At 45.0% G+C, this 144,179-nt stretch overlaps 1 long non-coding RNA gene across 1 annotated transcript; it reads right to left on the reverse strand.

Moving 5' to 3' along the window:
• Positions 1-46,519: 46,519 nt before the first annotated feature.
• LOC135545154 (uncharacterized) lies at positions 46,520-108,068 on the reverse strand. Its single transcript, XR_010456411.1, has 3 exons — positions 107,992-108,068; positions 46,746-46,844; positions 46,520-46,574 (listed from the first exon to the last, which is right to left on the reverse strand). It is a non-coding gene; the product is annotated as an uncharacterized LOC135545154 (long non-coding RNA).
• Positions 108,069-144,179: the final 36,111 nt, after the last annotated feature.

The raw sequence follows: 144,179 nt of genomic DNA on the forward strand, positions 1-144,179 counted from the left end.
GTTGGTGGACCAGTTCAGTTTGTCCGTGATGTGTACGCCAAGGACCTTAAAACGTTCCACCTTCTCTACTGCTGTCTTGTCGATGTGGATAGGGGTGCTCCCTCTGCTGTTACCTGAAGTCCATGGAAGGTGGCACGAGAAACATGGAATGTGGAACAAGAAACATGGAACATGGAAGGTGAAACAAGAAACATTGAACATGGAACATGGAACAAGTTTCCATTTGTTACAGTTATGTAAGGCTGTCATGAAGACCACAAGTGAGATTATGTGTGTAGTATACAGCCTATCAACATGATCTTAAGACCTACCATATTAATAATGATAATTATAAGTCAGACACACATACACACACTTTGAGATCATCTTATTTAATTAAGAACAGTCTTTAATCTTAATGGGTAAAAAATATGAACATAAATTTGATAATCGCACAAATGAGATATATTCCCTCTTCAATGCTGTCATGCCAGAAGCACCAATCAGAGGAACTACACAGAGAGGGAGGGGGGGGGGGGCAGAGAAAAAATAGAGACAGAGAGGGGGAGAGAGAGGGGGGGTAGAGAGAGACAGATAGAGAGATGGGCGGGGAGAGATTAAGAGAGATAAATAGGGACAGAGGGAGGGAGAGAGAGAGAGGTAGAAGGGGAGAGAGTAAGATAGAGGGGGAGAGAGGGAGGAGGTAGAGAAAGAGAGGCAGAAGGGGGGAGAGAGAGTAAGCGAGAGGGAGGAGGGGAGAGTGTAAGATAGAGGGAGGATGGGAGAGAGAGTAAGATGGAGGGGGAGAGAGGGGGAGAGGGAGGAAGGGGAGAGGGAGAGTAAGTGATAAATAGGGACAGAGAGAGGGATGAGGGGGAGAGGGAGAGTGAGAAGGGGGAGAGAGGGAAGAGGTGGAGAAATAGAACAAGATATAGGGAGAAGGGGGAGAGAGAGAGAGTAAGCGAGAGGGAGGAGGGGAGAGAGAGTAAGATAGAGGGAGTAGGGGAGAGAGTAAGAGAGAGGGGAAGAGAGGGCAGAGGGGGAGAAAGAGAGTACAATTGAGGGAGAAGGGGAGAGAGAGAATAAGATAGATGGAGGAGCGGAGAGGGAGTAGTAAGAGAGAAGAGAGAGGGAGGAGGGAAGAGAGTAAGATTGAGGGAGAAGGGGCGGGAGAGTAAGATAGAGGGATGAGGGGGAGGAGGGAGGGAGATAGAGAGTAAGATGGAGGGGTGAGAGAGTAAGATAGAGGGAGGAGGGAGAGAGAGGATGGGGAGAGAGAGAGAGAGAGAGAGAGAGAGAGAGAGAGGTGAAGAGAGAGTAATATAGAGGGAGGAGGGGAGAGAGAGAGAAGGACGAGGGGGGAGAGAGAGATAAATAGGCACAGAGAGATGAGGGAGGGGGAGAGAGAGTAAGATAGAGGGAGGAGGGGGAGAGAGGGAGGGGGGAGGGAGATAGAGAGTAAGATGGAGGGGGAGGAGAGAGTAAGATAGAGGGAGGAGGGAGAGAGAGAGAGGATGGGGAGAGAGAGAGAGAGAGATAAATAGGCACAGAGAGATGGAGAAAGGGGAGAGAGAGTAAGATAGAGGGTGGAGGGGAGAGAGTAAGAGAGATAAATAGGGACAGAGAGAGGGATTTTGGATAAAATGACCTGAATGGACTATTTCTACCAAGGACTATCAAGAAAAAACATCTAACAAACCAAAACCTGCAGAAGAAACACAGCGGAACCTGGAAATACTATCCAACACTAAACTGAGTGAGTAACGTTCAGTCTGAACCTATTAGGCCAAAAGTAAAAGACAATCATATCTAGGTAATTTTGTTATATAAAGCTTAAGCTAGGATAGAAACTGACCTGATCCATTAGCACTGAACTGGGAAGTGAGAGGTGTGAAAACTCTTGAGCCTAACATTGGCAGGAGAGTACCACAGGGAGAGCACAGCAGGAAAACTCGTGAGCCTAACATTGGCAGGAGAGTACCACAGAGAGAGCACAGCAGGAAAACTCTTGAGCCTAACATTGGCAGGAGAGTACCACAGAGAGAGCACAGCAGGAAAACTCTTGAGCCTAACATTGGCAGGAGAGTACCACAGGAGAGCACAGCAGGAAAACTCTTGAGCCTAACATTGGCAGGAGAGTACCACAGGGAGAGCACAGCAGGAAAACTCTTGAGCCTAACATTGGCAGGAGAGTACCACAGAGAGAGCACAGCAGGAAAACTCTTGAGCCTAACATTGGCAGGAGAGTACCACAGGGAGAGCACAGCAGGAAAACTCTTGAGCCTAACATTGGCAGGAGAGTACCACAGGGAGAGCACAGCAGGAAAACTCTTGAGCCTAACATTGGCAGGAGAGTACCACAGGGAGAGCACAGCAAGAAAAGCTCTCTCTGTGGCGACTCCCCCATCCTGAGTGAGTCTGATCACACCTCTTCAAACTGACCTGTAGATGAGGATAGTCACAAACCATCCCCTGGCATGGTACACTTAGCACACTACACTTTGTAAAGAGAGGGGGGTTAACGAGGGGTGGAAACTCAGAATACTTGACAACGAGGACTCTGATTCAGCTAATATAACCTCTATAAGTCCGTAACAGTACTCGTACAGGGTAACCCCAAACAGTTTCAGCTGGACTTTCACCAAATTAAAGAATCAGCCCAGCAGGAGAAGCTCTCCCTTGATAAAGATACCCCCACCCCGAGCGGGTCAGACCAGACCTCTTCATTATGTAACCCCACAGACGAGCAACCCCCAGCGGAGAGTCAACCTCCCAGGACAGATTACCACTCCCTCACTGAAATGAAGGACAAATTCACCCAGCTGGAGGTAAGGCAGGTGGAGCTGGAACAGCAGGTGATTACACTTCAGTCAGCACAGACCCAGACAACAGTCCAGCACAACAACACCCCCTTACCAGACCCGGAATGCTGGAGTTGGAGAGAGACATATCTGCACTCTGGACTGTGGTGAGACAACTTCAACAGGATAAAGAGCAGAATCAGGAGAAGAACAGCATTAGAGGAGAAGATCAGACTGCTGGTGGAGGAGAGGTTGAGGGGGATGGAGGAGAGGGTGAGGGGGACGGAGGAGAGGTTGAGGGGGACGGCCTGTGACAGAGGACAACCCACTAGAGAGGTGGCCACCCCACAGAGAAGCCAGCAGAACAGCCCACCTCAGCACCTGACAAAAGTCTCGACACCACAGCAGAACAGTCCACACCAGACCCTGACCATAGAGTCGACATCACAGCAGAACAGACAAATGAAGAACCCCAAGCCCAGCGGCTCTCACCCCCTCTGAGCACCCCCCCTGTCAGCCACCCTGATAGCCCTTCTGACAACCCCCCCACACCCACTGAGGACAAACACAAGACACAGATTGTACTACTTATGGACTCAAATGGGAAATATATAGAAGAAAAAAAACTTTTCCCCAAACACAGTGTGTCTAAACTCTGGCGTCCAAACACCCAGCGCCCCCTCGACCTTCTGTCTGAGGAACAACTAGGTTCACCCAGCCACATAATAATACACACAGGCACAAACGACCTGAGAGCACAGCAGGAAAGGGTGGCCACAGCACTGAAGGGAGTGATTGAAAAGGCTTATTCTACTTCCCCCAACGCACAAGTGGTTATCTCCACCCTGCTACCACGAAAAGACTTTCACCCTGCCACAATACAGCGGGTAAACGCAAGTATTTCCCGTGACTGTGCCTCAAAACCAAATGTTTTCCTGGCCCACCACTCCACCCTGGACTTGAACAGCCTCTATGACCAGGTCCACCTTTACAAGGCAGCAGTGCCCACCTTTGCCCGGACTCTAAAGGACATCGCTCTCAAACGTATCCCCAACACTTCACACAGGAGCAAAAGATCAATAGACACCCCACCCAGACCAGCGAGACACCCTCCCAGACCTGCAGGACCCCCCCTGGACCTACACATAGAGGACCCACGCCAAGAGGAATTACATCCAGACCACAGTACACCCAGACACATCCACACCCCCACCCCAACCAATCAACACCCCCACGTCAACCATGCCCACACCCCATTTAGGCCCCCTCAGATCAGACCTATGCCACTCCTGCCCACCCCATGCACCCCACCCCCGCAAAGAGGGCCTCAACATGGAAGCCACACATACGCCCAGGTAGTGAGCGGGCAAACAGTCCCAACCCCCACTCTCACACTCGGCCAAGCCAATGGCATCTACCAGATGCTCAGCAGGCTCTGCTCACACTTACTGGCCTGAGGCCAAACCACGACCAACAACATTGGACACTCTATGGAACAAAAAGCCTTCACTATATCATCCTGGAATATCCAAGGCCTGAGGTCATCTGCCTTTGGCCTGAAGAGCAGAAACCCGGACTTCACCAAAGAAATCGGTAATACAGACATTGTCATCATGCAAGAAACCTGGTATAGAGGAGGCGGACCCACTGGTTGCCCTCTAGGTTACAGAGAGCTGGTAGTCCCATCCACCAAACTACCAGGTGTGAAACAGGGAAGGGACTCAGGGGGTATGCTAATTTGGTATAGAGCAGACCTAACTCACTCCATTAAATTAATCAAAACAGGAACATTCTACATTTGGCTAGAAATTCAAAAGGAAATTATCCTAACAGAGAAAAATGTCCTCCTGTGTGCTACCTATATCCCCCCACTAGAATCCCCATATTTTAATGAAGACAGCTTCTCCATCCTGGAGGGGGAAATCAGTAATTTCCAGGCCCAGGGACATGTACTAGTCTTTGGCGACCTAAATGCCAGAACCGGACAAGAACCTGACACCCTCAGCACACAGGGGGACAAACACCTGCCTGGAGGTGACAGCATTCCCTCCCACATATGCCCCCCTAGGCACAACTATGACAACATAACCAACAAAAACAGGTCACAACTCCTGCAGCTCTGTCGCACGCTGGGTATGTACATAGTCAACGGTAGGCTTCGAGGGGACTCCTATGGTAGGTACACCTATAGCTCATCTCTTGGTAGTAGTACTGTAGACTACTTTATCACTGACCTCAACCCAGAGTCTCTCAGAGCGTTCACAGTCAGCCCACTGACACCCCTATCAGACCACATCAAAATCACAGTGTACTTAAACAGAGCAATACTCAATCATGAGGCATCAAAGCCAAAGGAACTGAGTAACATTAAGAAATGCTATAGATGGAAGGAATGCAGTTTGGAAACCTAACAAAAAACAATTAGGCAACAACAAATTCAATCCCTTTTAGACAATTTCCTGGGTAAAACGTTCCACTGTAATAGTGAAGGTGTTAACTTGGCAGTAGAAAATCTTAACAGTATATTTGACCTCTCAGCTTCCCTATCAAATCTAAAAATCTCAAATAGAAAATCGAAGAAAATTAACAATAATGACAAATAGTTTGATGAAGAATGCAAAAATCTAAGAAAGAAATTGAGAAACCTGTCCAACCAAAAACATAGAGACCCGGAAAACCTGAGTCTACGCCTTCACTATGGTGAATCACTAAAACAATACAGAAATACACTACGGAAAAAGAAGGAACAGCATGTCAGAAATCAGCTCAATGTAATTGAAGAATCCATAGACTCTAACCACTTCTGGGAAAATTGGAAAACACTAAACAAACAACAACACGAAGAATTATCTATCCAAAATGGAGATGTATGGGTAAACCACTTCTCCAATCTTTTTGGCTCTTTAACAAAGAATAAAGAGCAAAGAAATATACATGATCAAATACAGATCTTAGAATCAACTATTAAAGACTACCAGAACAGACTGGATTCTCCAATTACATTGAATGAGTTACAGGACAAAATAAAAACCCTCCAACCCAAAAAGGCCTGTGGTGTTGATGGTATCCTCAATGAAATGATCAAATATATAGACAACAAATTCCAATTGGCTATACTAAAACTCTTTAACATCATACTTAGCTCTGGAATCTTCCCCAATATTTGGAACCAAGGACTGATCACCCCAATCCACAAAAGTGGAGACAAATTTGACCCCAATAACTACCGTGGAATATGTGTCAACAGTAACCTTGGGAAAATCCTCTACATTATCATTAACAGCAAACCCATACATTTCCTCAAGGAAAACAATGTACTGAGCAAATGTCAAATTGGCTTTTTACCAAATTACCGTACAACAGACCATGTATTCACCCTGCACACCCTAATTGACAACCAAACAAACCAAAACAAAGGCAAAGTCTTCTCATGCTTTGTTGATTTCAAAAAAGCCTTTGACTCAATTTGGCATGAGGGTCTGCTATACAAACTGATGGAAAGTGGTGTTGGGGGTAAAACATACGACATTATAAAATCCATGTACACAAACAACAAGTGTGCGATTAAAATTGTCAAAAAACACACACATTTCTTCACACAGGGTCGTGGGGTTAGACAGGGATGCACCTTAAGCCCCACCCTCTTCAACATATATATCAACGAATTGGCACGGGCACTAGAAAAGTCTGCAGCACCCGGCCTCACCCTGCTAGAATCCGAAGTCAAATGTCTGCTGTTTGCTGATGATCTGGTGCTTCTGTCACCAACCAAGGAGGGCCTACAGCAGCACCTAGATCTTATGCACAGATTCTGTCAGACCTGGGCCCTGACAGTAAATCTCAGTAAGACCAAAATAATGGTGTTCCAAAAAAGGGACCACAAATACAAATTCCATCTAGACACTGTTGCCCTAGAGCACACAAAAAACTATACATACCTTGGCACCACAGGTAACTTCCACAAAGCTGTGAACGATCTGAGAGACAAGGCAAGAAGGGCATTCTATGCCATCAAAAGGAACATAAATTTCAACATACCAATTAGGATTTGGCTAAAAATACTTGAATCAGTCATAGAGCCCATTGCCCTCTTTGGTTGTGAGGTCTGGGGTCCGCTCAGCAACCAAGACTTCACAAAATGGGACAAACACCAAATTGAGACTCTGCATGCAGAATTCTGCAAAAATATCCTCCGTGTACAATGTAGGACACCAAATAATGCATGCAGAGCAGAATTAGACCGATACCCACTAATTATCAAAATCCAGAAAAGAGCCGTTAAATTCTATAACCACCTAAAAGGAAGCGATTCCCAAACCTTCCATAACAAAGCCATCACCAAAAGAGAGATGAACCTGGAGAAGAGTCCCCTGAGCAAGCTGGTCCTGGGGCTCTGTTCACAAACACAAACACACCCTACAGAGCCCCAGGACAACAGCACAATTAGACCCAACCAAATCATGAGAAAACAAAAAGATAATTACTTGACACATTGGAAAGAATTAACAAAAAAACAGAGCAAACTAGAATGCCATTTGGCCCTACACAGAGAGTACACAGCTTTGACTATGTACAGACTCAGTGAGCATAGCCTTGCTATTGAGAAAGGCCGCCGTGGGCAGACATGGCTCTCAAGAGAAGACTGGCTATGTGCTCACTGCCCACAAAATGAGGTGGAAACTGAGCTGCACTTCCTAACCTCCTGCCCAATGTATAACCATATTAGAGAGACATATTTCCCTCAGATTACACAGATCCGCAAAGAATTTGAAAACAAATCCAATTTTGAAAAACTCCCATATCTACTGGGTGAAATTCCACAATGTGCCATCACAGCAGCAAGATTTGTGACCTGTTGCCACGAGAAAAGGGCAACCAGTGAAGAACAAACACCATTGTAAATACAACCCATATTTATGCTTATTTATTTTATCTTGTGTCCTTTAACCATTTGTACATTGTTAAAACACTGTATATATATAATATGACATTTGTAATGTCTTTATTGTTTTGAAACCTCTGTATGTGTAATGTTTACTGTTAATTTATTATTGTTTTCACTTTATATATTCACTTTATATATTATCTACCTCACTTGCTTTGGCAATGTTAACACATGTTTCCCATGCCAATAAAGCCCTTGAATTGAATTGATAGTCACCCCCCCTCCCCCAGCACTGAACACACCCAGGTCCACAACTGCACTGCTCCTCCATAATTGAGAGGGATACATTCACAGAGCTGGAGAGAAACTTCTGTATGTGTATATTTACTGTTAATTCTTACTGTTTATTTCACTTTTGTATATTGTCTACCTCACTTGCTTTGGCAATGTTAACACATGTTTCCCATGCCAATAAAGCCACTTGAATTGAATTGAACTGAATTGAATTGACATAGTGGAGCTCAGAGAGCTAGTCCACACAACCCAGACAGAACAAACCCACAAAACAGACCCCAAACAAGACCCGGAGGGCAGAAGGTGGAGATTTACGGCTGTCTGTAAAGAGAGCTGGCTGCTCTACAACTGAGGTGAGAGAGGCAAACATGGAACTGAATGAAGAGGTGAGGAAGCTGAGGTGTGACAGAGAGCAGGGCACTCCCCCAGAGAAGCCAGCAGAACAGCTCACCCCAGACCCGGACCACAACACAACAATGGGACAGACAACACAGGACCCACCAACCAACCAATCAGACCCCACCTCCTCCTAACAGACACCACCCCCTCCTTTCAGCCCCCGTCAGCTCCCCTGATTGCTCTCTTGACAACCCCCACACATCCTCTGAGTACACACAAAAGCCAGAGATTGTGCTCCTCATTGACTCAAATGGCAAACACATTCAAGAGGATTTTTTCCCCCCCAAACACAAAGTGGCTAAGCTCTGGTGCACAAACACTAGGCATGCCCTGGAGCTATTCACATGGGCACAAATGACCTGAGGGCCCGGCAGGAAAGGGTGGCCACAGCACTCAAGGGAGTGATTGAAAAAGCTTCTTCCACTTTCCTCACCCTGCAACCACGAAAAGACTTCCACCCTGCCACCATACAGCGGGTGAATCCCAGGACTGTAACTCAAAACCTAATGTCTACATTTACATTTACTGGCCCACCACTCCACCCTGGACTTGAACAGCCTTTATGACCAGGCCCACCTCTACAAGGCAGCAATCCCCCCCCCCTCCCTCGAAGGACCTGCACAGAGAGAACCCATGCAAAGAGGACCTACACCAAGACCACAACATCACCAACCACACACCAACCAGCTAAAACCACCCCAATCTCTGGCCACACTCTAAATAGGCCCCTCCATATCAGACCTATGCCCCTTCTGCCCAACCCCATGTCCCCTGCCCACTGCCCCTGCAGCAAGGACCTCAACATGACAGCAGGACATATGCCCAGGCTGTGAGCAGAGCAATAGGCCCAACCCCCACTATTACCCCCGCCCAAGCCCCATCCTGCGACCTACGAGGTATGTATCAGATGCTCAACATGCTCTGCTCACACCTACTGTGATGGTCCGGGCCTAAACCACACAAAAATAACACTAGACACCATGGAACACAAAGCTTTTATCTCATCCTGGAATATACAAGGTCAGAGGTCATCTGCCTTTGGCCTAAAGAGCAGGAACCCAGATTTCATCAAAGAAGTTTGAATTACAGACGTTGTCATCCTACAAGAAACATGGTACATAGGAGATTGACCCACTGGTTGCCCTCTAGGCTACAGAGTAGTCCCATCCACAAAACTACCAGGTGTGAAACAGGAAAGAGACTCAGGGGGTATGCTAATGGTATAGAGTATACCTGGTATAGAGCAGACCTCTTTTAAATTAGTCAAAACAGGAACATTTTACATCTGGCTAGAAATTAATGAGGAAATGATCTCAACAGAGAAGAAAATGTCCTCATGTGTGGTACCTATATCCCCCCAATATAATCTCCATACATTAACGATGACAGCTTCTCCATCCTAGAGGGCAGATCAACAATTTACAGGCCCAGGGACATGTGGTAGTCTGTGACAACCTAAATGCCAGAACTAGACAACAACCTGACATCCTCAGCACACAGGGGGACAAACACCTACCTAGAGGTGACAGCATTCCCTCACCAATATGCCCCCCTAGACACAATTATGACAACATAACCACCAAAAATGGGTCACAACTCCTGCAGCTCTGTCGGACGCTAGGTATGTTCATAGTCAATGGTAGGCTTCGAGGGGAATTCTATGGTAGGTACACTCATGGTATGTTCTATGGTAGGTACGCTCATCTCTTGACAGTAGTACTGTAGACTACTTTATCGCTGACCTCAACCCAGAGTCTCTTAGAGCGTTCAGTCAGTCCACTGACACCCCTATCAGATCACAGCAAAATCACAGTCTACTTGAAAAGAGCTATGCTCAATCATGAGGAATCAAAGCCAAAGGAACGGAATAATATTATGACATGCTATAGATGGAAGGAAAGTAGTGTGGAAACCTACCAACAAACAATTAGGCAACAACAAATTCAATCCCTTCTAGACAACTTCCTGGACAATATGTTTCACTGTAATAGTGGAGGTATAAACTTCGTAATAGAAAAACAGTATATTTGACCTGTCAGCTTCCATATCAATTCCAAACATTTCAAGCAGTCAGCCTAAGAAAATTAACAACAATGACAAATGGCTTGATGAAGAATGCAAACACCTAACAAAGACATTGAGAAACCTGTCCAACCAGAAACATAGAGACCCTGAAAAACTGAGCCTACGGCTTCACTATGGTGAATCACTAAAACAATACAGAAATATTCTACTGAAAAAGCAGAAACAAGCTCAATGTAATTGAAGAATCCACAGAATCTAACCACTTCTGGGAGAATTGGAAAACAAACAACACAAAGAATTATCTATCCAAAACAGAGATGTATGGGTAAACCACTTCTCTAATATTTTTCACCCTATAACTAAGAACAAATAGGGGGAGGGGTGGTAGAGTTGTTATAACAAACAGCAAAAACATAACTCAGCAAAAAATAAATGTCCTCTCACTGTCAACTGCGTTTATTTTCAGCAAACTTAAAATTAACATGTGTAAAATATTTGTATGAACATATTCAACAACTGAGACATAAACTGAACATGTTCCACAGACATGTGACTAATAGAAATTGAATAATGTGTCCCTGAACAAAGTAGGGTCAAAAGTAACAGTCAGTATAAGGTGTGGCCACCAGCTGCATTAAGTACTGCTGTGCATCTCCATTTCTGGGGTGAATGGCCCTAGCCCTCACCCTCCGATCCAACAGGTCTTAGACGTGCTCAATGGGATTGAGATCCGGGCTCTTTGCTGGCCATGGCAGAACACTGACATTCCTGTCTTGCAGGAAATCATGCACAGAACGAGCAGTATGGCTGGTGGCATTGTCATGCTGGAGGGTCATGTCAGGATGAGCCTGCAGGAAGAGTACCACATGAGGGAGGAGGATTTCTTCCCTGCAACTCACAGCATTGAGATTGCCTGCAATGACAACAATCTCAGTCCGATGATGCTGTGACACAGCGCACCAGACCATGACGGACCCTCCACCTCCAAATCAATCCCGCTCCAGAGAACAGGCCTCGGTCTAACTCTCATTCCTCCGACGATAAACGCTAATCCGACCATCACCCCTGGTGAGACAAAACCGTGACTCGTCAGTGAAGAGCACTTTTTGCCAGTCCTGTCTGGTCCAGCGATGGTGGGTTGTGTCTGGTGAGGACCTGCCTTACAACAGGTCTACAAGCCCTCAGTCCAGCCTCTTGCAGCCTGTTGCGGACAGTCTGAGCACTGATGGAGGGATTGTGCGTTCCTGGTGTAACTTGGGCAGTTGCTGTTGCCATCCTGTACCTGTCCCACAGGTGTGATGTTCAGATGTACCGATCATGTGCAGGTGTTGGTACACGTGGTCTGCCACTGCGAGGACAATCAGCTGTCCGTCCTATCTCCCTGTAGCGCTGTCTTACGTGTCTCAGAGTACGGACATTGAAATGTATTGAAAGGTATTGCCCTGGCCACATCTGCAGTCTTTATGCCTCTTTGCAGCATGCCTAATGCAAGTTTACGCAGATGAGCAGGGACCCTAGGCATCTTTCATTTGGTGTTTTCAGAGTCAGTTGAAAGGCCTCTTTAGTGTCCTAAGTTTTCATAACTGTGACCTTAATTACCTACTGTCTGTAAGCTGTTAGTGTCTTAACGACTGTTCCACAGGTGCATGTTCATTTGTTGATTATGGGTTATGGAACAAGCACGGGAGACAGTCTTTAAACCCTTTACAATGAAGACTGCTGAAGTTATGTGGATTTTTATGAATTATCTTTGAAAGACAGGGTCCTGAGAGGGACATTTTAGAATCAACTATTAAAACTATCAACTATTAAAAACTACCAGAACCCACTGGATTCAACCACCTACACTGAATGAACTACAGGAAAAAATAGAAACCCTCCAACCCAAAAGGCCTATGGTGTTGATGGTATCCTAAATGAAATTATAAAATATACAGACCACAAATTCCAATTTGTTATACTTAAACTCTCTAACATCATCATCAGCTCTGGCATCTTCCCCAATTTTTATAACCAATGATTGATCACCCCAATCCACAAAGTGTAGACAACTTTGACCCCAATTATCATTGACAGCAGACTCATGCATTTCCTCAGAGAAAACAATGTACTGAGCAAATGTCAATTTGTATTTTTCCGGAATTACCATATGACAGACCACGCATTCATCCTGCACACCCTAATTGACAATCAAACAAACCAAAACAAAGAAAAAATACTCTCATGCTTTGCTGATTTCAAAAACGTTTTTCACTCAATTTGGAAAACACATAGGACGTTATAAATGTACACAAACAATAAGTGCGCAGTTAAAATAGGCAAAAAACACACACTTCTTTCCACAGGGCCGTGGAGTGAGACAGGGATGCAGCTTAAGCCCCACCCTCTTCAAAACATATATCAATGAATTAGCGAGGGCACTAGAACAGTCTGCAGCACCAGCCCTCAACCTACTAGAATCTAAAGTTAAATGTCTACTGTTTGCTGATGATCTGGTGCTTCTGTCTCCAACCAAGGAGGGCCAACAGCAGCACCTAGATCCTCTGCACAGATTATGCCAGACCTGACAGCCCTGACAGTAAATCTCAGTAAGACAAAAATAATGGTGTTCCAAAAAAGGTCCAGTCGCCAGGACCACAAATAGAAATTCCATCTCGACACTGTTTCCCTGCAGCACACAAAAAACTATACATACCTCGGCCTAAACATCAGCGCCACAGGTAACTTCCACAAAGCTGTGAAGGATCTGAGAGACAATGCAAGAAGGGCCTTCTATGCCATCAAAAGGAACATACAATTAGACCTACCAATTAGGATCTGGCTTTGAATACTTGAAATAGTTATAGAATCAATTTCCAATCATGGATGTGAGGTCTGGGGTCTGCTCACCAACCAATAATTCACTAAATGGGACAAAGACCAAATTGATTTGTGTCCTGTTGCCACAAGAAAAGGGCAACTATTGAAGAACATTGTAAATAGAACCCATGTTTATGTTGATTTATTTTGCCTTTTGTACTTTAACTATTTGCATATCGTTACACACTGCATATAGACATAATATGACATTTCTACTGCCTCTATTCCTTAAGAAATTTTGCGAGTGTAATGTTTACGGTTCATTTTTATTGCTTTTTTCCACTTTAGTTTATTTTCTATTTCACTTGATTTTGCAGTGTAAACATATGTTTACCATGCCAATAAATCCCTTTGAATTGAATTGAAATAGGGCCAGAGAAAGGGAGGAGGGGAAGAGAGAGTGAGAGAGAGCACAAACACACAGAGGTCATGCAGAGAGGAAGAGAAGAACTCAGAGAGAAAGAAAAAGAGAAAGAGAAAGAGAAAGAGAAAGGGAAAGAGAAATGGAAAGAGAAAGAGAAAGGGAAAGAGAAAGAGAAAGGGAAAGGGAAAGGGAAAGAGAAAGAGAAAGGGAAAGAGAAAGAGAAAGGGAAAGAGAAAGAGAAAGGGAAAGAGAAAGGGAAAGGGAAAGAGAAAGAGAAAGAGAAAGGGAAAGAGAAAGGGAAAGGGAAAGGGAAAGAGAAAGAGAAAGGGAAAGGGAAAGAGAAAGAGAAAGGGAAAGAGAAAGAGAAAGGGAAAGAGAAAGGGAAAGAGAAAGATAAAGGGAAAGAGAAAGAGAAAGGGAAAGAGAAAGAGAAAACGAAAGAGAAAGGGAAAGAGAAAGGGAAAGAGAAAGAGAAAGGGAAAGGGAAAGGGAAAGAGAAAGAGAAAGAGAAAGGGAAAGAGAAAGAGAAAACGAAAGAGAAAGGGAAAGAGAAAGGGAAAGAGAAAGAGAAAGAGAAAGGGAAAGGGAAAGGGAAAGAGAAAGAGAAAGGGAAAGAGAAAGAGAAAACGAAAGAGAAAGGGAAAGAGAAAGGGAAAGAGAAAGAGAAAGGGAAAGGGAAAGAGAAAGAGAAAGGGAAAGAGAAAGGGAAAGAGAAAGGGAAAGAGAGGTACTCCGCGAACTCAACATAACAATCTCTCCTCCTCTGTGAAGGGACGGCAGACCAACATGCCAACTGTAGAAACCCAGCTCTGGAAATGAGACGTGACATAAAAGCCCAAGTTGTTTTAATTACTGGCAAATGAGGCACAGTCAGGTTCCCAGGGGTGATGGCTAAAAACCTATCATTAGTTTTCTCTCTCTCTCTAAAGTTCTCTCTCTCTCATACCCACCCAGGGGTCTAGTGCAGCTCTGGCTCCACTGATCACTCTACTCTATATAAGCTATATGCATTATCTCTGAAGTTACATTATTATAAACCTCCTCGTCTATCAGACAGGGGATTAAAAACTTCATCTAGCGGTCCCCAGCCACATACTTGTCAATTGAAGTCTTGTTTTGTTCACATTAGTAATGTCGGAGAGCAATTACGTCATGAGAACTTTCATCTACACAGATTAGCGTATATGTGTTTGACTTTTATCAACTGCTCTGACTTGACTATGAATCAATGGAAAGAGTAGAACATTCATAAAGATTTTAAAGGGTAGAGGATACTGTTGAAACAGTTAAAGGGTAGAAGATACTGTTGAAACAGTTAAAGGGTAGATGATACTGTTGAAACAGTTAAAGGGTAGAGGATACTGTTGAAACAGTTAAAGGATACTGTAGTTTTCTCTCTACTGTTGAAACAGTTAAAGGGTAGAGGATACTGTTGAAACAGTTAAAGGGTAGAGGATACTGTTGAAACAGTTAAAGGGTAGAGGATACTGTTGAAACAGTTAAAGGGTAGAGGATACTGTTGAAACAGTTAAAGGGTAGAGGATACTGTTGAAACAGTTAAAGGGTAGAGGATACTGTTGAAACAGTTAAAGGGTAGAGGATACTGTTGAAACAGTTAAAGGGTAGATGATACTGTTGAAACAGTTAAAGGGTAGAGGATACTGTTGAAACAGTTAAAGGGTAGAGGATACTGTTGAAACAGTTAAAGGGTAGAGGATACTGAAACAGTTAGAGATACTGTTGAAACAGTTAAAGGGTAGAGGATACTGTTGAAACAGTTAAAGAGGATACTGTTGAAACAGTTAAAGAGATGATACTGTTGAAACAGTTAAAGGGTAGACTGTTGAAACAGTTAAAGGGTAGAGGATACTGTTGAAACAGTTAAAGGGTAGAGGATACTGTTAAAACAGTTAAAGGGTAGAAGATACTGTTGAAACAGTTAAAGGGTAGAGGATACTGTTGAAACAGTTAAAGGGTAGAGTATACTGTTGAAACAGTTAAAGGGTAGAGGATACTGTTGAAACAGTTAAAGGGTAGAGGATACTGTTGAAACAGTTAAAGGGTAGAGGATACTGTTGAAACAGTTAAAGGGTAGAGGATACTGTTGAAACAGTTAAAGGGTAGATGATACTGTTGAAACAGTTAAAGGGTAGAGGATACTGTTGAAACAGTTAAAGGGTAGAGGATACTGTTGAAACAGTTAAAGGGTAGAGGATACTGTTGAAACAGTTAAAGGGTAGAGGATACTGTTGAAACAGTTAAAGGGTAGAGGATACTGTTGAAACAGTTAAAGGGTAGAGGATACTGTTGAAACAGTTAAAGGGTAGAGGATACTGTTGAAACAGTTAAAGGGTAGAAGATACGTCACTTGAGTGGGTTGAGTCACTGACGTGATCTTTCTGTCTGGGTTGGTGCCTCCCCTTGGGTTGTGCCGTGGCGGAGATCTTTGTGGGCTATACTTGGCCTTGTCTCAGGATGGTAAATTGGTGGTTGAAGATATCCCTCTAGTGATGTGCGGGCTGTGCTTTGGCAAAGTGGGTGGGGTTATATCCTCCCTGTTTGGCCCTGTACGGGGGTATCATCGGATGGGGCCACAGTGTCTCCTGACCCCTCCTGGCTCAGCCTGCAGTATTTATGCTGCAGTAGTTTATGTGTCGGGAGCTAGGGTCAGTTTGTTATATCTGGAGTACTTCTCCTCTCTTATCCGGTGTCCTGTGTGAATTTAAGTATGCTAATTCTCTCTTTCGCTCATTATTTCTCTCTCTCGGACGACCTGAGCCCTAGGACCATGCCTCAGGACTCCCTGGCATGATGACTCCTTGCTGGCCCCAGTCCACCTGGCCGTGCTGCTGCTCCAGTTTCAACTGTTCTGCCTGCGGCTATGGAATCTTGACCTGTTCACCGAACGTGCTACCTGTCCCAGACCTGCTGTTTTCAACTCTCTAGAGAAAGCAGGAGTGGTAGAGATACTCTTAATGATCGGCTATGAAAAGCCAACTGACATTTATTCCTGAGGTGGTGACTTGCTGCACCCTTGACAACTACTGTGATTATTATTATTTGACCATGTTGGTCATTTATGAACATTTGAACAACTTGGCCATGTTCTGTTATAATCTCCACCCGACACAGCCAGAAGAGGACTGTACACCCCTCAAAGCCTGCTTCCTCTCTAGATTTCCTCCTATGTTCTGGCCATTCTAGGGAGTTTTTCCTAGCCACCGTGCTTCTAAACCTGCATTGCTTGCTGTTTGGGGTTTTAAGCTGGGTTTCTGTACAGCACTTTGAGATATCAGCTGATGTACGGAGGGCTTTGTAAATAAACTGGATTTGATTAGATTTGTTAATTACTGTAGGCATGGTGTTCTTTACTGTAGGCATGGTGTTCTTTACTGTAGACATGGTGTTCTTTACTGTAGACATGGTGTTCTTTACTGTAGACATGGTGTTCTTTACTGTTCTTTACCGTAGACATGGTGTTCTTTACTGTTCTTTACCGTAGACATGGTGTTCTTTACCGTAGACATGATGTTCTTTACTGTAGGCATGGTGTTCTTTACTGTAGACATGGTGTTCTTTACTGTAGACATGGTGTTCTTTACTGTAGGCATGGTGTTATTTACTGTAGACATGGTGTTATTTACTGTAGATATGGTGTTCTTTACTGTAGACATGGTGTTCTTTACTGTAGACATGGTGTTCTTTACTGTTCTTTACCGTAGACATGGTGTTCTTTACTGTAGACATGGTGTTCTTTACTGTTCTTTACCGTAGACATGGTGTTCTTTACTGTAGACATGGTGTTCTTTACTGTAGACATGGTGTTATTTACTGTAGATATGGTGTTCTTTACTGTAGACATGGTGTTCTTTACTGTAGACATGGTGTTCTTTACTGTTCTTTACCGTAGACATGGTGTTCTTTACTGTAGACATGGTGTTCTTTACTGTAGACATGGTGTTCTTTACTGTAGACATGGTGTTCTTTACTGTAGACATGGTGTTCTTTACTGTAGACATGGTGTTCTTTACTGTAGACATGGTGTTCTTTACTGTAGACATGGTGTTCTTTACTGTAGACATGGTGTTCTTTACTGTAGACATGATGTTCTTTACTGTAGACATGGTGTTCTTTACTGTAGACATGGTGTTCTTTACTGTAGACATGGTGTTATTTACTGTAGACATGGTGTTCTTTACTGTAGACATGGTGTTATTTTGGTGGAAAGATGTATTGGCTTTTCTCCAGACATCGTTTTGACCACAGCACCTTTGCCACTTGGCCTCGTAATCTACATGGTGCTTTTTGGCAAAGCTCAAACGAGACTTGATGTGGCTTTTTGTGAGGAGTGGTTTTTTCTTGCCATCCCCCCATAGAGGCCATATTAGTGTAGCATTTGTGATATTGTTTTCACATGCAGACATTGACCAGTCTTTAGGCAAGGCCTGAAGATCCTTCCATTGGCTTCCTGGTAGCCTCTCTGATCAGTCTCCTCCTTGCCCGGTCATCCAGTTTGGAGGGACGGCCTGATCTTTGCAGGGTCTGGGTGGCGCCATACGCCTTAACCACTTCTTAGCAAACTCTGCTCCGAGGTAAATATTTTACATCCATCCATCCCCTGACCTGTGCCTTCCCACAACTTTAGTACCTTTCCACCCATATGCTTTGAATTGCAGTACTAAGCAGTGGAGTCCTCTGTGAACTATTGCTTTTATTGTGAACTAATCAAAGTCACTACAATTGATCACAGATGGAAGCCAATTAGCTTGATTAGTGATCTGGAAGGTGGTTGGCTATACCCCAGCAAATTTGCAATTACAATTCTAAGGGGGAGTTCACTTATCCAAATATTTTACTGTTTTACTTAGAATGAATTTTCAGTTTTTAAAAACAAAACAAAAAAGCTGGAAAAAGTCTAATTGTATACGTTTTCATTTTAGGCTGTAAGGCAAAAAAAGGAGAACCTTTTGAAAGGGGGTGGTGATTTTCTATACCCACTGTAAAACCTATAGGCCTATAAGTTTGTATGACATGTACACTACAGAATGTATAGGATGTGTGTAGGCTCCAACATCCCCATATATCAAAAGGTTGATTACTCAGTAACCACACACTTGAATACTCCAGTATCAACAAACACAGATGCTGCACGGCTTTCCTCTCTAGTGTTGCTTTGCATAATGCTGTTGCACTTCTGTGTTAGTATTAAAATAGGATTGTCTGGAAGGGAATTATCATGCTAGTCTGTCTATGTTTGACTACTTGTAGTTGTCTCTTTCTGTCTCTATGTATCTGACTATATGTCTCTGTCTCTACATGTCTCTGTCTCTATTTGTCTGTCTATGTTTGACTACTTGTAGTTGTCTCTGTCTGTCTCTATTTGTCTCTGTCTGTCTCTATGTCTCTGACTATATGTCCCTGACTCTATATGTCTCTGGCTCTCTGTCTCTACATGTCTCTGTCTCTCTCTGTCTCTACATGTCTCTGTCTCTCTCTGTCTCTACATGTCTCTGTCTCTCTCTGTCTCTATATGTCTCTGACTCTACATGTCTCTCTCTGACTCTACATGTCTCTGACACTATCTGGCTCTGTCTCTATTTGTCTTTGACTCTGTCTCTGACTCTACATGTCTCTGACTCTATCTGTCTCTACATGTCTCTGACTCTCTGACTCTATGTCTCTGTCTCTATCTGTCTCTGACTCTACATGTCTCTCTCTGACTCTACATGTCTCTCTCTGACTATATATGTCTCTCTATGACTCTATATGTCTCTGTCTCTATCTGTCTCTGACTGTACATGTTTCTCTCTGACTCTACATGTATCTTTCTGAGTCTATATGTCTCTCTCTGACTCCACATGTCTTTCTCTGACTCTACATGTCTCTCTCTGAATCTACATGTCTCTCTCTGACTATATATGTCTCTGTCTCTGACTCTACATGTCTCTCTCTGACTCTATATGTCTCTGTCTCTATCTGTCTCTGACTGTACATGTCTCTCTCTCTGACTCTATATGTCTCTCTCTGAATCTACATCTCTCTCTCTGACTATATATATGTCTCTGTCTCTGACTCTATGTCTCTGTCTCTATCTGGTTCTGACTCTACATGACTCTCTCTGACTCCACATGTCTCTCTCTCTGACTCTATGTCTCTGTCTCTATCTGGCTCTGACACTATCTGTCTATGTCTCTATATGTCTTTGACTCTGTCTCTGACTCTACATGTCTCTGACTCTATCTGTCTCTACATGTCTCTGAATATCTGACTCTATATGTCTCTCTCTGACTCTACATGTCTCTCTCTGACTCTACATGTCTCTCTCTGACTCTACATGTCTCTCTCTGACTCTATATGTCTCTCTCTGACTCTATATGTCTCTGTCTCTATCTGTCTCTGACTCTACATGTCTTTCTCCGACTCTATATGTCTCTTTCTGAATCTACATGTCTCTCTCTGACTATATATGTCTCTGTCTCTGACTCTACATGTCTCTCTCTGACTCTATGTCTCTGTCTCTCTGGTTCTGACTCTACATGACTCTCTCTGACTCCACATGTCTCTCTATGACTCTATATGTCTCTCTCTGACTCTATATGTCTCTCTCTGACTCTATATGTCTCTGTCTCTACATGTCTCTCTCTGACTCTATATGTCTCTCTGTGATTCTACATGTCTCTGTCTCTATCTGTCTCTGACTCTACATGTCTCACTGACTTTACATGTCTCTCTCTGACTCTATATGTCTCTCTATGATTCTACATGTCTCTGTCTCTATAGGTCTCTGTCTCTACAGGTCTCTGTCTCTACAGGTCTCTGTCTCTACAGGTCTCTGACTCTGACTCCGTCACTGTCTGTGTCTCTATCTGTCTGTGTCTGTCTCTATAGGCCTCTGTCTTTATAGGTATCTGTCTCTGACTCTATTGGTCTCTGTCTCTATAGCTCTCTCTCTATATGTCTCTATAGCTTTGTCTCTATATGTCTCTGTCTCTATAGGTCTCTGTCTCTATAGGTCTCTGTCTCTATATGTCTCTGTTACTATATGTCTCTGACTCTGTCACTGTCTGTGTCTCTATCTGTCTGTCTCTGTCACTGTCACTGTCTCTGTCACTGTCACTGTCACTGTCACTGTCACTGTCACTGTCTCTGTCTCTGTCTCTGTCTCTGTCACTGTCTGTCTCTGTCACTGTCTCTTTACTGTCTCTGACTCCATCACTGTCTCGGACTCTGTTTCTCTGACTCTGTGTCTCTGTCTCTATTTCTCTCTGTCTGTCTCTGTCTCTCTCTCTCACTGTCTCTGCCTCTGTCTCTCTCTTGCCAATGCATCAATATAGGTTTCCTTGATGGTGAATGCAGAGACAGTCCTGTACACAGGTTAAATGGATTCTTTCTGTGAGCCTCAGTATGCAGGCCTCGAGCCACACAGAGCAAATCAATTCATATCACCCTGGGCCATGCATCCATTATTACTAACGCAATGGAATGTCTGCAAGACCTACCCTAGCTACCTCTCTGTTGTCTCATCTATCCATCTCTCCCTCTCTCTTTCTGCAACCTCCACTCTCTTCCCTAAAGACCTTTCCAACTGTCTGCCTTCGTTTGTCTCCAGGTACACAGAATGTGTCTACCCGTCCCGTCTCTCCGTCCATCTCCTCATTATGCGTGCTATCTGTACATCTGCACAAATATTCACTCTTATTTGTATGAACGCATCACCACAATATTCTATTCTGTCCACGTCTCCATGTTTAGCATGAACTGACGCTGTCTTATTTACTCTTTGCCTGGGAACATTCTGCACAGACAGGCTCGGTTACTATGTTCTACATTCCTTTCAATAGTCAGTGACTAAAGAACAAAAAACTTGGCATGGGATCCAGGATTAATTAGCTTTTTCACATAGAGGTCAGAGCAGAATATATACACATCGCAGATACATATCAAAACACTACTTCCACCTGATTCATCCCTGAGGTGTAACTATGGTAATATCATGACATGTCTCAGAACAGGTGCAATTATAAATAATTAGTTATTAGACACACATGAGCTATTTCTCACCACCCTCTATAAATATATACCGTTTAGATTTCCAATAGGTAGATGGTCAGCTACCAGCCCACATATGCGTAGCTCGCCAAACAATTGTGAAAGAACATGCACTTGTTCATGTTTTCCACCGCGACCTGTCATAAACAAATCTCACAAGCATCAGGCGCTCCCAGCTCCCAGCTACTATCTAATCAACGTAACATTATCCCATCCCTGGACTCTATCGGCTTAAAACAGCCAAACCTAACATGTTATCTTCCTATTGATTTCCAGCAATATTTACCCTGTCTTTCTGATTGGTGGGAGTGTTTATCTATCACTCAGTGTGTAGCCAGTTGATGTAATAAACATCTTGTGGGTTGATAAATACGTTGCCTAAAATCTTCTTAAATAAGTGTTAACTGCAAAGTAGGCTTACCTGGCAGAAGTGTATCCTCAGTAAGTACAGTCAGAAAGTATTCAGATCTCTTGACTTTTTCCACATGCTGCCACACTAGAGCTTTAATCTAAAATGGACAAAAATTAATAATAATCTCATCAATCTACACACAATACCCCATAATGACATCACAATACCCCATAATGACATCACAATACCCCATAATGACAAAGCGAAAACAGGCTTTTAGAATTTTTGGCAAATCTATAAAACAGAAATACCTTATTTACATAAGTATTCAGATCCTTTGCTATGAGACTCGAAATTGAGCTCAGGTGTATCCTGTTTCCATCAATCATCCTTGAGATGTTTCTACAACTCGATTGGAGTCAATCTGTGGTAAATTTAATTGATTGGACATGATTTGGAAAGGCACACACATGTCTATATAAGGTCCTACAGTTGACAGTGCATGTCAGAGCAAAAACCAAGCCGTGAGGTCAAAGGAATTGTCCGTAGAGCTCCGACACAGAATTTCATCGAGGCACAGATCTGGGGAAGGGTACCAAAATATTTCTGCAACAATGAATGTCCCCAAGGACACAGTGGACTCCATCAATCTTAAATGGAAGAAGTTTGTAACCACCAAGACTCTTCCTTGAGCTGGCCATCCGGCCAAACGGACACATTTTGGGGAAAAAAAACCTTTGGTGTAATTTAAGCATTGACATCCAATTTTGTTGTTTCTCTATGAACATAATGTAATTTTGAGAGTAAAAAATTTATATATCTAAAACCAGGAAAAATAAAACTGAGAACATAATTTAGGAAAATAATAAACATCATTTGGGAAGAAATCAAACATAATTTGGAAAATATAAAACATAATTTGGGAAAATATAAACATGATTTTTGTAATAGGTCTGGGTGTAGCTGGTGTAGAGGAGTCAGGTGCAGGACAACAGGGATGTGTAATACACATACATTTACTCAAGACTTTCAACCACAATTGGATAATACCGAGCACACAATACGGACCGTAAATACAACAAACAAACACGCACAAACACCATGGGGAAAACAGAGGGTTAAATAACGAACATGTAATTGTGGGATTGAAACCAGGTGTGTAAAACAAAGACAAAACAAATGGAAAATGAAAAGTGGATCGGCGGTGGCTAGAAGGGCGGTGACGTCGACAGCTGAACGCCGCCCGAACAAGGAGAGGGACCGACTTCGATGGAAGTCGTGACAATTTTTGAAAAAAGTCACAGGGTTTTCCCCCAAAATAAACAACTGGGAAGTTGTTTATGAATTATTATTTTTCCAGGAATATTGACAGAAAACACATCTCTTGTACACCAAGGACACAGGGAAGGGTTTCAGTGAGAGAGGAAGAGAAGAATGTGCCTGTCACGCCCTGACCTTAGAAATCCCTATTATTCTCTATGTTTGGTTAGGTCAGGGTGGGATTCGGGTGGGAAAGTCTATGTTTTCTATTTCTTTGTTTTTGGCAGAGTGTGGTTCCCAATCAGAGGCAGCTGTCTATCGTTGTCTCTGATTGGGGATCACTTATAAGTTGCCATTTTCCTTTTGGGTTTTGTGGGATCTTGTTTTCTGTTTAGTGTTTCTGCCTGACAGCACTGTGCGCTTTCGTTTTTTGTCTTTGTTATTTTTTGACGTCATCAATAACAACACGATGTACGCCTATCATGCTGCGCCTTGGTCTCCTTCTCCCAACGAGAGCCTTTACAGAAGATCCCACCACCAAAAGAACAAGCAGCGTGGCCAGAAGGGGCCGGGATAAAAGGGAGTGTAGGACATTCTGGACCTGGGAGGAGGTAATGGCAGGGGACAAGACCCTAAGACCCTGCCATGGAAGCAGGCGGAGGCAGCGAGTGAGGAACGGCGACGATATGAGGAGTCAAGACAACGACGGAAGCCTAAGAGACAGCTCCAAAAAAGTGTTTGGAGGGGCGTCACACGGGGAGATTGGCGGAGTCAGGGTTTAGACCTGTGGGGAGCGTGTGACCGGTCAGGCACCGTGTTATGTGGTGATGCGCACTGATGCGCATTCACAGCCCGGTGCACTCTGTTCCAGCTCCTCGCATTTGCTGGGCTAGAGTGGGCATTCAGGTAGGGCGGATTGTGCCGGCTCAGCGCTCCTGCCGGTTCTGCGCACTGTGTCTCCGGTGCGTCTCTTCAGCCCAGGATATCCTGCTGGCTCTGCGCATTGTGTCTCCGGTGCGCCTCTTCGGCCCAGGGTATCCTGCTGGCTCTGCGCACTGTGTCTCCGGTGCGCCTCTTCGGCCCAGGATATCCTGCTGGCTCTGCGCACTGTGTCTCCGGTGTGCCTCTTCGGCCCAGGATATCCTGCTGGCTCTGCGCATTGTGTCTCCGGTGCGCCTTCACAGCCCAGTGCTTCCTGTGCCAGCGCCCCGGATTTGCCGGGTGAAAGTAAGCATCCAGCCAGGATGGGTTGTGTCAGGATGGGTTGTGTCAGGATGGGTTGTGCCAGGAAGGTTGTGCCAGGATGGGTTGTGCCAGGATGGGTTGTGCCAGGATGGGTTGTGCCAGGAAGGTTGTGCCAGGATGGGTTGTGCCAGGATGGGTTGTGTCAGGATGGGTTGTGCCAGGATGGGTTTTGCCAGGATGGGTTGTGCCAGGATGGGTTGTGCCAGGATGGGTTGTGCCAGGATGGGTTGTGTCAGGATGGGTTGTGCCAGGATGGGTTGTGCCAGGATGGGTTGTGCCAGGAAGGTTGTGCCAGGATGGGTTGTGCCAGGATGGGTTGTGTCAGGATGGGTTGTGCCAGGATGGGTTGTGCCAGGATGGGTTGTGCCAGGAAGGTTGTGCCAGGATGGGTTGTGCCAGGAAGGTTGTGCCAGGATGGGTTGTGCCAGGATGGGTTGTGTCAGGATGGGTTGTGTCAGGATGGGTTGTGCCAGGATGGGTTGTGCCAGGATGGGTTGTGCCAGGAAAGTTGTGCCAGGAAGGTTGTGCCAGGATGGGTTGTGTCAGGATGGGTTGTGTCAGGATGGGTTGTGCCAGGATGGGTTGTGCCAGGATGGGTTGTGCCAGGAAGGTTGTGCCAGCTCTATGCTCGAGACCTCCAGTGCTCCTCCACGGCCCAGTGTATCCGGTGCCTGCTCCACGCACCAGGCTTCCAGTGCATCTCCCCAGTCCGGTGAGACCTGTTCCGGTTCCACGTACCAGGCCTCCAGTATGCCTCCCCAGCCTGGTAAGCCCTGTGTGTGCCTTGGTCTCCTTCTCCCAACGAGGGCCTTTACAGAGCCTATTTGAAAGCTAGAAAAAAACTCACAACATGTTACATTCTTTTTAAGTAGCTCTCATGCTTGAAAAGGTTGGAGAACACTGGTCTGGAGTTTTATACTAAAACTGTCTGGGTAGACAAATCTCATACAAAACGGTTTATATCTGGTATCCACATTAAGTGAAACAGAGCCACTGGTCACCGCAGGCACATTTCATATTGTTTTTGTTTTGTTTATGAATCTAGAAGACGAGCATCCAGCATCTTGGTAAAAATACATAATACTGTATGCTCTCCTGTTCTATCACACATGCAATGATGTCCTATGAAAACAACATTGTTTGAAGTGAGTGCTTTGTTGTTGTAATATCATAAACTGATTAGTCAGTTTCTCTTTTAGAATCATGATCCAGCTTTAAAACACTAGAACTGCTAAAACAGCCAAGAGTCTTGGTGATTCCAAACTTGTTCCATTTAACAATGATGGAGGTTAACTGATCTTGGGGACCTTCAATGCTGCAGACATTTTTTGGTACCCTTCCACAGATCTCTGCCTCGACACAATCCTATGGACTATTCCTTCAAACTCATGGCTTGGTTTTTGCTCTCACATGTACTGTCAACTGTAGAACCTTATATAGACAGGTGTGTGTCTTTCCTAATCATGTCAAAACAATTGAATTTACCACAGGTGGAATCTAATCAAGTTGATGATGAGGGGGGAAAAAACGATATAATACATTTTAGAATAAGGATGTAACGTAGCAAACTGTGGAAAAAGTGAAGGGGTTTGAATACTTTCTGAATGCACTATTTCTCATCATTTAGTTTTAAAAAGTCTAATACCTTGAGTTTTATATCAAACCACAGAAACATACTCAATCATTTGCATACTTAAGAATTCAGGACATGGTCAGTAGTAATACAAGATAATTGCTTTGGATATGAACAGTCTGGTTGAGATTGAACAATCAGTGGTTTTGTGGTTAAGAATGAAGGACATGTTCAAAAGGAAGAATTTATAATAATGCCTTTTGTTTATCTAGCATAAGTGAAGTTGATACTGAACTAACCCAGTTGATATGAGAAGATTTTCTTCAATTATCTGTGTGGATTTAAGTAGGGACTTGTCTCACACCACATAACACCTTGTAACACCACATAACACCTGGTAACACCACATAACACCACATAACACCACATAGCACCACATAACACCACATAACACCACATAACACCACATAACACCATGTAACACCATGTAACACCACATAACACCTGGTAACACCACATAACACCACATAACACCACATAGCACCACATAACACCACATAACACCACATAACACCACATAACACCATGTAACACCATGTAACACCACATAACACCTGGTAACACCACATAACACCACATAACACCATGTAACACCACATAACACCTGGTAACACCACATAACACCTGGTAACACCACATAACACCTGGTAACACCACATAACACCTGGTAACACCTTGTAACACCACATAACACCTTGTAACACCACATAACACCACATAACACCTTGTAACACCACATAACACCACATACCACCACATAACGCCACATAGCACCACATAACACCACATAACACCATGTAACACCACATAACACCACATAACACCTTGTAACACCTGGTAACACCACATAACACCACATAACACCTTGTAACACCACATAACACCACATAACACCTTGTAACACCACATAACACCTTGTAACACCACATAACACCACATAACACATTGTAACACCACATAACACCTTGTAACGCCACGTAACACCACATAACACCACATAACACCACATAACACCTGGTAACACCACATAACACCACATAACACCTAGTAACGCCACGTAACACCACATAACACCACATAACACCACATAACACCTTGTAACACCACATAACACCACATAACACCACATAACACCACATAACACCTTGTAACACCACATAACACCACATACCACCACATAACGCCACATAGCACCACATAACACCACATAACACCATGTAACAACACATAACACCACATAACACCACATACCACCACATAACGCCACATAGCACCACATAACACCACATAACACCATGTAACACCACATAACACCACATAACACCTTGTAACACCTGGTAACACCACATAACACCACATAACACCTTGTAACACCAGATAACACCACATAACACCTTGTAACAACCATAACACCTTACAACACCACATAACACCACATAACACCTGGTAACACCACATAACACCTAGTAACGCCACGTAACACCACATAACACCACATAACACCTGGTAACACCACATAACACCACATAACACCTTGTAACACCACATAACACCATGTAACACCACATAACACCTTGTAACACCACATAACACCTGGTAACACCACATAACACCTGGTAACACCACATAACACCTGGTAACACCACATAACACCACACAAAACCTGGTAACACCACATAACACCACATAACACCTTGTAACACCACATAACTCCACATAACACCTTGTAACACCACATAACACCATATAAGACCACATAACACCACATAACACCTTGTAACACCTGGTAACACCACATAACACCACATAACACCACATAACACCACATAACACCTGCTAACACCACATAAGACCTGATAACACCACGTAACACCACATAACACCACATAACACCTGGTAACACCACATAACACCTGATAACACCACGTAACACCACATAACACCTGGTAACACCACATAACACCTGATAACACCACTTAACACCACATAACACCTGATAACACCACATAACACCATATAACACCACATAACACCACATAACACCTGATAACACCACATAACACCATATAACACCACATAACACCTGATAACACCACATAACACCACATAACACCATATAACACCACATAACACCACATAACACCTGCTAACACCACATAACACCATATGACACCACATAACACCACATAACACCTGATAACACCACGTAACAACACATAACACCTTGTAACACCACATAACACCTCACAACACCTTGTAACACCACATAACACAACACAACAAATTGTAACACCACATAACCCCTGGTAACACCACATAACACATTGTAACACTACATAACACCATATAACACCTTACAACACCACATAACACCTGGTAACACCACACAACACCACATAACACCATATTACACCATATAACACCACATAACACCACATAACACCACATAACACCACATAACACCATATAACACCTGGTAACACCACATAACACCATATAACACCATATAACACCATATAACACCACATAACACCACATAACACCACATAACACCATATAACACCACATAACACCATATAACACCACATAACACCATATAACACCATTTAACACCATATAACACCACATAACACCATATAACACCATATAACACCACATAACACCTGGTAACACCTGGTAACACCACATAACACCACATAACACATTGTAACACTACATAACACCTGGTAACACCATGTAACAACACATAACACCACATAACACCATATAACACCACGTAACACCATATAACACCTGGTAACACCATATAACACCACATAACACCATATAACACCATTTAACACCTGGTAACACCATATAACACCATATAACACCACATAACACCACATAACACCACATAACACCACATGACACCATATAACACCATATAACACCTGATAACACCATATAACACCACATAACACCATATAACACCATTTAACACCTGGTAACACCATGTAATACCACATAACACCACATAGCACCATATAACACCACATAACACCATATAACACCATATAACACCTGGTAACACCATATAACACCACATAACACCATATAACACCATTTAACACCTGGTAACACCATATAACACCATATAACACCACATAACACCACATAACACCACATGACACCATATAACACCTGGTAACACCACATAACACCATATAACACCACATAACACCATATAACACAACATAACACCATATAACACCATATAACACCATATAACACAACATAACACCATATAACACCATATAACACCATATAACACCATATAACACCATATAACACCATATAACACCATATAGCACTATATAACACCACAATTACAATCTCTTTCTCTGAATTGCCTAGTGAAAGCCTAACACTGTAAAATTGTTTTGTTTTTTAAAATATAATTTAGCTAGTCATGTTGGCAATAGACAAGCTTTCAAATGATGCCATCCAGATTGGGATTTTTAATGGCCCGTTTTTGGATTGCGTAAAAAACAATAGCAATTGTGTGATGGTGGGGATGTAGTGTTGTGTTCTAAACAAAACGACGACAAGTGTGCTTGCTGTAGTTTGTCAACAGCACAGCTAGGAAAGCTCAAAAAGTACCTAAGTAGTTAAAGACTCTTCTTTCAGTTATTGAACTGTATTGAAATTGCTTAGAAACTGTGGACATGTTGGAGAGGTCCAGTCAGTCCTCTGTCAATAGGATCCAGGGGGCGGAATTCATTTACAGCTTTTTTTCGATTGCTAAACGACAGTGGACACAACTGGAGTCACATGTGCAAAACTCTAACTACAAGTCTGCACAGCAGCAGTTCATGTGGACCAAACTCTAATTTGTTTTTCATTGCTTCAACACAGTTTTCAAAACTCTACACACTTATCCAATGACTTTAACCACAACCTGCACAACACTGTGGATTTACAGCACTTTGTTCAAATGCTAACACACTGCTGTCAAAACTGTGAACCACACATTCAAAACGGAATAGATTTCAGCCTTGTGCCTTTCAAACACTGCTGATTGCAATTTCAGCTGAAAGGCTAAGCAGGTGTCTTGTTTTAGACTTGTTAGTGAACACACACATATTACAGTATATATATGCGCAGGAAAATGCTATTGTTGACATGGTTGTTGTCAACAATGCAATAAAACTGCGGGAGATTCTAGATAGAGTGCTGGCTGATAATGATATCTTTGAAAATGTTAATTCTGTCAGCACAACAACTATTGCTCGAGTCCTAAAGAAACACCAAGTTACAATGAAACAGTTATACACTGTACCGTTCGAGAGAAACAGTGAACGGGTAAAAGAGCACTACCAATATGTCCAGGTAAGACGTCTGAGGTTACGTACACAGCTATACAAAATATTTACAGTAAAAAAAAACACTGGCATTTCTACAGTAAAACTGTGCACTTACTGTTTTTCAGAGAGTAATGGAGGTGGAAGCACTGGAAAGACCACATTCATTTGTATTTATCGATGACGCTGGATTTAACCTTGCCAAAACACGGCGCAGAGGAAGGAAAGTTATAGGTCAAAGGGCCACTGTGGAGGTTCCAGGCCAAAGGGGGGGAAATATCACCATGTGTGCTGCAATGACCAATGATGGTTTGCTTCTCAACTCACCACTCATTGGCTCATACAACACAGAAAGGCTTATAGCTTTCCTAGAACAGCTCTATGCTCAGCTAGTGCCAGCAGAACAGGGGGAGCCAGTAAGAAACCCCCAAGTTTTTGTCATAGTTTGCGATAACGTTGCTTTTCACTCTGCAGCTGTCACAGATTGGTTTGCAGCACATCACAGATTTATGGTTTTGTACCTGCCTGCATATTCACCCTTCCTCAACCCAATAGAGGAGTTTTTCGCTGCCTGGAGGTGGAATGTGTTTTTGTCACCACCCACATGACCAAATGTCTCTTTTGGTAGCCATGCATGCCGGATGTGAGGACACGAGTCCAGAGGACTGCCAGGGATGGATAAGGCACTCCCAGAAGGTTCTTCCCCAGGTGCATGGCAAGAGAAAACATTAGATGTGATGTTGAAGAAAACCTGTGGCCTGATGCTAGAGAGAGGCAGGATTAGCCCCTCAATTATTTGTTCGAATTCCAGTATGTACTTTTAGTTTCTACATTTTTTTTCTCATTACTGTAATTCCGTAAATTACTACAGACTATTGAAGCAAACTGCTAATTTTCATTTACCTTAAAGAATTGTTATGTTCTAAAAATGTTAATAAATCATGTGAAAGAATGTCACTCTTTTCTTTAAAGAAAATATTACTTTGTATGAAGTCACTGAAATTGTTCAAACTGTAAAGATGAAAAGTTTGTATTGTCTGTATTGGTGTTTGATGCTAGTGTTTTTACTCTCAGTGTGTTCTGAGTGACAGTGTGTGTTATCTCAGTGAGGGTTGTGCATAGTGTTTGGCTGCACTGAGTGTGTTTTGAGCCATGTGTTAAGAGTTGTGTTGCTTGGAATGAGTTTTGCAGGTGATGTGAACTGTTTAGCTCAGGTGACTGTTGGTAGTGCAGACTGTAGTTAGAGTTTTGCACATGTGACTCCAGTTGTCGTTTAGCAATCAAAAAGAAACTGTAAATGCACCCACACACGTATATACACATACACGCACACGCTGTCACGACTTCCTCTGAAGTTGTTCCCTCGCCTTGTTCCGGCGGCGTTCGGCGGTCGACGTCACAGGCCGTCTAGCAATCGTCGATACACTTTTCATTTGTTTCGTCTTTGTTTTAAAAACCCGATTTCAATCCCACAATTACTGTTTCATTATTTAACCCTCTGTTCCCCCAATGTTTTTTTTGTGAGTGATTGTTTATTGAATTTTCAGTCTGTCATGGTGTGCGTGTATTTGTTACTTTGTATATTTGACATTTTGAGTAAAAGTACGTTGATTACTCATATCTGCTGTCCTGCGCCTGACTCTCTACACCAGCTACACACAGGACCTATTACACCCTGGTCAAAAGTATGGCACTATATAGGTAACACAAAGACTGGGTTGGGTTTGGGGAGAAGAGAGAGTGGGTTGGGTAGGTGGGATGCGAAAGACTGGGTTGGGTAGGGGGAAGGCGAGAGAGATTGTGTCGGGTTGGGTTTGGGGGAAGGCGAGAGACTGGGTTGGGTTGAGGGGAGGCGAGAGAGTGGGTTGGGTAGGGGGAAGGCGAGAGAGATTGTGTCGGGTTGGGTAGGGGGAAGGCGAGAGACTGGGTTGGGTTGGGGGGAGGCGAGAGAGTGGGTTGGGTAGGGGAGAGGAGAGGAGAGAGAGTGGGTTGGGTAGGGGAGAGGAGAGGAGAGAGAGTGGGTTGGGTAGGGGGAGGCGAGAGAGTGGGTTGGGTAGGGGAGAGGAGAGGAGAGAGAATGGGTTGGGTAGGGGAGAGGAGAGGAGAGAGAGTGGGTTGGGTAGGGGAGAGGAGAGGAGAGAGAGTGGGTTGGGTAGGGGAGAGGAGAGGAGAGAGAGTGGGTTGGGTAGGGGGAGAGGAGAGGAGAGGAGAGAGAGTGGGTTGGGTAGGGGAGAGGAGAGGAGAGGAGAGAGAGTGGGTTGGGTAGGGGAGAGGAGAGGAGAGGAGAGAGAGTGGGTTGGGTAGGGGAGAGGAGAGGAGAGAGAATGGGTTGGGTAGGGGAGAGGAGAGGAGAGAGAGTGGGTTGGGTAGGGGAGAGGAGAGGAGAGGGGAGAGAGAGAGGGTTGGGTAGGGGTAGGGGAGAGGAGAGGAGAGAGAGTGGGTTGGGTAGGGGAGAGGAGAGGAGAGAGAGTGGGTTGGGTAGGGGAGAGGAGAGAGAATGGGTTGGGTAGGGGAGGGAGAGGAGAGGAGAGAGAGTGGGTTGGGTAAGGGAGAGGAGAGGAGAGAGAGTGGGTTGGGTAGGGGAGAGGAGAGGAGAGGAGAGAGAGTGGGTTGGGTAGGGGAGAGGAGAGGAGAGAGAGTTGGTTGGGTAGGGGAGAGGAGAGGAGAGAGAGTGGGTTGGGTAGGGGAGAGGAGAGGAGAGAGAGTGGGTTGGGTAGGGGAGAGGAGAGGAGAGAGAGTGGGTTGGGTAGGGGAGAGGAGAGGGAGAGGAGAGAGAGTGGGTTGGGTAGGGGAGAGGAGAGGAGAGGAGAGAGAGTGGGTTGGGTAGGGGAGAGGAGAGGAGAGAGAGTGGGTTGGGTAGGGGAGAGGAGAGGAGAGAGAGTTGGTTGGGTAGGGGAGAGGAGAGGAGAGGAGAGAGAGTGGGTTGGGTAGGGGAGAGGAGAGGAGAGGAGAGAGAGTGGGTTGGGTAGGGGAGAGGAGAGGAGAGAGAGTGGGTTGGGTAGGGGAGAGGAGAGGAGAGAGAGTGGGTTGGGTAGGGGAGAGGAGAGGAGAGAGAGTGGGTTGGGTAGGGGAGAGGAGAGGAGAGAGAGTGGGTTGGGTAGGGGAGAGGAGAGGAGAGGAGAGAGAGTGGGTTGGGTAGGGGAGAGGAGAGGAGAGAGAGTGGGTTGGGTAGGGGAGAGGAGAGGAGAGGAGAGAGAGTGGGTTGGGTAGGGGAGAGGAGAGGAGAGGAGAGAGAGTGGGTTGGGTAGGGGAGAGGAGAGGAGAGAGAGTGGGTTGGGTAGGGGAGAGGAGAGGAGAGGAGAGAGAGTGGGTTGGGTAGGGGAGAGGAGAGGAGAGAGAGTGGGTTGGGAAAGAAGTGCACAGGATGTCATCCTTAGTCTTTACATTTACAAGAGGCAGGAACAATGTCTGTCAGAGAAACGTGCCCACTGGCGGAAGAATATGTGGTGAAGTGGACAATGCTGAAGGCGGGTTTGTCATATTGATTTTATTTCTTTTTTAAAATCTTTATTTAACTAGGCAAGTCAGTTAAGAACAAATTCTTATTTTCAATGACGGCCTAGGAACAGTGGGTTAACTGCCTGTTCAGGAGCGGAACAGCAGATTTTTGACCTTGTCAGCTGGGAGATTCGATCGTGAAACCTTCCGGTTACTAGTCCAACGCTCTAAACACTAGCCTACCTGCTGCACCACTTGAAGTTTAAAACATGTCAATACGGCTCCAGTCAACGTAGTAAATATGACTTCTTTATCTCTCTGAGCCGTTGAGAGATCTGCACTGTGTGTGTGTGTGTGTGTGTGTGTGTGTGTGTGTGTGTGTCACATTGACTTCCATCTGCAGAAAATATGGAGAAAAGATACTGAGTAAATAGTATTACGAAAACCCTTTAATATTCCAGGATATAGGTGTGTGTGACCGGTGTTGACAGTAACTCCCATTACTGTGACGTATGGTTCAATATCTCCTCCAAGAAACGGTTTAGAGGCAAACCAAAGCCGGCATTTGTCATTCCAAATGGATATTTTCGATGACTCCTCAACGCACTTATGTGTGAAAATGTTTCAGAAGAAAATGTCATTACATGAAGACGTTTCTTATTGCTGTTTCTCCTGATGTACAGGATGTCATATAATCGTGCTGAAGATTTGGTGATGAACGTTCGCCTTTGTTTTGCTGTAGCTCATGACACTGGGTAGGAAGAATCTCAGTTTATCCATCAGTAACATGTATCAAGCAGTACAGTATAACTACTTACAAACGCACAAGGCAGCTCCTTAAGGCATGATGTAGTCTAGGCCAGTGGTTCCCAACCTTTTTCAGTACATATACCACCAAGTACAAGTACCCCTGAAGTATCCCCTCATGAGTCTTCTAAAGTTCCCGCTGTGGATAGGTCAAATACTGTCAGGGGTCCTAGTACCCCTGGTTGGGAAACACTGGTCTAGATCTCCTATTTCCAATTCATTAGGAACAAAATACCGCCATTGACTGTCTGTCTGAGGCTTCATTATGATCTGGGCTGGAGTAATCATAGTATCATAGTATCATGATATCGTAGTATCATAATGTCGTAGTATCATAATATTGTAGTATAATTTTATCTTTGTATCATAGTATCATAATATCGTAGTATCACACACACAAACTCGCTCACATGGTTTGATAATATGAATACAGACAACAGCAGACAGCAACAGGACCCTGAAGAATACACTGTACGTTATTAATAGGTGAGGTGGGTTACTAATTACTGTTTTGTTTTCATGGATTTATCATAACATTTCTGGGGGGGGGGGGTATGCTTTTGTTGTGTGTTGCTAATCTGTGGCCTGTTGAGAGGTCTGTACATCTAGCTGCTATTACCTGCTACTTGGGTGTTTTGATTCAATAAACCTTAATTTTCAGTTTTAGAGAGAGAGAGAGAGATTGTTATTATTTTTGTATTTAATTTTGTATTATTATTTACTACACTTTTATATTTTATATTTGCTATCATTTATAATTTTGTTACAATGTATATTGTATACATTGTTGCTTTGGCAATATTGACACAATGCTTTTCATGCCGATAAAGCAGCTTGAATTTGAATTTGAGAGAGAGAGAGAGAGAGAGAGAGAGAGAGAGAGAGAGAGAAAGAGAGAGAGAGAGAGAATGTGTGTGTGTCACATTGACTTCCATCTGCAGAAAATATGGAGAAAAGATACTGAGTAAAAAGTATTACGAAAACCCTTTAATATTCCAGGATATAGGTGTGTGTGACCGGTGTTGACAGTAACTCCCATTACTGTGACGTATGGTTCAATATCTCCTCCAAGAAACGGTTTAGAGGCAAACCAAAGCCGGCATTTGTCATTCCAAATGGATATTTTCGATGACTCCTCAACGCACTTGTGTGAAAATGTCATTACATCGTAGTATCACGCACACACACACACACACACACACACACACACACACACACACACACACACACACACACACACACACACACACACACACACACACACACACACACACACACACACACACACACACACACACACACACACACACACACACACACACACACACACACAAACTCGCTCACATGGTTTGATTATATGAATACAGACAACAGCAGACAGCAACAGGACCCTGAAGAATACACTGTACGTTATTAATAGGTGAGGTGGGTTACTAATTACTGTTTTGTTTTCATGGATTTATCATAACATTTCTGGGGGGGCGGGGTGTGCTTTTGTTGTGTGTTGCTAATCTGTGCCCTGTTGAGAGATCTGTACATCTAGATGCTATTACCTGCTACCTGGGTGTTTTTATATCATAAACCTTCATTTTAAGTTTTTGAGAGAGAGACAGAGAGAGACAGAGACAGACAGAGACAGAGACAGAGAGAGAGAGAGACAGAGAGAGACAGACACTGCTAAACTATCGGTCGGGCATCCTAATGAAACTAGCTTCAGGCTTTTTCTACTAAATAGTTATTTTCAGCCTGAACTTGGCTTTCTGCATGTGACACACGGTACAGGGATTCAATTTGAATAATATGACATTTAGCAGATAAAGCGGCTTACAGTCATGCTACATACAATTGACCAGGAAATTGAATCCACAACCCAGTGGTACAAGCACCATCCTCTACCAACTGAGACATGCAGGACACCAGAAGCTCATCCTATTGTTGGAACGTCCCTGTAGTGTGTACTTCATTACATTGTTAAACCCTACACCCTACGCAATAAACACTAAACAAAGTGTGCTCCTGTTACTTTCTGTATAATTGATAGAACCAGTTGTGGATGGTTCTACACCGGTGCGTAATCAAGACTGTGTACTTTCTCTCGTTCTGTTTGTGTCTTTTTGATCACACAGCTCCCCAAATACACCCACACGTACTGTAATTCAAGGCTAAACAGTATGACGAACCTGCCTGTACTCAGCAGAGGTACAGAGTGTGTGTGCGTGAGTGTGTAAATTTTAGGTGTGTGTGCGAGTGTGTACACGTATGTGTGTGCATGCGCGTGTGTATCTGCGTGCAAGTGTGGGTTTGTGTTGTGTGAGAGACCTGGCTGTACTTAGCAGAGGGACAGAGAACAGGGAGTCCCTTCCTGTACTCCCTGTTCACTCATGACTTCACGGCCAGGCACGACTCCAACACCGTCATTAAATTTGCTGATGACACAACAGTGTTAGGCCTGATCACCGACAGCAATGAGACAGCCTATAGGGAGGAGGTCAGAGACCTGATCACCGACAGCAATGAGACAGCCTATAGGGAGGAGGTCAGAGACCTGATCACCGACAGCAATGAGACAGCCTATAGGGAGGAGGTCAGAGACCTGATCACCGACAGCGATGAGACAGCCTATAGGGAGGAGGTCAGAGACCTGATCACCGACAGCGATGAGACAGCCTATAGGGAGGAGGTCAGAGACCTGATCACCGACAGCGATGAGACAGCCTATAGGGAGGAGGTCAGAGACCTGATCACCGACAGCGATGAGACAGCCTATAGGGAGGAGGTCAGAGACCTGATCACCGACAGCGATGAGACAGCCTATAGGGAGGAGGTCAGAGACCTGATCACCGACAGCGATGAGACAGCCTATAGGGAGGAGGTCAGAGACCTGATCACCGACAGCGATGAGACAGCCTATAGGGAGGAGGTCAGAGACCTGATCACCGACAGCGATGAGACAGCCTATAGGGAGGAGGTCAGAGACCTGATCACCGACAGCGATGAGACAGCCTATAGGGAGGAGGTCAGAGACCTGATCACCGACAGCAATGAGACAGCCTATAGGGAGGAGGTCAGAGACCTGATCACCGACAGCGATGAGACAGCCTATAGGGAGGAGGTCAGAGACCTGATCACCGACAGCAATGAGACAGCCTATAGGGAGGAGGTCAGAGACCTGATCACCGACAGCGATGAGACAGCATATAGGGAGGAGGTCAGAGACCTGATCACCGACAGCGATGAGACAGCCTATAGGAGGGAGGTCAGAGACCTGATCACCGACAGCGATGAGACAGCCTATAGGGAGGAGGTCAGAGACCTGATCACCGACAGCGATGAGACAGCCTATAGGGAGGAGGTCAGAGACCTGATCACCGACAGCGATGAGACAGCCTATAGGGAGGAGGTCAGAGACCTGATCACCGACAGCGATGAGACAGCCTATAGGGAGGAGGTCAGAGACCTGATCACCGACAGCAATGAGACAGCCTATAGGGAGGAGGTCAGAGACCTGATCACCGACAGCAATGAGACAGCCTATAGGGAGGAGGTCAGAGACCTGATCACCGACAACGATGAGACAGCCTATAGGAGGGAGGTCAGAGACCTGATCACCGACAGCGATGAGACAGCCTATAGGGAGGAGGTCAGAGACCTGATCACCGACAGCGATGAGACAGCCTATAGGAGGGAGGTCAGAGACCTGATCACCGACAGCGATGAGACAGCCTATAGGGAGGAGGTCAGAGACCTGATCACCGACAGCGATGAGACAGCCTATAGGGAGGAGGTCAGAGACCTGATCACCGACAGCGATGAGACAGCCTATAGGGAGGAGGTCAGAGACCTGATCACCGACAGCGATGAGACAGCCTATAGGGAGGAGGTCAGAGACCTGATCACCGACAGCAATGAGACAGCCTATAGGGAGGAGGTCAGAGACCTGACCATGTGGTGAAAGGACAACAACCTCTCCCTCAACGTGATCAAAACAAAGGAGATGATTGTGGACTACAGGAAAAGAAGGGCCGAGCACGCCCCCATTCTCATCGACGGGGCTGCAGTGGAGCAGGTTGAGAGCTTCAAGTTCCTTGGCGTCCACATCACCAACAAACTAACATGTTCCAAGCACAACAAGAAAAAAACCTATTCCCCTCAGGAGACTGAAAAGATTTGGAATGGGTCCTCAGATCCTCAAAAGGTTTTACAGCTGCACCATCGAGAGCATCCTGCCGGGTTGCATCACTGCATAGTATGGCAACTGCTCGGCCTCCGAGCACAAGGCATTACAGAGGGAAGTGTGTATTGCCCAGTACATCACTGGGGTCAAGCTTCCTGCATTCCAGGACCTTTATACCAGGTGGTGTCAGAGGAAGGCCCTAAACATCGTCAAAGACTCCAGCCACCCTAGTCATAGACTGTTCTCTCTGCTACCACACGGCAAGCGGTACCGTAGCGCCAAGTCTAGGACCAAAAGGCTTCTAAACAGCTTCTACCCCCAAGACATAAGACTCCATGACATCAAATGGCTACCTGGACTATTTGCCCCCCGCCTTTTCTACGCTGCTGCTACTCTCTGTTATTATCTATGCGTAGTCACTTTAATAACTCCATGTATATATTACCTGAATTACCTGGACACTGGTGCCACCGCACATTGACTCTGTACTGGTACCCATTGCATATAGCCGCGCTATTGTTATTTACTGCTGCTCTTTAATTATTTGTTATTCTTATCTCTTGATTTTTTTGTTGTTGATATTTTCTTAAAACTGAATTGTTGGTTAAGAGCTTGTAAGTAAGCATTTCACTGTAAGCTAAACTTTCTGTATAATTGATAGAACCCGTTGTGGATGGTTCTATGGTTACTTTCTGTATTATTAATAGAACCCGTTGTGGATGGTTCTACAGTTACTTTCTGTATTATTAATAGAACCCTTTGTGGATGGTTCTACGGTTACTTTCTGTATAATTAATAGAACTCGCCAGGACGGATGGTGCTCAACGCCTCCAGTGCGTCTCTTCGGTCCAGCCAGGAAGGGTGGCGCCGGCTCCTGCGCCCCAGACCTCCAGTGCGCCTCCTCGGCCCAGTATATCCTGCGCCATCTCTACGCACAGTGTATCCGGTGCCAGCTCCACGGACCAGGCCTCCTGTGTGTCTCCCCAGCCTGGTGAGTCCTGTGCCTGCTGCACGAACGAAGCCTCCAGTGATGATCCATGGCACGAAGCCTCCAGTGATGATCCATGGCCCGAAGCCTCCAGTGATGATCCATGGCCCGAAGCCTCCAGTGATGATCCATGGCCCGAAGCCTCCAGTGATGATCCATGGCCCGAAGCCTCCAGTGATGATCCATGGCCCGAAGCCTCCAGCGGGGGTTCCCAGTCCGGGGCCTCCAGTGATGATCCATGGCCCAAAGCCTCCAGTGATGATCCATGGCCCGAAGCCTCCAGCGGGGGTTCCCAGTCCGGAGCCTCCAGCGGGGGTTCCCAGTTCGGGGCCTGCCATCCAACTACCTGACTTGAACCATCTAGCTAGCCTGCTATCCAGCTACCTGACTTGAACCATCTAGCTAGCCTTCTATCCAGCTACCTGACTTGAACCATCTAGCTAGCCTGCAATCCAGCTACCTGACTTCAACCATCTAGCTAACCTAATATCCAGCTACCTGACTTGAACCATCTAGCTAGCCTTCTATCCAGTTACCTGACTTGAACCATCTAGCCAGCCTGCTATCCAGCTACCTGACTTCAACCATCTAGCTAGCCTTCTATCCAGCTACCTGACTTGAACCATCTAGCTAGCCTGCTATCCAGCTACCTGACTTGAACCATCTAGCTATCCTACTATCCAGCTACCTGACTTGAACCATCTAGCTAGCCTGCTATCCAGCTACCTGACTTGAACCATCTAGCTAGCCTGCTATCCAGCTACCTGACTTGAACCATCTAGCTAGCCTGCTATCCAGCTACCTGACTTGAACCATCTAGCTAGCCTGCTATCCAGCTACCTGACTTCAACCATCTAGCTAACCTACTATCCAGCTACCTGACTTGAACCATCTAGCTAGTCTACTATCCAGCTACCTGACTTGAACCATCTAGCTAGCCTACTATCCAGCTACCTGACTTGAACCATCCAGCTAGCCTGCTATCCAGCTACCTGACTTCAACCATCTAGCCAGCCTGCTATCCAGCTACCTGACTTGAACCATCTAGCTAGCCTGCTATCCAGCTACCTGACTTCAACCATCTAGCTAACCTAATATCCAGCTACCTGACTTGAACCATCTAGCTAGCCTACTATCCAGCTACCTGACTTGAACCATCTAGCTAGCCTGCTATCCAGCTAACAGACTTGAACCATCTAGCTAGCCTGCTATCCAGCTACCTGACTTCAACCATCTAGCTAACCTACTATCCAGCTACCTGACTTGAACCATCTAGCTAGCCTACTATCCAGCTACCTGACTTGAACCATCTAGCTAGCCTACTATCCAGCTACCTGACTTGAACCATCTAGCTAGCCTAATATCCAGCTACCTGACTTGAACCATCTAGCTAGCCTGCTATCCAGCTACCTGACTTCAACCATCTAGCTAACCTAATATCCAGCTACCTGACTTGAACCATCTAGCTAGCCTACTATCCAGCTACCTGACTTGAACCATCTAGCTAGCCTGCTATCCAGCTAACAGACTTGAACCATCTAGCTAGCCTGCTATCCAGCTACCTGACTTCAACCATCTAGCTAACCTACTATCCAGCTACCTGACTTGAACCATCTAGCTAGCCTACTATCCAGCTACCTGACTTGAACCATCTAGCTAGCCTACTATCCAGCTACCTGACTTGAACCATCTAGCTAGCCTGCTATCCAGCTACCTGACTTGAACCATCTAGCTAACCTACTATCCAGCTACCTGACTTGAACCATCTAGCTAGACTGCTATTCAGCTACCTGACTTGAACCATCTAGCTAGCCTGCTATCCAGCTACCTGACTTGAACCATCTAGCTAGCCTGCTATCCAGCTACCTGAATTCAACCATCTAGCTAGCCTACTATCCAGCTACCTGACTTGAACCATCTAGCTAGACTGCTATTCAGCTACCTGACTTGAACCATCTAGCTAGCCTGCTATCCAGCTACCTGACTTGAACCATCTAGCTAGCCTGCTATCCAGCTACCTGAATTCAACCATCTAGCTAGCCTACTATCCAGCTACCTGACTTGAACCATCTAGCTAACCTACTATCCAGCTACCTGACTTGAACCATCTAGCTAGCCTGCTATCCAGCTACCTCACTTGAACCATCTAGCTAGCCTAATATCTAGCAACTATCAATGCTCCATATATTGTGCACTACTTCTGACTAGAGCCCTATGGACCCTGGTCAAAAGTATGGCACTATATAGGTAACACAAAGACTGGGTTGGGTTTGGGGAGAAGAGAGAGTTGGTTGGGTAGGTGGGATGCGAGAGACTGGGTTGGGTAGGGGGAAGGCGAGAGAGATTGTGTCGGGTTGGGTAGGGGGAAGGCGAGAGACTGGGTTGGGTTGGGGGGAGGCGAGAGAGTGGGTTGGGTAGGGGAGAGGAGAGGAGAGAGAGTTGGTTGGGTCGGGGGAGGAGAGAGAGTTGGTTGGGTCGGGGTAGGAGAGAGTTGGTTGGGTCGGGGGGAGGAGAGAGAGTTGGTTGGGTCGGGGAAGGAGAGAGAATTGGTTGGGTCGGGGGGAGATAGAGTTGGTTGAGTCGGGGGAGGAGAGAGAGTTGGTTGGGTCGGGGGAGGAGGGAGTTGGTTGGGTCGGGGGAGGAGAGAGTGTTGGTTGGGTCGGGGGTAGGAGAGAGTTGGTTGGGTCGGGGGAGGAGGGAGTTGGTTGGGAGCTCCTAATCTTACATCCTCCACTGCCTCTTCAGCATTTCCCCACTGCTCTCCACACGTTACAGTTATTTATCTATAGGACAGTCAGTGATGTAAAACCCAACAGTCAGTGATGTAAAACCCAACATGTAAAACTGCATTCTGGCAGTAACTCAGTCAGCATGGATCAGATTATACAAAATAGGATTCATTATCAGATTGGGCACGTAGTCTTTATTCCTGTCATGCTGTGCAGATTATCAGACCTCACAACCCCTGGAGAAGTGTTTAACATTTCAGGAAACACGTGAATACAATATACAAATGTAGGCTCTTCATTAGAGCTCTTTGGTTGCTGGGAAATTTCCTGCGCAGTAGGAGTAGTACTAGGAAATACGCAGTAGGAGTAGTAGTAGGAAATACGCAGTAGGAGTAGTACTAGGAAATACGCAGTAGGAGTAGTACTAGGAAATACGCAGTAGGAGTAGTACTAGGAAATACGCAGTAGGAGTAGTAGTAGGAAATACGCAGTAGGAGTAGTAGTAGGAAATACGCAGTAGGAGTAGTAGTAGGAAATACGCAGTAGGAGTAGTAGTAGGAAATACGCAGTAGGAGTAGTAGTAGGAAATACGCAGTAGGAGTAGTAGTAGGAAATGCATACTTATTGTCTATTTAGTTTTAAAAAGACTTCTAAAGTTTGTAATTTCCACTTTGCCATAACTAAAAAAATGTCCATGACTTATAATCCACATAAAAATTCACATTTCCTGTTGCTGAAGGATTATTTTCCTGCTGTAGCAAATTGGCTCAAATTAAGATCCTACAATCTGTAGTAATCTTTACGCAGTGTGACTGCTTTAAAGACTACCATGACGGCTATTATTTGATCACGTTTAATCACTCGCTCACTCATACATATCACTAGTTCTATTATTTCTTGACCCTGATGCACCTGGGAAGTACTAGATGTGTCAGTGTGAGGCTCTTAGATGGAGCTCTGCTCATTCACACACACACACACACACACATGCACGCACGCACACAGTATTTCCATCACAATGCCGTGCAGGTCTGACTCTAAGGACCCAAGGCTGTAGGCTGTTTGCTACCTAAGGCAGTGTCCTTCACATACAGCAGCACTGTGGCAGCTTTTCACTTTTAGATCCTGGATCAAATCAAATGTTTTGTCACATACTTTGTAAACATCAGCTGTTGACTAACAGTGAAATGCTATTCATTACATGCTTGGTAAAACAACAGGCATAGACTAACAGTGAAATGCTTACTTATGGGCCCTTCCCAACAATGCAGAGAGAAAGACAATAGAGAAATAATAGACAAGTAAAGCATGTAATAATAAATACACAATGAGTAACCATAACTTGGCTATCGCTGTGGTAAATATGCACATATAGGTAGGGCTAAAGTGACTAGGCAACAAGACAGATCATAAACAGTAACAGCAGCTGTGTATGTGATGAGTCTGAGTTTGTGCAAAAAGGGTCAATGCAGATAGTCCGGGTAGCTATTGGTTAACTATTTAACTAACCATTTATGATGAATTGGGGGTTGTTCCGGGTCCTGTTGGTTCCAGACTTTGTGGACCGGTACCGCTTGCCGTGCAGTAGCAGAGAGAACAGTCTGTGACTTCTGTGGCTGGAGTCTTTTGCAATTTTTAGGGCTTTTTTCTGACACCACTTGATATAGAGGTCCTGGATGGCAGAGTTTGTCCCCAGTGATGTACTAGACGGTACGCACTACTCTCTGTGGCTCCTTAGGGTGGGATGTCAAGCAGTTGCCATACCAAGCGGTGATGCAGCCAGTCAAGATGCTCTCAGTTGTGCAGCTGTGGAGCTTTTTAAGGATCTGAGGGCCCATGCCAAATCTTTTCAGCCTCCTGAGGGGGAAGAGGAGTCGTCGTACCCTCTTCATGACTGTGTTGGTGTGTGTGGACCAAGATAGATCCTTAGTAATGTGGACACTGAGAAACTTGAAGCTCTCGACCCTCTCCACTGTAGCCCTGTCAATGTGAATCAGCCCTCTGACTTCCTCCCTATAGGCTGTCTCATCGTCGTCGGTGACCTCTGTCATGTCGTCAAGCAAATTTAATGATGGTGTTGGAGTTCTCAAATCAAATCAAAGTTTATTTGTCACATGCGCCGAATACAACAGGTGCAGACCTTACAGTGAAATGCTTACTACCAGGCTCTAACCAATGGTACGGGGGGAAAAAAGTGTGTGTGTGTGTGTGTGTGTGTGTGTGTGTGTGTGTGTGTGTGTGTGTGTGTGTGTGTGTGTGGTGTAGGTAAGTAAAGAATTAAAACAACAGTAAAAAGGCATGGCCCCGCTGACGTAAATGAACAAGGAGTGCAGGAGGTGTCTAAGCACCTACCCCTGATGGGCCCTGTGTTGAAGGTCAGTGTGGTGGATGTGTTGTTAACTACCCTCACCACCTGAGGGCGGCCCATCTGGAAGTCCAGGATCCAGTTGCAGAGGGAGGTGTTTAGTCCCAGGGTCCTTATTGATGAGCTTATTGATGAGCTTTGAGGGCACTATGGTGTTGAATACTGAGCTGTAGTCAATGAATAGCATTCTCACATAGGTGTTTCTTTTGTCCAGGTGGGAAAGGGCAGTGTTAAGTGCGATAGAGATGGCGCCATCTGTGGATCTGTTGGGGTGGTATGAGAATGGGACTGGGTCCAGGGTGTCTGGGATGATGGTGAGGATGTGAACCATGACCAGCCTTTCAAAGCATTTCATGGCTACAGATGTGAGTGCTACATAGTCATTTAGACAGGCTATTCTGGCGTTCTCGGGCGCAGGGACTATGGTGGTCTGCTTGAAATGTGTAGGTATTACAGACTAAGTCAGGGAGAGGTTGAAAATGCCATTGAAGACAGTTGCCAGCTGGTCTGTCTGTCTGTCTGTCTGTCTGTCTGTCTGTCTGTCTGTCTGTCTGGTCTTCATCTTCATCTTCATCTTCTGTCCTCATTGGGGCCAAAAAGTCCCCAAAAGTAAATCAAGGAAAATTCTCCCTCGTGGACAAAGGATATTTTAAGCATAGGGGTCAGGTTTAGAGTGAGGATTAGGGAAAGGTGGATAGATATTCAAGTGTACAACTGAATGCTGCCTTCCGCATTTAACCCTCTGAATCAGAGAGGTGGGGGGGGCTGCCTTAATCGACATCCACGTCTTCAAGCGCCCGGGGAATAGTGGGTTAACTGCCTTGCTCAGGGGCAAAACGACATATTTTTACCTTGTCAGTTAGGGTTAGGAGTTAGGTTTAAGGGTTAGGTTTAGGGTAAGGGTTACGGGGTAAGATTAGGATTACAGACACACTCATGGTCTCACAGCTGGTGAGGATGATTTAGGAGGTGGAGATTAAACACACCTAGGAAGTCTGATGTTTGTTCTTTTCAAAAGCAGCCACACACACACATACAACCACACACACACAACCACACACAACCACACACACACACACACACACGCCAGCTGTCACATCCTCCCCTCTAATCTCTCTGGGCTTTAAATCCGTGAATCATGAAAGCCACTTCTGGAAAAACAAGACAAATTGGATGTCAAGTGTGAAAAGGACACTCTTTTTGTACCATTTCCCTCTCTGTCTTACAAACAGTAACCTTCATAAATGCTTTAATGACTTATACTACAGTACTATTCTACAGTACTATTCTACAGTACTATTCTACCGTACAGTGGAGGCTGGTGACGTGAAAAATGCAGGAGGATGGGAGATCCACGGTATAGTTGCGGAACGCACAGAGATGACAAAGTCTGTTTCAAAAACCATCAAAGACTAATTATTTTAACCTAAAGCATTTAATAAGGACAATTATAGTACAATATTATGGGGAATGGGAATGAGAGGGCTACTTACACCGTGTTGGGAAGGGACCACAGCAGCGATTAAATGAGGGTATGAGGCATGAGTTGAGGTGTTCAGAGGCTTGACTTCAGTGCAGGATTTGACTGGGAAGACAAAAAGCAATAACACAACACACTACACAGTTAACTCTTTTGTCTGAGATTGAGTTAGTCCAAGCAAGGAGTAAAATCATTGATGTGTAATAATGTGATTGTGTTTGTGTGTGTGATTGACTCTACATACAGTAATGAGAGAAAATTGATAGGGGTACTCACAGTGCTTGGAAGGGAAACATTCAGTTCATGTCAGGAGAGAGTTGCCAATGGTAGTGGAGTGGTCATCACCTCTTAGTCGGGGAACAGGAGGGGACTTAGCTGTAGATACAAAAAGCAGATACATTACAGCTGCACCATCGTAGGTTTGAACAACACGTCAAACCTACATCTCGAAATTCACAAAGTCAAAACTCGCCCACTTTGACATGTCAAAAGATAATGGATGGTGCCGACAGAGACAGTCGCCTCGCTTCGAGTCTTTAGGAAACTATTCAGTATTTCAATTTTTTATTATGTATTATTTCATACATTGTTAGTCCAGAAGATTTTAAGTGTAATTACATGCCGCCGGGAAGAACTATTGGCTATAAGAGTAACTTCCATTTACCGATGTTACGACCAGGAATACGACTTTCCCGAAGCAGATCCTTGTTTGAACACCACCCAGGACTTTGGATCTAATCCCAGAGGCCGACCCAAAACAACAATGCCACAGAAGAGGTTGACGGAGCGGCCTCCTGGTCAGACTTCGAAGGCGTGCACACCACCCATAGCTTCCGAGTATATTACTCGCCAATGGCCAGTCTCTAGACAACAAGGTAGACGAAATTAGGGCAAGGGTTGCCTTCCAGAGAGACATTAGAGATTGTAACATTCTCTGTTTCACAGAAACATCTCGGGGTGCGTTGTCGGTACAGCCACCGGGCTTCTTCATGCAATGCGCCGACAGAAATAAACATCTCTCAGGGAAGTTGAAGGTGTATGCTTCAAGATGAATGACTCATGGTGTATTCATAACAACATACAGGAACTCAAGTGTTTTTGTTCATCCGACCTAGAATTCCTTACAATCAAATGCCCACCATATTATCTCCCAAGAGAATTCTCAGTTATCGTCACAGCTGTAAATATCCCCCCTCAAGCAGATACCATGATGGCCCTCAAGGAACTTCTCTGGTCTCTATGTAAACTGGAAACCATATATCCTTAGGCTGCATTTATTGTAGCTGGCGATTTTAACAAAGAACAATTGAGAACAAGGCTACCTAAATTCTATCAGCACATTGATTGTAGCACTCTCACAGACAGTACACTGGACCACTGCTACTATAATGTCCGTGATGTATACAAGACCCTCCCACGCCGTCCCTTCGGCAAATCCGACCACGACTCTATTTGTTCCTACGGTCCTATAGGCTGAAACTCAAACAGGACGTACCCGCGACAAGAACCATTCAATGCTGGTCTGACCAATCGGAAGACACACTTCAAGATCGTTTTGATCACGCGGACTGGGAAATGTTCCGGGCAGCCTCAGAGAATAATATTGATTTATATGCTGATTCGGTGAGTGAGTTAATAAGGAAGTGCATTTGAGATGTTGAGCCCACCTTAACTATTAAAACCTATTCTAACCAGAAACCGTGGATAGATGGCGACATTTGCGCAAAACTGAAAGCGCAAACCACCGTATTTAACCATGGAAATATGACTGGGAATATGGCCAAATATAAACAGTGTAGTTATTCCCTCCGCAAGGTAATCAAACAATCGAAATATTGGTAAAGGGATAAAGTGGAGTCGCAATTCAATGGCTCAGACACTAGACGTATGTGGCAGGGTCTACAGACAATCACGGACTACAAAACGAAAACCAGCCACGTCACGGACACCGACGTCTTGTTTCCAGACAAACTAAAAACCTTATTTGCCCGCTTTGAGGAAAATACAGCACCACTGATGCGGCCCGCTACCAAGGACTGCGGGCCACCTCTCTCCCTCTCCGTGGCCAACGTGAGTAAGACATTTTAACGTGTTAACCCTCGCAAGGCTGCTGGCCCAGACGGCATCCCTAGCCGTGTCCTCAGAGCATGTGCAGACCAGCTGGCTGGTGTGCTTACGGACATATTTAATCTCTTCCTATCCCAGTCTGCTGTCCCCACTTGCTTCAAGATGGCCACCATTGTTCCTGTACCCAAGAAGTCAAAGGTAAATGAACTAAATGACTATCGCCCCGTAGCACTCACTTCTGTCATCATGAAGTGTTTTGAGAGACTAGTTAAGGATCATATCACCTCCACCTTACCTGCCATCCTAGACCCACTTCAGTTTGCATACTGCCCACAGGTCCACAGAAGCAATCACACTGCACACTGCCCTATCCCATCTGGACAAGAGGAATGCCTATGTAAGAATGCTGTTCTCTGACTATAGGTCAGCATTCAACACCATAGTACCCTCCAAGCTCATCATTAAGCTTTAGGCCCTGGGTCTCAACCCCGCCTTGTGCAATTGGGTCCAGAACTTTCTGACGGGCCGCACCAGGTGGTGAAGGTAGGAAACAACTGAAGAAATTTGGTTTGTCACTTAAAACCCTCACAAACTTTAACAGATGCACAACTGAGAGCCTCCTGTTAGGCTGTATCACCGCCTGGTCCGGCAACAGAACCCCCCCTCAACCGCAAGGCTCTCCAGAGGGTGGTGCGTTCTGCACAGCGCATCACCAGGGGCAAACTACCTTCCCTCCAGGACACCTACAGCACCCGATGTCAAAGGAAGGTCAAAAAGATCATCAAGGACAACAGGCACCCGAGCCACTACCTGTTCACCCCAATACCATCCAGAAGGCGAGGTCAGTACATTAACATAGGTCCCAGCAACATAGGTCCCAGAGTGGTCAGACTGGTGGCAACATAGGTCCCAGAGTGGTCAGACTGGTGGCAACATAGGTCCCAGAGTGGTCAGACTGGTGGCAACATAGGTCCCAGAGTGGTCAGACTGGTGGCAGGTCTCAGAGTGGTCAGACTGGTGGCAGGTCCCAGAGTGGTCAGACTGGTGGCAGGTCTCAGAGTGGTCAGACTGGTGGCAGGTCTCAGAGTGGTCAGACTGGTGGCAACATAGGTCCCAGAGTGGTCAGACTGGTGGCAACATAGGTCCCAGAGTGGTCAGACTGGTGGCAACATAGGTCCCAGAGTGGTCAGACTGGTGGCAGGTCTCAGAGTGGTCAGACTGGTGGCAGGTCCCAGAGTGGTCAGACTGGTGGCAGGTCTCAGAGTGGTCAGACTGGTGGCAGGTCCCAGAGTGGTCAGACTGGTGGCAACATAGGTCCCAGAGTGGTCAGACTGGTGGCAACATAGGTCCCAGAGTGGTCAGACTGGTGGCAACATAGGTCCCAGAGTGGTCAGACTGGTGGCAACATAGGTCCCAGAGTTGGGGGGCAATTTGTACCCTCTGGGGCAAGAGTTTTTCCTTATCATTTAACCCTCCTGCTGCATTCTGGTCAAATTGGACTGATTTACAAGTTTTCTCTCTGGAAAATGTAGTTAATTTAATCTGATTGTCATAAGGTTCCATGACTTTTGTCCACACAGGGCATCTGAACACACAAAATACATTTAGATGATTTTCATTACATTTTGGGTGTTTTATTTAACGTTTGTGGTGTTCCCAGTCAAAAATGACCGGTCGGTAGAAATTAATAGGTGAGACTACAATTAGTGTAGAACATTGAGTTCAGGCACATGCTCATTCATCAGATGGACGCACTTTCTCTCTCTTTCAGACCCCCACATACATGTGTGTTTGAGCACACACGCACGCACACACACACACACACACACACACACACACACACACACACACACACACACACACACACACACACACACACACACACACACACACACACACACACACACACACACACACACACACACACACACACACACACACACACACACACACACACACACACACACACACACACACACACACACACACACCGAACCCCCTTTCTTGGCTTCCATGGCAACCCCCACGGGAACCTTTCCCCAATAGAGTCTTTCCCGCATGGGATCCACACCTGTTGGCATTCTCACAAACAATCGCAACATTGTTTCAAAAATATATAGAACTTTTCTTGCAGCTCTGGTATATACAACTTTTCTGAGGCCTTACAAAAAATGAACTAACATCTGTCATCACTATTATGTTGATTGATTTGTTTTGGATTGAAAGCATATAGGCATCCTAGACAGCCCAATTTACATCACATTCTCATTGTCTCCTGACACACAAATGGACTATAAATACACAACGTTACCAATTAGTTACAGAGGCTGTATGCAGCTGCTCTTATTAGAAGCCTCCAGTTGATCAGACTGAAAAGTTGTCTCGTTTTAATCCCATACAACATGTCAGATCTCTCATGTTTAGGTGTAGCATAAACTGCTGCAATATTTACATGTATGTAATGAGTTTTTTCTTGTCTGTCCAGAGTGATTATGTGCTATCATCTTTGCTAAATAAATACCGGAGGAAAGTGGAAAGCCTACTTGCGTGCGTGCATTAAAAATGCACTGCGTCAACCTCTCTCTTTAATCTAACTTTTAATGGATGATACGATGGAAGCTATCAAATCATTTTGAATTGATTTCGACATCCCAGAAAAGACCGTTGATAGTTCAGCAAATAAAGGGATCATTACGTGTAATTATCGCTGCAAGCTCCTAATAGTAGCCCTTGTTGGCGGAACTTTCCCTCTCGTCATGTCCTCTAAAAGCTTATTCTTGCATGCCCCGAAACGTAGTGGTGTTAAAACGCTAGAGAACATCCCTGTCTCTTCATTTCTCACTGTGTTGCGCAGCTTGAATACGCAGACCGACGTCATAATCGATGCAGCTTTTTCCCAGAAGCTGGACTCTGATGTGGGTATTTATATGCTCCTTGCTTTTGTTTTGCCGTTTAGCTGAACGATCAATATTCTTCAGGTCACTGTACCCACCATTCGCCCAAGGCTCAGACTGTCCTAAAATCAGGTAAACCCAGCAATACAAGCTTGATGAAAGACTCTCTGTCTATACTTTTGATACCAGGTGGTATTGAACGCCCTCACCTTTTCAACCGTCTTCATGAAGCTGATCTCAGGCAGAGGTCGACCCTCGCTTTTAATTCACACCTGTTCTGCGTACCCCAGAGAATGAACGTTTTCTTCAACAAAAAGTCAACAACATTTTCAGTAGCGTTGGTGTCAAAAACTGCACCCTGGCGCTGGTAGCTAGCTGGTTACTGCTGCTGAAGATAACAAGGCAAATTTAAATAAATTACACTAACTGGACACAAAAATAAAGTTCTAAATCCAATAAAACAATTTATAACCTACCTCCGTCTCCTGTAATCTGAATAAACTAATTTGAATTTAATAATATCCCAAAATTGCTCAACTATCCCTTTTGAAACTGTATCCAATAATATCAACAACTCACAAATCTTCTAACCACATAGAACCCCCCCCAATGTTCTGTGGCACAATAATTATGTAGGTCTATGGAAGAGGGTAAGGCCTCCAGCCTTCTAAGTTTTGTACGGAAGTCACTGTACCCAATGGAGGATAGAAGGTAGTTGTTCTCCAGCTACACCATGGTGCTACCCCAGAGAGTACTGTTGCAGTTAATATAGACCTTTATTACGAAACAGTGTGTTTTTATCAATAAATTGGTGCCATTTTGGTATTTCACAATTAACATTTTTATGAAATTTTACTGAGGAGGATGGTCCTCCCCTTCCTCTTCTGAGGAGCCTCCACTGCTACAGCAATATTCTACAGTACAATTCTACAGTAATATTCTACAGTACCATTCTACTGTACTATTGTACAGTACTGTGTGCCTCTAATAAGCAGGGTCTTACCTGGCGTCAAAGGAGGCTGATCCCCCAGAGGTCTGGGTTGGGCTTGATCGTAATTCTTTGCGTCAGCCATGTTCTCCATGTCATGTTTAGTGTTGAGATCACAATGGACGCATGTAATCTGAGGAGCATCTGCCTGTCTGAATCTATAAGTCTCTGGGTGAAGCTTCCACATCATATTCATGTCAGCAGAATGTCTTAACAAGAACAGATTTGGCACGCAATCAACAGGGAGGCACTGCAAGGATGCGTCCCAATGATTCCCTATTCACTATATAGTGCACTACGTTTGACCAGAGCCCTGTGTGAAAAAGTAGTGCACTACAAAGTAGGGTGCCATTTGAGACGGAGACCAAGCCATGAAATCCCTTCAGCTCATTTTATGCTTCTGTAGCAAGCAACAGATGACATGAGGACTGAACACCAGATGCCAATGTTGGCTTCATAGTGTTGTTGCCCTAAAATGGACACTCGTGAAAAAAACTCATTCAATGTCATGCATGTGCATATATTTCTCTACAGTAATTTGGTCTGAATGAGCCTATTTACTGCATCCTACACCTTTATATCTCGATGCACCCCACCTTTTCAAACCACTGGTTTTAGGACAGTTCCAGGAACTATATGGGGCTCTAATATATAGATCCATTTATTTACCCCTGCATCCCCATCCTATCAGGTCAGGATCCGATGAGTAGAGATGCTGGAGGAAGGGATGGGATGAGGAGAGATGCTGGAGGAAGGGATGGGATGAGGAGAGATGCTGGAGGAAGGGATGGGATGAGGAGAGATGCTGGAGGAAGGGATGGGATGAGGAGAGATGCTGGAGGAAGGGATTGGATGAGGAAGGGATGGGATAAGAAGAGATGCTGGAGGAAGGGATGGGATGAGGAGAGATGCTGGAGGAAGGAATGGGATGAGGAGAGATGTTGGAGGAAAGGGATGGGATGAGGAGAGATGCTGGAGGAAGGAATGGGATGAGGAGAGATGTTGGAGGAAAGGGATGGGATGAGGAGAGATGCTGGAGGAAGGGATGGGACGAGGAGAGATGCTGGAGGAAAGGGATGGGATGAGGAGAGATGCTGGAGGAAGGGATGGGATGAGGAGAGATGCTGGAGGAAGGGATGGGATGAGGAAGGGATGGGATAAGAAGAGATGCTGGAGGAAGGGATGGGACGAGGAGAGATGCTGGAGGAAGGGATGGGATGAGGAGAGATGCTGGAGGAAGGGATGGGATGAGGAAGGGATGGGATGAGGAGAGATGCTGGAGGAAAGGGATGGGATGAGGAGAGATGCTGGAGGAAGGGATGGGATGAGGAAGGGATGGGATGAGGAGAGATGCTGGAGGAAAGGGATGGGATGAGGAGAGATGCTGGAGGAAGGGATGGGATGAGGAATGGATGGGATGAGGAGAGATGCTGGAGAAGGGAATGGGATGAGGAGAGATGCTGGAGGAAAGGGATGGGATGAGGAGAGATGCTGGAGGAAGGGATGGGATGAGGAAGGGATGGGATGAGGAGAGATGCTGGAGGAGGGAATGGGATGAGGAGAGATGCTGGAGGAAGGAATGGGATGAGGAGAGATGTTGGAGGAAGGGATGGGATAAGGAGAGATGCTGCAGGAAGGGATGCGATGAGGAGAGATGCAGAAGGAAGGGATGCGATGAGGAGAGATGCAGAAGGAAGGGATGGGATAAGGAGAGATGCTGCAGGAAGGGATGCGATGTGGAGAGGGGCTGGAGGAAGGGATGCGATGAGGAGAGGGGCTGGAGGAAGGGATGGGATAAGGAGAGATGCTGGAGGATGGAATGGGATGAGGAGAGATGCTGGAGGAAGGGATGGGATAAGGAGAGATGCTGCAGGAAGGGATGCGATGAGGAGAGATGCTGGAGGAAGGGATGGGATAAGGAGAGATGCTGCAGGAAGGGATGCGATGAGGAGAGAGGCTGGAGGAAGGGATGGGATAAGGAGAGATGCTGCAGGAAGGGATGGGATAAGGAGAGATGCTGGAGGAAGGGATGGGATAAGGAGAGATGCTGCAGGAAGGGATGCGATGAGGAGAGATGCTGGAGGAAGGGATGGGATAAGGAGAGATGCTGCAGGAAGGGATGCGATGAGGAGAGAGGCTGGAGGAAGGGATGGGATAAGGAGAGATGCTGCAGGAAAGGGATTTTAAGGACTGTGTGATGTGTAGCTCAGCTCCAAGGGTCCTGATGGCATCCTACATGGGACCAGGTCTGCCCTGCTGTCTGCCTGAGAGGCTGAGTGAGAAGAGAGAGCTCCTGCATTCAGCTGTGATGGAGATAACTACCTCCAGCTGTGTGTACACACCCACGCGCTCTCACACATACACACACACACACACACACACACACACACACACACACACACACACACACACACACACACACACACACACACACACACACACACACACACACACACACACACACACACACACACACACACACACACACACACACACACACACACACACACACACAGAGAGCCCTGGAGAGACTGTTTTTGCAGGAGAAAGGAGTCTCTGATCTTTGAAAAGTCTAAATGCCAAAAAATATGTATATTTAACTACGATGTCGTTATTGACTAGTAGCAGGCGCAGGAGTTACTGTCGTGGCAGGATGGTAACTAACAATCCCTTTGCTACCTAATTGAGCTCCTTGGATGGTCACAGTGCAATTACATTGTGGTTTAGAAGTGGTGATATGAAAAAGAAACGCTTCGTAAAATGTGACTTTGCTCTCCTTTTTTTTCTCCACAAATTTTCTACTTGAGCAGAACTAAGCAGACAGCTTGGTGAGCTCCTCAGAGTTGGATTATAGTCATGAACATCTGTCCTGGGGTGTTCTTCTCCTTTAGACCGGTGCTGCTTTCACCTGAGCTGGGCATATTTACATATCCCTTTCATTCAGAACTTTTTAATGACCCGGATTGCATCTGTAATGGCACCTAATTCCCAGCCCCCTATTCCCTATATAGTGTACTACTTGTTTTGCACTATATATATATAGGTAATATGTAGGGAATAGGGAGTCATACGGGATGCATCCACAACACAATACAGCAAAGAAGATGATGTTTTACATTTACCGGTTGTTGACTAATTTCCGTGGCAGAATTATATAATGAATCCCTCTGTGTTTTGTAAATATGAAAATCAAGGATGTGAAAATCTGCTGGTCAGCATCTGCATCTACTGTAGGCATCTGTAAACCACTTTGAGGCAGAGCTACTGAAAACCAAGTGAAGTTGGAAATGATTTTTGAGTATTCTGGCAGCAAACATCCCAATAGGACTATGATATTTATTCCATCTGGCTTGATGCTAATGTGTTAGGAAATGGGTTTAGAATACAGGTTTTTGGGAATAGTATAATATCAACTGTATCTGACTTCTCCCTCTTCATTTGAAAAACGCTGCACTACTCCCGAAGACTGCATCCCAAAATGTCACCCTAGACATAGTGCTCTACTATGGGTCCTGGTCAGGACTAGTGCGCTAAGTAGGGAATGGTGTGCCATTTGGGACACATCCGAACCCATTCATTTGAACTGTGATGAGTCGGCATATTTAAGTCAGGAGGAAATGCCCGACGTGGATCTGAATCCGACAGACTTTACTGTGTATTGAGGTCTCTATGGAAATGACAGAACATTATTGAAGGCTGCTGCTGAATCCACCATCTTGAACTAAGAGCAGCCAAGTTAAGCACAACTTCACTTTTTGGACAGATATGTCACCAGCAAGCTTGCTATTTCAATACAGGCCTATGCATTGTCCATATTTTCATTCTATACTGACCTGCATGTTGCATATGGAAACAGAACTTGCTGTCTGCTGGCAAGGTTTGTTAGATTTAAGGCTTATTAGATTTAAGGTTTGTTAGATTTAAGGTTTGGTAGATTTAAAGTTTGGTAGATTTTTTTATTTTTTTTACAGATAAGGTTTGGTAGATTTAAGGTTTGGTAGATTTAAGGCTTGTTAGATTTAAGGCTTGTTAGAGATAAGGTTTGGTAGATTTAAGGTTTGGTAGATTTAAGGCTTATTAGATTTAAGGTTTGTTAGATTTAAGGTTTGGTAGATTTAAAGTTTGGTAGATTTTTTTTTTTTTTTTTACAGATAAGGTTTGGTAGATTTAAGGTTTGGTAGATTTAAGGCTTGTTAGATTTAAGGCTTGTTAGAGATAAGGTTTGGTAGATTTAAGGTTTGGTAGATTTAAGGCTTGTTAGATTTAAGGTTTGTTAGATATAAGGCTTGTTAGATTTAAGGCTTGTTAGATTTATGGCTTGTTAGATTTAAGGCTTGTTAGATAGAAGGCTTGTTAGATATAAGGCTTGTTAGATATAAGGCTTGTTAGATATAAGGCTTGTTAGATAGAAGGCTTGTTGGATTTAAGGCTTGTTAGATTTAAGCCTTGTTAGATATAAGGTTTGTTGGATTTAAGGCTTGTTAGATTTAAGGCTTGTTGGATTTAAGGCTTGTTAGATTTAAGGCTTGTTAGATAGAAGGCTTGTTAGATATAAGGTTTGTTAGATTTAAGGTTTGTTAGATTTAAGGCTTGTTAGATTTAAGGCTTGTTAGATTTAAGGCTTGTTAGATTTAAGGCTTGTTAGATTTGACTCGCAGATGTTACGAACCTGTTCACTACTTTTAATAAAACCACTGGAAAACCATTGATAATGCACCAATTTACTGGATAAACCATCTTACTGTAAAGTGGTCTTCCTGCGTCTTACATTAATAAAGGTAGTGAGTCAAGATGTCTGCTTAGTGCTCACAGTAGGGAAGCCATACAACCCAACAGAGCTCTCCAACCCCATGTCTGCTTTGTGCTCACAGTAGAGAAGCCATAGAACCCAACAGAACTCTCCAACCCCATGTCTGCTTAGTGCTCACAGTAGGGAAGCCATAGAACCCAACAGAACTCTCCAACCCCATGTCTGCTTAGTGCTCACAGTAGGGAAGCCATACAACCCAACAGAGCTGTCCAACCCCATGTCTGCTTAGTGCTCACAGTAGGGAAGCCATACAACCCAACAGATCTCTCCAACCCCATGTCTGCTTAGTGCTCACAGTAGGGAAGCCATAGAACACAACAGAGCTCTCCAACCCCAGTAGGGAAGCCATAGAACCCAACAGAGCTCTCCAACCCCATGTCTGCTTAGTGCTCACAGTAGGGAAGCCATACAACCCAACAGAGCTCTCCAACCCCATGTCTGCTTAGTGCTCACAGTAAGGAAGCCATAGAACCCAACAGAGCTCTCCAACCCCATGTCTGCTTAGTGCTCACAGTAGGGAAGCCATAGAACCCAACAGAGCTCTCCAACCTCATGTCTGCTTAGTGCTCACAGTAGAGAAGCCATAGAACCCAACAGAGCTCTCCAACCCCATGTCTGCTTAGTGCTCACAGTAGGGAAGCCATAGAACCCAACAGAGCTCTCCAACCCCATGTCTACATAGTGCTCACAGTAGGGACGCCATAGAACCCAACAGAGCTCTCCAACCCCATGTCTGCTTAGTGCTCACAGTAGAGAAGCCATAGAACCCAACAGAGCTCTCAAACCCCATGTCTGCTTAGTACTCACAGTAAGGAAGCCATAGAACCCAACAGAGCTCTCCAACCCCATGTCTGCTTAGTGTTCATAGTAGAGAAGCCATAGAACCCAACAGAGCTCTCCAACCCCATGTCTGCTTAGTGCTCACAGTAGGGAAGCCATAGAACCCAACAGAGCTCTCCAACCCCATGTCTGCTTAATGCTCACAGTAGGGAAGCCATAGAACCCAACAGAGCTCTCCAACCCCATGTCTGCTTAGTGCTCACAGTAGGGAAGCCTTAGAACCCAACAGAGCTCTCCAACCCCATGTCTGCTTAGTGCTCACAGTAGGGAAGCCATAGAACCCAACAGAGCTCTCCAACCCCATGTCTGCTTAGTGCTCACAGTAGGGAAGCCATAGAACCCAACAGAGCTCTCCAACCCCATGTCTGCTTAGTGCTCACAGTAGGGAAGCCATAGAACCCAACAGAGCTCTCCAACCCCATGTCTGCTTAGTGCTCACAGTAGGGAAGCCATAGGACCCAACAGAGCTCTCCAACCCCATGTCTGCTTAGTGCTCACAGTAGAGAAGCCATAGAACCCAACAGAGCTCTCCAACCCCATGTCTGCTTAATGCTCACAGTAGGGAAGCCATAGGACCCAACAGAGCTCTCCAACCCCATGTCTGATGATGAATACACTTTGCGCAGAATAAACTCTCTGTGAGTGTGGCCCAAATGGTACCCTATTCCCTTTATATTGCACTCATTTGACCAGAGCCCATAGTGCACTATATAGGGGATAGAGTGTCATATAGGACACAACCTGTGACTCTTAATCAGAGAGGTGCTGTGCTCCTGACAGGTAGTTTAAGTACCCTCCATTAGGGCCCTAGTGTAATCCCAAATGGCATCCTATTCCCTATATCCTTCATTACTTTTGAACAGAATCCTGGTGAAAAGTAGTGCACTGCATAGGGAATAGGGTGCCACCTGGGACACTAACCTATCTTCCTCCAGAGAGTGCAGTTAGAGACCAATCCACCCACATCGCCTGCCTGGCATTAATCACACAGCAGCGGAGCTACAGGAGACTGGGTGGGTTGCTTTGTGTGTGTGTGTGTGTGTGTGTGTGTGTGTGTGTGTGTGTGTGTGTGTGTGTGTGTGTGTGTGTGTGTGTGTGTGTGTGTGTGTGCGTGCGTGCGTGCGTACGTGCGTGCGTGCGCGTGTGTGCCAAAATAATGAAACTGTTGATTAGATGCTTTTCTCATTAATCTTTCTCTGTAACCATATCTACTAGAAACTCATGGACAATATGGGCACATATATAAAAAATTAATATTATATGAATATTTTCAACTATAAATTACCAAAGTTGTAATCGAATGTCATAGATTTTCTGATTTACCCAAATTACTGAATATTCCAATAACTTTAGTAAATTACCGGTATCTTTTCAACCCTAATTAGGAGCCATGAAGTTGCCAGACTAATTCAATGACTCCATTTTTTAAACCTTAATTTAAGAGACATCCTCCAATGGAATGACTTCTCTCCTGCAGCGATTGTGACGAGGGTGTTGGGAGAGAGCTACCCAGAGTACTCGTTCTCTCTGTCTGTGTCTGTGTCTGTGTGTGTGTCTGTCTGTCTGTCTGTCTGTCTGTCTGTCTGTCTGTCTGTCTGTCTGTCTGTCTGTCTGTCTGTCTGTCTGTCTGTCTGTCTGTCTGTCTGTGTGTGTGTGTGTGTGTGTGCGTGCGTGTGTGTGTGAGGTGAGCAGCAGAAGGCAGTTACATAACAAAAATGGGACGCTGTCCTCCGTGTGTTTTGCACAATTTCAAAGATATGCAAATGAACTCACGTTGGATATTATTGTATAATTGCAACTCATCATTACCTAGTGAGGAGAGTTTGTTTGCACATGTAATGCGTGTAAACCTTTGAATGTATTATTTACACAAACCAATTACCGGCATCATAATGGTTAGTTATACACAGACACCCATATTGCATACTATTACTAGGTAATATGTCGTATCGCGAAGCACGACTACAAAGAACATTGAGTCTACAATATGAACCTACAAACAGCATTGAAAATAAATAAATGACCAAGCACTTACTGCATGAATAATGAATATGTGGATCATTTTAATGGAGGAGGATGTCCGAATATTTACAGCACATTTGGAAGAATTAAGATCTCGTGACTTTTCCCACATTTTGTTATGTTACAGCCTTATTCTAAAACGTTATAAATTAAACATGTTCCTCAATCTACACACAATACCCCATAATGACATTTTTACAAATGTATTGAAAATAAACAACAGAAATACCTTATTTACATAAATATTCAGACCCTTTGCTATGAGACTCAAAATTGAGCTCCTGTTTCCATTGATCGTCCTTGAGATGTTTCTACAACTTGATTGGAGTCCACCTGTGGCAATTTCAATTGATTGGACATGATTTGGAAAGGCACATACCTGTCTATATAAGGTCACAGTTGACAGTGCATGTCAGAGCAAAAACCAAACCATGAGGTCGGAGGAATTGTCTGTAGAGCTCCGAGACAGGATTGTGTCGAGGCACAGATCTGCGGAAGGGTCCCAAAAATGTCTGTAGCATTGAAGGTCCCCAAGAACACAGTGGCCACCATCATTCTCAAAACGGAAGAAGTTTGGAACCACCAAGACTCTTCCTAAAACTGGCCGCCCGGCCAAACTGAGCAATCGGGGGAGAAGGGCCATGGTCAGGGAGGTGACCAAGAACCCAATGGTCACTCTGACAGAGATCCAGAGTACCTCTGTGGAGATGGGAGAACCTTCCAGAAGGACAACCATCTCTGCAGCGCTTCACCAATCAGGTCAGATGGAAGCAGATGACAGACTCAAGGCTTTAATCGCTGCCAAAGGTGCTTGAACAAAGTACTGAATAAAGTGTCTGAATACTTATGTAAATGTGATACTTCCTTTATCCTTTAAAAAAAAAATATATATATATACACATTTTCAAAAATTTCTAAAAACCTGCTTTTGCTTTGTCATCATGGGGTATTGTGTGTAGATTGATGAGAGGAAAAAATGAGTGTAACATTTTAGAATAAGGCTGTAACGTAACAAAATGTGGAAAAGGGGAAGGGGTCTGAATACTTTCCAAATGCAGTGTTTCTTTAGAAGTCCCAATCTGGTTTGCAATGGAGACATTGTACTGAAAATAATGCTATATCTCGTATATATTGACAGAAACCCCATCATGTCTGCTGTTATTAGGTTGAATTGACAGCGGTAATTGTAAAAGCAGTATGTGTGTGTGTGTGTGTGTGTGTGTGTGTGTGTGTGTGTGTGTGTGTGTGTGTGTGTGTGTGTGTGTGTGTGTGTGTCTGTCTGTGTGTGTGTTTGTGTGTGTACAGATTGGCAATAGAGGGTGAGATATCTCCATTTCATTTCCTTTAGTCTACTAATCTTATTCAGCGGCTCTGTAACATGATTGCTGGCATCAGTTATATAGGATGTATTCCAAATGGCACCCTATTCCCCTTATAGTTCACTACATAGGGCTCTTTTCAAAAGCAGTGCAGTACATGGGGAATAGGCTGCCATTGGGGATGGAACCAGATAATGCATTTCAAGAGGCTTGATAATAAAAGGAGTGTATGCATTAGCTTTTTCATATGTTCAGTATGCTAATAATGTGGCTAACTTTCACTCAGAGAATATTGGGCTCACATCCACACATGTACAAACACACACACAGGACATTACATGATATATAGAGCCCATTCATCGGGCTCACTTTTGCCAGGTGGTTCATGAGAGGAGACAGTGTTACTACTGCAGCCCTTTATCATACCAAATCACAATGTACTACTGCAGCCCTTTATCATACCAAATCACAATGTACTACTGCAGCCCTTTATCATACCAAATCACAATGTACTACTGCAGCCCTTTATCATACCAAATCACAATGTACTACTGCAGTCCTTTATCATACCAAATCACACTGTACTACTGCAGCCCTTTATCATACCAAATCACAATGTACTACTGCAGCCCTTTATCACACCAAATCACAATGTACTACTACAGCCCTTTATCATACCAAATCACAATGTACTACTACAGTCCTTTATCACACCAAATCACACTGTACTACTGCAGCCCTTTATCACACCAAATCACACTGTACTACTGCAGCCCTTTATCATACCAAATCACAATGTACTACTACAGTCCTTTATCATACCAAATCACACTGTACTACTACAGTCCTTTATCATACCAAATCACACTGTACTACTACAGTCCTTTATCACACCAAATCACACTGTACTACTGCAGCCCTTTATCATACCAAATCACACTGTGCTACTACATTCCTTTATCATACCAAATCACACTGTACTACTGCAGTCCTTTATCATACCAAATCACACTGTACTACTACAGTCCTTTATCATACCAAATCACACTGTGCTACTACATTCCTTTATCATACCAAATCACACTGTGCTACTACATTCCTTTATCATACCAAATCACACTGTGCTACTACATTCCTTTATCATACCAAATCACACTGTGCTACTACATTCCTTTATAATACCAAATCACACTGTACTACTACAGTCCTTTATCATACCAAATCACACTGTACTACTGCAGCCCTTTATCATACCAAATCACACTGTGCTACTACATTCCTTTATCATACCAAATCACAATGTACTATTGCAGCCCTTTATCATACCAAATCACACTGTACTACTACAGTCCTTTATCATACCAAATCACACTGTACTACTACAGTCCTTTATCATACCAAATCACACTGTACTACTGCAGTCCTTTATCATACCAAATCACACTGTACTACTACAGTCCTTTATCATACCAAATCACACTGTACTACTGCAGTCCTTTATCATACCAAATCACACTGTACTACTACAGTCCTTTATCATACCAAATCACACTGTACTACTGCAGTCCTTTATCATACCAAATCACAATGTACTACTGCAGCCCTTTATCATACCAAATCACACTGTACTACTACAGTCCTTTATCAAACCAAATCACAATGTACTACTACAGCCCTTTATCATACCAAATCACACTGTACTACTGCAGTCCTTTATCATACCAAATCACACTGTACTACTACAGCCCTTTATCATACCAAATCACACTGTACTACTACAGCCCTTTATCATACCAAATCACACTGTACTACTGCAGCCCTTTATCATACCAAATCACAATGTACTACTGCAGCCCTTTATCATACCAAATCACACTGTACTACTGCAGTCCTTTATCATACCAAATCACACAGATGTGACGCTTGGCATTCAGGCCAAAGAGTTCAACTTGGATTCATCATACCAGAGAATCTTGTTTCTCATGGTCTGAGTCCTTTAGGTGCCTTTTGGCAAACTCCAAACGGGCTGTCGTGTCTTTTACTGAGGAGTGGCTTCCATCTGGCCACTCTACCATAAAGGCCAGATTGGTGGTGTGCTGCAGAGATGTTTGTCCTACTGGAAGGTTCTTCCATCTCCACAGAGGTACTCTAGAGCTCTGTCAGAGTGATCATCGGGTTCTTGGCCACCTCCCTAACCAAGGCCCTTATCCCCCGATTGCTCAGTTTGTGGTTTCAAACTTCTTCCATTTAAGAATGATGGAGGCCACCGTGCTCTTGGGGACCTTCAATGCTGCAGACATATTTAGCACTTTTTAACTCGACACAATCCTGTCTCAGAGCTCTAGGAAGAGTGTTGGTGGTTCCAAACTTCTTCATTTAAGAATGATGGAGGCCACTGTGTTCTTTGGGACCTTCAATGCTGTAGAAATGTTTTGGTACCCTTCCCCAGATCTGTGCCTCGACACAATCCTGCCTCGGAGCTCTACGGACATTTACTTCGAAATCATGGCTTGGGTTTTTCTCTGACATGCACTGTCAACTGTCAACATGCACCTGCCTTATATAGGCAGGTGTGTGCCTTTCCAAATCATGTCCAATCAATTACATTTACCACAGGTGGACTCCAATCAAGTTGTAGAAAGAATGGAAACAGGATGCACCTGAACTCAATTTCGAGTCTCATAGCAAATTGTCTGAATACTTATGTAAATAAGGTATTCCTGTTTTTGTTTTTTTATAAATGTGAAAAATTTCTAAAGAACCTGTTTTCGCTTTGCCACTTTGGGGTATTGTGTGTAGATTTCTGAAATTGTAATTTTATTTAATCCATTTTAGAATGAGACCGTAACTTGTGTAAAAAGTCAATGGGCCTGAATACTCTCCGAAGGCCCTGTACACATGTAATCATAAACATTCCCCAGGCACCAATACATCTTGGCTATTTAATAAGCTCGACAACAATCAAGAGGATACCACATATAAACCCTAGCATAGGCTGAAATGCATGTCCTCTAATCATGACAAGGGTACCTAATGGTCAAGCATCCCCCACCCCTTCAACAGATCACCATTCCTTGTCTGGCTCATGAAAAAACATCCCTTTTTTATCCTAGCCACTTCCAATCATACATTTAATGCTAGTCCCGGGAATTTGGACAGTGTATATGTGTTCTAGACTGTGTTCTAGCGTGTTCTAGATTGTGTTCTTGTGTGTTCTAGATTGTGTTCTAGTGTGTTCCATATTTTGTTCTAGTGTATGTCATTTGGGTGCTGTAATACCTCTGGAGATTTGTATTCACATCAGAGAGAATCACACCACAGCTGTTTTACTACCATATTGAAATCCCTTTAATGAGGATCTGAACTTGCCCAGCCAATCATTCACATGTATTGCCTGCCTGCCTCTATTCCCTCCCGATGGTTCCTGGTTATTACGCTCGCTAAAGTCTTCCATTATAGATGATGAATTACCAGAAAGAACTTGGTTCTCTCTACATCTCATTACCTCTCTACTTCTCATTCCTTACCTCTCTACTTCTCATGACCTCTCTACTTCTCATGACCTCTACTTCTCCTTACCTCTCTACTTCTCATTACCTCTCTACTTCTCATTACCTCTACTTCTCATTACCTCTCTACTTCTCATTACCTCTCTACTTCTCATCACCTCTACATCTCATTACCCCTCTACTTCTCATTACCTCTCTACTTCTCATCACCTCTACTTCTCATTACCCCTCTACTTCTCATTACCTTTCTAATTCTCATTACCCCTCTACTTCTCATCACCTCTACTTCTCATTACCCCTCTACTTCTCATTACCTCTCTACTTCTCATTACCTCTCTACTTCTCATTACCTCTCTACTTCTCATCACCTCTACTTCTCATTACCTCTCTAATTCTCATTACCTATCTGTCTCTACTTCTCATTACCTCTCTACATCTCATTACCTCTCTACTCCTCATTACCTCTCTACATCTCATTACCTCTCTACTCCCCATTACCTCTCTACTTCTCATTACATCTCAACTTCTCATTACCTCTCTACATCTCATTACCTCTCTACATCTCATTACCTCTCTACTCCTCATTACCTCTCTACATCTCATTACCTCTCTACATCTCATTACATCTCTACTTCTCATTACATCTCTACTTCTCATTACCTCTCTACTTCTCATTACCTCGTTCTGATTACTCTCTCTCTCTCTCTCTCTCAATTCAATTGAATTCAAGGGACTTTATTGGTATGGGAAACATGTGTTTACATTGCCAAAGCAAGTGAAATGGATAAACAAAAGTGAAATAAATAATAAAAAGTGATCAGTACATATTCCACTCACACAAGTTCCAAAGGAATAGAGACATTTAACATGTCATATTATGTCTATATACAGTAGTGTAATGACATGCAAATAGTTAAAGTAAAAAAAAAGTTAAATAAATAAACATCAATATGGGTTGAATTTACAATGGTGTTTTTTCTTCACTGGTTGCCCTTTTCTTGTGGCAACAGGTCACAATCTTGCTGCTATGATTGCACACTGTGGTATTTCACCAAATAGATATGAGTTTATCACAATTTAATTTGTTTTCGAATTCTTCCTGGGTCTGTGTAATCTGAGGGAAATATTTCTCTCTAATATAGTCATATATTTAGTTCTCTCATGATTTGGTTGGGTCTCTCTCTCTCTCTCATAGTACTGTACAGTCCCTCTCTGTTCAGTACTTATTGGAAAAATCACATTGTCACGACTTCCTCCGAAGTCGGTCCCTCTCCTTGTTCGGGCGACATTCGGCGGTCGACGTCACCGGTCTTCTAGCCATCGACGATCCATCTTTAATTTTCCATTTGTTTTGTCTTCTCCCACACAACTGGTTTCAATTCCATCAATTACATGTTGTGTATTTAACCCTCTGTTCCCCACATGTCCTTGTTCGGTATTGTTTATTGTAAGTGCTTGTGCACGTTATGTCTTGGGTTTTTGTCCCATTGTATATATTGTTTTTGTTCTCGGTGTCACGACTTCCACCGAAGTTGTTCCCTCTCCTTGTTCGGGCGGCGTTCGGCGGTCGACGTCACCGGCTTTCCAGCCGCCACCGATCCATGGTTAATTGTTTTGTCTGTTACACACCTGGTTCCCATCTCATAATTATGTTCCTCACTTAACCCTCTGGTTTCCCTTTCTGTTTTGTGCTTGTCTTTCATTTATACCCGGTGTGTTGGATTTTGAGTCCTGTTTTGTTCCTTGTATGGAACGGGATTTTGAGTCCTGTTTTGTTCCTTGTTTGGAACGGGATTTTGTTAAGTATTTGATGGAGTTAAATCAGTGTTTTGTTACTCGTACCTGTGTCCTCGCCTGACTCCTTCGCTATCTTCTAGATAGACTCTGACACACGGTGATTTTTATCATTACTGTGCCGTTGTAACACAGTCTCTGCTCTCCTGTGCCTGACTTCACTGCCGCCAGTACGCACGCCTTACACACCACTAACTTGATGATTGAAATCAATCCATCATAAACTGCAGATAAAATGAAACATCTCACTAATCTATCTTAATCATATTCCTAAATGCCTGCTTCCATTCTTTCTTCTGTATTTATCATAAGTGGTCATCAATCAAGTAAAAGAGATTGATCTAAAGTTGTCCTTTATTCAAACCAAACGGCTGGCTATTTTTCTTTTCCATTTCCTGTTGTGCTCGTTTGAATACTAATCCTTTGGAAAGTCTGTTTTCCTCAACCCTCCCATCCTTCTCGCCCCGGTTTGCAGAGTTACAAATTATGAATGTAAATCAAAATATGCCTCAGAGCAGTGGGACTATACATGACCCCAATGGTTTCTGTATGATAGAGGGGAACCATTTGAGGAAATCCCATTAGCTAACCCAGCTTGACGGCAGTTCGATACTGGCTACGGACCCTGGTTAGAAGTAGGGTACAACATAGGGAACAGGGTCTAAACCCACCACTGGTCTATACCCACCACTGGTCTAAACCCACCACTGGTCTAAACCCACCACTGGTCTAAACCCACCACTGTTCTAAACCCACCACTGGTCTAAACCCACCACTGGTCTAAACCCACCACTGTTCTAAACCCACCACTGTTCTAAACCCACCACTGGTCTAAACCCACCACTGTTCTAAACCCACCACTGATCTAAACCCACCACTGGTCTAAACCCACCACTGGTCTAAACCCACCACTGGTCTAAACCCACCACTGTTCTAAACCCACCACTGGTCTAAACCCACCACTGGTCTAAACCCACCACTGGTCTAAACCCACCACTGTTCTAAACCCACCACTGGTCTAAACCCACCACTGGTCTAAACCCACCACTGGTCTAAACCCACCACTGGTCTAAACCCACCACTGTTCTAAACCCACCACTGTTCTAAACCCACCACTGGTCTAAACCCACCACTGGTCTAAACCCACCACTGGTCTAAACCCACCACTGGTCTAAACCCACCACTGTTCTAAACCCACCACTGGTCTAAACCCACCACTGGTCTAAACCCACCACTGGTCTAAACCCACCACTGGTCTAAACACACCACTGGTCTAAACCCACCACTGGTCTAAACCCACCACTGGTCTAAACCCACCACTGGTCTAAACCCACCACTGGTCTAAACCCACCACTGGTCTAAACCCACCATGTTACCTCTTTCTATACACACTTGTGGAATTATCCTTTTTTTCTCAATGTAAACTAAGTCAGGAAATAGTGCAATGCTTTTGATGTTTGTTATGATGATGATTTCAGTTTTTCACTGTTCGATCGTTTATCTGAGACCAGGTTTACAGGATGTATTGCATGAAAAGACGTACAGCATCTGACATAAAAGGAGTATATATACACTGTACCACTGTTGTGAAGCATGAGTATATATGTACTATACCAATGTTATGGAACATGAGTATACAGCACATTTGGAAAGTATTCAGACCCCTTGACTTTTCCACATTTTGTTACAATACAGCCTTATTCTAAAATTGATTACATTAATTGTTTTCCTCATAAATCTACACACAATACCCCATAAAGACAGAGTGAAAACAGGTTTTTAGAATGTTATGCAAATATATGTAAAAAACTAAAACAGAAATACCTTTTTTACATAGAAAAACATTTTTTACATTGAAAAATACATTTTTTACATAGAAAAATACATTTTTTTTACATGGAAAACCCTTTTTTACATAGAAAAATACCTTTTTTACATAGACCCTTTGCATCCTGTTTCCATTGATAATCCTTGAGATGTTTTAACAACTTAATTGGAGTCCACCTGTGGTAAATTCAATTGTTTGGACATGATTTGGAAAGGCACACACCTGTCTATATAAGGTCACACAGTTGACAGTGTATGTCAGAGCAAAAACCAAGCTATGAGGTTGAATGAATTGCCCGTAGAGCTCTGAGAAAGGATTGTGTCGAGGCAAAAAGTGCTAAACATGTCTGCATCATTGAAGGTCCCCAAGAGCACGGTGGCCTCCATCATTCTTAAATGGAAGAAGTTTGAAACCACCAACACTCTTCCAAGAGCTGGCCGCCAGGCCAAACTGAGCAATCAGGGGAGAAGGGCCTTGGTTGGGGAGGTGGCCAAGAACCCGATGGTCACTCTGACAGAGCTCTAGAGTTCCTCTGAGGAGATGGAAGAACCTTCCAGAAGGACAAACATCTCTGCAGCACACCACCAATCTGGCCTTTATGGTAGAGTGGCCAGACGGAAGCCACTCCTCAGTAAAAGACACATGACAGCCCATTTGGAGTTTGCCAAGAGGCACCTAAAAAGAAGGTTCTCTGGGCTGATGAATCCAAGATTGAACTCTTTGACCAGAATGCCAAGTGTCAAATCTGGAGGAAACCTGGCACCATCCTTACATTGAAGGATGGTGGTGGTAGCGTCATTCTGTGGGGATGTTTTTCAATGGAAGGGACTGGGAGAATAGTCCGAATCTAGCGAAAGATGAACGGAGCAAAGTACAGCGAGATCCCTGATGAAAACCTGCTCCAGAGCGCTCAGAACCTCAGACTGGGGAGAAGGTTCACCTCCCAACAGGACAACAACCCTAAATACACAGTCAAGACAATGCAGGAGTGGCTTCGGGACCAGTCTCTGAATGTCCTTGAGTTGCCCAGCCAGAGCCCAGACTTGAACCCAATCCAACATCTCTGGAGAGACCTGAAAACAGCTGTGCAGCGACACCCCCCCAGGATCTGTTCCACTGTTATGAAACATGAGAGAAACATTTCAATGTTTACTCTTTATCCATGTACAGTATAATAAGGATTATGACGATACAATAGTTTATAATAGCAATAAGGCATGAGGGATTGTGGTATATGGCCAATATACTGTATCACGGCTAAGGACTGTTCTTAGGCACAATGCAACGCTGTTTGCTGGATACAGCCATTAGCCGTGGTATATTGGCCATATACCACAAATCCCCGAGGTGCCTTATTGCTATTATAAACTGGTTACCAACGTTTCGAAAAGTAAAAATAAGTGTTTTGTCATACACAGCAATCATCATTCAGGGCTTGAACCACCCAGTTTATAATCACCTTTAAATAACTACAAAGAAGTCCAGTAAACTGTTTTCTTAGAAAGCAAGTTGACCTAAATTAGTGGTCACCAACTTTCGCAGTCAAAAAGCAAGCTGAGGTCTACTGCTCAGATGCTGTTTTTTTTACATGAACCTCACACAAACAGTTGTAGGAAGGAGGTTTGGGCAGTAAGCCTAATACATTATCACAGCATATTGGCTATATGATTGGCCTGCCAATATTGTTAATCAGACCATATTATATTTCAAAACTCGAGCTTTGATAACAAAATAGATCAGTTGGTTTAGCACTTGTGAGGCACTGTGGAGTATGAATTTAAATAATTAGATTTTTTATTTTAATGGACTGATGGTACCTGCATCAACGAGGTCAAATCACGACGTCAGTGATCTTCAGCTTGAAAAGAGTTTCCGACTTGGAATCCCGAGTTGGATGACCGTTCAAAACTATTTTTTCCAAACGCCTCTCACAGTCCCTGCAGTCTCCTTCCTTTCCTCCAGTGAGACTGACCAGAGAGAGGGGACACCATCTTCCACCTGCTCTCTCCTTCCTTTCCTCCAGTTAGACTGACCAGAGAGAGGGGACACCATCTTCCACCTGCTCTCTTCTTCCTTTCCTCTGGTTAGACTGACCAGAGAGAGGGGATACCATCTTCCACCTGCTCTCTTCTTCCTTTCCTCCAGTGAGACTGACCAGAGAAAGGGGACACCATCTTCCACCTGCTCTCTTCTTCCTTTCCTCCAGTGAGACTGACCAGAGAAAGGGGATACCATCTTCCACCTGCTCTCTTCTTCCTTTCCTCCAGTGAGACTGACCAGAGAAAGGGGACACCATCTTCCACCTGCTCTCTTCTTCCTTTCCTCCAGTGAGACTGACCAGAGAAAGGGGATACCATCTTCCACCTGCTCTCTCCTTCCTTTCCTCTGGTTAGACTGACCAGAGAGAGGGGATACCATCTTCCACCTGCTCTCTCCTTCCTTTCCTCTGGTTAGACTGACCAGAGAGAGGGGATACCATCTTCCACCTGCTCTCTTCTTCCTTTCCTCCAGTGAGACTGACCAGAGAAAGGGGATACCATCTTCCACCTGCTCTCTTCTTCCTTTCCTCCAGTGAGACTGACCAGAGAAAGGGGATACCATCTTCCACCTGCTCTCTTCTTCCTTTCCTCCAGTGAGACTGACCAGAGAAAGGGGACACCATCTTCCACCTGCTCTCTTCTTCCTTTCCTCCAGTGAGACTGACCAGAGAAAGGGGACACCATCTTCCACCTGTTCTCTTCTTCCTTTCCTCCAGTTAGACTAACCAGAGAGAGGGGATACCATCTTCCACCTGCTCTCTTCTTCCTTTCCTCCAGTGAGACTGACCAGAGAGGGGACACCATCTTCCACCTGCTCTCTCCTTCCTTTCCTCTGGTTAGACTGACCAGAGAGAGGGGACACCATCTTCCACCTGCTCTCTTCTTCCTTTCCTCTGGTTAGACTGACCAGAGAGAGGGGATACCATCTTCCACCTGCTCTCTTCTTCCTTTCCTCCAGTGAGACTGACCAGAGAAAGGGGACACCATCTTCCACCTGCTCTCTTCTTCCTTTCCTCCAGTGAGACTGACCAGAGAAAGGGGATACCATCTTCCACCTGCTCTCTTCTTCCTTTCCTCCAGTGAGACTGACCAGAGAAAGGGGACACCATCTTCCACCTGCTCTCTTCTTCCTTTCCTCCAGTGAGACTGACCAGAGAAAGGGGATACCATCTTCCACCTGCTCTCTCCTTCCTTTCCTCTGGTTAGACTGACCAGAGAGAGGGGATACCATCTTCCACCTGCTCTCTCCTTCCTTTCCTCTGGTTAGACTGACCAGAGAGGGGACACCATCTTCCACCTGCTCTCTCCTTCCTTTCCTCTGGTTAGACTGACCAGAGAAAGGGGATACCATCTTCCACCTGCTCTCTTCTTCCTTTCCTCCAGTGAGACTGACCAGAGAAAGGGGATACCATCTTCCACCTGCTCTCTTCTTCCTTTCCTCCAGTGAGACTGACCAGAGAAAGGGGACACCCTCTTGCACCTGCTCTCTTCTTCCTTTCCTCCAGTGAGACTGACCAGAGAAAGGGGACACCATCTTCCACCTGTTCTCTTCTTCCTTTCCTCCAGTTAGACTAACCAGAGAGAGGGGATACCATCTTCCACCTGCTCTCTTCTTCCTTTCCTCCAGTGAGACTGACCAGAGAGAGGGGACACCATCTTCCACCTGCTCTCTCCTTCTTTTCCTCCAGTGAGACTGACCAGAGAGAGGGGATACCATCTTCCACCTGCTCTCTCCTTCCTTTCCTCTGGTTAGACTGACCAGAGAGAGGGGACACCATCTTCCACCTGCTCTCTCCTTCCTTTCCTCTGGTGAGACTAACCAGAGAGAGGGGACACCATCTTCCACCTGCTCTCTCCTTCCTTTCCTCTGGTGAGACTAACCAGAGAGAGGGGACACCATCTTCCACCTGCTCTCTCCTTCCTTTCCTCCGGTGAGACTGACCAGAGAGAGGGGATACCATCTTCCACCTGCTCTCTCCTTCCTTTCCTCCGGTGAGACTGACCAGAGAGAGGGGACACCATCTTCCACCTGCTCTCTCCTTCCTTTCCTCCGGTGAGACTGACCAGAGAGAGGGGACACCATCTTCCACCTGCTCTCTCCTTCCTTTCCTCCGGTGAGACTGACCAGAGAGAGGGGACACCATCTTCCACCTGCTCTCTCCTTCCTTTCCTCCGGTGAGACTGACCAGAGAGAGGGGACACCATCTTCTGCCTGCTCTCTCCTTCCTTTCCTCTGGTTAGACTGACCAGAGAGAGGGGACACCATCTTCTGCCTGCTCTCTCCTTCCTTTCCTCCAGTGAGACTGACCAGAGAGAGGGGACACCATCTTCCACCTGCTCTCTCCTTCCTTTCCTCTGGTGAGACTAACCAGAGAGAGGGGACACCATCTTCCACCTGCTCTCTCCTTCCTTTCCTCCGGTGAGACTGACCAGAGAGAGGGGACACCATCTTCCGCCTGCTCTCTCCTTCCTTTCCTCCAGTGAGACTGACCAGAGAGAGGGGATACCATCTTCCACCTGCTCTCTCCTTCCTTTCCTCCAGTGAGACTGACCAGAGAGAGGGGACATGGAAGCTCTGTAGCCACGGTAATTTGAGCTATCCGATTGGGCAGCGTAGTAGGTGTACTCAATTTAGTGACAGATTTGCCTCTCCCGCTGGGTAAGTGGAGTTGTGCAGGACTTCTGGTGGGCAGGACTTCTGAATCAAGTGCCCAAACCGGCAACAGCTTAACACCATTCTTTTAAAGGAGCGCAAGCCTTTATCGTTTGTTGGCTCTTTTCTACATAAATATTTGGCGACCGACGATGAATGCCTTTGGCGATCGACCGGTTGGCGACCACTACTCTAGAGCTGACCGGTTGGTGACCACTACTCTAGAGCTGACCGGTTGGTGACCACTACTCTAGATCTGACCTGTTGGTGACCACTACTCTAGAGCTGATTGGTTGGCGACCACTATTCTAGAGCTGACCGGTTGGCGACCACTACTCGAGAGCTGACCGGTTGGTGACCACTACTCTAGAGCTGACCGGTTGGCAACCACTACTCTAGAGCTGACCTGTTGGTGACCACTACTCTAGAGCTGACCTGTTGGCGACCACTACTCTAGAGCTGACCGGTTGGCGACCACTACTCTAGAGCTGACCGGTTGGCGACCACTACTCTAGAGCTGACCGGTTGGCGACCACTACTCTAGAGCTGACCTGTTGGCGACCACTACTCTAGAGCTGACCGGTTGGCGACCACTACTCTAGAGCTGACCTGTTGGCGACCACTACTCTAGAGCTGACCTGTTGGTGACCACTACTCTAGAGCTGACCGGTTGGCGACCACTACTCTAGAGCTGACCTGTTGGCGACCACTACTCTAGAGCTGACCGGTTGGTGACCACTACTCTAGAGCTGACCGGTTGGTGACCACTACTCTAGAGCTGACCTGTTGGCGACCACTACTCTAGAGCTGACCGGTTGGTGACCACTACTCTAGAGCTGACCGGTTGGTGACCACTACTCTAGAGCTGACCTGTTGGCGACCACTACTCTAGAGCTGACCGGTTGGTGACCACTACTCTAGAGCTGACCTGTTGGCGACCACTACTCTAGAGCTGACCGGTTGGTGACCACTACTCTAGAGCTGACCGGTTGGCGACCACTACTCTAGAGCTGACCTGTTGGTGACCACTACTCTAGAGCTGACCTGTTGGCGACCACTACTCTAGAGCTGACCGGTTGGTGACCACTACTCTAGAGCTGACCGGTTGGCGACCACTACTCTAGAGCTGACCGGTTGGTGACCACTACTCTAGAGCTGACCTGTTGGCGACCACTACTCTAGAGCTGACCGGTTGGTGACCACTACTCTAGAGCTGACCGGTTGGTGACCACTACTCTAGAGCTGACCGGTTGGTGACCACTACTCTAGAGCTGACCGGTTGGTGACCACTACTCTCCTCGTTGTTGGTTATGTAACGGTTCTATGTTTTGACCTTCGTCGGACAGAACTGAGGTCGACATTACTTGACTGCCTGAAAGGTTTTGAGACATGGGGTGCTAAAACACACACACGGAGACGTGGGCGCCAAATGTTCCCTTGAGATGCTCCTATCTCTGTTGCTCGGCCTAATGATGGGTTATGTAAATTGAGAGGTAATCTTGAGAGTCATCAGAGTTCAGTGCACTGCTGAGAAGTGTCTATGTGTGCGTGTGTGTGTCTGTGTGTGTGTGCGTGTGTGCGTGTGTGTGTCTATGTGTGTCCATGTGTGTGTGTGTGTGTGTGTGTGTGTGTGTGTGTGTGTGTGTGTGTGTGTGTGTGTCTATGTGTGCCTGTGTGTGTCTGTGTGTGTGTGTGTGCGTGTGTGTGTCTATGTGTGGCCATGTGTGTGTGTGTGTGTCTATGTGTGTCCATGTGTGTCTATCTGTGAGTGTGTGTGTCTTTGTGTGTCTATGTGTGTGTGTGTCTTTGTGTGTCCATGTGTGTGTGTCTATGTTTGTGTGTGTGTGTGTGTGTGTGTGTGTGTGTGTGTGTGTGTGTGTGTGTGTGTGTGTGTGTGTGTGTGTTTGTGTGTGTGTGTGTGTGTGTGTGTCTATGTGTGTCTATGTGTGCGTGTGTGTGATTGTGATTTAGAGTAGTTTGAAGGTGAAGTGTTATTGTGTTGGCATTTGAAGTGGTGGTATGTATTTAAAGCATGCAAAGAGAATGATGAGAGATTGTGTTGTTCTGACAGATTGCATGACCAATATGTGATCAAACCTGAAAACCAGATTACAAACAGCGAAAAATAGATTTTAGGATCTACTGGTGTGCCATCAGAGTGTGTCGGCAGTGTGTCTGGCGACTCCATTACCCGCAGTTTTAGACTTAAAACGAATCATCCGGCGATCATACGCTGTCTACCAGGGGGCAGGGCTACCGACGTTAAGGCTGATCTGAAGATGGTGCTGGCGAAGGCTAAAACTGGTGAGTGTAGAGAGTATAGGGATATTGTTATCCACGTCGGCACCAACGATGTTAGGATGAAACAGTCAGAGGTCACCGAGCGCAACATAGCATCAGCATGTAAATCAGCTGGAAAAATGTGTCGCCATCAAATAATTGTCTCTGGCCCCTCCCAGTTAGGGGGAGTGATGAGCTCTACAGCAGAGTCTCTGGCCCCCTCCCAGTTAGGGGGAGTGATGAGCTCTACAGCAGAGTCTCTGGCCCCCTCCCAGTTAGGGGGAGTGATGAGCTCTACAGCAGAGTCTCTGGCCCCCTCCCAGTTAGGGGGAGTGATGAGCTCTACAGCAGAGTCTCTGGCCCCCTCCCAGTTAGGGGGAGTGATGAGCTCTACAGCAGAGTCTCTGGCCCCCTCCCAGTTAGGGGGAGTGATGAGCTCTACAGCAGAGTCTCTGGCCCCCTACCAGTTAGGGGGAGTGATGAGCTCTACAGCAGAGTCTCTGGCCCCCTCCCAGTTAGGGGGAGTGATGAGCTTTACAGCAGTCTCACAACTCAATCGCTAGTTGAAAATTGTATTCTGCCCCTCCTAAAAGATAGACTGTGTAGGTAATTGGCCCTCTTTCTGGGACTCACCAACAAACAGGACCAAGCCTGGCCTGCTGAGGAGTGAGGGACTCCATCCTAGCTTGAGGGGTGCTCTCATCTTGTCTACGAACATAGAAAGCACTCTAACTACCCTAGCTCCACAATGAGATAGGGTACAGGCCAGGCAGCAGGCTGTTAGCCAGCCTGCCAGCTTAGCACAGTCACTGTAGAGACGGTATCTGTGCCTCGATCTAGGTTGGGCAAAACTAAACATGGCGGTGTTTCCCTTAGCAATCTCACTGGAATAAAGACCTCCTCCATTCCTGTCATTATTGAAAGAGATTGTGATATCCAACATCTCAAAATAAGGCTACTTAATGTTAGATCCCTCACTTCCAAGGCAGTTATAGTCAAGTAACTAATCTCTGATCATAATCTTGATGTGATTGGCCTGACTGAAACATGGCTTAAGCCTGATGAATTTACTGTGTTAAATGAGGCCTCACCTCCTGGTTACACTAGTGACCATTTCCCATTCGCATCCCACAAAGGCAGAGGTGTTTTTTAGTACTATATCGCTTGACACATTGATGAAAATAATCATGGCCTCCAAACCTTCAAGCTGCATACTGGACCGTATTCCAACTAAACTACTGAAAGAGCTGCTTCCTGTGCTTGGCCCTCCTATGTTGAACATAATAAACAGCTCTCTATCCACCGGATGTGTACCAAACTCACTAAAAGTGGCAGTAATAAAGCTTCTCTTGAAAAAGACAAACCTTGACCCAGAAAATATAAAAAACTATCTGCCTATATCAATCTCCCATTCCCCTAAAAAAAAAAATGAAAAAGCTGTTGCGCATCAACTCACTGCCTTCCTGAAGACAAACCATGTATACAAAATGCTTCAGTCTGGTTTTAGACCCCATCATAGCACTGAGACCGCATTTGTGGAGGTGGTAAATTTTAATGGCGTCAGACCGAGGCTCTGCATCTGTCCTCGTGTCCTCCTACACCATAGTGCTGCTTTTGATACCATTGATCAGCACATTCTTTTGGAGAGATTGGAAACCCAAGTTGGTCTACACGGACAAATTATGGCCTGGTTTAGATCTTATCGGTCGGAAAGATATCAGTTTGTCTCTGTAGATGGTTTGTCCTCTGACAAATCAACTGTACATTTCGATGTTCCTCAAGGCTCTGTTTTAGGCACTGGAGCAACAAACCCCCCTTGCTGTCTCTGTCTGGCCGGTTCCCCTCTCTCCAATGGGATTCTCTGTCTGGCCGGTTCCCCTCTCTCCAATGAGATTCTCTGTCTGGCCGGTTCCCCTCTCTCCAATGGGATTCTCTGTCTGGCCGGTTCCCCTCTCTCCAATGGGATTCTCTGTCTGGCCGGTTCCCCTCTCTCCAATGGGATTCTCTGTCTGGCCGTTCCCCTCTCCCCATTGGGATTCTCTGTCTGGCCGGTCTCTCCCTGTGGGATTCTCTGTCTGGCCGGTTCCCTCTCCAATGGGATTCTCTGTCTGGCCGGTTCCCCTCTCTCCAATGGGATTCTCTGTCTGGCCGGTTCCCCTCTCTCCAATGGGATTCTCTGTCTGGCCGGTTCCCCTTTCTCCAATGGGATTCTCTGTCTGGCCGGTTCCCCTCTCTCCTGTGGGATTCTCTGTCTGGCCGGTTCCCCTCTCTCCAATGGGATTCTCTGTCTGGCCGGTTCCCCTCTCTCCAATGGGATTCTCTGTCTGGCCGGTTCCCCTCTCTCCAATCGGATTCTCAACCTCAAACCCTATTACAGGGGCTGAGTCACTGGCTTACTGGTGCTCTTCCATGCCTTCCCTAGGAGGGCTGCGCCACTTGAGTGGGTTGAGTCACTGACGTGATCTTCCTGTCCGGGTGGGGGAGATATTTGTGGGCTATAGTCGGCCTTGTCTCAGGATAGTAAGTTGGTGGATGAAGATGTCCCTCTAGTGGTGGGGTTATATCCTGCCTGTTTGTCCCTGTCCGGGGGTATCATCGGACCGAGCCACAGTGTCCCCCGACCCCTCCGACTCAGCCTCCAGTATTTATGCTGCAGTAGTTTATGTGTCGGGGGGCTAGGGTCAGTCTGTTATATCTGGAGTATTTCTCCTGTCTTATCCGGTGTCCTGTGTGAATTTAAGTATGCTCTCTCTAATTCTCTCTCTCTTTTCTGTCTCTGTCTCTGTCCCTCTCAGAGAACCTGAGCCCTAGGACCATGCCTCAGGACTATCTGGCCTGATGACTCATTGCTGTCCCCAGTCCACCTGGTTGTGCTGCTGCTCCAGTTTCAACTGTTCTGCCAGCGGCTATGGAACCCTGATCTGTTCACAGGATGTGCTACCTGTTCCAGACCTGCTGTTTTCAACTCTCTAGAGACAGCAGGAGCTGACTATGAAAAGCCAACTGACATTTACTCCTGAGGTGCTGACCTGTTGCCCCCTCTACAAACACTGTGATTATTATTATTGGACCCTGCTGGTCATCTATGAACATTTGAATATCTTGGCCATGTTCTGTTTTAATCTCCACCCGACGCAGCCAGAAGAGGACTGGCCACCCATCATAGCCTGGTTCCTCTCTAGGTTTCTTCCTAGGTTTTGGCCTTTCTAGAGAGTTTTTCCTAGTCACCGTGCTTCTACACCTGCATTGCTTGCTGTTTGGGGTTTTAGGCTGGGTTTCTGTACAGCACTTTGAGACATCAGCTGATGTGCGAAGGGCTTTAAAAAATACATTTGATTGATTGATTGATTGTCTGTCGCCAGTGTGTGTGTCGCCAGTGAGTCTGTCTCCAGAGAGTCTGTCTCCAGTGTGTCTGTCAGCAGTGTGTCTGTCTCCAGTGTGTCTGTCAGCAGTGTGCGTGTCGCCGGTGTGTGTGTGTCGCCAGTGTGTGTCTGTCACCGGTGTGTATGTCACTAGTGTGTGTCGCCAGTGTGTCGTCATTGTGTGTCTGTCGCTAGTGTGTGTGTCACCAGTGTGTGTGTTGTCAGTGTGTCTGTCGCCAGTGTGTGTGTGTCATCAGTGTGTGTGTCATCAGTCATAGCTGCTAGCTACCTGTGAACCCACAGCGTCCCAGTGGCTCATAAGCATAGGCTCATTTAAACAGGAGCACTCCCTCATCTCTGGGCCCTGGAGTAAAGGCAGGAACAGATGGCTGTGTGTGTGTGTGTGTGTGTGTGTGTGTGTGTGTGTGTGTGTGTGTGTGTGTGTGTGTGTGTGTGTGTGTGTGTGTGTGTGTGTGTGTGTGTGTGTGTGTGCGTGTGTGCGTGTGTGCGTGTGTGCGTGTGTGCGTGTGCGGGTGTGTGTGCGTGTGTGTGTGTGTATGAGTGCATGTGTGTGTGCGTGAATTTTTTCTCCATCTGTGTTTATCACTTTCTGTCTGTCTTTCTGTCTGGGTTTCTGTCTGCCTGTCTGTCTGCCTGTCTGCCTGTCTGCCTATGTTGGAGTCAACAGAAATACAAAATTACAACATAAATATTCCCTTACCTTTGATGGTCTTTGATCAGAATGTAGTGGAAGGAGTCATACTTACCCAATACATTGTTTTGTTTCAGTTCGTGTGTAGTTATAGTAGCATATGCTCCCCGTTCAGCTGAAATGCATTCAAAATGACTTCTGGTCCCGAATAGTTGCGCATCAAAACTTCAAAATGACATATTATATGTCGACTAAACTGGTCAATCTAAGTGCAGAATCAAGCTTTAGGATGTTATAAACGTACAAAACAATTGGCGATTCAACAAGACAAAAGCAATTCTTCTCAGACCTTCTGGAACGGATGGATGACTGTGTACAATTCGCGCTCGAACGCGCATGTATTTTCTCGCGACACCCACTATTTTGCCTGCCAAAGGGTCAAAGCTCGCTGGATTTGCACAATTAAACACTCTACTGATAGAGGACATCTCGTGGAAGACATAGAAAGTGTTTCCCGATCCATAGCTGGTTGGGAAGGTTGGGGGCGATGACGTCAAAGTTGCCCCAACTTTCTGGATGCCAAAACTAGTTTGGGAGATTGCCTGCCCTGTGAGTTCTGCTATACTTACAGACATAATTCAAACTGTTTTAGAAGCTTTAGAGTGTTTTCTATCCAATAATAATGATATTATATGCATATATTAGCAATTTTGGACAGGTTTTTTTTCAGTTTACTATGGGCACGCAATTCATCCAAAGGGGGCAGTATTGTCCCGAGCCTTAACAGGATAAATTATTACATACCAGAAATATCCAACAACTGACATTGATACAAAACCACATCACAGTACACCCAAACCTCAACAAGGCAAAACAGCAAGGCAGCATTACTTACAAAAAAACGAATCCACTCAGAAGCCATGGGCACAAGACAAGTGAAAATGCCTAACCAAGTGAAAGACCTACAACAACAGTACCCCCTGTGACCGTTGGCAATTTGTGACTGCCTCTTTCTTCTAAGGGAAATACCATCTTTCTTTGAGACCTTAATAGGTCCCGGCACTCTGAAGCAGAGGGAAACAGTAGAGGATGAGAGTGTAGGTTGAGATAAGATAGAGGACAAATGTGAGTGGAACAGAGATAGAGGAGAGAGAGAGTGGGAGAAGAGAAAGAAATCCATTAAATTCTGTTGAAATATTAAGTAAATATATCTATCTGTTTTCACATATATTTTTTCAATTTATTTTTATTAGGTAAAAGATATTCTGAAAAATGTATCTCATATTGGATTCCAACATGTGGAGAGAGAGGGGTCACTTGGTCTATCTCCCTCTAATGACTGTTTTTCTCATCTCTATGTCCATATACACAATTTAGCTTTTTAGTCCTCTCTCTCTCTCTCTCTCTCTCTCTCTCTCTCTCTCCCTCCCTCCCTCTCTCCCTCTCTCCTGCCATTACACCTATTTATTAATTTAGTGTCCGTACACCCAGAGTTGGACCATCTCTCTTTGACATATCTCTCTTTCTCTTTCCCTCGCCCTTGCCCTCTTTCTTTCCCTCTCTTTCTCTCCCCCTCTCTCTAATTATCTCTCCTCCTCTTATCTGAGAGGAAAAAAAAGCTTTTCATGTCTTTAGAGTTTAGTTTCACTGACAAGAAATGTTTAAAAAATATACTTTCATTTCTTCAAGATATTTTGACAGTGAAATCTAGTCTAACCATGGCTCCAGGGACTCGGGAAACAGACCATGCAGAAACAGACTCACGTGTACTACCTACTGTTGCTGTTTCACACAAGCTCGAGCATAGAGATGAATAGGAAAGTAGTCATTGGTGTGGTAATGATGGACACACACACACACACACACACACACACACACACACACACACACACACACACACACACACACACACACACACACACACACACACACACACACACACACACACACACACACACACACACACACACACACACACACACACACACACATACGCTCAGAAACACACACACATGGACATGCACACACACGTCATTGGTGTGATCATGATGGAGATGTGGAGGATTCCATAGTTAATGGTGTAATTAGCTCAAGAGCCCTTGGCTAGATTTTTACCTTTACCTCACCAGAAAGCCAACAATTTGCAACTTCTATTGGTAAAAAGTACGTACTAGTGTGCGTACACAAGCGTGCGTATGTGTGTGTGTGTGTGTGTGTGTGTGTGTGTGTGTGTGTGTGTGTGTGTGTGTGTGTGTGTGTGTGTGTGTGTGTGTGTGTGTGTGTGTGTGCGTGTGCATGCATACATTATGTGATGTGTGTGTACTTCTTCCACTCCTGTGTTGTGGAGATGATTATTACCTGTAAACTAGAGGAGGCTTGTGGCAGCAGTAAAACCCTCAGAAAGAAGCCTCCTCGTCTCTCCAAAGAGCATTTCAAGTGTGAGTGCGTTAGATGTTGGTTAGATTCCAAATGGAACGCAATTTGTATTTGTATTTATTATGGATCCCCATTAGTTCCTGCCAAGGCAGCAGCTACTCTTCCTGGGGTTTATTACGGATCCCCATTAGTTCCTGCCAAGGCAGCAGCTACTCTTCCTGGGGTTTATTACGGATCCTCATTAGTTCCTGCCAAGGCAGCAGCTACTCTTCCTGGGGTTTATTACGGATCCCCATTAGTTCCTGCCAAGGCAGCAGCTACTCATCTTGGGGTTTATTACGGATCCCCATTAGTTCCTGCCAAGGCAGCAGCTACTCATCTTGGGGTTTATTACTCATCTCTTGGGGTTTCCCCATTACGGATCCCCATTATCCTCATTAGTTCCTGCCAAGGCAGCAGCTACTCATCTTGGGGTTTATTACGGATCCCCATTAGTTCCTGCCAAGGCAGCAGCTACTCTTCCTGGGGTTTATTACGGATCCCCATTAGTTCCTGCCAAGGCAGCAGCTACTCATCTTGGGGTTTATTATGGATCCCCATTAGTTCCTGCCAAGGCAGCAGCTACTCTTCCTGGGGTTTATTACGGATCCCCATTAGTTCCTGCCAAGGCAGCAGCTACTCTTCCTGGGGTCCAGCAAAATTAAGGCAGTTTACAAAATTTAAAAAACATTACAATACATTCACAGATTTCACAACACACTGTGTGCCCTCAGGCCCCTACTCCACCACTACCACATATCTACAGTACTAACTACATGTGTGTGTGCATATTAGTGCATATGTTATGCATGCGTGTGTTTTTCTAATTTTACTGCTTGCATCAGTTACTTGATGTGGAATAGAGTTCCATAGTCATGGCTCTATGCGTGTGTGTACAGTATGCATGTGTCTGTGCCTCTGTTTGTGTTGCATCACAGTCCCCGCCGTTCCATAAAGTGTATTTTCATCTGGGTTTTTAAAAATCTAATTTTACTGCTTGCATCAGTTACTTGATGTGGAATGGAGTTCCATGTAGTCCTGGCTCTATGTAGTACTGTGGAATAGAGTTCCATGTAGTCATGGCTCTATGTGGTACTGTGGAATAGAGTTCCATGTAGTCATGGCTCTATGTGGTACTGTGGAATAGAGTTCCATGTAGTCCTGGCTCTATGTAGTACTGTGGAATAGAGTTCCATGTAGTCCTGGCTCTATGTAGTACTGTGGAATAGAGTTCCATGTAGTCATGGCTCTATGTAGTACTGTGGAATAGAGTTCCATGTAGTCCTGGCTCTATGTAAAACACTTCTTTCGGCCACATCATATTTGCATTCCAATGCCACTCGAGCCCCTGCTTCAATCACAGGCCTGCCGCATCAGCAGCAGTGAAATACATAGCGACATCAGTCAGTCTAGTTAAGGGAAATACGGTGAAATACAGGTGAACAGTATTACAGTATTAGATGGATATATTGAAGTAATTGACCTGTCATTTGGACATGTACCAATTTACTTGCCAATGCGTCTCAAATGGCACCCTATTCCCTATGTAGTGAACTACCATTGACCCAAAGCCCCTGGGCAAAAGAAGTGCACTTCGTAGGGAATAGGGTGCCACTTGAGACGCATGTCACCAATCATTATACAGACCCTGAAAAGTCAACCTCCTAGAGAGTATATTTCTGATACTGCATCCCCTCTAGCATAAACGTGTGGAATAAAAAGGTTTTCCTTCCTGTAGTGAAAGGCAGGTTGTCATACCCATTATAGTGAAAGTCAGGTTGTCATAGCCATTATAGTGAAAGGCAGGTTGTCATAGCCATTATAGTGAAAGGCAGGTTGTCATAGCCATTATAGTGAAAGACAGGTTGTCATAGCCATTATAGTGAAAGGCAGGTTGTCATAGCCAGTATAGTGAAAGGCAGGTTGTCATAGCCATTATAGTGAAAGGCAGATTGTCATAGCCATTATAGTGAAAGGCAGGTTGTCATAGCCATTATAGTGAAAGGCAGGTTGTCATAGCCATTATAGTGAAAGGCAGGTTGTCATAGCCATTATAGTGAAAGGCAGGTTGTCATAGCCAGTATTGGAAGTCATGTATATCTATCTGCAGATGTTGTTTTATTTCTCTTGTTGATGGTTTGGGATCACTGCCAATTTAACTAACAGCTTCACTGGCTGCCTTCAGCTCTGGCTCTTATTGAGGTAGAGAGAAATTAGAGAAAACATGAGAGTGAAAGAATGAATGTATGATAGTGTGAGAGAGAGCAGGACAGCAGTGAATGCTCTTGGCCCATGATGAGTGCGGTTCTGTTCAAAGCTAAGATGAGTAGGAGGGACTGACTCTCTCTCTCTCCCTCTCTTTGTCTTTCTCTAACTCTTTCTCTTTCTTTCTCTCTCTTTATTTCTTTCTCTCTCTTGCTCTCTTGATCTCAGTGTGAGTGTTTATTTGTCCATCTACTCTGCTCAGAGTTACAGATGGTTTCCATGGGAACTAAATTGAAATGTTCTGGACAGGATTATACATTTGGATGGAATTTAGGAGTGGACACACAGTAGAGTACAGTGGTGTAAAGTTCAGTACAGTACATCCCAGACAGTGCAATAGAGTAAAGTTCAGTAGAGTACAGTAGAATACAGAACATCCCAGATCACACAGTAGAGTACAGAACATCCCAGACAGTACATAACATCCTAGACAGTACAGTAGAGTAGAGAACATCCCAGACAGTACAGTAGAGTACAGAACATCCCATACAGTAATGTAAAGTACATAACATCCCAGACAGTACAGTAGAGTACAGAACATCCCAGACAGTACAGTAGAGTACAGAACATCCCATACAGTAATGTAAAGTACAGAACATCCCAGACAGTACAGTGGAGAGCATCCCAGACAGTACAGTAGAGTACAGAACATCCCAGACAGTATAGAACATCCCAGACAGTACAGTAGAGAACATCCTAGACAGTACAGTAGAGTACAGAACATCATAGACAGTACAGTAGAGTACAGAACATCCCATACAGTAATGTAGAGTACAGAACATCCCAGACAGTAATGCAGAGTACAGAACATCCCAGACAGTACAGTGGAGAACATCCCAGACAGTACAGTAGAGTACAGGACATCCCAGACAGTACAGTAGAGAACATCCCAGACAGTACAGTAGAGAACATCCCAGACAGTACAGTTGAGTACAATTCTGTAGAGTACAGTACAGTAGCGTACAGTAGAGAACAGAACATCCCAGACAGTACAGTAGAGAACAGAACATCCCAGACAGTACAGTAGAATACAGAACATCCCAGACAGTACAGAACATCCCAGACAGTACTGAACATCCCAGACAGTACAGTAGAGAACAGAACATCCCAGACAGTACAGTAGAATACAGAACATCCCATACAGTAATGTAGAGTACAGAACATCCCAGACAGTACAGTAGAGTACAGAACATCCCATACAGTAATGTAGAGTACAGAACATCCCAGACAGTACAGTGGAGAACATCCCAGACAGTACAGTAGAGTACAGAACATCCCAGACAGTACAGTAGAGAACATCCCAGACAGTACAGTAGAGAACATCCCAGACAGTACAGTAGAGAACATCCCAGACAGTACAGTAGAGAACATCCCAGACAGTAATGTAGAGTACAGTAGAATACAGAACATCCCAGACAGTACAGTAGAATACAGAACATCCCAGACAGTACAGTAGAGTACAGAACATCCCAGACAGTACAGTAGAGAACATCCCAGACAGTACAGTAGAGAACATCCCAGACAGTACAGTAGAGAACAGAACATCCCAGACAGTACAGTAGAATACAGAACATCCCAGACAGTACAGTAGAATACAGAACATCCCAGACAGTACAGTAGAATACAGAACATCCCAGACAGTACAGTAGAGTACAGAACATCCCAGACAGTACAGTAGAGAACAGAAGAGTTTGCTCTCTTTCTTCTTCTCTCTCTTAGTACATGCTTGGAGTGTTTTGTAGTTGAGCGGCCGTGTGGAGAGCTCTGTCCTTATTTACTTTTTTGCTTATTTCCTTCGTCTTTTTTCATGTTATTTATATGGTGCACTCTTTGTTAACGTGTTTGTTTAGTGGTCCCCACTGTTTTCGGTAAAAGTTAGTGAGGTAGGGGACAGTGTTTTAGTTTCCTGCGGTTTGATTGGCATGGTGTGCGCGATGGCCTAGCGTGGAGGAGACACTGTCGTTACGACATGGATTCAGGTGTGTTCCTGAGAATGGAGTTAAAGTGGAGGAGGTCCTGCTCATGGTCAGTGAACAGGTAGGAGCTGAGTTTAGACATTCTGCTTCCAGAATGAACAAAGCTCTGGTTGTGTTCATGAAAATAGTACATTTGGTGGGTAGGCTGATTGCTAGAGGAATATTTGTAAGGGATGTGTTGGTGCTGATTTCTCCTCTTTCGACTCCTTCAACAAGGGTTGTAGTTGCGATTCTTCCTCTGTTTATTACTGTTGATCAAATCCGGAAAGAACTGAGTCATTTTGGTAAATTTGCTAGCTGGTTGTCGTGTACTGTCGGCAGGTTTTCAGGCAGACGCCGTTAAGCATATAGTTTCGTTCCGGAGGAAAGTTGCTGAACGACAATGAGCAACAGTTAAATGTGCATTTTAAAGAGACTCTACGTGGGGTTTGCCAGCACAGACAGTCTACAGTGTTTGGACTATGGGGATTTGGGGCATAAAAGATTTGCATGCCCACGTAAAGGTGGGAGAGAAGGTGAGGGTACAAGCACTAGTGGGGGAAATCAAGGTCAACTTGTAGGCTGCCATGAGACGTAGGCAGCAGAGGCTGGGTCTCGTCATGCTATAGATGGTGGTGTAGCAGAGACTGGGTCTAGTAATGCAATAGATGCTGGTGTAGATGAGGCTGGGTCTAGTCATGCTATAGATGCTGGTGTAGTCATGCTATAGATGCTGGTGTAGTCATGCTATAGATGCTGGTGTGGATGACGCTGGGTCTAGTCATGCTATAGATAGTGGTGTAGATGAGGCTGGGTCTAGTCAGGCTATGCTAGTGGATGAGGAGAGTATAGTAGGGAAGGGTAAGCGACTAGGGAGGGTGGAGGAGCATGTCATGTGGAAGAGGAAAAAGTGGGAGAAGAAAGGAGGTGGGATGGGAGAGGCTGGTGTGGTCACTGGCACCAAGGAACCATTTCCTGGTGCTGGGAGGGGCCCCGACCAGACAGAAAGGGCAGGTGGTCAGGATGGGAGATGGAGACGGGGAGGAGGAAGATAAGTCTGGGGAAGAGGACGATGGGTCCAGAGCTGACAGCCATGGTGAGGGAACTGTCAAGGTACTGTCAAGTTTCCTAAATAAGGTTAATCTTTAAGCTTTCTTTTGTTAACCCGGGAAAGTTTGTGAGATCAGTACAACACACTGGGAAATGAGGGGCATGGTGTCCTCTCACCCAGGAAATGTTTTAGGTTGAGGAAGTGGGTCTCAGCCGTTCGTAAAGGTCTGCCTTCAGACACTGTTCAAATGAATAGGTTTTCTTGGCACTGGGGCTTTTTGAGCTTTGCTGTTGGTCTCTTCCTTAGCTGGCTTTTCTCCCACTTCTCATGGAGACTCTGCAGGTAGACTCGCTTAATATAAATGGCACCAGAGATGTGTGTTGGGTGAATATGTAAAACAAAAGGAAGTACAGCTGTTGTTTCTGCAGGAAACGTATAGTGATTATGGTGAATTAAGTCGATTGGGGGCTCTGGTGGAAAGGGGCAAGTGTGCTGAGCCATGGAACAAATGTTAGTGCAGGGGGGCAGTCCTTTCCACCAGTCCTTTTGTCTAGACATAAAAATGTGCTCCTCAAAGGAGGTGTGTAGGTGTAGACTACTTGTAGTAAAAGCAGAAATTAACAACTTTTTTTTCCTTATAAATGTGTATGTGCCTAACACAGGGAGAGAGAGGGCTCTTCTGTTTGGCTGTCTTTGACAGGAACTCTCACAGGTAGTTCCTGAGGAGACTCTGGTGGTCGCGGGGACTCAAACTGTATGACGGATTTTACGAAAGACAGAAATAGGGAGGAGCCTTATTTAGGCTCAGTGGATGTTTGAAGAACTAGACATCCCAACACCAGACAGTATACATGGGTGAAGGTGTTTGGGGCTAGTGTGAGTGCAGCCTGACTTGATCTGTTTTAGATGTCCAGGAATCAGAGCAATAGGCTGTTGGGCACTACCATTCTCTCTGTGGGGTTTTCAGATCATCACATAACCATGGCTCGGCAGTCTATTTCACCAGGGCCCCGGCAGGCATCCTATTGGAAGTTTAATGTAAAGCTCTTACAAGATTCCACTTTTTTCAGGTTTCCAGACCTTTTGGGAAAGATGGGAGCAGGGAAGAGAGGAGTATGAGTCTCTGAGTCAATGGTGGGATGTGAGAAAGTCCAAATGTGTCTTTTCTGTCAACAGTACACAACCCTCTCATCCTCGGAGGCTAGGAGAGAACTGGAGGAACTCAAGCATAGTATCAGTGAAGTGGAGGTAGAGCTGGTGGTGCAAGGCAATGTAGGCCCCCAGGCTAATTTAGCTGAATTTTACGTAGGGACCTGGGTAGTTTTTACCAGGTTAAAGCAAATGGAGCACTTGTAAGAGCTAGGTTCTCCATGCTCAAGGAGAAGACAGAGCAGTGAACTTGTGTGAACTTAAGAATTGGAGGCCTGTGGCACGGCTCTGTGCAGACAACGATATTTGCCAAGGTCCTCGCTGACAGACTGAAGTCTCATCTAGACACTATAGTACACAAGGACCAGACATATTGTGTACCGGGACGCTCAATCACGGACAACTTGTTCTTAATCAGGGACATGTTGGATTAGACTTTCTAATGTGAACTTTGGACTGGTCTTTTTAGACCAAGAGAAGGCTTTTGATGGAGTATCTGTTTAATATCATGTCTGTTTTGGGGTTTGGGGAGAGGTTTTTGGCCTGTGTGAAGATGTTGTATGCTGGGGCATCATGTATGGCCAAGGTGGGCTCAGTAGGCCAGTCTAGGTGAGACGGGGCATTAGACAAGGATGCCCTCTATTGGGGCAGTTATATACACTAGCCATTGAGCCTTTCCTGGGCATCCTACGCAGGAGAATGCAGGGAGTGTGCTAGACAGGTATGGGTGTGTTGACAGGCATAGCAGTGTCAGCGTATGCATATGACGTGTCTGTGATGGTCTGGGGTGGGCAGGATATGCAGGCACTAGAGACTAGTCTGAAGGTCTATGAGGGAGCTTCATCAGCTAAGGTAAACTGGGGCAAGAGCAAAGCTCTGTTATGTGGGGCATGGAGGTATACGGTCCCCTCTCCGCTTCCAGGGGGTTTGCAGTGGTGTTGTGAAGGGCTTAACATTATGAGGGTGTACCTGGCCTCGGAGAGGTGGGTCAGAAAGAACTAGGAGGGGCTGTCACAGACAGTGGTGTCAAGGCTGGCCAGGTGGAGGTGGCTCCTGTCTCAAGTGTCATATAGAGGGAAAGTGCTGATAATCAACAACCTGGCGGCATCCTCCCTGGTGGAACTGGAGAGCAGGGTGGCTGCACTCGACTAAAGATGGTGCAGTGACTGTTGTACCATACTGATGTTGGCTGGAGGGAACCAGCATGCGAGCTGCTGAGGAGAGCTGGCGGATTAGGGTTGGACCGGCAGCTGTTCCTCATGAGGCTGGAGAGCCTGAGTACAGCAGGTCTCATTTACTTTTACTCTACGGTGACTCTAAGGGCCTGACAGCTGCTAAGGCCCACACGAGAAGGGGCTGTGGAACCTGGGTGGTGGGTGTGGGAAGCGCCTATCTTCCACAACCCAGTCACCCCTTTGAGATCGGTTCAGTCGGCCAACCTGCAAAAGCCACTGATAGCAGTGGGGTTTACTAAGTCTGGGTTACTTGCAGCTGCCGGGGAGGTGAGGTGGAACACCCCGGAATTCCTGGCACAACAAACAAGACTAACATATCTTAGGCTGCTGGAGAGTTTCCTGGGGAGGTCCAGGAGGCACTGTCTGAGCTGGAAGAGGGGTGTTTGAGCAGCCAGGGGGGGGGGGGGGCTTGTTAAATTTGAACACTCTGAGCCTGGGGGAGTTTGAAGGGGTGGGAGGTAAAGCCCTCTACAACCTCTGCATTAAGGTGAGTAACATTAGGAGCCTAACAGGAGTGAAGGCACATCAGTGACGGGGGATATGTGGGGGTGGGGGGTGGGGGGGGAGTATGATGGGTTACAAACTCCCAGTACTAAAGAGGTCAGGGGACCGTTCTACATGGAGCCCTAACAGCTGGTTGGCACCGGTTGACCTGGGACTCAGACAGGGGTGTCCTTTCTGTGTCATGAGTGAAACTGTGCATCATGTGTACATGGGCTATTTGTTTTTAAAGGGGGGTGGGGTGGTGGTGAGGTTTTAATGAAATGAGCTGAATATGTATCATTAAAAAGTATCTCTCTCTCTTTTTTCTTTCTCTCTTTCTCTCTTTCTTTCTCTCTTGATCTCAGTGTGAGTGTTTATATGTGTCCATCTACTCTGCTAAGAGTTACAAATGGTTTCCATGGGAACTAAATGGAAATGTTCTGGACAGGATTATACATTTTGATGGCTCCTAGTAGTGGACACACAGTAGAGTACAGTAGTGTAAAGTAGAGTAGAGTGCAGTACAGAACAGCACACTAGAATAGAGTAGAGTACTGTAGAGTAAAGTACAGTAAAATCGAGTATAGTACAGTATAGTACAGTACAGTAAAGTACAGTACCGCATAGTACAGTAGAGTATAGTACAGTACAGTAGAGTATTGTGCAGTACAGTAGAGTATTGTGCAGTACAGTGGAGTACAGTGCAGTATAGTAGAGTAGAGTACAGTACAGCATAGTACAGTTCAGTAGAGTACAGTACAGTAGAGTACAGTATACTACGGTAGAGTATTGTGCAGTACAGTAGAGTACAGTGCAGTATAGTAGAGTAGAGTACAGTAGAGTACAGTACAGTAGAGTACAGTATACTACAGTAGAGTACAGTGCAGTACAGTAGAGTACAGTACAGTACAATAGAGTATAGTGTATTACAGTAGACTACAGTGCAGTATAGTAGAGTAGAGTACAGTACAGTACAGCATAGTACAGTTCAGTAGAGTACAGTGCAGTACAGTAGAGTACAGTACAGTACAATAGAGTATAGTGCATTACAGTAGAGTACAGTGCAGTATAGTAGAGTAGAGTTATACAATGTACTAGCAACCATGTTGTTCTGTCCATGCAGAGGTCAGTGACCAGCTTTATAAAGCCTGTGAGATACCACTCAGCTGGTGCTGTCTCGGAGTGTCTTTATGTGCTTGGCTGGAACAAAAGCCTGTAAACCCTGTTTCTCTCCACTGCTCTAGACACAAGCTGAAGCACTAGAAACACGTACAGTGAATTCGGGAAGAATTCAGACCGCTTGACTTTTTCCACATTTTGTTACATTTCAGCCTAATTCTAAAATGGATTAGATCGTTTTTTGCCTCATCAATCTACACGCAATACCCCATAATGACATAGCAAAAACAGATTTTTATACGTTTTTGCAAATCTATTAATAATAAAAAACTGAAATATCACATTTACATAAGTATTCAGACCCTTTATTCAGTACATTGTTGATACACCTTTGGCAGCGATTACAGCCTCAAATCTGTTTGGATATAAAGCTACAAGCTTGGCGCACCTGAAATTTCTTCTCTGCAGATCCTCTCAAGCTCTGTCAGGTTGGGTGGGGAGCGTCGCTGCACAGCTATTTTCAGGTCTCTCCAGAGATGTTTGATTGAGTTCAAGTCCGGTCTCTGGTTGGGCCACTCAATGACATTTAGAGACTTGTACCGAAGCCACTCCTGCATTTTCTTGGCTGTGTTCTTTGGGTTGTTGTCCTGTTGGAAGGTGAATCTTCGTGCCAGTCTGAGGCACTGTATGTGCATGTGTGTGTTTCTGTGCGTGCATTTGTGTGTATTTGTGCAGCTACTATGTGTGCTTTGGCAGAGCTATGGAGGCAGCTCCTACTTAAGAGATTGGCATAACGCTTGCCGTTTGTCTCATGTAAATGCCCTCCACTGTAATTGGTGTAATCTGTGGGTTTTATCTTGTGTCGGCCTGTTTTTAGGATGTGTTTTTTATTGGCTCTGCAGAGAGGCTAGGGGCTGCCAAACATCTGCAGCGGACCGGCCTGATTGGGTTTTGATGAATATGATGTCCTCTGTTGACATTTCTGTGGTGTTGTTCACACACACACACACACACACACACACACACACACACACACACACACACACACACACACACACACACACACACACACACACACACACACACACACACACACACACACACACACACTCACACACACACTCACACACACACACACACACAGTGTAGTCCTCATGGAGGGGAGCTCTGGGTATAGTTATTTATTTGTGCAGTGGAGAAGAAACAGGGAGCGCTATTGGTCATTTCTGTTTGTTTGTTAGATCCTCAGAACCTTGAGCCTGTTCTGTAGATGCTAAAACCTTTCTAAAGCCTGTTCTATGGACTCTCAAGCCATTCTAAAGCCTGATCTATAGATTCTCTATATTCTAAAGCCTGATCTATAGATTCTCTATATTCTAAAGTCTGTTCTATAGATTCTCTATATTCTAAAGTCTGTTCTATAGATTATCTATATTCTAAAGTCTGTTCTATAGATTATCTATATTCGAAAGCCTGTTCAATAGATTATCTACACTCTTAAGCCTGTTCTATAGATTCCCTATATTCGAAATGCTGTTCTATAGAATCTCTATATTCTAATGGCTGTTCTATAGATTCTCTATATTCTAAAGCCTGTTCTATAGATTTGCATATATTCAAAAGGATGTTCTATTAGATTCTCTATATTCTAAAGCCTGTTCTACAGATTCTTTATATTCTAAAGCCTGTTCTATAGTTTCTTTATATTCTAAAGCCTGTTCTATAGATTCTTTCTATTCTAAAGCCTGTTCTATAGATTCTTTATATTCTAAAGCCTGTTCTATAGATTCTCTATATTCTAAACCCTGTTCTATAGACTCAAAAGCCATTCTAAAGAATCTTCTATTGTTTCTCTATATTCTAAAGCCTGTTCTATAGATTCTCAACATTCTAATTCCTGTTGTATAGATTCTCTGTATTCTAAATTGTGTTCCATAGATTCTCAATCCTGATCTATAGATTCTAAAGCCATTGTAACGCCTGATCTATAGATTGTAAAGCCATTGTAAAGCCTTATTTTAAGATTCTAAAGCCATTGTACAGCCTGATCTATAGATTCTAAAACCATTCTAAATCCTGATCTATTGATTCTAAATCAAATGTATAGCCTGATCTGTAGATTCTAAACCCATTCTAAAGCCTGTTGTGTTGATTTTAAAGCCATTCCAAAGCCTGATCTGTAGATTCTAAACCCATTCTCAAGCCTGTTCTATGGGTTCTAAAGGCATTCTAAAGCCGGTTCTAAAGATTCTAAAGCCATTCTAAATTGTGTTCTGTAGATTCTAAAGCCATTCTAAATTGTGTTCTGTAGATTCTAAAGCCATTCTAAATTGTTTTCTGTAGATTCTAAAGCCATTCTAAAGCCTGTTCTATGAATTCTCTACATTATATAGCCTCTATATGTTCTAACACCAATCTAATGCCTGATCTATAGATTCTAAATCATTCTAATGCCCCATCTATAGATTCTAAAGCAATTCTGAAGCCTGTTCTATAGATTCTATAAAGCCATTCTAAAGCCTGTTCTATAGATTCTAAAGCCATTCTGAAGCCTGTTCTACAGATTCTAAAGCCATTCTGAAGCCTGTTCTATAGATTCTATAAAGCCATTCTAAAGCCTGTTCTATAGATTCTAAAGCCATTCTGAAGCCTGTTCTATAGATTCTAAAGCCATTCTGAAGCCTGTTCTATAGATTCTAAAGCCATTCTAAATCCTGATCTATTGGGGCGGCAGTGTAGTCTAGTGGTTAGAGAATTGGACTAGTAACCAAAAGGTTGCAAGTTCAAATCCCCGAGCTTACAAGGTACAAATCTGTCGTTCTGCCTACTGTTCCTAGGCCGTCATTGAAAATAAGATTTTGTTCTTAACTGACTTGCCTAGTAAAATAAAGGTAAAATAAAATTCTAAAACAATTTTATAGCCTCATCTGTAGATTCTAAAACCATTCTGCATTCTGTTCTATTAATTTTCTATATTCTAAAGCCAGATTCTAAAGCTATTATATAAAGACTTCAGATCAGTTCTTGTTCTTACTGTCCAGTGGAAAGTATCTCTTCTTCCCCTAGCTATATCTATCAGCTCATATTGTTCAATATTTCTTCCATGAAGACATGGATGTTACCTTCAACACCTTGCAATGTTCACAGACTTTTAAGCCTTTCTTTACAAGCATCAAATACACCAACAAGGTACTAAAAGCAGATTATCAAACTGGAAAAGTACCTCACACAGACTTACTATTACCTCCAATAAGCCTTAGAAAACAGTCTAGAAAGATGCATCTTGCCTGGTAGAGTGGGAGCCTATTCCCAAACCAAGCATAACGGCATTAAGTCCCAAATGGCAACCTATTTGCTATATAGGGCACTACTTTTGACCAGAGCCCTGTAGCACACTATATAGGGAATAGGGTGCCATTTGGGATACACACTAAGAGTTCCCCTCTTCAGTAGGTTCCCTCTAACAGGTCTTTCCACTTGATGAGACCACAGAGAGAGGGTCTCTCTCTCTCTCTCTCCCTCTCTCTCTCTCTCCCACTCTCTCCCTCTCGCTCCCACTCTCTCCCACTCTCTCCCTCTCTCTCCCACTCTCTCCCACTCTCTCTCCCACTCTCTCCCTCTCTCCCACTCTCTCTCTCTCTCTCTCTCTCTCTCTCTCTCTCTCTCTCTCTCTCCCACTCTCGCTCCCACTCTCTCCCCACTCTCTCCCACTCTCTCCCTCTCTCTCTCTCTCTCTCTCTCTCTCTCTCTCTCTCTCTCTCTCTCTCTCTCCCACTCTCTCCCACTCTCTCTCTCTCTCTCTCTCTCTCTCTCTCTCACTCTCTCCCTCTCACTCCCACTCTCTCCCACTCTCTCCCTCTCTCTCCCACTCTCTCCCACTCTCTCTCCCACTCTCTCCCTCTCGCTCCCACTCTCTCCCTCTCTCCCACTCTCTCTCTCTCTCTCTCTCTCTCTCTCTCCCACTCTCTCCCTCTCGCTCCCACTCTCTCCCACTCTCTCCCACTCTCTCTCTCTCTCTCTCTCTCTCTCTCTCTCTCTCTCTCCCACTCTCTCCCTCTCGCTCCCACTCTCTCTCTCTCTCTCTCTCTCGCTCCCACTCTCTCCCTCTCTCTCCCACTCTCTCCCTCTCTCTCCCACTCTCTCTCTCTCTCCCACTCTCTCCCTCTCGCTCCCACTCTCTCCCTCTCTCTCCCACTCTCTCCCACTCTCTCCCACTCTCTCTCGCTCTGTGTGTGTGTATGGATGTATGCTCAAACCGACGCCAGTGGACAGCTCATCTCTCTTAGGCAGCCACGGGCAACTCTGAATAAGCACTGGGCCCATCTTTGAGATGCACTTTGGGGGCTGTCGCACACATCACACCTGTCACTGACATCCATCGCCCTAACACTTTCACCTGGTTAGAGTGGATGGCATATGGCCTGAGAGGGTTGGCGATTGTAGGTTTGGGGTTTGCGGTTGCAGCCTTGAGAGTGTGAAGGTTTTTTTTATCTTGAGTTGATAGAGAGTCTGTTAAGGCTTGTCTGGAGAGTTTCCAATAACGTCTTCATACGCTTCAAAACAAATAACAACAAATAAATCAACCAAGTCAACCTTACCACAGTGGAGAGCACTCAGTGACAACCTGAAATGGTCCATTCACACAGACATCAAGGTGCAAATGTCCTTTCTGAATTTAAAAGTAATCCTTGAAGTAATCATCTAGTTTTTCAAAGTATCTGAAATTTGATTACAATATTCTTGCTGGTAAAAAATGGATTACAGTTACACTTATTTTGTAATCCCTTACACATTACTCCCCAAACCTGATCATCAGGGACCTCAGTCAGTTAAGAACAAATTCTTATTTTCAATGACGGCCTAGGAACAGTGGGTCAACTGCCTGTTCAGGGGCAGAATGAAAGATTTGTACCTTGTCAGCTCGGGGGTTTGAACTTGCAACCTTCCGGGTACTAGTCCAACACTCTAACCACTAGGCTACCCTGCCACCACTCTGATGTGATAGTGGAAGAAAAATTTGAACAGTTGTGAAGAATTAATGAAAAATAAAACACTAATTTACCTTGATTACATAAGTTTTCATCCCCCTGAGTCAATCACCTTTGGCAGCGATTACAGCTGTGTCTTTCTAGGTGAGTCTCTAAGAGTTTTGCACACCTGGATTGTACAATATTTGTATATTATTCTGTGAAGTTGGTCGTTGATCATTGTTAGACAGCCATTTTCAAGTCTAGATTAGATTATCAAGCCGATTTAAGTCAAAACTGTAACCCGTGACTAACATTCAATATCTTTTTGGGATACAACTCCAGTGTATATTTAGCCTTTTGAGTTAGGCTATTGTCCTGCTGAAAGGTGAATTAGTGTCACAGTGTCTGTATGGAAGCAGACTGAACCAGGTTTTCCTCTAGGATTTTGCCTGTGCTCAGCTCTATTCCATTTCTTTTTATCCTAAAAAAAACTTTTGTCCTTGCCGATGACAAGCGTACACATAACATGATGCAGCCAACACCATAAATGAAAATATGAAGAGTGGAACTCTTGTGATGTGTTGATGTCACGCCGACTCCCGCTCCCTCTCTCCAGCGCTTAATGATGCCGGTCTATTAATTACTGGTCCTGTAAAACATTATTACGCACAACGCTAAAAAGCGATGTCACAAGTATAAATACAGTCAACACACACTAAGGAGTAAAGATTTTTGTTTTAGTGAAATGTTTTGTTATTTTGGGCCTCCCCATCATTACACTACACCTGTTCCCCGTCATTACACTACACCTGCTCCCCATCATTACACTACACCTGTTACCCGTCATTACACACACCTGTTCCTCATCATTACACTACAACTGTTCCCCATCATTACACTACACCTGTTCCCCATCATTACACTACACCTGTTCCCCATCATTACACTACACCTGTTCCCCGTCATTACACTACACCTGTTCGCCGTCATTACACTACACCTGTTCCCCGTCATTACACACACCTGTTCCTCATCATTACACTACACCTGCTCCCCATCATTACACACACCTGTTCCCCATCATTACACTACACCTGTTCCTCATCATTACACTCCACCTGTTCCCCATTATTACACACACCTGTTCCTCATCATTACACTACAGCTGCTCCCCATCATTACACACACCTGTTCCCCATCATTACACACTACCTGCTCCTCATCATTACACACACCTGCTCCCCATCATTACATACACCTGCTCCCATCATTACACACACCTGTTCCTCATCATTACACTACACCTGCTCCCCATCATTTCACACACCTTTTCCCCATCATTACACTCTACATGTTTCCCATCATTACACACACCTGTTCCTCATCATTACACTACACCTGCTCCCCATCATTCGACTACACCTGGTCCCCATCATTACACTACACCTGCTCCCCATCAATACACACACCTGTTCCTCATCATTACAGTACACCTCTTCCCCATCATTACACTACACCTGCTCCCCATCATTACACTACACCTGTTCCTCATCATTACACTACACCTGCTCCCCATCATTACACACACCTGTTCCTCATCATTACACTACACCTGCTCCCCATCATTACACACACCTGTTCCTCATAATTACACTACACCTGCTCCCCATCATTTCACTCACCTGTTCCACATCATTACACACACCTGTTCCCCATCATTGCACTCTACATGTTCCCCATCATTCGACTAAACCTGGTCCCCATCATTACACTACACCTGCTCCCCATCAATACACACACCTGTTCCTCATCATTACACTACACCTGTTCCCCATCATTACACTCTACCTGCTCCCCATTATTACACACACCTGGTACTCATCATTACACTACACCTGCTCCCCATCATTACACACACCTGTTCCCCATCATTACACTCTACCTGTTCCCCATCATTACACTACACCTGTTCCCCATCATTACACTCTACCTACTCCCCATCATTACACACACCTGGTCCTCATCATTACACTACACCTTCTCCCCATCATTACACTACACCGTCTCCCCATCACTACACTACACCTGGCCCTCATTATTACACTCTACCTGCTCCCCATCATTACACTACACCTGTTCCCCATCACTACACTACACCTGTTCCTCATCATTACACTACACCTGTTCCTCATCATTACACTACACCTGGTCCTCATCATTACACTACACCTGGTCCTCATCATTACACCCTACCTGCTCCCCATCATTACACTACACCTGTTCCCCATCATTACACACACCTGTTCCCCATCATTACACTACACCTGCTCCCCATCATTACACACACCTGTTCCCCATCATTACACTACACCTGTTCCCCATCATTACACTACACCTGTTCCCCATCATTACACTACACCTGTTCCTCATCATTACACTACACCTGTTCCTCATCATTACACTACACCTGTTCCCCATCATTACACTACACCTGCTCCCCATCATTTCACTCACCTGTTCCCCATCATTACACTACACCTGTTCCTCATCATTACACTACACCTGTTCCTCATCATTACACTACACCTGTTCCCCATCATTACACTACACCTGCTCCCCATCATTTCACTCACCTGTTCCACATCATTACACTACACCTGTTCCCCATCATTACACTACACCTGCTCCCCATCATTACACTACACCTGCTCCCCATCATTACACTACACCTGCTCCCCATCATTACACTACACCTGGTCCTGATCATTACACTATACCTGTTCCCCATCATTATACTACACCTGCTCCCCATCAGTACACACACCTGTTCCCCATCATTACATACACCTGCTCCTCATCATTACACACACCTGTTCCCCATCATTACACTACACCTGTTCCCCATCATTAGACTACACCTGTTCCCCGTCATTACACTACGCCTGCTCCTCATCATTACACACACCTGCTCCCCATCATTACAATACACCTACTCCCCACCATTACACACACCTGTTCCCCATAATTACACACAACTGCTCCTCATCATTACGCACACCTGCTCCTCATCATTACACACACCTGCTCCTCATCATTACACAGACCTGCTCCTCATCATTACACACACCTGCTCCTCATCATTGCACACACCTGCTCCCCATAATTACACTCTACCTGCTCCTCATCATTACACACCTGTTCCCCATAATTACACACACCTGCTCCTCATAATTACACACACCTGCTCCTCATCATTACACACCTGTTCCTCATAATTACACACACCCTCTCCTCATCATTACATATCTGTTCCCCATAATTACACACACCTGCTCCTCATAATTACACACACCTGCTCCCCATCATTACACTCTACCTACTCCCCATCATTACACTACACCTGCTCCCCATCATTACACTACACCTGTTCCCCATCATTACACTACACCTGCTCCCCATCATTACAATAGACCTACTCCCCACCATTACACACACCTGTTCCCCATCATTACACACACCTGCTCTTCATTACATTTACATTTACATTTAAGTCATTTGGCGGACGCTCTTATCCAGAGCGACTTACAAATTGGTGAATTCACCTTATGACATCCAGTGGAACAGCCACTTTACAATAGTGCATCTAAATCATTTAAGGGGGGGGGTGAGAAGGATTACTTTATCCTATCCTAGGTATTCCTTGAAGAGGTGGGGTTTCAGGTGTCTCCGGAAGGTGGTGATTGACTCCGCTGTCCTGGCGTCGTGAGGGAGTTTGTTCCCTCACACCTGCTCCTCATCATTACGCACACCTTCTCCTCATCATTACACACACCTGCTCCTCATCATTACACAGACCTGCTCCTCATCAATACACACACCTGCTCCTCATCATTACACACACCTGCTCCTCATCATTGCACACACCTGCTCCCCATAATTACACTCTACCTGCTCCTCATCATTATACACCTGTTCCCCATAATTACACACACCTGCTCCTCATAATTACACACACCTGCTCCTCATAATTACACACACCTGCTCCTCATCATTACACACATGCTCCTCATAATTACACACACCCTCTCCTCATCATTACACACCTGCTCCTCATAATTACACACACCTGCTCCTCATAATTACACATACCCTCTCCTCATCATTACACACCTGTTCCCCATAATTACACACACCTGCTCCTCATAATTACACACACCGGCTCCTCATAATTATACACACCTGGACTTCATTATCACCTTGATTACTCTCCCTTTATTTAGCCCTCAGTAGCATCAGTCATCAGACAGCATTGGTTTTGTTCACATTCAGTACGCTTCTCCTTCTCCTATGTTTGTCTCCCTTCTCTTATCATGAAACTCTCCTTCTGTATCTGCTTCCTGACTCACTGTGTATAGATCACATTTATGTTGGATTTTCTCCAATTATAACGCTTTGTATTTAAGACATAAAGTTAATCTCTTTGCCACATTTTTTGCAGTTTTACTTTTGTACTTTATTGCAAACAGGATGCATGTTTTTGAATATTTTTTTTGTCTTTACAGTCTTCCTTCGTTTCAATCTGTCTTTTAGGTTAGTATTGTGGAGTAACTACAATGTTGTTGATCCATCCTCAATGTTCTCATATCACAGCCATTAAACTCTATAACTATTTAAAGTCAACATTGGCCTTATGGTGAATTCCCTTCGCGGTTGGTTTCTTTCCTTTCCGGCAACTGAGTTAGGAAGGACGCCTGTATCTCTGTAGTTACTGGGTGTACTGATACACCACCCAAAGTGTAATGAATAACTTCACCAGGCTCAAAGGGATATTCAATGTCTGCTTTTTTTTACCCATCTAAAAAGGTGCCCTTCTTTGCAAGGCATTGGAAAACCTGCCTGGTGTTTGTGGTTGGATTTGTGTCTGAAATTTACTACTCAACTGAGGGACCTTACAGATAAATGTATGTGTGGGGTACAGAGATGATGAAGACTTTCAAAAATAATGTTATTTTTGCAACTCGTTAAATGACTTTTTAGGCACATTTTTATTCCTCTTATTTAGACTTGCCAAAACAAGGGGTTGAATACTTATTGACTCAAGACATTTGAGCTTTTCATTTTGTATTAATTTGTAATCACTTCTAAAAACATAATTCTTCTTTGACATCATGTGGTATTGTGTGTGGGCCAGTGACACAAGCTCTCATTTTAATCTCTCATTTTAATCCATTTTAAATTCAGGCTGTAAAGTCTCTCCTTGTCTCAAAACTGATGTGAAGGTCTCTCCTTGTCTCACTACTGATGTGAAAGGCTCTCCTTGTCTCACTACTGATGTGAAGGTCTCTCCTTGTCTCACTACTGATGTGAAGGGCTCTCCTTGTCTCACTACTGATGTGAAATTATCTAATTATTTCACAACTGCTGTGAAGGTCTCTCCTTGTCTTACTACTGATGTGAAAGGCTCTCCTTGTCTCACTACTGCTGTGAAGGTCTCTAATTGTCTTGCTACTACTGTGAAAGGGTCTTCTTGTCTCACTGCTGCTGTGAAATGAACTCCTTGTTTCACTACTGCTGAGAAGGTATCTCCTTGTCTCACTACTGCTGTGAAATGACCTCCTTGTTTCACAACAGCTGTGAAGGTCTCTCCTTGTCTCGCTACTGTTGTGAAATTATCTCCTTGTTTAACTACTGCTGTGAAGGTCTCTCCCTGTCTCACTACTGCTTTGAAGGACTCTCGTTGTCTATCTACGGCTGTGAAATTATCTCCTTGTTACACTACTGCTGTGAAGGTCTCTCCCTGTCTCACTACTGCTGTGAAGGTTTCTCCTTGTCTCACTACTGCTGTGAAAATACATCATTGTCTCACTACTGCTGTGGAGGTCTCTCCTTGTCTTACTACTGCTGTGAAAGTCTGTCCTTGTCCTTCTACTGCCGTGAAGGTCTCTCCTCGTCTCACTACTGCTGTGAAATGATATCCTTGTTTCACTACTGCTATGAAGGTCTCTCCTTGTCTCACTACTTCTGTGAAGGTATCTCCTTGTCTCACTACTGCTGTGAAAAATGTCCTTGTTTCAGTGCAGATGTGAAGGTCTCTTCTTGTCTCACTACTGCTGTGAAAATCTCTCCTTGTCTAACGGATGTTATGAAGGTCTCTCCTTGTCTCAATACTGCTATGGAATGATCTCCTTTTCTCACTACTGCTGTGAAGGTCTGTCCTTGTCTCACTACTGCTGTGAAGGTCTGTCCTTGTTTCGCTACTGCTGTGAAGGTCTCTCCTTGTCTCATTACTGCTGTGAAGATCTCTCATTGTCTCATTACTGCTGTGAAGGTCTGTCCTTGTCTCACTACTGCTGTGAAGGTCTGTCCTTGTTTCACTACTGCTGTGAAGGTCTCTACTTGTCTCATTACTGCTGTGAAGGTCTCTTCTTGCCTCACTACTGTTGTGAAAGGCTCCCATTGTCTAAATACTGCTGTTAAAGGCACTTCTTGTCTCATTACTGCTATGAAGGACTTTCTCACATTACTCTTACTCTGCCTCTGACTATCTGTTCTTCTTCTCCACTTCTAGTCTGGGCTGATCATAGCCTTCCTTCAGTCTCTTACTCTTCTTCTCTCTTCTAGTCTGGGCTGATCATGCTTCCTTCATTCTTCCTTTCTTCTCCACTTCTAGCTGGGCTGATCAGGTCTGTCCTTCAGTTTCACTCTTCTGAAGGTCTCTACTTGTCTCATTACTGGGCTGATCAAGGTCTCTTCTTGCCTCCACTTCTAGTCTGGGCTGAAAGGCTCCCATTGTCTAAATACTGCTGTTAAAGGCACTTCTAGTCTGGGCATTACTGCTTCAAGGACTTCCTCTCACTTCTCCACTTAGTCTGGGCTGATCTAGCCTTCCTTCCTTCCTTTCTTCTCCACTTCTAGTCTGGGCTGATCATAGCCTTCCTTCATTCCTTCCTCTTCTTCTCCACTTCTAGTCTGGGCTGATCATAGCCTTCCTTCATTCCTTCCTCCTCTTCTCCACTTCTAGTCTGGGCTGATCATAGCCTTCCTTCAGTCCTTCCTCTTCTTCTCCACTTCTAGTCTGGGCTGATCATAGCCTTCCTTCATTCCTTCCTCTTCTTCTCCACTTCTAGTCTGGGCTGATCATAGCCTTCCTTCAGTCCTTCCTCTTCTTCTCCACTTCTGGTCTGGGCTGATCATAGCCTTCCTTCAGTCCTTCCTCTTTCTCCACTTCTAGTCTGGGCTGATCATAGCCTTCCTTCATTCCTTCCTCTTCTTCTCCACTTCTAGTCTGGGCTGATCATAGCCTTCCTTCATTCCTTCCTCTTCTTCTCCACTTCTAGTCTGGGCTGATCATAGCCTTCCTTCATTCCTTCCTCTTCTTCTCCACTTCTAGTCTGGGCTGATCATAGCCTTCCTTCATTCCTTCCTCTTCTTCTCCACTTCTAATCTGGGCTGATCATTGCCTTCCTTCAGTCCTTCCTCTTCTTCTCCACTTCTAGTCTGGGCTGATCATAGCCTTCCTTCTTCCTTCCTCTCTTCTCCACTTCTAGTCTGGGCTGATCATAGCCTTCCTTCAGTCCTTCCTCTCTTCTCCACTTCTAGTCTGGGCTGATCATAGCCTTCCTTCAGTCCTTCCTCTTCTTCTCCACTTCTAGTCTGGACTGATCATAGCCTTCCTTCAGTCCTTCCTCTTCTTCTCCACTTCTAGTCTGGACTGATCATAGCCTTCCTTCTTCCTTCCTCTTCTTCCCACTTCTAGTCTGCATGACTCCATATCCCTCTGTGGTTTGCTTCTATCCTCTGTCTGTATCTGTTCTTCCATCTCTCTGCTCTAGCTTGCCTATCCATTCTCAGCTCATCTCGGTCCTTCCTCTGGCTTGGCTCCACCCTAGACCAGAAGCTGTGAAATATGTCTCCACCAACCCTGCCTCTCATACCCACTTCTAGTCTGGGCAAAGCATTAGCGCTTCAGCATCATCAATCTTCTAAACTTCCACTCCATAAAGCACTGGGCAAAACACAGCAAGACCCCCTCACTCCTCAGCCAGCAGAACAACAACATTACTCTATATGCTTCTTAGTATCAGCCAGCTACGGGAAGGTAAACACAGAGATATACAGTAGTATTAGCCAGTATACAGTAGTATCAGCCAGCTACTGGAAGGTAACCACAGAGGTATACAGTAGTATCAGCCAGCTATGGGAAGGTCCACAGAGGTTACAGTAGCATCAGCCAGTATACTGAGCAAACCTATGGATTGGTTAAAGACACTCCCTCTTCCTCTGGTTTGAGGAGCTGCAGTTCACTGCTTAGATATGCCACTGGGTTCTCATTCTATTGTGACTGAGATTTGTGAACTCATGTCTCTTTCTCCCTCTCACTGTTTCTCACCCTTACATACTTTATTCTCTCTCAGTATCACTTTTTTCTCTCTCTTCCTATCACTCACCCTGCTCTCCAAAACTCGCTGTCGCCTCTCTCTCCTGCTGTCCCATCTCTATCCCGCATTAGTCTCTCCCTCTCTCCCTCTCTCTCTCCCTCTCTCCCGCTCTCCCTCTCTCCCTCACTCACTGTCCCTCTCAACTCTCCTGCTGTCCCTCTCTATCCCGCCTCCCTATGGGAAGGTAACCTCCCACTCTCTATCTCAGTCTCTCTCCCCTCTCCCTCTATCCCTCCCTCTCTCCCGCTTAAAGACCTCTCTCCCCTCTCTCTCTCCCTCTCTCCCGCTCTCCACTCTCCCTCCCTCTCTCCCTCTCTGCCTCCTCTCTCCCTCTCGCTCCCTGAGATTCCCTGTGGACTCATACCACTCTCCCTCCTCACTGTCTCTCACACTCTCCCTCCCTCTTTCCCTCTCTCCCAGTATCCCTCTCTTTTCCCTCTCTTCTCTCTATCCCTCCCTCTATCCCGTCTCTCCCTCTCTCCTCTCTCCCTCTCTCGAGGTTCCTCTCTCTCTCCCGCTCTCTCTCTCTCCCTCTCTCCCTCTCTCCCTCTCTCCCTCTCTCTCTCCTATCTCTCCCTGCTGTCCCTCCCTCTCCCTCACTCACTGTCCCTCTCTCTCTCCTGCTGTCCCTCTCTATCCCGCTCTCCCTCTCTCACTCCCTCTCCCACTCTCTCTCTCACTCTCTCCCGCTCTCCCTCTCTCCCTCACTCACTGTCCCTCTCTCTCCCTGCTGTCCCTCTCTATCCCGCTCTCCCCTCTCTCACTCCCTCTCCCACTCTCTCTCACTCTCTCTCCCCTCTCCCTCTCTCCTCCCTCTCTCCCGCTCTCCCTCTCTCCCTCTCTCTCCCTCTCTCCCGCTCTCCCTCTCCCTCCCTCTCTCCCTCTCTGCCTCCCTCTCTCCCTCCTCGCTCCCTCTCCCTCCTCTCTCCCTCTCTCCCACTCTCCCTCTCTCCCTCCCTCTCTCCCTCCCTCTCTCCCACTCTCCCTCTCTCTCTCACTCCCTCTTCCTCTCTCTATCCCTCCCTCTATCCCGCTCTCCCTCTCTCCCTCTCTCCCTCTCTCGAGGTTCCTCTCTCTCTCCCGCTCTCTCTCTCTCCCTCTCTCCCTCTCTCCCTCTCTCCCTCTCTCTCTCTCCCTATCTCTCTCCTGCTGTCCCTCTCTATCCCGCTCTCCCTCTCTCTCTCCCTCTCTCCCTCTCTCCCGCCTCTCCCTCTCTCCCTCCCTCTCCCCTCTCTCTCTCCCTCTCCCTCCCTCTCTCCCGCTCTCCCTCCCTCTCTCTCTCCCTCTCCCTCTCTCCCGCTCTCCCTCTCCCCCCGCTCTCCCTCTCTCCCTCCCTCTCTCCAGCTCTCCCTCTCTCTCCCTCTCTTTCTCCCTCCCTCTCTCCCTCTCTCCCTCTCTCCTCCCTCTCCCTCTCTCCCTCCCTCTCTCCCTCCCTCTCTACCGCTCTCCCGCTCTCCCTCTCTCTCTCCCTCTCTCCCTCCCTCTCTCTCTCCCTCTCCCTCTCTCCCTCCCTCTCTCCCTGTCTCTCTCCCTCTCCCTCCCTCCTCCCGCTCTCCCGCTCTCCCTCTCTCTCTCCCTCTCCCCCCGCTCTCCCTCTCCCCGCGCCTCCCTCTCTCCCGCTCTCCCTCTCTCCATCCCTCTCTCCCTCTCTCCCTCCCTGTTTCCCTCTCTCCCGCTCTCCCTCTCTCCATCCCTCTCTCCCTCTCTCCCTCCCTGTTTCCCACTCTCCCGCTCTCCCTCTCTCCCTCCCTCTCTCCCTCTCTCCCTCCCTCTCTCCCTCCCTCTCTCCCTCTCTCCCCCTCTCTCTCCCTCTCTCTCTCCCTCCCTCTCTCCCTCTCTCCCGCTCTCCCTCTCTCCCTCTCTCCCTCCCCTCCCCTCCCTCTCCTCCCTCTCCCTCCCTCTCTCCTGCTCTCCCTCTCTCTCTCTCTCTCTCTCCCTCTCTCCCTCCCTCTCTCCCTCTCTCCCTCTCTCCCTCCCTCCCTCTCCCTCTCTCCCTCCCTCTCTCCCCCTCTCCCCTCTCCCTCCTCCCGCTCTCCCTCTCTCCCTCCCTCCCTCTCTCCCTCTCTCCCGCTCTCCCTCTCTCCCTCTCCCCTCCCTCTCTCCTTCTCCCTCCCTCTCTCCCTCTCTCCCTCCCTCTCTCCCGCTCTCCCTCTCTCTCCTCCCTCTCTCCCTCTCTCCCGCTCTCCCTCTCTCTCTCCCTCCCTCTCCCCTCCCTCTCTCCCTCCCTCTCTCCCTCTCTCCCTCTCCCCTCCCTCTCTCCCTCTCCCCTCTCTCCCTCTCTCTCTCCTCCCTCCCTCTCTCCCCTCTATCCCGCCTCCTTCTCTCTCTCCTTCTCTCTCCCTCCCTCTCCCGCTCCTCCCTCCCTCTCTCCCTCTCTCCCGCTCTCCCTCCCTCTCTCCCTCTCTCTCCCCTCTCCCTCCCTCTTCCCGCCTCCCTCTCTCTCCCCCCCTCTCTCCCTCTCTCTCTCCCTCCCTCCCTCCTCCCTCCTCCCTCTCTCCCGCTCTCCCTCCCTCTCTCTCCCTCTCTCCCGCTCTCCCTCTCTCCCTCCCTCTCTCCCTCACTCTCTCCCGCTCTCCCTCTCTCCCTCCCTCGCTCCCGCTCTCCCTCTCTCTCTCCCTCTCTCCCTCCCTCTCTCTCTCCCTCTCTCCCTCCCGCTCTCCCTCTCTCCCTCCCTCTCTCCCCTCAATCTCTCCCGCTCTCCCTCTCTCCCTCCCTCGCTCCCGTTCTCCCTCTCTCTCTCCCGCTCTCCCTCCCTCTCTCCCTCCCGCTCTCCCTCTCTCCCTCCCTCTCTCCCTCACTCTCTCCCGCTCTCCCTCTCTCCCTCCCTCGCTCCCGCTCTCCCTCTCTCGCTCCCGCTCTCCCTCTCTCTCTCCCTCTCTCCCTCCCTCTCTCCCTCTCTCCTCTCCTCCCTCCCTCCTCCCGCTCTCCCTCCCGCTCTCCCTCTCTCTCTCTCCCTCTCTCTCTCCCTCTCTCTCTCCCTCTCTCCCTCTCTCCCTCTCTCGCTGTTCCTCTCTGTCCCTCTGTCTCCCTTCATTAGTGACATTTTCCAGACCCTAAAGCACGTCTGATAAATATCAAACAACTTCCGCCTGGAGCAGAGAAGGACAGATAGAAAGATAGAGCTCTTTAGCAATATTTCCTTTAACAAATTGCCAACCTGCCATGAAATCAATGCCCTTGCAGCACAGCCGCACGCACAAACAAGCTGCATTTGAACCAAAAGGGGAAAAACTCATTACTCAACCAAATAGAAAATACCATCATCTTCAAACCCTGCATCTCAGATCCCTGTTATTCACATTTGTACATTTAGTACATTAATATCCTGTCCTTATGGAACACAGGGTTATAAAAGCCACTGAACAGATCCAGCTCCCTCTCTTACCTGTCTCTGTGATGGTCTCACTCTCTCCCGCCGCTGGCTCGAGCCCTCGTCTCTTCTAAACAACCATGCCCTCCTATTTGGGCTTGTCGATGCCAAACGAATCAGACTCGTGTCTGGTTCTGGTTCAGGTAGCGATGTTGGGGGAATCAGAATCAGGGGGTCCTCCCAGTATGCTGACCAGCGTAATGGCTCTCCACAGCTCTCCCTCTCTCCCAGGTCATTTCAGCCTTTTAGCAGCAGTGACAGTGACATGCAGCGATCAGAGTGTCGTGGGAAGTGACAAGGTGTTTAACAACAGGAACACCTCCTATAGGTTTCAGGCTGCAGCTGGTGGTAAGTGGAGGCTGTGGCTGCTCGGAATAAGGCTCACCACTTGGCCGCTCATGTGGAGTTTCCTCTGGCTCCAGTAGTCTCCCTCTGTGCCGGCTCTGCTCTGCCTGTCTGTCTGCTTGCCTGCCTGTCTCTTACTGAGACCGCTGCTTGTGGCTGCGATTAGTGAGAGAGAGAGTGCGTGCACCAGAAAGGGAGCAAGAACACAGGGGAAGGAGAGCAGGAAAGGCAGAGAGAGACTGAGATAGAGAGAGGGAGTGGGAGGGAGCGGGAGAGGGAGATAGAGAGAGGGAGCGGGAGATAGAGAGAGGGAGGGAAAGGGAGCGGGAGATAGAGAGAGGGAGCGGGAGATGGAGAGAGAGGGAGCGGGAGATAGAGAGAGGGAGGGAAAGGGAACTAGAGGGGAGAGAGAGAGAGAGAGAGAGAGAGAGAGAGAGAGAGAGAGCATTGTCTCCTGCTCTATTGACATCAATCAATCAGGAAATGAGTCAGTCATAACCAGAGGTGTGTGTGTGTGTGTAACTCTGTACTTGTAGTAGAACTGTGATGTCTCTATCCACCTTACAGTCCTGAGCAGACATACCCATACAGCTAAAAAATGCTTGTTTTGTAATATTTTGTACTTTTACTCTTTTTTGTGGCATCCAATTGGTAGTTACAGTCAGAGGCAAAGGCCGAGAGCCATGCGTCTTCCAAAACACGACCCCGCCAAGCCGCACTGCTTCTTGACAGACTGCTCGCTTAACCCAGAAGCCAGCCGCACTGCTTCTTGACAGACTGCTCGCTTAACCCAGAAGCCAGCCGCACTGCTTCTTGACAGACTGCTCGCTTGCACTGCTTCTTGACAGACTGCTCGCTTAACCCAGAAGCCAGCCGCACTGCTTCTTGACAGACTGCTCGCTTAACCCAGAAGCCAGCCGCACTGCTTCTTGACAGACTGCTCGCTTAACCCAGAAGCCAGCCGCACTGCTTCTTCACAGACTGCTCGCTTAACCCGGAAGCCAGCTGCACCAATGTGTCAAAGGACACACCATCCAGCTGATGACTGAAGTCAGCATGCAGGCGCCCGGCCCGCCAAAAGGAGTCGTTAAAGCACGATGTGACAAGGAAATCCTGGTCGGCCAAACCCTCCCCTAACCCAGACGACGCTGGGCCAATTGTGCACCGCCTCATTGGTCTCCCGGTTAAGGCCGGTTGTGACACAGCCTGGGATCAAACCTGGGTCTGTAGTGATGCCTCAAGCAGTGTCTTAGACCGCTGCGCCACCCATAAAACTTGTCCGTGATAAGATTTTAACACGCAACCTATGTGTTGCTAGACATTTGCGTTAAATTGGTATCATATGTTTCAAACTACAATTCCGATGATGTCATCAACTAAAAAATTTGGTCGGGGGCCAGAACATCATCACCAATCATTTGTAGACTGCATATTGCCTGCATGGGAATACTTGAGAACATATTTCAAAATTAAAATCAATAGAAGCTGATAGCCTGGTGTTTTTACAGTATTTTATGGCCAACAATGAAAATTCTAAATTATTATTATTTTTTTAATCTGAAAACTTGGGGGCCAAATAAAGTTGGAGATATGTAATGAATTCCTAACAGGTGGCTAGTGTAACACATCATACTAATATGAGTGTCCCAGATTTTTGTTTACTATTTTACTTCTAGTCTATGAGACGAGGCTGCTCCCTCTCCCACTGCCCTCTGGTAATATACCTCACACACAGAGAGGAGGGGAGGGGAGGGGAGAGGAGGAGAGGAGGGAGGGGGGGAGGGAGGGGGAGGGGAGGGGAGGGGGGGGAGGGGAGGGGAGGGGGGGAGGGGGAGGGGAGGGGAGGGGAGGGGAGGGGAGGGGGGAGGGAGGAGGGGAGGGAGGGGAGGGGAGGGGGAGGAGGAGGAGGGAGGGAGGGGAGGGGAGGGGGGGGAGGGGAGGGGAGGGCTCCTGCAGTGTGGCAGTCCTCCATAAAGCCTCCAGGCAGGTGGGCCATTTGACTTCAGAGAGAGGAGAGAGAGAGAGAGAGACAGAGAGAGAGAGAGAGAGAAGAGAGAGATACACAGAGAGAGAGAGAGAGAGAGAGAGAGAGAGAGAGAGAGAGACAGAGACAGAGAGAGAGAGACAGAGAGAGAGAGAGAGAGAGAGAGAGAGATAGAGAGAGAGAGGGGAAGAGAAAGAGACACATAGAGAGAGAGAGAGAGACAGAGAGAGAGAGAGACAGAGACAGAGAGAGAGAGAGAGACAGAGAGAGAGAGAGAGAGAGAGAGAGAGAGAGGGGTGGGATAGAGAGAAAGGGGAAGAGAAATAGACACACAGAGAGAGAGGGAGAGACAGAGAGACAGAGATAGAGAGAGAGAGAGAGAGAGAGTGAGAGAGAGAGAGAGAGAGAGAAAAGGATGGGATCAAATACTACATTTTAGTAGACAAGTTGTATCATCTCTATTTGTGTTAGCCCATGATAATGCTTTAGCTCTCACAAACTACTGTTGCCAGTAACAATGATTCATACAATAATAAAGGGAAAGATGGATAGAGAGACCAGATAAGACGAAGTGAGTGAGAGAGGGAAGAACTAAGGATTGTGATGTAAGGAGAGAGGGAAAGTCGGAGAGAGAGAGAGAGAGAGAGAGAGAGAGAGAGAGAGAGAGGTGTTTAGTATGCAGCCTGTGCTCCCTGGTCCTTCAACACAACAGAATACATCAGATCTCTCTGTATATCAGATCTCTCTATATGTCAGATCTCTCTATGTATCAGATCTCTCTATGTATCAGATCTCTCTCTATATCAGATCTCAATATATATCAGATCTCTCTATATATCAGATCTCTCTATGTATCAGATCTCTCTATATATCAGATCTCTCTGTATATCAGATATCTCTATGTATCAGATCTCTCTATGTATCAGATCTCTCTATATATCAGATCTCAATATATATCAGATCTCTCTATATATCAGATCTCTCTATGTATCAGATCTCTCTATATATCAGATCTCTCTATGTATCAGATCTCTTTATATATCAGATCTCTCTGTATATCAGATCTCAATTTATATCAGATCTCTCTATATATCAGATCTCTCTATATATCAGATCTCTCTATGTATCAGATCTCTCTATATATCAGATCTCTCTATGTATCAGATCTCTCTATATATCAGATCTCTCTATGTATCAGATCTCTCTATATATCAGATCTCAATTTATATCAGATCTCTCTATATATCAGATCTCTCTATATATCAGATCTCTCTGTATATCAGATCTCAATTTATATCAGATCTCTCTATATATCAGATCTCTCTATATATCAGATCTCTCTATGTATCAGATCTCTCTATATATCAGATCTCTCTATGTATCAGATCTCTCTATATATCAGATCTCTCTATATATCAGATCTCTCTATATATCAGATCTCTCTATGTATCAGATCTCTCTAACTCTTCCTTTCTCCCCTTCTCTCACTCTTTCCCTCCCCCCATGTGTGTGCTGAATGAGATGGTTCTGCTGTCTGCCTGATGGAAGAGAGGAAGGAAGGAAGGAAGGAAGGGGAAAAGAGGAGAATGAATAAATAAATGAATGATTGATTGAATTAATGAAGAAATGAAAGAGGGGAGGAAGGGAGAAAGGGATGGTTGTTACCAGGGTGATCCTTCTCTGAGAGGTTTGTTGACAAGCATCTCTCACTCAGCCTGACAACATGAACAAGTCTAGTATCAGAACAATATCAAAGCATCCGTTTCTTAGCCACAAATCTTGAGATAACATTTTACTTGTGTCTCAAACATTGATTTGGCATAGACATGCCAGTATACATACACATGCCAGTATACATACACATGCCAGTATGCATACACATGCCAGTATACATACACATGCCAGTATGCATACACATGCCAGTATGCATACACATGCCAGTATGCATACACATGCCAGTATGCATACACATGCCAGTATACATACACATGCCAGTATACATACACATGCCAGTATGCATACACATGCCAGTATGCATACACATGCCAGTATACATACACATGCCAGTAAACATACACATGCCAGTATGCATACACATGCCAGTATGCATACACATGCCAGTATGCATACACATGCCAGTATGCATACACATGCCAGTATGCATACACATGCCAGTATACATACACATGCCAGTATGCATACACATGCCAGTATGCATACGCATGCCAGTATACATACACATGCAAGTATGCATACACATGCCAGTATGCATACACATGCCAGTATGCATACACATGCCAGTATACATACACATGCCAGTATACATACACATGCCAGTATGCATACACATGCCAGTATACATACACATGCCAGTATGCATACACATGCCAGTATACATACACATGCCAGTATACATACACATGCCAGTATGCATACACATGCCAGTATGCATACACATGCCAGTATACATACACATGCCAGTATACATACACATGCCAGTATGCATACACATGCCAGTATGCATACACATGCCAGTATGCATACACATGCCAGTATACATACACATGCCAGTATACATACACATGCCAGTATGCATACACATGCCAGTATACATACACATGCCAGTATACATACACATGCCAGTATACATACACATGCCAGTATACATACACATGCCAGTATGCAACACGTGTCCTTCAAGCATTCAGTTAACATTATCTGTTTGTCTGATGTGCAGTCTGATACATGTATTAATGTGAACATAGTATTTCTATAAATCATTTTTTTTACATTTATTTAACTTTATTTAACTAAACATGTCAGTTAAGAACAAATTCTTATTTAGAATGACGGCCTACATACAGGGCATTCAGAAATTATTCAGACCCCTTGGCTTTTTCCACATTTTGTTATTCTAAAATGGATTCAATTGTTTCCCCCCTCGTCAATCTACACACAATACCCCATAATGACGAAGCAAAAAAAGGTTTTTAGAATTGCTTGCTAATTTACTCAAAATAAAAAACTGAAATAAATCATTTAAATACAGTACCAGTCCAAAGTTTGGGCACACCTACTCATTCCAGGTTTTTAATTTTTTTTTTTACTATTTTCTACATAGTACTATAATAGTGAAAACATCAAAACTATGAAATAACACATATGATATCATGTAGTAACCAAAAAAGTGTTAAACAAATCAAAATATATTTTATATTTGAGATTCTTCAAAGTAGCAACCCTTTGCCTTGATGAATGCTTTGCACATTCTTGGCATTCTCTCAACCAACACCATGAGGTAGTCACCTGGAATGCAATTAAATTATTAACAGTTGTGCTATGTTAAAAGTTAATTTGTGGAATTGCTTTCCTTCGTAATGCTTTTGAGCCAATCAGTTGTGTTATGACTAGGTAGGGGTGGTATACAGAAGAGCCCTATTTGGTAAAAGACCAAGTTCATATTATGGCAAGAACAGCTCAAATAAGCGAAGATAAACAACAGTCCTTCATTACTTTAAGACATGAAGGTCAGTCAATACGGAAAATTTCAAGAACTTTGAAAGTTTATTCAAGTGCAGTCGCAAAAACCATCAAGCGCTATGATGAAACTGGCTCTCATGAGGACCGCCACAGGAAAGGAAGACCCAGAGTTATCTCTGCTGCAGAGGATAAGTTCATTAGAGTTAACTGCACCTCAGATTGCAGCCCAAATAAATGTAACAGACACATCTCAACATCAACTACTCAGAGAAGACTGCATGAATCAGGTCTTCATGGTTGAATTTCTGCACAAAAAAACACTACTAAAGGACACCAATAAAAATAAGAGACTTATTTGGGCCAAGAAACACGAGCAACGGACATTAGACTGGTGGAAATCTGTCCTTTGTTCTAATTTTTGTTTCCAACTGACGTGTCTTTGTGAGACGAAGGGTAGGTGAATGGATGATCTCCCCGTGTGTGGTTCCCACCTTGAAGCATGGAGGAGGAGGTGTGGGGGTGCTTTGCTGATGACACTGTCAGTGATTTATTTAGAATTCAAGGCACGATACGCCATCCCATCTGGTTTGTGCTTAGTGGGACTATCATTTGTTTTTCAACAGGACAATGACCCAACCCCCTCCAGGCTGTGTAAGGGCAATTTGACCAAGAAGGAGAGTGATGGAGTGCTGCATCAGATGACCTGGACTCCACAATCACCTGACCTCAACCAAATTGAGAAGGTTATGGATGAGTTGGACTACAGAGTGAAGGAAAAGCAGCCAACAAGTGCTCAGCAGCCAACAAGTGCTCAGCATATGTGGGAACTCTTTCAAGACTGTTGAAAATCATTCCAGGAGAAGATGGTTGAGAAAATTCCAAGAGTGTGCAAAGCTGGCCTCAAGGCCAAGGGTGGCTACTTTGAAGAATCTCAAATATAAAATATATTTTGAATTGTTTAACACTTTTTTGGTTACTACTCGATTCCCAAAATGTGAAAATGTTTAAAAAAAAGTGTTTTAGATTTGTCATTATGGGTATTGTGTGTAGATTGATGAGGGAAACAATTATTTAACCCATTTTAGAATAAGGCTGTAATGTAACAAAATGTGGAATGACGGAAGGGGTCTGAACACTTTCCGAATGCACTGTATGTGTTGATCTAAACATGATGTGTGTGTGTCTCAGACAGGTGGGATCATGAAGGCTAGAAGGCATACTCTCTGACTGGGCTCCATGACTGCAGACAATCAGAGGGGCACACATAGAGGGCCACACACACAGGGATACACACACAGGGACGGACACACAGGGATTGGTACACAAGGGCACACACAGGGCCACACACACAGGGCCACACACACAGGAACATACGCAGAGCCACACACAATAAAACAGGGACGGACACAGGGATGGATACACAGGGTCACACACACAGGGCCACACACACAGGACCACACACACACAGGGTCACACACACAGGGCCACACACACAGGACCACACACACACAGGGTCACACACACAGGGCACACACACAGGGCCACACACACAGGGACGGACACGCAGGGACATATAGGGGCACACACATTTGGCTGTGTTCCGGGGGATACCGATGACAGAATATATCGTAAGTGTCTGTTGCCATGGACACTGTTTTCATGTGCCTTATTTTAGACCTCCTTCGCATTACTTTACCTGAGTGTGTTTGATCCATAGGGTTAGTGTGTGTGTGTGTGTGTGTGTGTGTGTGTGTGTGTGTGTGTGTGTGTGTGTGTGTGTGTGTGTGTGTGTGTGTGTGTGTGTGTGTGTGTGTGTTTCATTCATAGGGTTAGCATATGTGTGTGTGTTAACGTGTTTCTGTTAGCATGCATCAGATAGATGGACGGGGTCATTTAGTGTATTACCACATTCTCTCTGGCTGGGCTCTGACCCCCCCCCCCACACACACATATGCTAACCCTATGAATCAAACACACACACAGACAAATACACACACACACACATATGCTAACCCTATGAATCAAACAAAAACACACACACACACACAGTTTGTCCTGCATCCCAGCCTTGAGGTGACGTGAATGGGAGACACATTGGCTTAATGGCCCTCGTCACACACACCCACACCCACAATCTCTCCATATTCCACATTCTCTCCACAGAGGATTCTGTGCATCATATACTGAACAAAAATATCAACGCAACATGCAACAATTTCAAAGTGTTTACTGAGTTACTGTTCATATATGGAAATAAGTCTATTGAAATAAATGTGTTAGGTCCTAATCTATGGATTTCACATGACTGGGCAGGGGCTTAGCCATGGGTGGGCCTTCGGAGGTCAAAGGACCACCCACTTGGCCATCAGGCCCATCCACCGTTGAGCCAGACCCAGCCAATCAGAATGAGTTTTTCACAACAAAAGGGCTTTAATTACAGACAGAAATACTCCTCAGCACCAAATCCGCAAATCCCTCCGATGATGCCTCAGGTGAAGAAGCTGGATGTGGAGGTCCTGGGCTGGAGTGGTTACACATGGCTTGTGTACTGCCAAATTCTCTAAAACAATGTTGTAGGAAGCTTATGGTAGAGAAATGAACATTCAGTTTTCTGGCAGCAGCTCTGGTGGACATTCCTGCAGTCAGCATGCCAATTGCACGCTTCCTCAAAGCTTGAGACATTTGAGACATCTGAAGCATTGTGTTGCATGACAAATCTGCACATTTTAAAGTGGCCTTTTATTGTCCACAGCACAAGATGCACCTGTGTGATTATTGTGCTGTTTAATCAGCTTATTGATATGCCACACCTGTGAGGTGGATGATTTGTCTTGGCTAAGGAGAAATGCTCATTAACTTGTTAGTGCTAGGGTCCTTTTTTCTCATTTTCCACCTGACTGAAGTGCCCAAAGTAAACTGCCTGTTTCCCAGGCCCTGAAGCCAGGATATGCATATAATGGGTATCATTGGAAGGAAAACGCTTTGAAGTTTGTAGAAATGTTAAAATAATGTAGGAGACTATAACACAATAGATATGGTAGGAGAAAATCCAAATATAAAGCAACCAGAATTATTTTGGGGGGGGGGGGATTACTCATCGATGGCCCCAACTAAACAGAATTTTTGGGATAAAGAAAGATTTTCGCTAACAAAACAACACTACATGTTATAGCTGGGACCCTTTGGATGACAAATCAGAGGAAATTTTTCAAAAAGTAAGTGAATATTTAATCGCTATTCGTGAATTTATGAAACCTGTGCCGGTGGAAAAATATTTTAATGTGGGGCGCCGTCCTCAAACAATCACATGGCATGTTTTCACTGTAATAGCTACTGTAAATCGGACAGTGCAGTTAGATTAACAAGAATATAAGCTTTCAACCGATATAAGACACTTGTATGTACCTAAATGTTGAATATCCATAATTTTTATGATTATTTATTGTATTGCAGGGCCCTCCAGTTTCACCGGAAGTTGTCCTGCTAGCAGGACGCCGAGCCCTAATTAACAGGGATGTAAACCAATTAGTGCACAAAATCTGAGCGAAATAAGCTTTTTGTGCGTGTTGAAAATGTTCTTGGATTTTTTATTTCAGCTCATGAAACATGGGACCAACACTTTACATATTGTGTATATATATTGTTCAGTGTATCATGCATTCTGCATGATAATGTGACCGATGACAAGTCCAATATCTTGAAAACTTAACTGCTGACATGCAAACCATTTTGGGACTTTATCAACACTGGACTAATGAAAAAAAACTGTTTTTTTGAGTGGAGTTTCTGTTCAAGAGGCAGTGCAGCATAAAGGAAACTTAACAAAATGGTTGTTCAGTGCTGCAGCATTCACCTAAAGCTCAAACAAGGTGTGTAGGCAGAAGTAGGGCTCTTACAGTGACCGGTCATTCTTCAAGCTCTGATGCTGCTGATTAGTCATTAGTAACCTACCAAACTTGATAACTGTCTGGTACTCAGCATTCTATTGTCCCTCTAATCACTCTAACTGGAAGGTTGCAAGATCAAACCCCCGAGCTGACAAGGTACAAATCTGTCGTTCTGCCCCTGAACAGGCAGTTAACCCACTGTTCCTAGGCTGTCATTGAAAATAAGAATTTGTTCTTAACTAACTTGCCTAGTAAAATAGAAAATCTAACCAAACACATGAGCTCATGTTGTGCAACATTTTTATAGGCTATGCAATTGTGTAAGAAACAGAGTTTTGATGGCCTCTATTAAAAAGAGGATCCCATCAGCTTTCTATACACTAGGCCACATATATTAATTTCTCAACTTTCCTAATATTAAGCACATTGCTTTGCTTTACAACAGGAGTATAGCCTATCTGGATGGCATGAAAATGAACCAAGGGAAAAGCGTCCTTCATTCACTTTTTAATAGATGACATGTATTTTTCCCTGCCACTGTTCTGAGACAGCTGCATGATAATGGTCCATTCAAGATCAAAACTAATTTCACACCTATAATATTTATTATATTTAAAGAGAACATTAAATTAAGAATAGTCTGATGGGTGACAATATAAGCCTATCACCTGTGAATGATGTATTATCACCTGTGAAAGATGTATTATCACCTGTAAATTATGTATTATCACCTGTGAATGATGTATTATCACCTGTGAAATATGTATTATCACCTGTGAATGATGTATTATCACCTGTGAATGATGTATTATCACCTGTGAATGATGTATTGTCACCTGTGAATGACACCCAGCTAGTGTGCAGTAAGGTAAGAAACAGCGCATACCTTTTATTTGCTACTTTTTCAAATCATAGTTGCACACCTCTTGTAGTCTAGCCCATAGGCCTACATGTTCTGATAAGGTTTGTACCACAACAAAAGTGGCCAAATAATTTCTTAAAATGAAGCACATTAATCCGCTTTACCGTTGTAGAGCCTAACTGGCATACATTGTCACGCACTGATCTGTTTCACCTGTCCTTGTGCTTGTTTCACACCACCCCCTGGTGTCACCCATCTTCCTCATTATCCCCTGTGTTTTCTGTCTGTTTGTTAACAGTTCATCTTGTTTGTTCAAGCTTACCAGCGTTTTGTCTCAGCTCCTGGTTTTCCCTAGTCTCTCTTTTTCTCGTCTTCCTGGTTTTTGACCTTTGCCTTTCCTGACCCTGTACCCGCCCACCTGACCTGACCCTGAGCCTTCCTTGCCGTCCAGGCAGGGTTTACTTACTGACTTTATTGTCCCCATGGGGAAATTTTGTTGAAGTGTCATGTACACGTTTAAAGTTCCGTTTAAATACAAAACAAAATTGACAATACAACTTTCATAACGAATACATACCAATAAATACATACCATATTTTTTAAAAACCACTTACAGATAGGGGGCAGTATTTTCACTTTGGATGAATTGCGTGCCCATAGTGAACTGCATCAAAATCTGTCCTAAATTGCTAATATATGCATATTATTATTAATTTTGGATAGAAAACACTCTGAAGTTTCTAAAACCGTTTGAATTATGTCTGTGAGTATAACAGAACTCACAGGGCAGGCAATCTTCCAAACTAGTTTTGGAATCCTGAAAGTTGGGGCAACTTTGACGTCATCGCCCCCTCCCTTCTCAACAAGTTATGGATCTGGAAACACTTCCTACGTCTTCCACTAGATGTCCTCATTCAGTAGAAAGTGCAATGGAGCATTTGCTGTGAACTTTGACCTAATGGGAAGGAAAGTAGTTGGTGTCACAAAATAATGCCATTTTGTTGTGGAGCGTTTGTCTTTGAGTGCTTCGGCTGTTCCAATCAGAAAACGAATGATCCGGTTGGAATGCTATTGGATATATATGATTATAACATCCTGAAGATTGATTCTGCACTTAGTTTGACCAGTTTCTTCGACCTGTAATATGTATTTTGGAAGTTTTGGAAGTTTTCATGCAAAGTTATCCTGGACCAGAAGTCATTTTTTGGGCATGTGAGCTGAAAATGGTAGCAAATGCTGCTACTTGGACACTAGAATTGAACATTATGAAACAAAACGATTTATTGTTGAACTAGGACTCCTTGCACTACATTCTGATGAAAGCTCATCAAAGGTAAGGGAATATTTATGTTGTAATTTTGTATTTCTGTTGACTCCAACATGGCGGAGAAATATTGTTACATCTGAGCGCCGTCTCAGATTATTGCAATGTTAGGCTTTTTCCGTAACGTAAAAAAAATGTGACACAGCGGTTGCATTAAGAACCAGTGTATCTTTAATTATATGTAGAACATGTATCTTTAGCCAAAGTTTATGATGAGTATTTCTGTTATCTGGCGTAGCTTTCTATAATTCCTCCGGATATTTTGGAGGATTTTCTGAACATGGCGTCAATGTAAACCGAGATTTATGGATATCAAATGCATATTATCGAACAAAACATAAATGTACTGTGTAACATGTCATATGACTCTCATCTGATGACGATTTTTAAGAGGTTAGTGATTTTTTTTTTATCCTGCTTTTGTGATTTTTATCTTTTGCTGGAAAAAATGGCTTCGTTTTTTCTTTGGTTTGGTGGTGGTCTAACATAAATATATGTTGTGTTTTCGCCGTAAAACATTTTAGAAATCTGACATGCTGGGTAGATGAACAAGGTGTTTACCTTTCATTTGAGGTATTGGACTTGTTAATGTGTGGAGGTTAAATATTTCTAAAGAATATTTTTGCATTCCCTGCGCCACCGTTTCAGCTGAACGGGGGGGTGGAGTTCCTGTAGGGGAACCCATCGCCTTAACAAGTTTTAAAGACTAGCCTGCTGGCCTTACTGAGTTGATAGGAACATTAGCCCGAGCTATTTAGGATGGATATCACACCTGGCACAAATTGTCTAGTTCTGTTTTTCCTGCTGAGGGGTGCCCTATACCTGCACCCAGAGAGGAGTACCTTGAACTCTACTCTGGATTACCGACCTCTGCCTGCCTGTCGTCCTGTACCTTCACCTCTACTCTGGATTACCGACCTCTGCCTGCCTGTCATCCTGTACCTTCACCTCTACTCTGGATTACCGACCTCTGCCTGCCTGTCGTCCTGTTGTTTCCCTTCCCCTGTGGTTACAATAAACATTGTTACTGCACACAGTCTGCACTTGGTTCTTACCTTGACTCATGATATAAAAAGGTAGCGCTTAAGTTTCAGGTTTGGGGAAGATCATTTTCACAAAAATGCACCTTTTATAATAAAGAATTATGTGCATAATCGTATTTGCGGTGACTTTTGAGAACAGTGTTTTCCCGGTAATTGATTGCATTTTGGAACATTCGTGCTGATAGCCTACTGTTCGCATTGCTGTGCTTATAATGTGAAGAAATAGCCTAATAGTTAAGCTAAATGTTCTGGTCTGTTGCATCAGCCTAGTTGCTTTTAAATGTTTTTGTTGATGCAAGTGGTTGTATTAAACTGTCCCAGTTTATTTTTGGAATATTTATTTATTGCACAGAAGGACAAGTTGACCAATAGAATAGGTCAACGTTTGTATTATGGGGGATAGTAGTTTGACATACGCTAGTGCTTTTGCTGTCATTAGGCCTACTTATCTTGTTGGCAGATGGAAAGTAAATATGGACAGTTCTTCTAACTTCTTCAATATGCGCCTCAGAATTTGATAAGAATGATTTGATCAGTTGCGTCCCTGAAGTGTTTGTCTTCACTTGTAGCCTGTGAGAAGGACTGATCACGTGACACCATTGGCTAACAAGAATTGAGATATCTGAGAGAGCCATGTGAGTGAGAGGTGCTTTGGAGCACATCAGCCAGGAGAAGGGAATTATAATGATTATATTCAGCCCAAGGGCACAACGGCCACTTTGGCCACAAAAGCCATTCATTTTTTAGGGGGAATTATGGCCCCCAAGGTGGATGCCGCCAGGGATTTCGAAATTGTGAATGAGAGACTGATGAAGTGTATGCAGCCTGCAAAATAAACTAATTGGAGCTCATGCCTTTCACAAAACTTTGTTTCAAATCATCATTAGAGCAGCATCATGCAGCCTTAGAATGTAGAAAAAATCAAAACATATAGGCCAATGTTTCGTATCACGACTAAAGTTACATAAATAACTCTAAATGAAGCATATAGGAGGACCTGTTACTTTGTTAACTGCTCAACAAGGAACAGCCGCATGTGAGCACTCCCTCAAATCATTTGGAGAAAATATCCTTTCTATTTTATTCAGCTGTGTTCAATTGTATTCTTCATACTATAATATAATATTAATGCCTTGGTATTCTAAGCAAATCGTGTCTGCTAAATGAACTAGTGTAGCCCACGGCCATATGGCAAAGCCATATCAGGGCTGAACATAAGTACAATTTAGAGTATGCTTTTCTTCTGAAATAGACTATATTTTCATTAGACCTGTCTAAAATATGATGGTGCATCAGTGGCTTGTAGGATATGCGTGGAAGTCAGATGCCAAGCGTGTTTATGTTAATTAACAGTAAATTGCCATGAGACCGGCAGTTATTTGCTTGACAATCACCAGCTGACAAAATGTAATGACCGCCACAGCCCTAGGCAGAAGTCAGTTCATCTGACAACAGGCCTGGAATCAACTATCAGATTAGTTTGTAGGAGAAAGCTAGAACAGAGAAGAACCAAAGATATAGATAGTGAGTTAGAGGAGACTAGTGTGAGGAGTAGGGGTAGAGATAGTAAGTGAGGTAGGAGAGTGTAGTGTGAGGGGTAGAGGTAGAGATAGTCAGTGAGGTAGGAGAGTGTGGTGTGAGGGGTAGAGGTAGAGATAGTAAGTGAGGTAGGAGAGTGTGGTGTGAGGGGTAGAGGTAGAGATAGTCAGTGAGGTAGGAGAGTGTAGAGTCTGAGGGGTCAGTGAGGTAGAGGAGACTGTAGACTGTGAGGGGTAGAGGTAGAGATAGTCAGTGAGGTAGGAGAGTGTAGTGTGAGGGGTAGAGGTAGAGATAGTCAGTGAGGTAGGAGAATGTAGTGTGAGGGGTAGAGGTAGAGATAGTCAGTGAGGTAGGAGAATGTAGTGTGAGGGGTAGAGGTAGAGATAGTCAGTATGTAGGCGATTGTAGTGTGAGGGGTAGAGATAGTCAGTGAGGTAGGAGAGTGTAGTGTGAGGGGTAGAGGTAGAGATAGTCAGTGAGGTAGGAGAATGTAGTGTGAGGGGTAGAGGTAGAGATAGTCAGTATGTAGGCGATTGTAGTGTGAGGGGTAGAGATAGTCAGTGAGGTAGGAGAGTGTAGTGTGAGGGGTAGAGGTAGAGATAGTCAGTGAGGTAGGAGAATGTAGTGTGAGGGGTAGAGGTAGAGATAGTCAGTGAGGTAGGAGAGTGTAGAGTCTGAGGGGTCAGTGAGGTAGAGGAGACTGTAGACTGTGAGGGTTAGAGGAAGAGATATTCAGTGAGTTAGGTGAGACTGTAGAGTTGAGGGTTAGAGGTAGAGATAGTGAGTTAAAGGAGACTGTGGAGAGTGTGTTTATCTGACAGGAAAACAGAACAGCGTTTGATGTCAGCAGAGTCCTAACAGATGGTAATTCCTTCTCACCACTGGCTGGAAGATCGCGGCATTACTAATGCTCTAAGCAACCTCAAACACACATGAATTAAGACATGCACACACACACACACACACACACACACACACACACACACACACACACACACACACACACACACACACACACACACACACACACACACACACACACACACACACACACACACACACGCATACACATATTATGAACTCAACCATTCAAATACACCCTCAGGCCCCGGTCAAAAGTAGTACACTACATAGGGCATGGAGTGCCATTTGGAATGCAGCCGGAGACAAACTATACTGATGATGAGTCAGGGAAAAGACTGATCTTTAAAGTTTATTTATTTCACCTTTATTTAACCAGGTAGGCAAGTTGAGAACAAGTTCTCATTTACAATTGCGACCTGGCCAGGATAAAGCAAAGCAGTTCGACACATACAACGACACAGAGTTACACATAGAGTAAAACAAACATACAGTCAATAATACAGTAGAAACAAGTCTATATACGATGTGAGCAAATGAGCTGAGATAAGGGAGGTAAAGGCAAAAAAAGGCCATGGTGGCAAAGTAAATACAATATAGCAAGTAAAACACTGGAATGGTAGATTTGCAATGGAAGAATGTGCAAAGTAGAAATAAAAATAATGGGGTGCAAAGGAGCAAAATAAATAAATTAATTAAATACAGTAGGGAACGAGGTAGTTGTTTGGGCTAAAATATAGGTGGGCTATGTACAGGTGCAGTAATCTGTGAGCTGCTCTGACAGTTGGTGCTTAAAGCTAGTGAGGGAGATAAGTGTTTCCAGTTTCAGAGATTTTTGTAGTTCGTTCCAGTCATTGGCAGCAGAGATCTGGAAGGAGAGGCGGCCAAAGAAAGAATTGGTTTTGGGGGTGACTAGAGAGATATACCTGCTGGAGCGTGTGCTACAGGTGGGAGATGCTATGGTGACCAGCGAGCTGAGATAAGGGGGGACTTTACCTAGCAGGGTCTTGTAGATGACATGGAGCCATTGGGTTTGGCGACGAGTATGAAGCGAGGGCCAGCCAACGAGAGCGTACAGGTTGCAATGGTGGGTAGTATATGGGGCTTTGGTGACAAAACGGATTGCACTGTGATAGACTGCATCCAATTTGTTGAGTAGGGTATTGGAGGCTATTTTGTAAATGACATCGCCAAAGTCGAGGATTGGTAGGATGGTCAGTTTTACAAGGGTTTTACAAGGGAGTGAAGGATGCTTTGTTGCGAAATAGGAAGCCAATTCTAGATTTAACTTTGGATTGGAGATATTTGATATGGGTCTGGAAGGAGAGTTTACAGTCTAACCAGACACCTAAGTATTTGTAGTTGTCCACGTATTCTAAGTCAGAGCCGTCCAGAGTAGTGATGTTGGACAGGCGGGCAGGTGCAGGTAGCAATCAGTTGAAGAGCATGCATTTAGTTTTACTTGTATTTAAGAGCAATTGGAGGCCACGGAAGGAGAGTTGTATGGCATTGAAGCTTGCCTGGAGGGTTGTTAACCCAGTGTCCAAAGAAGGGCCAGAAGTATACAGAATGGTGTCGCCTGCGTAGAGGTGGTTCAGAGACTCACCAGCAGCAAGAGCGACCTCATTGATGTATACAGAGAAGAGAGTCGGTCCAAGAATTGAACCCTGTGGCACCCCCATAGAGACTGCCAGAGGTCCGGACAGCAGACCCTCCGATTTGACACACTGAACTCTATCAGAGAAGTAGTTGGTGAACCAGGCGAGGCAATCATTTGAGAAGCCAAGGCTGTCGAGTCTGCCAATGAGGATGTGGTGATTGACAGAGTTGAAAGCCTTGGCCAGATCAATGAACACGGCTGCACAGTAATGTTTCTTATCGATGGCGGTGATGCAATAGATGTCGACTGTTTACTATCCCACTGTCTGATCCCTGTGGTTATATAGAGTTTAGCTGGTTACTATCCCACAGATCCCACTGTCTGATCCCTGTGGTTGTATAGAGGTTAGCTGGTTACTACCCCACTGTCTGATCCCTGTAGTTGTATAGAGGTTAGTTGGTTACTACCCCACTGTCTGATCCCTGTGGTTGTATAGAGGTTAGCTGGTTACTACCCCACTGTCTGATCTCTGTGGTTGTATAGAGGTTAGCTGGTTACTACCCCACCCTCTGATCTCTGTGGTTGTATAGAGGTTAGCTGGTTACTACCCCACTGTCTGATCCCTGTGGTTGTATAGAGGTTAGCTGATTACTATCCCACTGACTGATCCCTGTGGTTGTATAGAGGTTAGCTGGTTACTATCCCACTGTCTGATCTCTGTGGTTGTATAGAGGTTAGCTGGTTACTATCCCACTGACTGATCTCTGTGGTTGTATAGAGGTTAGCTGGTTACTCTCCCACTGACTGATCCCTGTGGTTGTATAGAGGTTAGCTGGTTACTATCCCACTGACTGATCCCTGTGGTTGTATAGAGGTTAGCTGGTTACTCTCCCACTGACTGATCCCTGTGGTTGTATAGAGGTTAGCTGGTTACTATCCCACTGTCTGATCTCTGTGGTTGTATAGAGGTTAGCTGGTTACTATCCCACTGTCTGATCTCTGTGGTTGTATAGAGGTTAGCTGGTTACTATCCCACTGTCTGATCCCTGTGGTTGTATAGAGGTTAGCTGGTTACTATCCCACTGTCTGATCTCTGTGGTTGTATAGAGGTTAGCTGGTTACTATCCCACTGTCTGATCTCTGTGGTTGTATAGAGGTTAGCTGGTTACTATCCCACTGTCTGATCCCTGTGGTTGTATAGAGGTTAGCTGGTTACTATCCCACTGTCTGATCGCTTTGGTTGTATAGACGCTGGATGGAGAGAACTGAACACACCCAGCAAACCAAACTTGCGTCTGTGAAAGTTCCCAGGAGATTTGTTAGGTTGCGGCAAATCTTCTCATAACACTAAAACTGTCCGGTTGTCCTGATGATTGTACACTGTTTTTATAAAACATTTGATGAATGTTGCTAGATGATGTCATGACGTTTCCCTCTTTGGGTGTGGCGAGCCCCATCCCCCTCTCCCTGCCTCCCCCAACTAGGCTACTGTGGTCACAGAGACGTCATAAATTCCTGAGGATCTCCTCATGGACACACAGTATAGAGAGAGTACATTTTCATAGAGAACAGGGGAATTTCTTCCACCTCACAGAACTCGAGGACCGAACAAATTTCCTGTTCTGGAGGAAGTATAGAAGATCGGTGAAGAATCCAGCTACGAACTGGTCCGTTTGTTACAACTTGGGGAAGCTTATGGGAGACGGTGTGGCCACATTACCATAATGTTGTTTAAATAATAGCCTCAGATTGAGGTTTAGTAATTGTTTTATGAGATGAATGTCTGAGTATGATACTGTTTACACAATTTTACAATGTGATTTTGGACTATTTAATGAAGGAAAACTCAAAAAAGGGAATTGGAGTTAACTCAATCAGAGGACCGCCCCTGAGCCCAGTTAGGGTCAGGCATCCTGGGACAGCCCCTTTTCTGCAATTCCGAATTAAACCCAACTTTGAGAAATTATCACCAGACCATGTTTTACTCCATTAGGAGAGGACAAAGGTTGTAGACCATTGCTGAATCTTTTAACCATACCACGTGGTTAAATTCTTAGACTATCGATACCTACAGAATTAGAACAAGTCTTTGATATTAATTACTAGTCTGCAGCTAGGAATTCGGTATCATTGAACGCAAAGAACGACAACCGCCGAAACATGCATTCTATAACGAAACAAATGAATGTCACTCTGAACTATCCCCTCTAACCACATTACATTACATTTACATTTCAACCGAGAGAGGGCGAGAGACGGACAATTCTACAAAAGAAACAAACTTTTCACCAGCGATCAAAACGACACACTGAGCGTAAATACAGTGCCTTGCGAAAGTATTCGGCCCCCTTGAACTTTGCGACCTTTTGCCACATTTCAGGCTTCAAACATAAAGATATAAAAGTGTATTTTTTTGTGAAGAATCAACAACAAGTGGGACACAATCATGAAGTGGAACGACATTTATTGGATATTTCAAACTTTTTAACAAATCAAAAACTGAAAAATTGGGCGTGCAAAATTATTCAGCCCCTTTACTTTCAGTGCAGCAAACTCTCTCCAGAAGTTCAGTGAGGATCTCTGAATGATCCAATGTTGACCTAAATGACTAATGATGATAATATATATAAAATATTTTTCCTTGCTGCCCCGACTTCCTAGTTAATTACAGTTACATGATTAATCAGTTGATCGCGTAATACTAATTACAGAGAATCTTTGATAAAAAACTATAAGTCTTCAATTTAATGATAGTAAAGACACAACAATGAGAATGCTTGGGGAACGTTCTGTGGTGATTATTACGAAAAACACATCTGATTCCTGTGGTTGTGTAGAGGTTGGATGTAGTGGACAGAACACACACTCTCTGATTCCTGTGGTTGTGTAGAGGTTGGATGTAGAGTACAGAACACACACAAACATGAATGCTTGCGCACACACACACACACACACACACACACACACACACACACACACACACACACACACACACACACACACACACACACACACACACACACACACACACACAGCACACACACACACACACACACACACACACACACACACTCACGAATGCTCACACACACATGCATACTCCCTTTCCTCCTTCCCCCTCTCCCCTCCTCTGGCATTGAAAGGCCTCTGGCATTGAAAGGCTTGGTCATACGTCAGGGTGGGCAGAGCTTAGGGGTTAGAGGGCTTATCTGGTTTAATGAATGGTTGAGCAATGAAATCAGCATGACAAATGAGACTGTTAAAATACCAACTTGACCCACGGCTGAACCAGCACGACCCCAACCAGAGTCCCTAATCAGGAATTGATTGGCTGTTATATTATACACCAAGGTTAAGTCCCCAAATGACACCTCATTCCCTATTTAGTGCACTATTTTTGACCAGGGCCTTTTGGGACACACCACACCAACACCGACTGAGGAGAACAAATATAAATATACAAGGTGATTGTCACGCTGGTATAAAGGGATCGGGAGACAGGCGTAGGAATGCGTAATAGGGTTTTTTATTTACCCAAATTACAGCGTGCCGTGTACGGGGACGAAGACCAAACAAACACATAACAAAACACAGGGTTGAAACGCAAACAAAAGAGCGAGGAGTACCTCAAATAAATACACCAGGATGAGACCTGTAACACACACAATGATATCACACAGGATGAGACCCGTAACACACACAATGATACAACACAGGACGAGACCCGTAACACACACAATGATACAACACAGGACGAGACCCGTAACACACACAATGATACAACACAGGACGAGACCCGTAACATACACATTTACATTTAAGTCATTTAGCAGACGCTCTTATCCAGAGCGACTTACAAATTGGTGAATTCACCTTCTGACATCAGTGGAACAGCCACTTTACAATAATACAACACAGGACGAGACCCATAACACACACAATGATACCATACAGGATGAGACCCGTAACACACACAGTGATATCACACAGGATGAGACCCGTAACACACACAATGATACCATACAGGATGAGACCCGTAACACACACACAATGATACAACACAGGACGAGACCCGTAACATACACACACAATGATACAACACAGGACGAGCCCCGTAACATACACACACAATGATACAACACAGGACGAGCCCCGTAACATACACAATGGTACAACACAGGATGAGACCCATAACACACACAATGATACAACACAGGAAGAGACCCGTAACACACACACACACATGGTACAACACAGGACGAGACCCGTAACACACACACACACAATGATACAACACAGGATGAGACCCATAACACACACAATGATACAACACAGGACGAGACCCGTAACACACACAATGATACAACACAGGACGAGACCCGTAACATACACACAATGATACCATACAGGACGAGACCCATAACATAACACACAATGATACAACACAGGACGAGACCCGTAACACACACACACACAATGATACAACACAGGACGTGACCCGTAACACACACAATGATACTATACAGGATGAGACCCGTAACATACACACACAGTGATACAACACAGGACGAGACCCGTAACACACACAATGATACAACACAGGATGAGACCCATAACACACACAATGATACAACACAGGACGAGACCCATAACATAATACACACACAATGATACAACACAGGACGAGACCCATAATCATCTGCACAATACAAGCAGCACGAAAGCCAAAACAACACAGCACAAGTACTCACACAACAAACAGACATAGGAACAATAATCGACAAGACAATGGAAACCAAAGGGCACATTTACACAATTACAATCAAGGAAATGGGGACTGGGTGTGCGTAAGGACACAGTTCCAGAGGGATCCGTGACAATGATTTATATTTTTGTTTCTGTTGATGCAACGGGATATTTACTGTGAATGGAGGTTGTGATAGTGTTATCAATGTTAAATTAAAAGCTTGATGATAATGACTTGCTCTGCTGTCGTCTTTCGTTTTTTCAGATACTGAAGCCTCCCTGCTACTTTATTGTTGAGATGGATAGATAAACCAGTGCCCTCCATGTGAAAGGCTTGGTTTTCTATCGACCAGTAGCCTCAATGTGAAAGACTTGGTTTTCTATAGACCAGTAGCCTCCATGTGAAAGGCTTGGTTTTCTATAGACCAGTAGCCTCCATGTGAAAGGCTTGGTTTTCTATAGACCAGTAGCCTCCATGTGAAAGGCTTGGTTTTCTATAGACCAGTAGCCTCAATGTGAAAGGCTTGGTTTTCTATAGACCAGTAGCCTCAATGTGAAAGGCTTGGTTTTCTATAGACCAGTAGCCTCCATGTGAAAGGCTTGGTTTTCTATAGACCAGTAGCCCCAACGTGAAAGGCTAAGAACATAAAGACTTATAACAAGATAAGTTGTAGATATGATGTGATGAATAATACAAGTACAGAAAACAATTATCCACTTATTATCCACCTATTATCCACTTATTATCCACCTATTATCCATGTATTATCCACCTATTATCCAACTATCATCCACTTATTATCCACCTATTATCCACCTATTATCCATGTATTATCCACTTATTATCCACCTATTATCCACCTATTATCCACTTATTATCCACCTATTATACACCTATTATCCACCTATTATCCACCTATTATCCACCTATTATCCACCTATTATCCACTATTATCCACCTATTATCCATGTATTATCCACCTATTATCCACCTATTATCCACTTATTATCCACTTATTATACACCTATTATCCACCTATTATCCACTTATTATCCACCTATTATACACCTATTATCCACCTATTATCCACCTATTATCCACCTATTATCCACTTATTATCCACCTATTATCCACCTATTATCCACCTATTATCCACTTATTATCCACCTATTATCCATGTATTATCCACTTATTATCCACCTATTATCCACCTATTATCCACCTATTATCCATGTATTATCCACCTATTATCCACCTATTATCCACTTATTATCCACTTATTATCCACTTATTATCCACTTCCATTCAGTTCCATATCTCATATTTCCTTGAATTCATTTTCTGTATTAGTATTAGTTCTCTTGTCCCTTAAGTCATCCTCTCGGATACGCTGAACACCGAGCGAGAGAAAGGAAGAGAAGGGGGACTGATAGAGAGACTGACAGAGAGAGACATAAAAGCAAGAGAGAGAGAGAGAGGGGGACTGATAGAGAGAGAAATAAAAGCAAGAGAGAGAGAGAGAGAGAGAGAGGGGGGACTGATAGAGAGAGACATAAAAGCAAGAGAGAAGAGAGAGAGAGAGAGAGAGAGAGAGAGAGACATAAAAGCAAGAGAGAGAGAGAGAGAGAGGGGACTGATAGAGAGAGACATAAAAGCAAGAGAGAGAGAGAGAGAGAGAGAGAGAGAGAAATAAAAGCAAGAGAGAGAGAGAGAGAGAGGGGGACTGATAGAGAGAGACATAAAAGCAAGAGAGAGAGAGAGAGAGAGAGAGAGAGAGAAATAAAAGCAAGAGAGAGAGAGAGAGAGAGGGGGGACTGATAGAGAGAGACATAAAAGCAAGAGAGAGAGAGAGAGAGAGAGAGAGAGAACAGAGAAAAATAAAAGCAAGAGAGAGAGAGAGAGAGAGGGGGACTGATAGAGAGAGACATAAAAGCAAGAGAGAGAGTGAGAGAGAGGGGGACTGATAGAGCGAGACTGAGAGAGAGAGACATAAAAGCAAGAGAGAGAGAGAGAGGGGGGGGACTGATAGAGAGAGACTGACAGAGAGAGACATAAAAGCAAGAGAGAGAGAGAGAGAGGGGGACTGATAGAGAAAGACTGACAGAGAGAGACATAAAAGCAAGAGAGAAAGAGAGAGAGAGAGGGGACTGATAGAGAGAGACTGACACAGAGAGACATAAAAGCAAGAGAGAGAGAGAGTGAGGGGGGACTGATAGAGAGAGACTGACAGAGAGAGACATAAAAGCAAGAGAAAGAGAGAGAGGGGGGACTGATAGAGAGAGACTGACAGAGAGAGACATAAAAGCAAGAGAGAGAGAGAGAGGGGGGACTGATAGAGAGAGACATAAAAGCAAGAGAGAGAGAGAGAGGGGGGACTGATAGAGAGAGACATAAAAGCAAGAGAGAGAGAGGGGGACTGATAGAGAGAGACATAAAAGCAAGAGAGAGAGAGGGGGACTGATAGAGAGAGACTGACAGAGAGACATAAAAGCAAGAGAGAGAGAGAGAGAGGGGGGCTGATAGATAGAGACTGACAGAGAGAGAGAGAGGGGGGACTGATAGAGAGAGACTGACAAAGAGAGAGAGAGAGAGAGAGGGGACTGATAGAGAGAGACATAAAAGCAAGAGAGAGAGAGAGAGAGGGGGACTGATAGAGAGAGACATAAAAGCAAGAGAGAGAGAGAGAGAGGGGGGGACTGATAGAGAGAGACTGACAGAGAGAGACATAAAAGCAAGAGAGAGAGAGAGAGGGAGAGGGGGGGACTGATAGAGAGAGACAAAAGCAAGAGAGAGAGAGGGGGGACTGATAGAGAGAGACATAAAAGCAAGAGAGAGAGGGGGGGGGGGGGACTGATAGAGAGAGACTGACAGAGAGAGACATAAAAGCAAGAGAGAGAGAGGGGGACTGATAGAGAGAGACTGACAGAGAGAGACATAACAGCAAGAGAGAGAGAGAGAGAGAGAGAGGGGGACTGATAGAGAGAGACATAAAAGCAAGAGAGAGAGAAAGAGGGGTGACTGATAGAGAGAGACATAAAAGCAAGAGAGAGAGAGAGAGAGAGGGGGGGGACTGATAGAGAGAGACATAAAAACAAGAGAGAGAGGGGGACTGATAGAGAGAGACATGAAAGCAAGAGAGAGAGAGAGAGGGGGACTGATAGAGAGAGACATAAAAGCAAGAGAGAGAGAGAGAGAGAGGGGGACTGATAGAGAGGGACTGACAGAGAGAGACATAAAAGCAAGAGAGAGAGAGGGGGGGACTGACAGAGAGACGTAAAAGTGAGAGAGAGAGAGGGGGGGGCAGAGGGAGATGGAGAGATGAAGAGAAGGGACTGTGTGCTACCTACAGTATAATTTAACGATGACAGCTTCTCCATCCTAGAGGGGGAGATCAAGCATTTCCAGGTCCAGGGACATGTACTAGTCTGTGGCGACCTAAATGACAGAACTGGACACGAACCTGCCACTCTTAGCACACGGGGACAAACTCCTACCTGAGGAGGAGACAGCATTCCCTCCCAAATATGCCTCCCAAATATGCCTCCCAAATATATTATCCTCTATTATCCAAGACACAACTATGACAAAACAACCAACAAAAATGGGTCACAACTCCTGCACCTCTGTCACACGTTGGGTCTGTGCATAGTCAATTGTAGGCTTTGAGGGGACTCCTATGGGAGGTACACGTACAGATCATCTCTACTGTAGACTACATTATCACTGACCTCAACCCAGAATCTCACAAAGAGTTCACGGTCAGCCCACTGACACCCCTATCAGATCACATCAGAATCACAGTCTACTTGAACAGAGCAAAACCCAAATCATGAGGCATCAAAGCCAACGGAACTGAATACTATATTATGACTAGTTATAGAAGAAAGGTGAATAGTGTAGAAACCTACAAAAACCAATTAAGCAACAACCAATTCAATCCTTTCTAGGCAACTTCCTGGACAAAACATTTCACTGCAATAGTGAAGGTGTAAACTTGGCATTAGACAACTAAACAGTATATTTGACCTCTCAGCTTGCCTATCAAATCAAAACATTTCAAGTGGACTGTTACGGATACAGTTATCCTGTGTGTGTGTGTATCCTGTGTGTGTGTTTCTTTTCTCTCCTTCTCCCCTCACAGGTGAAAATCATCACTCTCCAATCAGTCAACAATCAATCATCAATCAGAAGACACACCTCCTCATATTTCCTGACCTATCACAGTTCCTTCCCCATGGTTTAAAAACCCCATCATTTGTTTGTTCTAGAGCCCAGCTCAGCTCAATCTCTCTGTAAATGCCATGTCTGTAGGTCTCTGTGTTTCACTCTCGCTTTGTGTCGTAACCTTGTCTCTTTTGTTTAAGCACCTCATAGCACTTTGTCATCACCTGTGAGTATTGTTTTTGGTTATGGTGTTTATGTTTGATTGCTGGTGGAAAAGGGGGAAACCAAGACAAGTCGCCCATGGGCATACACTACCCGTAGGTGAACTTTGTTAAATACACTAGTTAGAACTGGGCGGACCACCCACTGTATTTTTGGTTAGTTAATTAGCTGTTGTTAAAGTAGGCTAGTCTAGCTTAGGGGTGTTTTTGAATACTTATTGTTTCTTTCCTTGGGTCCAGCTCAGCCCCTTTTCCTGCTCCCCCCATTACCGTGTGTTTATAAATAAACCTAGAGTTTGACGGTAGATTTCAGTTGTCGTGCTTATTTCGTTCACACTTTTCCTTTGTCACAATAATAATTTGCATGAGTTATGTTACGAGTCTCATTACCATCCCCCCTAGACTGTCGGGCCAAAAGGAATTCGTAACATGGACAACATAATAAAATTATCAGCAATGACAAATGGTTTGATGAAGAACGCAAATTCCTAAAAAAGAAATAGAGAAACCTATCCATACAAAAACATAGAGACCCAGAAAACCTGAGCCTACACCTTCACTACTGTGAATCACTAAAACAATACAGAAATAAACTACGGAAAAAGAAGGAAGAGCAAGTCAGAAATCAGCTCAATGTAACTGAAGAATCCATAGAATCTAACCTCTTCCGGGAAAATTGGAAAACACTAAAAAAACAACACAAAAGTTATCTATCCAAAATGGAGATCTATGGAGATGGAGATCTATACTATCTTCCGGCGCCGACAGAGATGGCCGCCTCGCTTCGCGTTCCTAGGAAACTATGCAGTTTTTTGTTTTTTTTTACGTGTTATTTCTTACATTAGTACCCCAGGTCATCTTAGGTTTCATTACATACAGTCGAGAAGAACTACTGTATATAAGATCAGCGTCAACTCACCATCAGTACGACCAAGAATATGTTTTTCACGACGCGGATCCTGTGTTCTGCCTTACAAACAGGACAACGGAATGGATCGCATGCAGCGACCCAAAAAAACGACTCCGAAAAAGAGGGAAACTTGGCGGTCTTCTGGTCAGACTACGGAGACGGGCACATCGTGCCCCACTTCCTAGCATTCTTCTTGCCAATGTCCAGTCTCTTGACAACAAGGTCGATGAAATCCGAGCAAGGGTAGCATTCCAGAGGGACATCAGAGACTGTAACGTTCTGTGCTTCACGGAAACATGGCTCACTGGAGAGACGCTATCCGAAGCGGTGCAGCCAACGGGTTTCTCCACGCATCGCGCCGACAGAAACAAACACCTTTCTGGTAAGAAGAGGGGTGGGGGTGTATGCTTTATGGCTAACGAGGCATGGTGCGATGAAAGAAACATACAGGAACTCAAATCCTTCTGTTCACCTGATTTAGAATTCCTCACAATCAAATAAATGTAGACCGCATTATCTACCAAGAGAATTCTCTTCGATTATAATCACAGCCGTATATATCCCCCCCAAGCAGACACATCGATGGCTCTGAATGAACTTTATTTAACTCTTTGCAAACTGGAAACCATTTATCCGGAGGCTGCATTCATTGTTGTTGGGGATTTTAACAAGGCTAATCTGAAAACAAGACTCCTTAAATTTTATCAGCATATCGATTGCGCAACCAGGGGCGGAAAAACCTTGGATCACTGTTACTCTAACTTCCGCGACGCATATAAGGCCCTGCCCCGCCCCCCTTTCGGAAAAGCTGACCACGACTCCATTTTGCTGATACCTGCCTACAGACAAAAGCTAAAAAAAGAAGCTCCCACGCTGAGGTCTGTCCAACGCTGGTCCGACCAAGCTGACTCCACACTCCAAGACTGCTTCCATCACGTGGACTGGGACATGTTTCATATTGCGTCAAATAACAACATTGACGAATACGCTGATTCGGTGTGCGAGTTCATTAGAACGTGCGTTGAAGATGTCCCCATGTCCCCATAGCAACGATTAAAACATTCCCTAACCAGAAACCTTGGATTGATGGCAGCATTCGCGTGAAACTGAAAGCTCGAACCACTGCTTTCAATCAGGGCAAGGTGTCTGGTAACATGACTGAACACAAACAATGCAGCTATTCCCTCCGTAAGGCTATCAAACAAGCTAAGTGTCAGTACAGAGACAAAGTAGAATCCCAATTCAACGGCTCAGACACAAGAGGCATGTGGCAGGGTCTACAGTCAATCACGGACTACAGGAAGAAATCCAGCCCAGTCACGGACCAGGATGTCTTGCTCCCAGGCAGACTAAATAACTTTTTTGCCCGCTTTGAGGACAATACAGTGCCACTGACACTGCCTGCAATGGAAAAATGCGGTCTCTCCTTCACTGCAGCCGAGGTGAGTAAAACATTTAAACGTGTTAACCCTCACAAGGCTGCAGGCCCAGACGGCATCCCGAGCCGCGCCCTCAGAGCATGCGCAGACCAGCTGGCTGGTGTGTTTACTGACATATTCAATCAATCCCTATACCAGTCTGCTGTTCCCACATGCTTCAAGAGGGCCACCATTGTTCCTGTTCCCAAGAAAGCTAAGGTAACTGAGCTAAACGTCTACCGCCCCATAGCACTCACTTCCGTCATCATGAAGTGCTTTGAGAGACTAGTCAAGGACCATAACACCTCCACCCTACCTGACACCCTAGACCCACTCCAATTTGCTTACCGCTCAAATAGGTCCACAGACGATGCAATCTCAACCACACTGCACACTGCCCTAACCCATCTGGACAAGAGGAATACCTATGTGAGAATGCTGTTCATCGACTACAGCTCAGCATTCAACACCATAGTACCCTCCAAGCTCGTCATCAAGCTCGAGACCCTGGGTCTCGACCCCGCCCTGTCCAACTGGGTACTGGACTTCCTGACGGGCCGCCCCCAGGTGGTGAGGGTAGGTAACAACATCTCCTCCCCGCTGATCCTCAACACTGGGGCCCCACAAGGGTGTGTTCTGAGCCCTCTCCTGTACTCCCTGTTCACCCACGACTGCGTGGCCACGCACGCCTCCAACTCAATCATCAAGTTTGCGGACGACACAACAGTGGTAGGCTTGATTACCAACAACGACGAGACGGCCTACAGGGAAGAGGTGAGGGCCCTCGGAGTGTGGTGTCAGGAAAATAACCTCACACTCAACGTCAACAAAACTAAGGAGATGATTGTGGACTTCGGGAAACAGCAGAGGGAACACCCCCCTATCCACATCGATGGAACAGTAGTGAAGAGAGTAGCAAGTTTTAAGTTCCTCGGCATACACATCACAGACAAACTGAGTTGGTCCACTCACACAGACAGCATCGTGAAGAAGGCGCAGCAGCGCCTCTTCAACCTCAGGAGGCTGAAGAAATTCGGCTTGTCACCAAAAGCACTCACAAACTTCTACAGATGCACAATCGAGAGCATCCTGGTGGGCTGTATCACCGCCTGGTACGGCAACTGCTCCGCCCTCAACCGTAAGGCTCTCCAGAGGGTAGTGAGGTCTGCACAACGCATCACCGGGGGCAAACTACCTGCCCTCCAGGACACCTACACCACCCGATGTTACAGGAAGGCCATAAAGTTCATCAAGGACATCAACCACCCGAGCCACTGCCTGTTCACCCCGCTATCATCCAGAAGGCGAGGTCAGTACAGGTGCATCAAAGCTGGGACCGAGAGACTGAAAAACAGCTTCTATCTCAAGGCCATCAGACTGTTAAACAGCCACCACTAACATTGAGTGGCTGCTGCCAACACACTGACACTGACTCAACTCCAGCCACTTTAATAATGGGAATTGATGGGAAATGATGTAAATATATCACTAGCCACTTTAAACAATGCCACCTTATATAATGTTACTTACCCTACATTATTCATCTCATATGCATACGTATATACTGTACTCTATATCATCGACTGCATCCTTATGTAATACATGTTTCACTAGCCACTTTAACTATGCCACTTTGTTTACATACTCATCTCATATGTATATACTGTACTCGATACCATCTACTGTATCTTGCCTATGCTGCTCTGTACCATCACTCATTCATATATCCTTATGTACATATTCTTTATCCCCTTACACTGTGTATAAGACAGTAGTTTAGGAATTGTTAGTTAGATTACTTGTTGGTTATTTCTGCATTGTCGGAACTAGAAGCACAAGCATTTCGCTACACTCGCATTAACATCTGCTAACCATGTGTATGTGACAAATAAAATTTGATTTGATTTTTGGATAAACCACTTCTCCAATCCTTTCAGCTCTATAAGAGAGAACAAACCCAAAAATGCTTGTGGTGTTGATCCTAAATGAAATTATAAAATTAAACACACCGCAAATTTCAATTGGATATCCTTAAACTTTTTAAAATTATCCTCAGCTCTGGCATCTTCTCAAATATTTGGAACCAAGGACTGATCACAAAAGTGGAGACAAATTTGACCTCAACAACTACCGTGGAATATGCGTAAACAGCAACCTTGGAAAAATCCTCTGCCTTATCATTAACAGCAGACTGGTACATTTCCTTAATGAAAACAATGTACTGAGCAAATGTCAAATTGGCTTTTTACCAAATGATCATACCACAGACCACATATTCACCCTGAACACCCTAATTCTCAAACAAACCAAAACAAAGGCAAATACTTCTCATGCTTTGCTGATTCCAAAAAAGCTTTTGACTTAATTTGGCATGAGGGTCAGCAATACAAATGGTTGGAAAGCAGTGTTGGAGGAAAAACATATGCCGTGGGGTGAGACAAGGATGCAGCTTTAATAAAATTTACCTTTATTTAACTAGGCAAGTCAGTTAAGAACAAATTCTTATTTTCAATGATGGCCTAGGAACAGTGGGTTAACTGCCTGTTCAGGGGCAGAACAACAGATTTGTACCCTGTCAGCTCAGGGGTTTGAACTTGCAACCTTCTGATTACAAGTCCAAAGCTCTAACCACTAGGCTACGCTGCCACCCCACCCTTTTCAACATATATATCAATGAGTTGGCGAGGGCAACAGTCTGCAGCACCCGGCCTCACCCTACTAGATTCTGAAGTCAAATGTCTAGTTTGCTGATGATCTGGTGCTTCTGTCCCCAACCAAATAGGGTCTACAGCAGCACCTAGATCTTCTGCACAGCTTCTGCCAGACGTGGGACCTGACAATAAATCTCAGTAAGACAAAAAATAATGGTGTTCCGTAAAAGGTCCAATCGCCAGGACCACAAATACAAATTCCATCGAAACAACGTTGCCCCAGAGCACACAAAAAACGATACAGACCTCGGCCTAAACATCAGTGCCACAGGTAATTCCACAACGCTGGGAACGATCTGAGAGACAAGGAAAGAAGGGTCTTCTACATCATCAAAAGGAATATAAAATCTGATATACCAATTAGGATCTGGCTAAAAATTCTTGAATCAGCTATAGAACCGAAAACCCTTCATGGATGTGAGGTCTGGGGTCCGCTCACCAACCAAGAATTCACAAAATGGGACAAACACCAAATTGAGACTCTGCATGCAGAATTCTGCTAAAGTATCCTCTGTACAACGTAGAACACCAAATAATGCATGCAGAGCAGAATTAAGCTGATACCTGCAAATCATCAAAATCCAGAATAGAGCCGTGGAATTCTACAACCACCTATAAGGAAGCGATTCCCAAACCTTTCATAACAAAGCCATCACCTACAGAGGGATGAACCTGGAGAAGAGTCCCCTAAGCAAGCTGGTTCTGTGGCTCCGTTCAAAGACAAACAGAGCACCTGGACAGCCACGCAATTAGACCCAACCAAATTATGAGGAAAAAAAATACTTGACACATTGGAAATAATTAACAAAAAAAACTGAAACTAGAATGCTATTTGGCCCGATACAGAGAGTACACAGTGGCAGAATACCTGACCACTGTGACTGACCCAAAATTAAGGAAAGCTTTGACTATGTACAGACTCAGTGAGCATAGCCTTGCTATTGAGAGAGGCATTCATATGCAGACCTAGCTCTCAAGAGAAGACAGACTATATGCACACTGCCCACAAAATTAGGTGGAAACTGAGCTGCACTTCCTAATCTCCTGCCAAATGTATGACCATATTAAAGACACATTTTCCCCTCAGATTACACAGACCCACAAAGAATTTCAAAACAAATCCAATTTTGAACAGGTAATCAAGGACGTGATGGAGTCCAGATGAGTGTCATTAAGCACTGATGCGCGTAACGACGGTGACAGGTGTGCACCATAATGAGCAGCCTGGTGACCTCGAGGCCGGAGAGGGAGCACGTGACAGTACCCTTCCTCCCATACACGCGGCTCCGGCCGCAGGACACCAACCAAGATGACGATCCCCGGGATCAGGAGCGGACCGGAACCTGTCGATCCTACTGAGGTGTGGGAACCTGTCGATCCTACTGAGGCGTGGGAACCTGTCGATCCTACTGAGGTGTGGGAACCTGTCGATCCTACTGAGGCGTGGGAACCTGTCGATCCTACTGAGGCGTGGGAACCTGTCGATCCTACTGAGGTGTGGGAACCTGTCGATCCTACTGAGGCGTGGGAGCCTGTCGATCCTACTGAGGCGTGGGAACCTGTCGATCCTACTGAGGTGTGGGAGCCTGTCGATCCTACTGAGGTGTGGGAGCCTGTCGATCCTACTGAGGTGTGGGAGCCTGTCGATCCTACTGAGGTGTGGGAACCTGTCGATCCTACTGAGGTGTGGGAACCTGTCGATCCTACTGAGGCGTGGGAGCCTGTCGATCCTACTGAGGCGTGGGAGCCTGTCGATCCTACTGAGGCGTGGGAACCTGTCGATCCTACTGAGGTGTGGGAGCCTGTCGATCCTACTGAGGTGTGGGAGCCTGTCGATCCTACTGAGGCGTGGGAACCTGTCGATCCTACTGAGGTGTGGGAGCCTGTCGATCCTACTGAGGTGTGGGAGCCTGTCGATCCTACTGAGGCGTGGGAACCTGTCGATCCTACTGAGACGTGGGAGCCTGTCGATCCTACTGAGGCTTGGGAACCTGTCGATCCTACTGAGGTGTGGGAGCCTGTCGATCCTACTGAGGCGTGGGAACCTGTCGATCCTACTGAGGTGTGGGAGCCTGTCGATCCTACTGAGGCGCGGGAGGATGGCGACCTAGAGTGCTGGAGAGAGAGCATATGTGACAGTACCCCCTCACCGGCACGTTCGGCTCCAGCCACAGGGACGATCCCAAGGATCAGGAGCGGACCAGCTGAGGCACAGAAACCTGACAAACCAGCTGAGGCATCTCACCAGATGGAGTCCAGGTGAGTGTCATTATGCACTGATGCGCGTAACGATGGTGACAAGTTTGCGCCATAACGAGCGGCTTGGTGACCTCGAGGCTGGAGAGGGAGCACACGTGAGAGACACATATTTCCCTCAACCTACACAGACCCACGAAGAATTTGAAAACAAATCCAATTTTGATAAACATCCATATCTATTTGTTGAATTACCACAGTTTTCCATTACAGCAGCAACATTTGTGACCTGTTTCCATAAGAAAAGGGCAACCAGTGAAGAACAAACACCATTGTAAATACAACCCATATGTTTATTTATTTTCCATTTTATTCTTTAACTATTTGCACATCTTTACAACACTGTATATATACATAATATGACATTTGAAATGTCTCTATTCTTTTGGAACTTTAGTGAGTGTAATGTTTACACTAAGAAAAGAGAGAGGGAGGGGGACTCTAATGTCCAGGAAAGCATTATAATTCATACCGATCCCAATCCTTTCCCATGACACCCTATTCCCTATGTAGTGCAATCTCTGCCCTGGTCTAAGGTAGTGCAGTGTATAGGGAAGAGGGTGCCATTGGGGATGCTGACATGTTGTCTTCTTGGAGGCAGCGTAGGGCTACTTAGTTCCTCAGAAACAGACATTTGTCTTGAGACGCTGATGACAGTGATGTCACCTGACCTTTCTGGCTGTGTTTCAGAGAGAAAGAGAGAGGAGGGGGGACACTAATGTCCAGGACAGCATTAAAAATGATCCCAATCCTTTCCCGTGTTGAAATGTCAGAACTGAAAGCCATGGTTTGCAGAAGAAGCTTTGTAACATTGTGCGAAACTAAAGCGATAAAAGCATCTCCTTTCTTCTCTTCTCCTCTCTGCGATTGATTGATGGATTTATCCAATCAAAACTGTCCACATTAACAGCCAATGGTTGAGTCTCAAATGGCACCCTAATCCCTGTGTGTAGAGTACTACTTTTTGACCAAAGCATCAGTGTTTGTCTCTAGGCCCTCCACGTACATGGAGTACAGGATGTCATCGGTGTTTGTCTCTAGGCCCTCCACGTACATGGAGTACAGGATGTCATCGGTGTTTGTCTCTAGGCCCTCCACGTACATGGAGTACAGGATGTCATCAGTGTTTGTCTCTAGGCCCTCCACGTACATGGAGTACAGGATGTCATCAGTGTTTGTCTCTAGGCCCTCCACGTACATGGAGTACAGGATGTCATCAGTGTTTGTCTCTAGGCCCTCCACGTACATGGAGTACAGGATGTCATCGGTGTTTGTCTCTAGGCCCTCCACGTACATGGAGTACAGGATGTCATCGGTGTTTGTCTCTAGGCCCTCCACGTACATGGAGAACAGGATGCCCTTTCAGCCGAGCCTGACCTCTCTCACCTTGGTGATGAAAATCCCGTGGGCCCTGGTCACCACCTTGGTGATGAAAATCCCGTGGGCCCTGGTCACCACCTTGGCGATGAAAATCCCGTGGGCCCTGGTCACCACCTTGGCGATGAAACATTTGGCATGCATTGGTTGTCTGTTGTTTTCTTGTTCTTCATCTCTTTCATTGTATCAAGGACTTGGTTGCTATTGCCATGGGGATGATGCTAAAAATAGAGCTCAGATGCTAGCCAATCAATGACCAAGGAGCGGATGTACTGTAAAGACTAATGGAGCTGTGGACTCTGGGGGGGCAAGACCACACACACGCACGCACACACACACACGCACACGCACGAGAGAAGCAAAGCATTGTGCATGTTAGAGACTAATGTTCACACTATAATAGAGAGACTACTCTCAGTATTACAGAGCCAAAGCACATTTATTTCTTCAGTGGGGTAAAGACGGAACAAAAGTGATCATTGAGTTGATCTTTGCTGTTTGATAAAATTGTCCCTATTTGTACAGATGTTACCTATAGCAACTTTATTGACAGCTAGCCACTTGCTAGCCTCTTGTTGGCTAATTATTAGACATTTCCTAGTCACATGCTAACTGCTTGCTAGCTGCTTGACAAACCATTTGTTAGAAACATGTTAGCCTCTTGCTAAGCGCTTTCCAACTGCTTGTTAACCTCTTATTAGCTGCTAGCTTGTCTGTTTTTAGATATTTTAGATCGTCAACTGAGCTGTTCGTTGAGAACATACTGCATCTCAGGCTCCACTGGATCTGAGAATGGAGGTTTTACCTTGGGAACGTTGGTTAGCCAATTACCCACTGACAAAGACATGTTGAGACGTCTTCTGGCACAGACACAATGGCAATACGTTTCTGTCTCTACTGCTCAGTACACAGACACACAGTCATTCACTCACTCACTCGCTCACTCTCTCACTCTCTCACTCACTCACTCACTCACTCACTCTCTCACTCTCTCACTCTCTCACTCTCTCACTTACTTGCTCACTCGCTCACTCGCTCACTCACTCACTCACTCACTCACTCACTCACTCTCTCACTCTCTCACTCTCTCACTCTCTCACTCTCTCACTTACTTGCTCACTCGCTCACTCACTCACTCACTCACTCACTCACTCACTCACTCACTCACTCACTCTCTCACTCTCTCACTCTCTCACTCTCTCACTCTCTCACTTACTTGCTCACTCGCTCACTCGCTCACTCGCTCACTCACTCACTCACTCACTCACTCACTCTCTCACTCTCTCACTCTCTCACTCTCTCACTTACTTGCTCACTCGCTCACTCGCTCACTCGCTCACTCACTCACTCACTCACTCACTCACTCACTCACACACACACACATACACACGCACACACACACACACACACCATTCTGTCTCTGCTGCTCAGTATCAAAGATATAAAGGAAAGAAATGGAGGTAGTGAGAAAACT

This window comes from Oncorhynchus masou, chromosome 9, assembly GCF_036934945.1.
Source record: "Oncorhynchus masou masou isolate Uvic2021 chromosome 9, UVic_Omas_1.1, whole genome shotgun sequence".
NCBI lineage: Eukaryota > Metazoa > Chordata > Actinopteri > Salmoniformes > Salmonidae > Oncorhynchus > Oncorhynchus masou.